At 51.0% G+C, this 144179-nt stretch overlaps 1 protein-coding gene and 1 pseudogene across 4 annotated transcripts; both read right to left on the reverse strand.

Moving 5' to 3' along the window:
• Positions 1-24956: 24956 nt before the first annotated feature.
• On the reverse strand, positions 24957-29224 carry LOC144178475 (uncharacterized). 4 transcript variants are annotated; one of them, XR_013324018.1, is made up of 3 exons: positions 27685-29213; positions 26494-26585; positions 24957-25717 (listed from the first exon to the last, which is right to left on the reverse strand). XR_013324018.1 is itself a non-coding variant. In XM_077706368.1 (2 exons), the coding sequence occupies exons 1-2, from the start codon at positions 29029-29031 to the stop codon at positions 25563-25565; spliced, it is 480 nt and encodes a 159-aa protein (XP_077562494.1). In that variant the 5' UTR covers positions 29032-29186; the 3' UTR covers positions 24957-25562. The 4 variants fall into 4 exon arrangements, 2 of the variants coding, with proteins under 2 accessions (XP_077562494.1, XP_077562487.1); XR_013324016.1 differs by having other exon boundaries at positions 24957-26585; positions 27685-29224; XM_077706368.1 differs by lacking the exon at positions 26494-26585 and having other exon boundaries at positions 28707-29186.
• Positions 29225-43393: 14169 nt separating this feature from the next.
• LOC144144331 (uncharacterized) lies at positions 43394-98467 on the reverse strand (annotated as a pseudogene).
• Between the last annotated feature and the right edge of the window lie 45712 nt (positions 98468-144179).

Raw genomic sequence — 144179 nt, forward strand, 5'->3', positions numbered from 1 at the left:
GAGACTGGTTCGGAGGGATCCATACAGGCATGAACGAAGAATGTGCTTTGGGTGAGCCCCCCGCGGATGGACAGATAATACACCGTACACAAAAGAGCATTGCACAAGAGCTAGCAACTGAACAGGAAATAGGTAGGGTCTACAGATAACAAAGGGTTAAACGTTTCTAAGTGGTGGGGGGAACGCGGCCTGCTTCCCAAGGACAAATCGTATTGTTTAGTAGCATTAGGCTAAAAGCGGCTGTATTTGGGAAGTTTCTGCGAATTTATTTATTTATTTATTTAAAAATACCTTACAGGCCCTTGTTGCAGGCAATTGTGTAAAGGGGGTAACAAAGGGTGAGTGTCGTGACAGAACTGTAAGGGAACATCAAACTTTGAATGAACTTTGAAAGAACGGAACAGCAAATAACAGGATATATGTCACTAAAGAGAAAAAGAATGTACAAAAAAAGTCACTTGAAGTGACACATACATGGGAACATTGCAGGTGGGAAGGAATGCAAATATGCGCAATACAACTTAGTAAAAAACACCTACTACACACGCAGTTAAAAATATTCTATAACAACCCGCAGAAAGCAACTTGTTCTTGTTTCGAAAACACAGGATAACAGAGTTTTACTTGTGTGTATAAGGACATCATAAACTACAAAAATGCAGCGGTCACAAAGTGTGAAGCGGTAAGAAAAAAGAAAGAAAAAGAAGAGCGCGATGCTGTTTTACCGAACACAAGGCCTTAATCTGTAAGCGGGAGGAACCGGAGTAAAAACGAATGGATATAATTACACTGGAGCGATACAGGAGGTGGCACAAATACTTGTAAAAAGAACCAGTCGACGTTTCTATCACTGAAAGAAAGAGTGGAGAAGTTGTCTGAATTTTTCGTGGTCTGATTGATATGCGATGTCATTCGAGAGATCATTCCACAAGCGAATGGCGTGAGGAATAGCCGATGAGTTAAAGGCGTCGGTTGACCCATATAATCGCGTGAAACTTAAGTTATTATGCAACCTGCGAGATGTAACGGAAGGTATATCGAGTTGAAATGGGAATGGTTTATTACTGTACACATACTTATGGAAGAGGCATAGAAGAGAAATATCCCGCCGAGTACTCAGCAATTGAAGAGAAAGGCAGAGCTTAATTTCCGTTATGCTGCTATGGTAGTCGTAATTTCTCGAGATAAAACGGGCTGCCCTATTTTGAATCGCTTCAAGCATGTTGATTAGGTAATTTTGGTAAGGGGACCAGATGGATGCGGCGAATTCAAGTTGTGGGCGAACGAAGGTCTGATAAGCTAGTTGACGAACATGGGATGGGCAGCTATGCAAGTTACGGCGTAAGTATCCCAATGATTTTGAAGCTTTTGCACAAATGGTGGTGATATGGTGTGACCAAGAAAGATTTGGTGTGAAATGAATACCTAGGTACTTGTAGGAGGATGCGTGCGACAGAGGGTAATCATCAATGATGTACGAACAATTGGAATTATTTTGCTTGCGTGTGAAAGACATAATTTTGCACTTCTGCTTGTTTAGCGACATCAGCCATTTTTCGCACCAGTCATTGATCTTGTTGAGGTCATTTTGCAGTGTTAGGTGGTCGTCAGCACAGGTTTTTGAGTGATATATATAATGCAATCATCGGCGAAAATTCGCATGCGAGATGAAATGGTGATTGGCAAAGCGTTAATATAAATTAAGAATAGCAGGGGGCCGAGGACGCACCCCTGCGGTACACCTGAGGTTACGTGGGAAAGCGGGGATTGGATATTGTTTATTACCGTGAACTGCTGGCGGAGCGAAAGAAAGTTTCGAAGCCAAGATAAAGTGAGCGAGTCTAATCGAAGTGAAGATAATTTAGAAGTCAGACGACAGTGGGGTACACGATCAAATGCTTTTGAAAAATCGAGAAAAATGCAGTCAGTCTGAAGGTTATTGTTCATGTTGCAATGTAGTTCTGACGTAAATTCCAGCAGCTGTGTTTCGCACGAAAAACCTTTTCTAAATCCATGTTTGTTGACAAAAAAGAAGTGGTTAGATTCTAAGTGCCGGAAAACATGAGAAGCGATTATATGTTCCAGAAGTTTGCAGCAGATGCACGTTAGAGAGATGGGGCGATAACTTTCGGGTGAATGTTTATCGCCGGCTTTAAACACGGGGACTATTTTACCAATCTTCCAGTCAATGGGAAGCTGGCCTGTTGCTAATGATTGTCTGAAAATGTGATACAGGATATTAACAGAAACAGAAAGGGTGTTTTTCAGAACTTTGGAATTTATATCGTCAATGCCAGCTGAAGTAGACAGCTTAAGATTAGTGACAAGAAGTGCGATACCCTCAGGCGTTATTTCAATAGGTTGCATGCAATCTATGTCGAGATCGGGAACGTTCGCAACATCGGTGTGGTCTTCCCGGGTGAAAACAGATGAAAAGAAGGTGTTAAATGCTGAGGTGCAATGACTTTCTGAGAGGGGAGCATGGTGATCATCTAGCAAGGAAATCTGTTGAACATCGTGTTCCGGAGATATTTGTTTCCAGAATTTTCTAGGATTTGATTTCAGAAGGGAAGGCAAATCGTTAGAGAAATACTTTTGTTTAGCAGATTTAATTGTGGAACAGTATATTTCCATACCATTTTTGTACGCGTCCCATGCCGAGGACGTACCAAGTCGTTTTGCCGCGCGGTATAGACGTTTCTTTTTATTTCTGAGCTGTCGGATGGATTTTGTAAACCAGGGGTTAGTTTTATCATTTTTGACGGAAACAAGTGGAATATACCGATCTGCTAGCGCGCATAATTTGGTTCTGTAGAGCACCCAGTTATCATTTACGTCACGATTGGAAAAGGATGGCAGGAATATGTCATTGTAGAAGGTTTCTAGTTCAGCGTTGATTTCGCTGTAGTTAGCTTTATTGTAATCACGGATTTTTTTCTGTTCAATGCCAGAGAAAGGTAGTCGAATGTTAAGGGTTACTTGAAGAAGACTGTGATCGCTGAATCCATCTATGTTCAGTATGGTATTTACTGTTTCAGGAGCGGTGGTGAGAAGTAGGTCGAGGATGTTAGAACCGCGAGTGGGCTGATTCACCATTTGCGATAAGTTAAAGTCTAAGGTTAGGCTGATAAATTCTGTAGACATGCGGCAAGGGGAAGACAACTGGTTCCAGTCAATCGCGGGAAAATTGAAATCGCCAAGGATGAATATGGAATCGGTATGGCAGAGATGGATGGCCTCAGTGATGCTGCTGCGCCGTTCTTCCAGAAATGAATGGTTACAGTCAGGAGGTCGGTAACAATTTCCGATGAGCAGTGTGGCGGACTTGGTTAAGCATGCTACCCAGATAATTTCTATGTTAGAGTGTACTTTGATGGCATAATTCTGATGGGAAACTCAAGGGTAGGGTTGATGAAGAATGTAATCAAAATTATGAAGTCGATTATTTTATTCGAGGAATAAGCACGTTAGTTTTCCGTAACTGTCATTATTACCAAGCGTCGCTGAGCCAAACTTATAAATGAGATAAGGATCCCGAACTTTGCGGTCGTGGTGGATTTCAAAAGCGGATTCTAATATTGTTGCTTTAAGAGCTTCAAATGCATGACCGGGACCTTTCACATGTCTTGACTGGGGCAAATAAGGGCCACTTTTTGCATGAGAGTGGTGATTATTGAATCGTATTCGGAAGAGCGTTTCAGTTTGGCCGATATATTTCTGCCTACAAGCAGTGCACTCTAGAAGGTATACGGCATTAGCAGAGTCACAGTTGAAGTTATCCTTTATATTTACGTAGTAGTCTGAAGCCGTGCTGGTGGCACGCTGTGTAATTTTCATGTGTGGACATACTTTACATCGAGGTTTATTACACGGCATGCAACCAGTAATTTCCAGTCGGCTGATACGAGAACGTCGCCTAAATTGTTATTACGCTGGTAGACAACGCGTCGTGTTTTGGGGAATATGCTTTTTAAGCGTTCAATATGTATATTGTCACAAGGTGACGAAGGGAGCACTAGGGTATGCGCCGCTGTGAGCCCGATGAAGAACGACGAAGAAGAGCTGTGTGTGGGGCGTGCAGCCTGGGCGAACTCTCGGCAACAGCTGCCTTGTAAATAATGCAAATAGGTCATCTCGTACTGTAAATAGATCGTGTCGTCATCCTCCATTGTTCGCGTCATTCCTTCTGCCGCCACGTAACATTTTGGTGGAGCTGCTGGGTCTCAGTCCCCATCGCGGTCTCAGCCTCGCCCGGTCTCGTCTCCCGAAGCCATTGCTACAAGCCTCTTGGATCCCGTCGTCCCGCCCCAGCCCCGGTGAGACATGAACATGACCATCTCCAGCCCCGTTTCCCCAGCCGATGACCCGCCGTAACCTTCCCACGTGCCCAGCCGCGACCCAACGATACAACGAAGCCGATCCCCTGCCCATTTCTCCAGCGGAGCTCCAAGGGCTTTGGGCGCTGCTTCGCTCCATGGGCGGGAAACGCTGTTCAGGGGCCGCAGCTCATCGAACCATCGTAATCCGTGGCAGTCAGAACATTACCCCTCTCTTCTCCTCTCATTCGCATCCTCACCGCATCAGAACATTTCTTGTGATGTCGACCGGGACGGTCGCCTTCGACGTGGGGACTATGTCACGAGGTGACGAAGGGAGCAGTAGGGTATGCGCCGCTGTGGGCACGATGAAGAACGACGAAGAAGAGCTGTGTGTGGGGCGTGCAGCCTGGGCGAACGCTCGGCTACAGCTGCCTTGTAAATAATGTAAATAGGTCATCTCGTACTGTAAATAGATCGTGTCGTCATCCTCCATGGTTCGCCTCATTCCTTGTGCCACCACGTAACAATATATATATATATATATATATATATATATATATATATATATATATATATATATATATATATATATATATATATATATATATATATATATATATATATATATACAGAAAGAAATGCCGGCAGTCTACAACGGAAAAGGAGGCATAGGGGAAGGGTTAGACTATTTTCAACTGTTAGTGACATAATATGTATTTATTAATTGACGTAGAAAAAAAGAAAGAAAAACACGCGCCCAGAGTGGGGACCGAACCCACACCTTTCGATGAGATCTCGAATGCCTTACCAATTCGGCTATCTGGGCGACTGTGTTCTTCACTTTCTGGGGTATTCATATTTACACAACTGTACCTGACGCTTGAGGGTAGTAGCCAGCGCCACTCATACTATACGGGGAGAAGGGGACCTTCTTTTCGAACCCCGGGGCGTGACTCGAACGTCTACAGCCTGTCATGAGCGGGTAACTGGCCGAAAACCCTCTTATGCTACCTTGGCATCAAGGCTGCCAGAACCGAGGCCCTCGCTAAGCTTTCGCAGGATAATATGATTTGGAAATGAGGGGCTCGTTAGGAAATACAGAAAGAAACACCGGCAGTCTACAACGCCAAAGGAGGCATGCGGGAATGGTTAGACTATTTTTGACCGTTAGTGAAAGTATATTTCTTTTAATAATTAATCGAAAGGTGTGGGTTGGATTCCACTCTGGGCACGTGTTTTTCTTTCTTTCTTTCTTTCTACGTCAACTAATAAAAAGAAATATAATTTCACTAACGGTCAAAAATAGTCTAACCATTCCCCTATGCCTCCTTTGGCGTTGTAGACTGCCGGCGTTTCTTTCTGTATTTCCTAACGAGCCCCTCATTTCCAAACTATATATATATATATATATTGGCGTAATACATCATTTTTATGTTTCATATGGTTCAGAAGGACGCGCGTGTGAAGAGAAACGCGAGCTTCCGAGCTTTGATAGTGACTAACGTCAGCAAAAACACAGGCGTACGGGCTTGTGCGAAAGCCCTGAAATGATCCATTGAATATTGCAACGTGGCCAAAGACGGCGCAGTTGTCTTAAAGGAAAAAGAGGTAAGTGGGGGGAACTCGTGCTCCCATAACAACTCAAAGTATACACAGGCGGCGTAACAGCCGTCAACAAAGTGCCTTGCGCAGACTGGTGTCGGGGAACCCTTTGCCGCGGCGTCTGCTCTGTGGTCATTTATCTCTAGGCGCGAGGTCTTCTCGAACATTCGAATTGCCTCCACAACACTGTAGATCATAGAAGATTATTCTTGGTTAGTTCGCGACACTCTCTCTATCAAAGGAGACCACACGTGCAGCATAAAGAATAGAGCATGCACTTCAATTGGCCCACGGGTAACACAGATGACATAGCCCGGCGCAGCCGGTCGGCAAAAACAAAACGTAAATAAGAAATCCGAAAACATGATTCGTGGAAATATTACAGCGAAGCTGTATCCCTCTCTTTGGTCGGAAACGCGTGTTGTAAACACAAAACCAACTTTCACTAGCTACGATATGAGAGTGGGTGAAGTGAAGATAAAACCAGTGGATGCCCGGTGGTACGCCTATTAGAACGCTCTAACTCCCGCATACGAGGCAGGTGCTGTACCTCTGCGCCGTCGCTATTCGATAAGTCTAGGCGACTCGACGAGCCGCAGACGCGTGCCCTTGCTGCTCCCAATGTCCGCTAACTCTGCGGCCTCGATGTTACACATGATTTCACCCTCAACGCAGAACATCTTCTGTGCTTTTCCCAAACATGGTCGGACGAACGCATCGAAGACACTGGGATAGCACGAATGAACCTCTGCTGTAGCAATCTATGGGAAGGAACATTTGGCTTTCGAACAACACGAACTGCAGTCTCAATTCTTCCATCAAGACACCAGCGACTGTTAGATCTTCATCTATGAAGATCCAACTTCCATTTATGAAAATGCAATAATGAAGATGTAATTATGGAGATCTATGAAGATCTATAAAGAGTGCGTGGTGTAAAGAACAGCGATGGAATGCTAATATTCGGTTTACATCACCCCTTGAACATACAAAACACTTTATCCCAAAACGCTTTGCGTTGGTGAGACACGAAACACTCACACCACCCTACTGAAACGTTCCGTATATACGGAAATATGGGAATACGGAGTTCCTCGGATTATGCCGTCCCAGAGCAAACTCAAAGTAGATGTTAGTATAAAAAACAGGAGAATTACATTAGTTCACGCAATAAAAGCGTTTGGCACAGGTTTCGTGTTTTTATCTTCAATAATAAGCAAAATGACGCTCCGTATGTTTTCCGTATTCTCCGTATATACGGAATTTATACGGACAATGATTTGACGGTTCTAGTAACCGTATAGACATAATATTGGTGTCAAAGTTTTGGATAAGTATGCACTATGTCGTTCACGTGTGTTTCTCAAAATATTCCTTGTTTTGTGGCGGCTTTGTGTTATTGTAGGAAAGTACTCCGTATTCCCATATTTCCGTATATACGGAACCTTCCAGGAGGGCAGTAGTTATTTTAAGTTATTTCAATATTGACACTGTGAAACCCGTCAACACGCAGTAGCTCTTGTCGTTTACGAGGAATAACTTTCGACGTAAATGCTACAACGACCCCAATCAACCAACGCGGCCATGTTTTGATTTGGCATTGGCCGAGAATGTGGATAAAAAGGTCAGGGAACCAATCGCGGTCTGTTACAGCAACCAAAATGCTATTATCGCTACCATTACCCTAAAGTATTTATAAAACGTACCCACTATCAGCACGTGTGGTGTTTGATACAGCTTGGATGAACATTCACAGGGCGGGATGGCAAGAAAAGTTTTTCTTCCACGGTTTCAGGCGTCGCTGAGGAGTTTCTTCCCAAGTGGTGTGTCCGCTTAGCGGGCAGACCATCGTTTCGCCTCTATGTTGATTGGTGGACTGGACTTTGCTTAAGTCTAATAAAGTCATACCACCTACGTTGTGTTGGTAAATGACGGCGCAAAAGAAAGAAAATTTTTTCTGCAATACATGCAGTTGTGGAGACCGCACAATGCGAACTGTTTTCGGCTATTAGCAGGAACAAACCGTGATATTTGTCTGTATGTTAACTTTGTTTTGTTGCTTTCTGCATCCATTTTTTGAACTGCAGTAAGTGTCAGCAGCGCCGCGACATTTTCGTCGTGCTGCGCTGTGAAGTGTACCGCTAGGTAATGCCGGCGGCACAGGTGACTTGATCAGCACTCGAATTCATTAGCTCCTTTCAGTCATCCGGACCGCCTCCCTCGCTCGTCTTGACTGAACCGGATTCACTGTCATGGCCTCACGTGTCGCAGAAAGGTGTGGACCGCCCTTGTAGGACCCAACGTGCGGCGCCCTGATTCTAAAAACATCTCCTGGCAAAACTGCAGACGAAGGCGTGAGAGGGATGAACCTCGCAAGTGGCATTAGAAACGAGCTCAGCGCAGCTCCGAAGAAGGTTTATTTCGCTATTTCTGTCCGACACGCCAACCTGCATATGGCCCCGACAGGGGGATTGCATCATGGTGGGCCTCGCAATTCACTCTAACAATACCGCCCGCAAACAAGGGGAGGACGGTGTGGAGAGCTCAAGATGGGCTCTTTTGTGTTGGCTAAAGTTTAGGTCACTTGTTTTTTTGCAGAACTTGCCTTAGCCGCGAGTGTCTTGCACAACGGTGCCAACTGAACACAGGGGTGAGATAATAACCCTCCGAGAAGGTGTATAAATAAGCACGTGGGCGTCATCAAGCATGGTACATTCGCCGCGGTTCATGACCACCTGGGAGTACAGCAGAGGCTGAGCCCTGATTTCTGGCAGGTTCGCAACTCATTCCGCCGCACTGGTGACGATGCGACTGATAGGCCAAGAAAGGCTGTATTAGATTTTGCATCACGTAATTCCAAGTTTTAGCATACACAGAAGGATATCGTATCAGATTTATGTGAATTCCGATTTAAGCGAATAAATCACGTGATTAGAGGCGAGAAGCTCGATATTAAATTATTTTGGGAGAGGCTGTTTAATTTCTCCACGACAGTACAAAAAGAATGGAACAGCAAAAGGCCGCTGAATGGCGAGTTGGCCCAGTCACTGCAAACGCATATATGAAAACAAAGCAGTGATGAAACAGACAAAGCCGTTAATATTGAAAGAGTGACAGCTCGGCAAACGTCTCACAACCGGACCGACCCGCCGCGGTGGCTCAGTGGCTAAGGCGTTGCGCTGCTGAGCACGAGGTCGCGGGTTCGATTCCCGGCCGCGGCGGCCGCTTTTCTGATGGAGGCGAAAAGCAAAAACGCCCGTGTGTACGAGATTTCGGCGCACGATAAAGATCCCCAGGTGGTCAAAATTAATCCGGAGCCTTCCACTACGGCGCGCCTCATCGCCCGCGTTGCGTCGGCGCGTTAAACCCCTCAATCAAAAAAAAAAAAAAAAAACAACCGGACCATAATGCCTTTCTCCATGTGTCACCAAATTTAGCGCTCTTTTTCTTCCAAGACGAAGTACGCAACACCTGTAAGTTTGGAAGATACTATTCCTCCCAAAAAGAGGCAGTTACTATGCTTAAAATGTTTTTTGTACTAGCAGGACTGACCGGCGATGCTCGAGTGGGCGAATGTATACTATTGAGGGAAGTACACCACCGAGTCACTGATTTCAGGAACTGGCTTATCATCATAGCACAGCTGAAACTTCTGGACCTAAAGACTTGAAATTTCGGGAGTACTGCTATTGTGGCATGGGGCGCACTAAAGCTGGATTTTCGGAAAAAAGGGGATACTGTATTTTCGCAAATTTTTTATTATCTCGCTGCCCCGTTGACATGTCGAAGCGGTTTTTACTGATATAAGTAGCCTGTAAAAATGTCGGCAGCGTAGGTTCAGCGTTTCTCCCTAACGGAACCTATGCTGCGCACCTGCTCTTGAGAATATATTGCATGTTTTCAGCAATTCTCCGTTAGATGTTCTACCGATTGATATATGCAAATGGCGTTTATGCAAATACGGGAAAATTGAATTGAGTCGGAGAACCCTCCACTGTATTCACTGAGGCGGAGGTGAAGGGGGTAGAAAAAAGATAACAAAAAACTCGGGCTCTGACGAGTCCCAACAGGTGGCACGCCAGCTTGCGAACTGAGTTGAACTGAATGAACCTCCGTAGTGTTTATCATACGCATTTCGAGAGGGGTCGGAAAAGTGCAAAAGCAATTATTGCAGACGCAAATTGCCCGCTATTATCTCACATAGCGAGGGGAACACGGGAGGAAGCAGAGGCGGCTGAAGCCTCATTTTTAGCTCCACAAGCCGATACCCGGCCATGCTGCAGCATAACTAATCGAGCTCTGTTCGTGCAACGAGAAGGTACTTTCACAATTTTACGTCTTTCAGCCGATCAGTTTGGGCGATGGGTCTTACCCATTTTTCACTTCCTAAGGGGTGCATCTGCAAAACTCCCGCTGCCCATTTCCCGCGTAATTGGTTTTTGGCATTTAGTTGGTAACATTCCTAAGAAAGACCAATTCCAGGATATCTACGGGTGGAACTTCTATTACGTAATCTGTAAAAACATATAATTTACCCCAAGTGCAAATTAGCCCTATGATTATGCAAAGCACCCCAAATCAATACTGAGCCATTCGAATGCGTTACCTATGCTAGTTAAGATCAGTTTGACATCGAACCTGCATGCGATCTAATGAGGTATTCATGGAAAAAGTATTCAGCGCTTTGACTCTTCGAGGTGTGTAATTTCCGAAATACCTAGCCATAGTCAGCATGGCTAGGTATTTGACCATGACAGTAATGCACTGTCGAAATATACAGCCTGTAGGACTATTGCTTTCTCCGAGGGTTGCCGTTCCGTATTATCTCTTTCCAGTTTGTTGCGTGTGTAGTTTGAAATCATTCTTTTTCGCCCTTTTAGCGGTACCTTACGGCGCAATCCTTAATGTATTATGTGTGTATTTCTGTGAGTAACATTTGCCAGAAAAAACTAATTCGCTATATCAGTCTGTAGAACATAAATTGGAGGATCTGTGAAAACACACAATATGGCAGCAGGACAGATGAGACTAGCCACAATTAGTTAAGAGTGATGAACGATCTATTTCGAATATTTACCACACTCCCACCAGCGAGCCCGCGCAAACTACAGGCCAGCTACTCCCTCACCGTCGCCGGTGGTTGGTCAGCGTGCCATGGGTATTGACCACATATGTGCCCTGTGATAATATACTCTGAAATGCAGATTCGCACAACAGGGTCCGTTAGGGCAAAACACTGTACCCTCTTGTTAGGTTTTTAGGGGCTACATATATCAACAAACACTTCTTCGATATCTCACGGGCTAGCTAGATAACTTCCCAAAACTACATTTTCCCGTTTGCCTGCATTACGTGTGGAATTTCAGACAATACAGCATCAGTGCGCCACTACGTCATTAATGTACTTATTGTTTCATTATTGCTCGGTGGTCCATGTTTGCATAGTCTATACTAACCTCATCTGTACCTAAATGCAATGTGAGCCCCATCTCTGCTCCGGGAAAATTGGCTCTTCGGACAAACGGGTCTTGATAGTCGGAGTGAATGCCGCGGTTGTGTGTACGCGTGCGCGTGTTTTTGCGTACTTCTGCGTGCGCCTGTTCGAGGGTGCTTTACGAAGGAGCCTTTTGGGTGCGGCGCACTTTAAGGGCCCGGCTCGTCGTCATCGCTCATCCGGGGTCACTATACCTGCACACTGTAGTAGCGTCTAGGCTTCGATGAGATCACCGCTTCCCCGGTCGACATCGCACCGGGACCCCTCGGGGTGGACGCCCATTGTACCACGGGGGCACGCGCTATCCATATGCAAAGTGTTAGGGGTTATCCTTGGGCTGCGCCGTTGCCACAAAGGTTGCCGCTGCTTGGCCACAAATGAGAACACAGTAGCATGAAATTATGAATGAACACCAAATGAAAGAAAACTCGCCCCAGCGTCTGTTTACAGGAGACGCCTTATGTTGATGACTTTAGTAATGTAGCTCGGGGCCGCTTCCGGAGAGGGCACCACGGTTGCGTTGGCGGATCACTCCTCGGCATTTCGACACCTTTCACGTTTTTTTTACCTACTTTGTGGCCCAAGGATGCAGGCAGCATTCCTCCATTGTTGACGCGAAATGCAGCTCGGTACCGAAACTATTGAGGGACCTCGACACCGCTCAATTACGTTTCTTAGGGCCGTACAAACTGGTCCCTCTGACGACACACCGGCTGGGCAAGACAGCGGATGGTTGAAGTTTAACCAATGGAGCCGTTTTCCTAATTACCTCGTCAAATTATTTAGAGGGTATATAGAAATTGTACCAATTTCTATTTTTTCTTCAAGGTATTTTTCTTCAAGGGCGCGTTTTTCTAGCGTATTTCTAGCATGCTGCCATATCTTTTTCATTTTTTAATCAGTACACAAACCAGTTTAATGTATTCAGACCGCTTCCTGAACCCGAACTAAGCAAAATTGGCCGAACCCGAAACGGAACCAAGCCGGTATCTTTTTTTTCTTCCGACACTCTGCTTGCAAGTCTTGGGGAAAATGCCAAAAAGCCGATGCATGCAAGGCGGTGGCATGCCCACGCGCTCACGTGCGTCACCGCCTCAAAACCATATGGCCAGGAGAAAAATGTAGCTCTGTCAATGTAGTTCCTCTGTCAATATAGTTTAGGGCTTGTCAAGCTTCCTAGAGCAGCTTTTTGCCGAAGAATTTCGCCATGAAATTATGTATATTTTATTGAAATCAAGAAATTCAATTCCATTCAATCCAAAAAGCCCGAGATAATGCTCGCTTCCCCGGACCGCAACCGAAGGGTTCCCTGGGGCAGCAACTGCCGGGGTTCTTGGGGAAACTTTAGTTGCTGCGTAATCTGCGCTTGCAGCTGTAACTTCCTCGCCTGGGCGATGGAAACAGAACGTTTGTACTTACGTCTCACACTTCTCGACGCACTTGCCATAGCTCACCGTTCTGAATAATCAGCAAGACGCCAAAAAGCACAACACTGAACAAAATCATCCATGCCAGTTCATTTCATCCCAGGTATCCCGCGATCAAAGCTTCGCGTCAAGTCGATTCCCACTTCTGTGCGGGATACGAAAGTTTTTTGTGGTCCGTTAAGAAATGTGCCGTGCGTTTTCACATGTGAGGGCGCTGTCGGATTGAGTTTCAGTTTATTATACGTAACAAAATTAACAATGTGTGAAAAATATTGTACGGAAAGGGGTCCCAGAGCTTAGCACTGTAACGGGTGCTAGGACTGCCTGACGGCGTGTAGTCGCGTCTCTCCCCTGTTATTGGTTGTGTCGGTTAGTCGGTATAAGGTCCACTGATGAGGTCAGGGGTCAAGCGCCCGGGCAGCGCGTGAGAACCCGCCACTCTGTATGGTGGCTCAGCACGGTAGACTCTACGCTGCAGCCGTCGACAATTCGTCACGGCGCGCACGGGAGACGGATTGTCTGGACGACCGAATACCACGGGGATAATCTCCCATTGAAAACGCAGACTGTGCCGCCGGATTCCGAGAAGCGCCGGGGAGGTGTGATTACCGACGTCGGGACGAGCACCGCGCTAGCCTCCATTGTTAACGCGCCCAGGTCAGCAAGACGCGCTCTCGCGCCTTTCGCTCTAGCCCCCCGGCGTCGCGCGCACCTGCTCATCTGCGAGCGTGGCGTTGACCCAAAGATGGCGGCGCCTCATTGAATATTCCGTAGCGTGCTGAGTGACAGCTGTCTACTTGAATTTGGGCACTCCCTTACGCGTGTACGAACGCTACAGGGGCGTTCCCGAGATAGTGTGATCTCTAGGTGTTATAAGGCCGAACTTGGCCGTTAGAAATCGTTCTTGTCTGAGCGCCTAGCTTGGCAGTTCCCGGCGGGACAAGGAGTCCTGCCGTTGAAACTAGGTTGAGATTTGTGAGCCCCCTAGGATAAAGGTTAGGATCGCGTCGGAAGTTTAGGGTGCAGCGCCGTAGCGGGTGAGACGGGGTGAGACAGGGCCTCGGCCATCGTTCCTCGAGCGGTTTGGGTACGCTCCGAGAATAGGAGAGTTAGACGAAGTTGACAAGCGCGAGTGATTTGTGCGCACTCGGAGCTAGCGTCTAACTGAAGTTCGAAGTTTTTCCTTTTACTACTCATGTACCCAGTTATCCTACTGTAAATCGCTGTATATAAAATTTCGTTTCACTTAATCAACCTCAACACTTCGAGGTCGTCAATTCGACCGCCGCCTCCAAGAACTTCAACACCATCGCCCTGCCAGCCTCTTGCCAAATCAACCGGAGCCCGGGCGATTGGGTTCCTGATCGACACCGGACTTCGGGGAAACGAACCACAACCATCTATACTGGCGCAGCCGACAGGATTTGGCAGAAGAAATCACCAGGCCACAACCAGGGGCAGCAAGCGGTCGCAAGCCCGCCTTCATCGGCAGTGGCCGAGCTCCGCGCGAAGTGGAGCGGCAGAGCCAACCAGCGCACGGGGCCAACGACGCGGCAGCCGGACACCCGAGGTGCGGGTGAGTGGGATTTCTTGCGCTTCGTTGTGGCGGTGTAGGCTGAGTCTGGGGTTGCATGGTAGTCACGCGGAGCATGCAGGCGAACATGGCGTAAGGAGACGGAAATGGTCAGACACATGATGCGCCAACTCAAGGAGGAACGGCGGCAGGAGGGGTTGTCCAAGGGGAGTCTGAACCGATAATTCTTAGACAAATGGAGTTGGAGTTTCAGGAACGGGAAAGAAAACCAGCGCGCGAAGCCGGAGAACGGGAGAGAAAAGCGGCGCGCGAAGTGGAGGAAAGAGCGCGCCAGGCGGCGAAGCGGGAGAGAAGAGAGGCGCGGGAATCAAAGGAGCGTATACAAAAACTTCGGCTCGAATATGAAGAGAGGTTGCGGAAGTATGAGTTGGAGCTGGAGCGGACAAGGCAGACGCCCTTGCGCTCGCATACAAGCTAGCAGAAACAATGGGGCACAGACCAATCTAGCTGTATAGCGACAGCGAAGTTGAATGGTTCCGGTCAGTGTTTGGAGGTTGTACATTGCGATGACAAAGCAAGCAGCCGTGACTCCCTACACGAGGATAGCATTTCCGCCGATGTCGAACGGGCGGAGATGGGCGTTGGGATGAGGAGTGACGAGGAAAGCGCGTCCGATGATACCATAGAACGGTGTAATGAAGTGATGCTCGAACATGAGGAGCAGCCTCGCAGGCAAAGTTTGGGGATGGAGCTGCAGCGCATAAGGCACAACCCGTCGAGCAGGCCCAGTTATGCACTGACAGCAACGTTGAATGGGGGCAGCCCATTTTTCAATTTGAAGCCGCGCGAGAACGAGATAAGCGGCCGTGGCTGCGCACGGGAGGCGAGCGGCTCCGCCGGAAACCGCTGCATGGAAAGGGCAGCGAGCACGCGGAGCATCACAGCGAGCGCATCCGGTATGGGAGCAGAGTCAAGGGGTAGTCCCGTTGTCGCGGGTGTAGGACCACCAGCTCGTTTTGCACCGCACACTGCGCTAATGCATGCCGAACTTGCTAGCACGGGCAGTACCCAAACTCTAATCGTTGGAACGGAGGAGAGTGACGTCACGCCGGAAAGTCTTGGGGCCCGCCGCGTTCCATATTCCGCTCAAAAGTTGCACGAGAAAGTGAACTCCGTGTCGGGCGTTCAGGCGCTCGTCCAGAAGAGAGAGGAGAGAGAAGACGAGAAAGCATGCGACGAGACGGAGCGAAAAAGAGACGGAGTTGACGATCAGGTTGAGGAGAAGCAAGAGTTAAAGGCCGATAAGGGAGCTGAGAAGGTAGACTGGGTTGAACATGCAGAAAATGGAAGAGGAAGTGGGAGAGAACGCGAGAAGACGGAGGATGAGGAGCTCAGAACGTTTGAAGAGGGTAGGAACGGTACGGAGATGTCGCGTGGGTTTGTTTGTCTTAATGGTGAGAGTGTAACCGAGGAGGCCGATGGGGAACACGAAAACGCATGCGTGGAGACTGCGAACCCAGGAATGAGAGCTCCCGGGGAGGTTGCGAAGGAGAGGGAAAAACCATGTGAGGAGGCAGCTACAGTTGAAACAAAGGAACGAGACGCAATCGACGATCTCGCGAAACCGGTGTCTGAGATAGAGCTTCGCAGCTGTAGTGTTGGTTGCGGCCATTACCGAGATTTAGTCGGAAGCCGCGCTGGATGGGTTGACGCACTAAGTTCTGCGGCCTGGCAGTGTGTCATAGGTCCTAGTTCTGAAATTGTTCCAGGATGAGTGCGTGCTGGGACAGCCGAAAAACTGTCTTTGTCAGGCCGCTTCTCAGAATGCACCTAGCGCGGACGAGCGGTTTTTGGTAATGACACGTGCTGGTGAGGTTGTTGTTGTGGGGAGTCTGTGCGTAGGGGAAAGAATGATCCCGAGAAGGTCGTCGTGTTCGCGGGCCGCCATTCCGCTCCAGCATCAACCCTGCGCTCACGCTGCACGCGCGCAGCATTGCCTTACGTTGGGGCATTGGAGACGCATGACCACTAGGCCTATGGTACAGGAAGCGAAGTCGCATTTCGCGACACCACTCCGTCTTCCACGAAGTTGCGCTCGCCTCGTGGGGCTAAATTGTCGAGACTTGCGTTGACATTGCAACGCTACATGGTCCGGATCATCTGAAAAGGGGTTGGAAATACGCAAATGCACTACCCTGTTTTCAGAATGTTGCTTGGGGAGACCACTATTGAATTGCCTCCCAGCCTTAACACCGCCACGACAGACGTGAACGTTCACGTTCACCCGTCCTTTTTCGCTGGTGGAGTGTGTGTGTTTTTGCCGTGGTTGTGCGCGACGAGATGCCTTGGGTACTCGATCCGTGCACCGAATTAATCGATCCGTGCACTGAACTGAACTTTCTCTGCACCGCAAGTGAGCGAAAGCACAGCCGAACATTCTTGAAGGAACGTTATCAGGCTACGCCGTCAAGGAGGACATTTGCGTGCGGGCGCATAGTGACAATCCAAACTTTCTTAACGTTTTACTTTTGGTTGACTGCAAAATTGCCCGCGTTCTTTGTCAGGCCTTATTACATTTGTTCTTGTTGTCGAGTGCCGGAATGTTTGTGCGTGTTTGCTAGTTATAGCGCGCATCAGTGTTATAGGTTGAGTTGTCTCGTTGTTCGCGGCGTTTACGCGCCCCGGAGACACGACCCAATTTCCTTTTACTCGCACTTAGTGTTTTTAGCATTTTTTTGTGTTTCCGGTTTGCTAGAGTATTCCGTCCCTGTTGAACGGCTAGTGAATAGGTTGTGTTTTTAGTTTAGGTGAGATAGGGTTCGGATCAGCTGCAGAAAAGGAAGGGGGCTCATTTGTGGTTATACCTAGCTCCTTCCGCGTGTTTTTTTTAAATGCAGAGCATTTCAGTAACTCACGATGTCACCCGCGTTGACGTCCGTCGTAGTCCGCACCGTCGTTGTCCGCACCCCTCCCCCTACACTATATATAAAAGAAATACTATCCGGCGCCTGGTTTCGATCATTCGACCCTGCGGGCGGAACGCAATGTACATGGTGCTCTACCCACTGCGCCACAAAGCCGACACAGAAGGGGAGGCTACGAACGCACCTTATATCCTTGACTCATCCACACTATGTCAAGAAGCTGCTGATACAACGCATTCACTACCACCAACTCCCCAAACACTAAACGTTAACGCAATACACCCACCCCCTATGCGACGCATTTACTCGAGTCCCCCTAGCGGGGAGATGGGCCCAATTTTTTTTTCTTCCGGTTTTATTGCTGAAGGAGACATGAAACGAGTGGCCCTTTTGAATTCTTTTCGGATTGACTGAACCACTCCCCCCTCCTAAAGGGGGGTCTTGTAAGGTCCACTGATGAGGTCAGGAGCCAAGCGCCCGGGCAGCGCGTGGGAACCCGCCACTCTCTCTGGTGGCTCAGCACGGTGGACTCTACGCTGCAGCTGTCGCCAATTCATCACGGCGCGCACGGGAGATGGATTGTCTGGCCGACCGAATACCAAGGGGATAATCTCCCATTGAAAACGCAGACTGCGCCGCCGGATTCCGAGAAGCGCCGGGGAGGTGTGATTACCGACGTCGGGACGAGCGCCGCGTGAGCCTCCATTGTAAACGCACCCCGGTCAGCACGACGCGCTGTCGCGCCTTTCGCTCTCGCCCCGCGGGGTCGCATGCACCTGCTCGTCTGCGAGCGTGCCGTTGACCCAAAGATGGCGGCGCCTCATTGAATATTCCGTAGCGTGTTGAGTGACAGCTGTCTACGTGAATTTGGGCACTCCCTGACGCGTGTACGAACGCTACAGGGGCGTTCCCGAGAGAGTGTGATCTCGAGGTGTTATAAGGCCGAACTTGGCCGTAAGAAATCGTTCTTGTCTGAGCGCCTAGCTGGGCAGTTCCCGGCGGGACAAGGAGTCTCGACCGTTGAAGCTTGGTTGGGATTTGTGAGCCCTCTGGGATAAAGGTTAGGATCGCGTCGGAAGTTTAGGGTGCAGCGCCGTACGGGGCATCTTGACGGATCCTGCGGCGAGACAGGGTCTCGGCCATCGTTCCTCGAGCGGTTTGTGTACGCTCCGAGAATAGGAGAGTTAGACGAAGTTGAGGAGCTCGAGTGATTAGTGCGCACTCGGAGCTAGCGTCTAGCTGAAGTTTGATGTTTTTCCTTTATTACTCATGTACCCAGTTTTTCTACTGTAAATAGCTGTATATAAAATTTCGTTTCACTTAATCAACCTCAACACTTCGAGGTCGTCACTTCGACCGCCGCCTCCAAGAACTTCAACACCATCGCCCTGCCAGCCTCTTGCCAAATCAACCGGAGCCCGGGCGATTGGGTTCCTGATCGACACCGGACTTCGGGGAAACGAACCACAACCATCTATACTGGCGCAGCCGACAGGATTTGGCAGAAGAAATCACCAGGCCACAACCAGGGGCAGCGAGCGGTCGCAGGCCCGCCTTCATCGGCAGTGGCCGAGCTCCGCGCGAAGTGGAGCGGCAGAGCCAACCAGCGCACGGGGCCAACGACGCGGCAGCCGGACACCCGAGGTGCGGGTGAGTGGGATTTCTTGCGCTTCGTTGTGGCGGTGTAGGCTGAGTCTGGGGTTGCATGGTAGTCACGCGGAGCATGCAGGCGAACATGGCGGAAGGAGACGGAAATGGTCCGGACACATGATGCGCCACCTCAAGGAGGAACGGCAGCAGGAGGGTTTGTCCAAGGGGAGTCTGAACCGATATTTCTTAGACGAATGGAGTTGGAGTTTCAGGAACGGGAAAGAAAACCAGCGCGCGAAGCCGGAGAACGGGAGAGAAAAGCGGCGCGCGAAGTGGAGGAAAGAGCGCGCCAGGCGGCGTAGCGGGAGAGAAGAGAGGCGCGGGAATCAAAGGAGCGTATACAAAAACTTCGGCTCGAATATGAAGAGCGGTTGCTGAAGTATGAGTTGGAGCTGGAGCGGACAAGGCAGACGCCCTTGCGCTCGCATACCAGGTAGCAGAAACAATGGGGCACAGACCAATCTAGCTGTATAGCGACAGCGAAGTTGAATGGTTCCGGCCAGTGTTTGGAGGTCGTACATTGCGATGACAAAGCAAGCAGCCGTGACTCCCTACACGAGCCTAGCATTTCCGCCGATGTCGAACGGGCGGAGATGGGCGTTGGGATGAGGAGTGACGAGGAAAGCGCATCCGATGATACCATAGAGCGGTGTAATGAAGTGATGGTCGAAAATGAGGAGCAGCCTCGCAGGCAAAGTTTGGGGATGGAGCTGCAGCGCATAAGGTAGAACCCGTCGAGCAGGCCCAGTTATGCACTGACAGCAAAGTTGAATGGGGGCAGCCCATTTTTCAATTTGAAGCCGCGCGAGAACGAGATAAGCGGCCGTGGCTGCGCACGGGAGGCGAGCGGCTCCGCCGGAAACCGCTGCATGGAAAGGGCAGCGAGCACGCGGAGCATCACAGCGAGCGCATCCGGTATGGGAGCAGAGTCAAGGGGTAGTCCCGTTGTCGCGGGTGTAGGACCACCAGCAGGTTTTGCACCGCACACTGCGCTAATGCATGCCGAACTTGCTAGAACGGGCAGTACCCAAACTCTAATAGGTGGAACGGAGGAGAGTGGCGTCACGCAGGAAAGTCTTGGGGCCCGCCGCGTTCCATATTCCGCTCAAAAGTTGCACGAAAAAGTGAACTCCGTGTCGGGCGTTCAGGCGCTCGTCCAGAAGAGAGAGGAGAGAGAAGACGAGAAAGCATGCGACGAGAGGAGCGAAAAAGAGACGGAGTTGACGATCAGGTTGAGGAGAAGCAAGAGTTAAAGGCCGATAAGGGAGCTGAGCAGGTAGACTGGGTTGAACATGTAGAAAATGGAACAGGAAGTGAGAGAGAACGCGAGAAGACGGAGGATGAGGAGCTCAGAACGTTTGAAGAGGGTAGGAACGGTACGGAGATCTCGCGTGGGTTTGTTTGTCTTGATGGTGAGAGTGTAACCGAGGAGGCCGATGGGGAACACGAAAACGCATGCGTGGAGACTGCGAAACCAGGAATGAGAGCTCCCGGGGAGGTTGCGAAGGAGAGGGAAAAACCATGTGAGGAGTCAGCTACAGTTGAAACAGAGGAACGAGACGCAATCGGCGATCTCGCGAAACCGGTGTCTGAGATAGAGCTTCGCAGCTTTAGTGTTGGTTGCGGCCATTACTGAGATTTAGTCGGAAGCCGCGTTGGATGGGTTGACGCACTAAGTTGTGCGGCCTGGCAGTGTGTCATAGGTCCTAGTTCTGAAATTGTGCCAGGATGAGTGCGTGCTGGGACAGCCGAAAAACTGTCTTTGTCAGGCCGCTTCTCAGAATGCACCTAGCGCGGACGAGCGGTTTTTGGTAATGACACGTGCTGGTGAGGTTGTTGTTGTGGGGAGTCTGTGCGTAGGGGAAAGAATGATCCCGAGAAGGTCGTCGTGTTCGCGGGCCGCCATTCCGCTCCAGCATCAACCCTGCGCTCACGCTGCCAGCGCGCAACATTGCCTTACGTTGGGGCATTGGAGACGCATGACCACTAGGCCTATGGTACAGGAAGCGAAGTCGCATTTCGCGACACCACTCCGTCTTCCACGAAGTTGTGTTCGCCTCGTGGGGCTAAATTGTCGAGACTTGCGTTGACATTGCAACGCTACATGGTCCGGATCATCTGAAAAAGGGTTGGAAATACGCAAATGCACTACCCTGTTTTCAGAATGTTGCTTGGGGAGACCACTATTGAATTGCCTCCCAGCCTTAACACCGCCACGACAGACGTGAACGTTCACGTTCACCCGTCCTTTTTCGCCGGTGGAGTGTGCGTGTGTGTGCTGTGGTTGTGCGCGACGAGATGCCTTGGGTGCTCGATCCATGCACCGAATTCATCGATCCGTGCACTGAACTGAACTTTCTCTGCACCGCAAGTGAGCGAAAGCACAGCCGAACATTCTTGAAGGAACGTTATCAGGCTACGCCGTCAAGGAGGACATTTGCGTGCGGGCGCATAGTGACAATCCAAACTTTCTTAACGTTTTACTTTTGGTTGACTGCAAAATTGCCCGCGTTCTTGGTCAGGCCTTATTACATTTGTTCTTGTTGTCGAGTGCCGGAATGTTTGTGCGTGTTTGCTAGTTATAGCGCGCATCAGTGTTATAGGTTGAGTTGTCTCGTTGTTCGCGGCGTTTACGCGCCCCGGAGACACGACCCAATTTCCTTTTACTCGCACTTAGTGTTTTTAGCATTTTTTTTGTGTTTCCGGTTTTCTAGCGTATTCCGTCCCTGTTGAACGGCTAGTGAATAGGTTGTGTTTGTAGTTTAGGTGAGATAGGGTTCGGATCAGCTGCAGAAAAGGAAGGGGGCTCATTTGTGGTTATACCTAGCTCCTGCCGCGTGTTTTTTTTTAAATGCAGAGCATTTCAGTAACTCACGATGTCACCCGCGTTGACGTCCGTCGTAGTCCGCACCGTCGTTGTCCGCACCCCTCCCCCTACACTATATATAAAAGAAATACTATCCGGCGCCTGGTTTCGATCATTCGACCCTGCAGGCGGAACGCAATGTACATGGTGCTCTACCCACTGCGCCACAAAGCCGACACAGAATGCGAGGCTACGAACGCACCTTATATCCTTGACTCATCCAAACTACGTCAAGAAGCTGCTGATACAATGCATTCACTACCACCAACTCCCCAAACACTAAACTTTAACGCAATACACCCACCCCCTATGCGACGCATTTACTCGAGTCCCCCTCGCGGGGAGATGGGCCCAATTTTTTTTTTCTTCCCGTTTTATTGCTGAAGGAGACATGAAACGAGTGGCCCTTTTGAAGTCTTTTCGGATTGACTGAACCACTCCCCCCTCCTAAAGGGGGGAGTTGTAAGGTCCGCTGATGAGGTCAGGAGCCAAGCGCCCGGGCAGCGCGTGGGAACCCGCCACTCGCTCTGGTGGCTCAGCACGGTGGACTCTACGCTGCAGCTGTCGCCAATTCGTCACGGCGCGCACGGGAGACGGATTGTCTGGCCGACCGAATACCAAGGGGACAATCTCCCATTGAAAACGCAGACTGCGCCGCCGGATTCCGAGAAGCGCCGGGGAGGTGTGATTACCGATGTCGGGACGAGCGCCGCGTGAGCCTCCATTGTTAACGCACCCCGGTCAGCACGACGCGCTGTCGCGCCTTTCGCTCTCGCCCCGCGGGGTCGCACGCACCTGCTCGTCTGCGAGCGTGCCGTTGACCCAAAGATGGCGGCGCCTCATTGAATATTCCGTAGCGTGTTGAGTGACCGCTGTCTACGTGAATTTGGGAACTCGCTGACGCGTGTACGAACGCTACAGGGGCGTTCCCGAGAGAGTGTGATCTCGAGGTGTTATAAGGCCGAACTTGGCCGTAAGAAATCGTTCTTGTCTGAGCGCCTAGCTGGGCAGTTCCCTGCGGGACAAGGAGTCTCGACCGTTGAAGCTTGGTTGGGATTTGTGAGTCCCCTGGGATAAAGGTTAGCATCGCGTCGGAAGTTTAGGGTGCAGCGCCGTACGGGGCATCTTGACGGATCCTGCGGCGAGACAGGGTCTCGGCCTTCGTTCCTCGAGCGGTTTGTGTACGCTCCGAGAATAGGAGAGTTAGACGAAGTTGAGGAGCTCGAGTGATTAGTGCGCATTCGGAGCTAGCGTCTAGCTGAAGTTTGATGTTTTTCCTTTATTACTCATGTACCCAGTTTTCCTACTGTAAATAGCTGTATATAAACTCTTCGTTTCATTTAATCCACCCCAACGCCTTGAGTTCGTTAATTCGACCTCCGTCTCCAAGAACTTCAACACCATCGCCCTGCCAGCCTCCTGCCAAATCAACCGGAGCCCGGGGGATTGGGTTCTGGTCGACACCGGACTTCGGGGAAACGAACCACAACCATCTCTACTGTCGGTGATGATTTCTGCTGCCAGAAAACAAAAACCTCTTGTTTTTCCGAGAAAGTCTTGTACTCTTAAGTAGCGTGTCAGCCAGCGAGAAACAAGAACGTCGCCACCGTGCACGGTGCTAGCACTCTTTCAACAATAGTGAGTGCGGAAAATAGCACCAAGTTAGCAAAAAGCCGGCCTTTCGGCGCACCTCTGTTTCTTGAAACTCGTTAACGCACCGACAAGTCTCAATATCGAGAGCGAGGCTTGCGTTGCGTTTGTGGGTGCCCCATTAGTGTACTGTGCACGTGGAAAGGCAGCAGGCTGAAGTCACAGAGTTTTTCTATGAGAAATAAATCCTGGAAGGACGAGTTCACCGTAACTGATGTCCATCATTTTGGTCTCTTTTTTTCTGCACTCACGTGAGCCTTAACTGGAAACCAACATCTAACAAAAACTTGCATGTAAGAAAAAATTGCGAATTTTTGTCAACTTTCTTAATCCAGGTTTGACTGTACTTGCTTGTCTGTCGCAGTTCATGCATATTTATATTTTGGTGTGGTGCCTTGTTATGTACTCCGGTCATGCCGCCAAGTCCCTGATTTTAACATATCGTGATTTTGTTATTTTACACAACACTGGCATTTCAACACAGTGTACTCTACACATGCAGTCTGTTAGCGCAAAAGTCGTTCACTGGTGGACGGGCGCAGCAGCTCTGTCAAGCCGCTTCTTGCCGCTTTTTCCTTCCTTTTCTCTTGAGTGTACCTTTCAGAAAAAATGAACTTGTTTCTGTTCCATTTCCACATTCCAGTGAATAGAGCTGTCCATCTCTGGGTTCCCTCACATAAATTGCGCCAGAACGCCGTCAGACGTGATGTTCATGTACTGTTGAAATCACCGCCCATCCTTACGCTCTTGCTGCCGCAGTTAGTTCGAGAGGAGCCACCACAAATAGCAAAAGCAAGTAACCCATGGTAACACCATTCGAACAAAAGAAAAGAGGACATCTACGCTCGTACGACTTAATAAAGTTGTGGCTCCGAAAGCATGAGACTAAGGGGTTTTGCTCTGTTAGTGAGAACGCGACAGTGTAAAAGTGAAGAAAGGGTAGAAATGTTTCAGGCCCTGGACGCGACAGGAGCGGCGCTGGGGCCAGCCAGCCTCGGTTGGGCTAACCGCGGAGGAACGCCCACAATAAACTTCGCAAGCGATCTGTGGATACCATATGCGTATGTAGTACAAGGACTGACTTGCGAGTGTACCATGTGAGGCACTTCTCCGCGTGGCGTCATCTATCGTTTAGAAGACAGTGAATGACCTGAGGTTAAATCTAAATCATTTCATAAATTCGCGTCACCACACGTAAGAATTGTCCTTTATTGGTAAATTAGCAGACATGTTATTCTGCGTCTCTCAATATAGACGCCGTATACAACGGTTTTTATGATCGTCGTATTAAGTTCTAGCCGCATTTTTTTACTTCACTTGTGTCCGTGCATTGGTTTCAGGATCCCAGGGTAATTTTTATCTAGACGGCGCAACGTTGGTACCGGCATAAGTTCCGGTGATGGCGTACAGTTGACGATAAGCACGGCTAAGGGCATCTGAGTGTATCGCGTAATGCGATAAAGCAAGACGAAAGCCTCGGGTTGCTGGAGTACGAACAACTGCTTTTATTCGAGTGTGCTTATATACATGCCGGTGGCAAGGGTGACAGCCTGCGCGGAACACAGTCTGCGCATACCGAGTGCTCTGTTCCGATAACACTCGATACATCCCCCTCTGTTTGAAAGGAGACAACACGGAAATGGAAACTAACACAAGAAAATGCACTTTGCGTAGATTACGTGGCTGGTTCATCTGTACGACAGTCCCGTCGTTATTAAGACAGGTTACACATCTGCTTCATGGCACTTGCACAAAGTTTCTGTTGTAAGTTAGATGGCGAGGGGGTCTACGTTGCCGTAGCGACCTCCTGAGAGCCGGAACAGGTGACGCACAGGTTGGAGCTCTGGAGACAGTAGGCACTGTGGCCCTTGGCCCTGGTGATGCTTGTGTTGAACCACCTTCGTCGTCGCATTCGACAAGCTCTGGAGGATCTCTATGAAAGGCTTCTTGAGTGGGTAAAATGTGTTGCCGGTTACGTCGCAGTAGCCTACCTCCCTCTGTGAAGACGTTGTAGGACCGGGGTTGAGCCAACGGCTCTATGACCTTTGCTTTTGTAGTCCATGTGCCGTTCTTCACTCGTACGACGTCTCCTTTGCTTAGAGGAGCCAGTGGGCGCCTGTTGGTCTCCATTTGGCGGTGCTTGAAGACCGGGGTTCCGGGCTTCCCTTGGATGCATGGCAACGTCGAGCGGAGGATCCGACCCTGGAGCAGCTCCGCAGGCGATCGGCCGTCGGCTTCCAGCGGTGCAGTCCTGTACGAAAGAAGCCCCAGCCAAACATCTTGTTTAGCTTCCATGCTTTTCTTTAAGATTCTCTTCACTATCTGTACCCCTTTTTCCGCAAGCCCGTTGGACTGCGGGTATCCTGGACTGGAGGTAACATGCCGGAACTCGTACGCTCGTGCAAATGCAGCAAATTCCTTGCTTGCAAATTGTGGGCCATTATCCGTACAGACCTCCATGGGGATACCATATCGGGCAAAGATAGCCCTGATTGATTCGATGACCGCTCTGGCCGACGTTTCTGTGAGCATATCCACTTCGGGGAAGTTTGAATAGGCATCGTAGGCACAGAGGTACGATTTTCCACCGTAGTGAAAGAGGTCTATACCAACCCTATACCAGGGTTGGTCTGGCAACGGACGCATCTGCAGTGGCTCTCGTGACTGGCAGTACGCATACTTTTTGCAAATTGCGCAGGTCTGAACAAATTTGTCTATATCATAATTCATTCCGGACCAAAACACTGAACGCCGCGCTCTTAATTTGCTCTTATTCAAGCCAACGTGTCCTTGGTGGATCTTTTCCAAGATTTCTTTCCGCATGTTTGCTGGTATTATAATCCTGCAGCCTTTAAGAAGGACGCCTTTGACTTCAGATAGCTCGCCAGCAAATGACTTGAGCTGTCCTTCGATAGGCAGGCCCGCAACAATGCTGTTACGAACAGAGCTTAGATACGGGTCTTTGCTGGTTTCCGATACAAGCCGGTTCCACGTGTCGTCACTGACAAGTGATGACACTAAACTTACAGCGTGCACGTCTGCGTCGTCACTCGTGATGTCATCCCCGTCGCCTTTGATTGAAGCCCGTGATAACATGTCGGCAAGCACCAGCTGCTTCCCTGGAACGAAGCACAAGTCGATGTCGTAACGCAATAAGCGCAGGAAAAACCGCTGCAGCCTGGGCGGGATATCGCCTATTGCTTTTTTATAGATGGCAATCAAGGGGCGATGATCAGTTTCTACTATGACCTTGCGTCCGTATACAAAGTGGTCAAATCGTTCACAGCCGTACAGAATAGCCATTGTCTCTTTTTCTATTTGAGAATACCGCTGCGCAGTATCCGATAATACCTTCGATGCATATGCCACGGGTTTCCAATGGTTGCCATGACGTTGCAGAAGCGCGGCGCCCATTCCATTTTGTGACGCGTCGCAGGACACTTTAGTTTCTTTTTTGTGATCGAATATTGCTAGCAATGGCTGTTTGCTCAAAGTTTCGCACAGTTGTTTCCACTCGTACGCGTGGTTTTCTGACCATTCAAAAACCGCGTCGTGCTTGATCAAGCTTCTGAGCAGCGTTGTTTTCTCAGTGAGCGACGGCACGAACTCGGCAAAATAGTTTACAACACCCAGCATTCGTTGGACTGAGAGCTTATCGGCGGGTGGCGGCATTTCTATCATACCCTTTATCAGGGAAGGGCTGGGCGTGATGCCCTTAGCACCGATAACGTCGCCCAGGAATTCGATCTGTTCGACGCCAATTGTGCACTTTGCTTGATTGAACGTCAAGCCCGCCCGTTCTGCCGCCTGTAGTGCAAGGCGCAGGCGCTCCTCATGCTCTCTCCTTGATGTACCCCAGATTAGTATGTCATCAACATATACTTTTACACCAGGGACTGCTTCAAAAATTTCCTTAAGTGTCTGCTGAAAGACCTCTGGCGCCGACGAGATGCCAAATGGCAACCTCAAAAACCGGTAACGTCCAAAAGGTATTGAGAACGTACAAATCCTCGAGGTTTCTTCATCTAACGGGATTTGATGGAACCCAGAGTTCGCATCCAATCGTGTAAAGACTACGGCGCCTGCGAGTTCTGCTTCGATATCTTCACGTCTAGGCATTTCGTAGTGTTCCCGCTTTAGATTTTCGTTAATCTTTCGGGGATCAATGCAAACCCGGAGCTTGCGGTCCTTCTTTCGTACAAGAACAAGTGGGCTCACCCAATCTGTAGGTTCCTTGACTTTGACGGCTATTCCGGCTCGCTCCATGCGCTGTAGTTCTTCCTTGAGTGGTTCCTGCAGGGCCAGGGGCACCCGGCGAGTTGTTTGGACGACTGGTTTTTCTCCCTCGCGAAGCACCATCCGGTAGCGTCGCTGAACGCAGCCTGTTCCAGAAAACAAGTGTGGAAAGTCTTTAACCACTTTCTGGGAGCTATTTTCAGATACACTGTGAACTCGTCGGGAAAGAAGTCCTGCTTGTTCACATGCTTGCAGGCCAAGTATCGCTTGACGTCCGTTGCGCACAATGAAGAAGTCCATTATGGTTTTGCGACTGCAAATTTCCACTTCTGCCCTGATAACACCCAAGTGTTTAATCAGACCCCCACCGTACGAACGCAAGACCGCACTGCTCGGTTGCAATGGTGGCTTTGGGTGCATTTTTTTATAAGGTCCGAAGGGCAGCAAGTTGGCTTCCGATCCCGTATTCACTTTGAGTTGCACTGACGCATTGTTCACGCGTGCTTCTACAGTCCAGTCGCGTCCACTGTTGATCTTGTTAACCGAAATCTCGAGGACGTCAAAGTCGTCTTCAGACTCTTCGAGTTCGTCGACACTAGCGCTCGCCCTACAGCAAACTGCAAAGTGGTTCTTTTTTTGGCACTTTCTGCATGCCTTTCCGAACGCAGGGCAATTACGCGGCTCGTGTGTTCGCCCGCATTTCCGACACTTGTAGTCTCTGCGCCATTCAGAACGTGCCACAGGGCTTTGTTTGCGCACCGGGTCAACCTGCTTTACGTCTTGGTACCAAGCTTCTTGGTGCGCTGCGGATATCTCGGCCGCCTTGCAAGTTTTCTCGGCGTTTTCCAAGGTAAGCTTGTTATCTGCTAGCAGCTTCTCTCTTAATTTAGCATCTCTAGTACCGAAGACAATTTGGTCTCGGACCATTGAATCAGTCAATGCACCAAAGTTGCACGCTCGGGCTTGGGTCTTCAAATCCCTCAGGAAATGTTCGAAAGGCTCACCCGGCTCTTGGACCCTTTTCCGGAAGACGTACCGCTCGTAGACTTCATTTTGTTGGGCGTCGCAGTACTCCTCGAACTTCTTGACCACCGTAGCGTAGTCAAGATTGCTTTCGCCTTCCGCAAAGGTGAAGGTGTTGTAGACCTCGATGGCTTCTTCGCCTGCGATACTCAGAAGAAGGGCACCTTTCGCAGATTCCGGGCGAGGCTTCTGGTCGGTGGTTTCGGACGACGCCAGGAACAGGTTGAATTTCTGGATGAACAACTTCCAGTTCCTACTTATGTCCCCTGAAAAACGTAGCGGGTCCGGTGGCTTAAGAAATTCCATCGCTTTTCTTTTCCCGGCGCTCCGCAACGCACATCAAAATCGGTGACTCGCCACTTCTGACACCATGTATCGCGTGATGCGATAAAGCAAGACGAAAGCCTCGGGTTGCTGGAGAACGAACAACTGCTTTTATTCGAGTGTGCTTATATACATGCCGGTGGCAAGGGTGACAGCCTGCGCGGAACACAGTCTGCGCATACCGAGTGCTCTGTTCAGATAACACTCGATACACTGAGGACACCTCATGGAAACATCCAATGAGCCTGTTAATGTTGTAGCATTAATAAGAGCCACACACAAGGGTGGCGATGAAGCGAACGTCCGGTCTCGAGCCTGCAGGCTTCAACGGACAGCGCTATAGTCTTATGGCAACAGAAAATGAAGTGGTCGCGGAAAAACAGTCTTTGTTGGCGCTTGCGGTGGCTTCCTTGCGGTGCCTAAGGAAGCGGCCGTTACGAAATTACTACCGTTGAGTAGGAGCTTTCACAGAGCATCTACCCTTGCGTCTTTTCAACGGGGATCCCCTCTCTTAAAGGGCAAAAAAAGTAGCAGAGGACACCTCCTTCTGCGTACTAAGATGTGGTGTGATAGCGTTTCTTCGCCGTTATCCCAGCATTTTATAACGAAGCTGCTTCAATCACCCTACTTTTTATCAAAGGACTGGGGGTCAGCGGAGAGCGCAAGGTTAGCGGCAACAAATTTGTAAGAACCATGCTCTCTAGAGAAGCCGCTGGCAGGCACCACTATTACTTTTTAGTCTGCCCGCAATAAACGCTGGGACTTGGAGAAGGAGTGGAAATTTCCCGGAAAACTATTGCTTCGTCGAACAAGCTCGCAAAAAATATTCTAAAGGGTGCCCCGGTGCCCCCTTCCCTCTATAAGTTTACCACTTGATTGGCTTGTTACAAATTCCGCCACTGACGACTTGTCATCTTCACCACTGAAACAAAATCGTATTATCTCTCTCACAACACTTCTTAACCATCACGCCGTTAACTTATGGGCTTTCATTATAGGTGGCTTTGCTAGTGCCGATACTTTTCAACCAGCGAAAAATAAGTCCATGCTAATTACACATTGAATTATGCAATGTCCTCTGTTTGTGAGAAGTATCTCCGCCAAGTAGACATTGGGACAAATGCTTCTCACTTGATCAAAGTGGCCCAACTGGACTGTGGGACATACCGGTCCCACTTTTTCTCAGCAGTAAACACTTTTTAGCGTTTGCATTTGTTTTGTTATATTCAAAAATAATAAATAGTTAACTTAGAATGTTTTCAACACGATATCATTTTTTACCTTGTTGTGTCCACCAGAGGCTTTACGGGCATATCACGACTGAATGACTGGTCCCAAAAGTTTTGATATTACATGAGCAAGCAGTTTCTCATTAGATATATTTGCAAGCTCAAACGCGCTGTATCAGGCCTTCCTTAGCCATTGCCGTGAAAAGCATATAACGACATTCAAATGTAGCTAACTTTAACTCACGATACGTCCAGTAATCGTGTTTGCGGAACACTGCCCAAACTTCAGACTTTAGCAGACTTCAAAAAAAGTGAATAATCCACAATTTCTTGGGACTACAAATAACAACCACATGAGCCGTGCGCGGAGCAAAGCGCAGGACCAAGCGCTGAGCACTGGCAAAAGGCGTAGACTATGGCAGCTCATCGTTGCAGGAGAAAAAAAGCGTTCTGTGGAGGACGGAGCCCGCATGCCCACATGTTGGCCGCCCGCATTCGCCCGTATACACACTAAGAAGTCGAGGAGTGCTGGGTACTCTGTCTAGGAGTAAAAACGTTTGTCGCATATTTCACAACCTTTTGAAGCATTGGGCTACTCTTCCCAGGAGTGGAGCGTGGCCGTCAAAATGAGAGGCGAAATACTCCTCGTGGGATTTACTTGCTGCTTTCGAGGCGGAGTACTTGAACCCTGTATGGGAATTGCAATGCCATCTCCAAGGCAGTGTTCTGTCACTGCCTTTAGGCGTGAATAAGCAATATTGGCTGCGGCGTTACCGGATACTGAAGAAGGGTACTACTCTCTCCTGGAAAACGTCCCATTATGCGCCAAAAGCGTTCTGCTATACCCCGCGAGGCAGGGTATTTTTGCTCCGTCTGCTACTAACCCCCGCCCCCACGATGGTACTGTAGACATTTGCAAGCAAACATAAAAGGACAAGCTATTTTCAAACATGAAAAAGAAGAAAAAACGAACTCAGACTTTATTTTCGAAGAAAATATCACGACAACCGGTTAATTCTGCAATTTCACACAAAAAGCAATTTATTTGGAAGTAAAATATCACAGCATAAAAGACGGTTCCTACTCCACATCCCCACAGAAGGAGACGCAGCTTCTATTTCGGACACATTCAAGAAATATTCACAAATTAAAATGCAGCAAACCAATTGAAAACACTGAAGCTAGAAACATTAAAGGCAACAAAAATGACATTAACACCCACAAATAAAGAGGTACTGGCATTTGCACGAAAAGCAAAAGTAGAAATGCAGCAGTGAGAGAATAGTTAACAGTATTAAAATAAAATAAGATGGCCTTAGTACATCATTGAGTGTTTCACACGGACTGGAGAGCCAGCTCTTATTTAGGACAGATTAAAAACATTTACAAATAAATTTTGCGAAACAAAAATCTTGGACTGTATTGGAATCCGTATTGGAATGCAATACTGCTCGGCGCCGCCACCAGTCTAGATGCGAATGTGCGGTGACCTTGGATGCAGCCACCCTCCTTGTGCCAGTTGGCCAATATCATGTCAGACAGCGCGCCCTACAACTCTGTCTGCCTAGGCACTGCTCGCCAAAGCCATTAGGGCTTTTATGTTCACGTGTCCGTAGCTTCGATTATTGACCCCGCTATAGTTCTTGGTATAAAAACATTGCACAAAATTTAGGTACAGATAAATCTTTGTGTAAGGTTGTAATCCCTGATTAATTTGCATTCGATTTTGTCCTCCACGGCTGACTGCAACGTACGGCCTATTGTAGGTTCACAAGCTCAGTGTGGAAAAGTTGCTAGTGGGTCACATAGCTACTGTTTTCTTCATTCCCGGGTACGCTTAGTTGCACACATGCTGCAGATCGCAACATTTCATGAGAACCAATAGGATCGTTATTGAACGATCGGAACGCTCGAACATTAAAGGGGTAACCACATGCAGCGACGGCGACAAGCGATGCGAAAAACGTAATATAATGGGTACAGCAAACAGTGTGGGTGACACCGACAAGCAAAAAAGAATAATGCATTGCCGCCAAAGCCCTCAGTCGTCGTCGCTGCCGCTCGCTTGCGGGATGCTTCTGGCCGGAAAAAAGCCCGCGACGGCGATGGGCCGTCCCCTGCCGCCGTCGCCGCGGCCGCCGGCCTGTGTAAAAAATTTTCGCTTTTCTGTGTCGCCCACAATACCTGTTTGCTGTACCCACTGAGTGTCGTTTCTCGCGTCGCTCATTGCCGTAGACGCATGTAGTTACCCCTTAAAACTGCGGGGCGTAGCCTCGAAAAGTTCCGTTTCCGACCATGGTGCCATTAATAAAAACGCAAAAAAACCTGTCTGGACGCAATTCTGCAGCTGTACGCGCGGAGGTCACTAAAATTATTGACTGCCACGCTCTCCTATCACTCAGACTATTGTACGCAATTCTTTCAAGCCGTGCAGGTAGCCACAGCCACTGCATGGCAGCCACTCAAACCCTAGCCGCCGAGCAAAGAGCGCACGTTAGCGCTGCCACTGTTCGCGCGACCGTGCTTCTTACCTGCCAAAACTTTCGGGTAGGATACCAGCACGTCACAAAACAAAGGGATTGAAATGGTGCAAGAATTGATTCTGTTTGCACACGAGTACAAAAGCCGTTCTTCAAATCTACGCAACAGGTCGAAATGAGTCACGAAAACGTCTGGGCAAACCGCTTTCGCGTACCGAAGTTAAAGAGCAACTCTGCTTCGTTAAATACATAAGACAAGAAGACGAGGTTAACTAATGGCTCACTCTACTTCCCGCCAGCATTTCTTCGTCCGGTAGATAAATTCAAGGTCGTCATAGCAGCGAAAGATCCCAAGCATAAGGCTGCGAAGCCTGTGAATGCCGTGAATGGACTCCGGCCAATTGCGCGCATCGCTACACAGTGCACATAGTTACGGTATCGGCCCCCACGCCGCCGTCGCTGTGATGTTCGTCCGAAATAAAAACTAGTTCCACGCACGCACACACGCACGAGCGAACGAATATATGGTTTTCTCGCGTATTCGTGATTTAGCGCTGACGAACAGGCATGCAAGCAGTTAGCGAGCACGCGTCGTGCTGTGTCGAAGCAAGTATTTATTTTATTTCCGAATACAGTTAGCGTCTCGGCTGTTACAGGGGTGGGACATACTAAGAATGTCAAACATCAATACATTAAAATCATACAGCGATTTAAGCAGTAACACATCAACCTGAAGATACATTGCATACGTTGAAAACACCGACATTGAGGCTAAAGGAAAAGCAGTGCAGTCGTAGTAAGCATACAAACAAATTACAATAAATCAAAATAGTAGACCATGCTTACAGAAAAACATTTTTGAGCCCTTCCTCAAATTTTTCCCCTGAATCAACAATGCACCAGTGGTAATGGCAAATCATTCCAATGACGAAGTGTTTTTGGAAAAAAACGAATTCGTATATATATACATTCACACGCTATTGCAGCACTTCGCATGTGTAATCGATTATACCTCGCAGGTTTTTTCCGCAGCGTGGCGTTAAGTATTTTGTTGTGTTTATGTTTAATCTATTTTTTGACAATAAAAATTCCCCCCCCCTCCCGATTGCCCACGTTCGGCTAAAGTGGGCAGTTGAAGAGAGCGTAGCATTTCTGTTACTCACTCGGTCGAAGAGTACTTTGAAAGAATAAACCTGGCCGCTCGCCTTTGTACTGTTTCTAGCATATTTATGAGGCCGATTTTCGAGGGATCCCATACAATGCTGGCATATTCTAATGTTGGCCGAATATACGTAAGAGCAAGTCTTAATTTTCTTCGCAAGTACCATAGTTTCCTCTCCGCCGCCGTACAAATGTTCTCCAAATGGGCCCTCTAATTTAGATTACTGGATATTGTTACACCTAAATATTTTATTTCATTGACGGTGGAGAGGCGGGTAGACCATAGAGTGTAATTGGAATGGAAGACACGCGTACTTTTGTTTGTGACGCGTAAAGCAACTGTTTTAGTTTGATTTATTTCCATATTATATTCGGTGCACCAATTACTGGCAGCATCAATAGTGTCATTAAGCGTTTTTTGATCAGCTTCACTGTGTATTTCTTTATAGATTAGGCAGTCGTCTCCAAAAAGTCGCACTGTAGTTCTTCTATCTCTGCCGCATGAAATGTCATTTATGTGAGTTAAGAATAATATCGGTCCTAAAAGTGAACCTTGCGGTACCCCTGAGGTAACATTTAGTGACTCAGATTTAAAGCCGTTTATTTCTACATATTGTGTGCTGCCTGTCAGGTACGCACCTATCCAATGTATTATGTCATAATTTATGCCTAGGTATGCAAACTTATTTATTAACCCCCTGTGACGAACCTTGTAAAAGGCTGTGGGAAACTCGAGGCATATTGCGTCAATCCGAACACTATTATTTAGGCACGCGTGAAGTCGTCGACTGTTTCTATTAATTACAATGGATAAATGTTTCCGGAAACCATGCTGATTAGGAAAAAATGTTTTTGTGCCCTCAAGATACGCATACATAGCTTTGGATATATTATGCTCTAACAGCTTGCCGCATACACAGGTATGGGAAATTGGACGGTAATTTTCTACCTTTTGTTGGTCTCCAAACTTATGCGTTGGTACGACCTTGGCCAGAAGCCAGTCGTCTGGGACACGCTTTTGTTCAATTGAGGCATTATATATTAGGTATTAATAGTGGGCAACCCATTCCGCATACCTTCGCAGAAAATCATTTGGTATGCCATCTGGTCCGACCGACTTTTTTACGTTCATGTTCAGTAATAATGCTCCGATGCCTTCATAAGTAATCTGAACGTCAGTCATAACTGATAACTGAGAAGGAAGTGGCGTGTGTGCATCACTATCATTAGGACAAGCAGTAAACACTGACTAGAAATATCTGTTATGTAGGTAAACGATAGAAAAGAGCAGTCGCTCACCAATTAATCATTGACAACAAGAGAATGCACGCGTATTGAGTGGTCTTCCTTCTGAGACAAGTGACGCCAAAAATGATGTGGGGACGATTTTATAGTCGGCAATATTTCTTCGTAATACTTCGTTTTTGATTCCTTCAGTTCAGCGCGCAGAAGCCTTGATAAATTGCGTATCTTGGATTGATCTGTTTACTTTTTGCCTCTGGCGGTTCATGGCGTGCTTCAGATGTATTATCTTCCTATTCCTACAAGGATTCTTTTGATTTTCTTTATTTTTTAAAGCAAAGTATCTACCTCTACCCCCCAAGGCTTCTTTCGCGACCGTTGGTGTCACCAGAAAACTCCAGCGAACAAATAAAAGAATTTACTGGAAACGCCGGGAATCGAACCTGGAACTAATAGACTAACAAAGCGAGAGCCCGTTGTCCTACCGATTCAGCTACGAGCCCACGCGAACACGGGAAGACAAATGGTGTACTCACCAAGCACATCTACGGGTTTACCCCCTGATTTCTCGCTGAATGCCACGCGAAAGCGTCACACGACCACTCACGCCCGTCTAGCGGCCCTGTGCGCACCTTGCTCATGTGCTAAGAGTTACAAAAATTCAAGGAGGCTCACACCAATCCATGGCATCTCACTTTTAGTACGCCAATGTGCTAAAGCCTGTGGCCTCCAGTGATCACGTAAAAAATCACAGCTCCTTGTCGTCCGCCCTCACGCCAAATCAAGGAATACATTCAAATACTCTTTTATTGTCAGGCCATCTCTCCAAGCCCCAGTATCAAGATCCTGCGCCTACGTCTCCATACTAACACCAAGTATCACGTCTCCTTGCAGCGCCTCAAAAACAGCATTATTCTAATCATACACATGGTCAGGCGAGTTGCCACCAAGAAGCGAGGCCTAAAAGCATCCGGTACCTTTCGATTAATTGAAGCTTTTGTTCTCTCGAGAGTTACTTACGACAAACCCCTATCTTCTTCTCGACGAGGAAGACGTACAGATGCTTTATATAATGATTAGAAAGGCGGTTCAGCAGGCCATTGGTCTTCTCATGAGTGCGTCCACACTGAGGCTGCTTAGCACGGGCTCCAAAAGGCGGCGGAAGAGCTGATAGAAGGCCATCTTTCTAACCAGAAGGTCCGACTCAGAACTGCGGTCGGTAACCGCATGCTTCACCAGATTGGCTGGGCAGCCCAGAATGTCACTCCGCTTGACGTACTCCCAGACTCTTGGAGACTAAAACTAAAGATGCTCCCCTTGCTTAGAAATATGAACCCCTCACATGAGGAGGGTCAACGAAAAGCACGGGCTCAAGCGCTAAACACCACCCTCGGTGGGGCTCATGCAGTTATCTACACAAACTTCTCCTAACATCGAGGGCAGCAACACGCCATCATCGTGACTACCTCCAGAACCAACCTCCTTGCGTGTACCTCGCTTAGGACCAAACAAATGACGGCAGCAGAAGATGCAGCCATCACCTTGGCTCTCACTCAACCAGGGGTTCGGAAAGTAGTCACCGATTCCCAGCAAGCCTACTGGAATTACCAGTCGGGTTGGGTGTCCTTACCTGCACTGTGCGTGCTAAAAAACCACTCCCCAAACGGTTCCATTCAGCTCATCTGGACACCGCCTCACGCTTCAATGGAGGGCAACAAATACGTCCACCCAACAAGCCTGCGCTTTTACCTCCCGTGCTATGGAGCTGCACGAGGACAGTCACCCGCTTGTCACTTCCAGGGAGATAATCCAGCATTATCGCCTTCTGAGACAGACCGTACCTTCGCCTTACCCTGACCTTTCCACAGAACAACCAACTACCCTAAGGCTCATACAATCCGGGCTCCTTCCCACAGCCTACGTGTCTTCACGTAATGCACCCGAATCGCTACGACGCTGAATGTAAATTTTTCTCAGAAGTAGGAATACTCCGCCCCGTAATCGGGGTGTGCGACTTTAGCCCTGAGCATCCTCCTCTCTTTCCGTCAACTACCCAACAAGAGCAATGTAGAGATGCTGCTGTCCAGGCCCTCTCTACCTACCCAGCTTCAGCGGGTGGACAGAACACAGGCTGCGCGGACTGCATATGGGCCCCACACAAGAAGTTACCACTCCCCAAGACTGCACTCTTGGCCGTTCAGAAATCTGAACAGAAGTATTTCTTCCACCTCCTTCTCAGCCGCAAGTCTCGTCGCCTCCGTCCGCGGCGCAGAGACGGAGAAGAAGGGCTTGCGTTCGGGCTTGTTGGTGTTCCATAACTACTTCTTAAGCGCCAAAAACTACAGGGACATAGAATGAGACAGGGACACGCGCTATCCCGTATCCCTGTCTCATTCTATGTTTCTGTAGTTTTAGGCGCTTAAGAAGTAGTTAAAGACGGAGAAGTCAGATCGTCTAACACCGGGTTGGAGCTTACTTTCTTTTTATAAAAAAAACTTTCCACTCTTGCTACACAAATACAACTCAACCAAACGTGCATCATGCATTGATCTAACCTTACCAAGAATATTTCTTTGAAGTAATAAATGGTGTGGTTAAGTGCATTTCACTTCTCTCTGGTTTTACTACTTGTAGAGCGATGTGAGTGATTTTAAGTGACGTCGCATGAGTGATCGTTATGGGTGCCGTTTACAGCTTTGCTTTCCAACCACATTCACGGGGTGGATTGGCGCGATTTTTTTGCAAGGACACAGATTTGTTGATACATAGCGGGACAATTTCTTTAAACCTTATCCACATTTTATTGACGTCACTTTCCTCATTGAACGCGTCCAAAGAAACCGACAAGTAATGAATTATACTTGTATCGTCGGCCTTGTTGATTGATTGAATGTAGGGTTTAACGCGCCGACGCAACGCAGGCGATGAGGCGCGCCGTATGGAGGGCTCCGGATTAATTTCGACCACCTGGGGATCTTTAACGTGCGCCGAAATCTCGTACACACGGGCGTTTTAGCTTTTCGCCTCCATCAGAAAAGCGGCCGCCGCGGCGGGGAATCGAACCCGCGACCTCGTGCTCAGCAGCGCAACGCCTTAGCCACTGAGCCACCGCGGCGGGTTCATCGGCCTTGTTGAAGTTGCGCAGGTGTGTGAAGCTTTCTTCTTTGCGTGGCAAGGCACCATCAATGCTGATCTCAACTGAAACAAGTTTGTGGTCCGATAACCCATGTTCAATTGCAACGTTGTATATGTTGATCCGCCCGTCAATAAAAAATTCAGGCCAATCCACCATGTGATTGTAGTTGGAAGCAAAGCAGTAAACGGCACGGCACCCACAACGATTACCCATGAGGCGTGACTTAAATTCCCTCACGTCGCTCTACAAATAGTGAAACCAGGGAGAAGGGAAATGCACTTAACCACACCCATTGTTACTTCAAAAGATATTCTTGGTAAGTATTAAATCAATGCATGATGTATGAATGGTGGTTGGTTGAGTTGTATCGGTATAGCACATGAGTGGAAACTTTCTTTGCAAAATTAAATGAAGCTCAAACCCGGTGTTAGACGATCTCACTTCTCCGCTTCTGCCACAGCGGACGGAGGCGACGAGATCGGCGGCACAGCAGGAAGGAGGAGCAGGATGAGGAGAAAGAAATAGCGCTTGTCCCGTCCACTCCCCGTCCTGTGTTGTTATTTAGCGCTTGTTTTCCGTCTGACGGTGAACCAACACGCCCAAACTTTTTCCCTTCTGAGAAAGAAATACTTCTATTCAAATTTCTGAACGGCCCAGAGTGCGGCCCAGTGGAGTGGTTCCTTGTCGACAGTGCGCGCCACCTGCCCACCAGCTGAAACAGGGTAGGCGGAGAGGGGCTGAGCAGCAGCATCTCCCATTGCTTTTTTTACGTAGTTGACGGAAAGCGAGGAGGGTGCTCAGGGCTAAAGTCGCACACCCCGCGTATGTGGCGGAGTGTTCTTACTTCTGAGCAAGATTTACATTCAGCGTCGTAGCTGTTCAGGTGCATTAAGAGAAGACACGTCGGATGTGGGAAGGAGCCGGAATGGATGAGCCGTAGGGTAGTTTGTTTTTCTCTGGAAAGGTCAGGGTAAGGGGAAGGTAGGCTCTGTCTCTGAAGGTGTTACTGCTGGGTTATGTTCCCGAACGTGACGAGCGGGTGACTGTCCTCGTGCAGCTCCTTAGCCGGGCAGGAGAGGGGGGGGTTTAAAGCGAAGGCTTGTTGGAGGGCGTGTTCGTTGCCCTTCATTGAAGCGTTGGCACGTGTCCAGATGAGCTGAATAGAACCATTTCGAGAGTGTTTTTCTAGCACACGAAGTGCAGGTCGGGACACCCAACCCGGCTGGCAATTATGGTTGGCTTTGGGAAGCGGTGACTACCTTCCGAACCCCTGGTTGAGTGAGAGCCAAGGCGAAAGCTGCCTCTTTTGCTGCCGTCATGTCTTGGGTCTTGGGTGAGGCACACGCAAGGAGGTTAGTTGTGGAGGTTGTTACGATGATGGCGTACTGCTGCTCTCGATGTTGGGAGGCGTATGTGTGGACGACTTCATGATCGCCACCGACGATGGGGTCGATCGCTTGAGCCCGTCCTTGTCGGCGACCCCTGTCTTGTGAGGGGTTCATATTTTTAAGCAAAGGGAGAATCTTTACTTCTTCTCGCCAAGAGTCCGGGAGTACATCAAGCGGAGTTACATTCTGTGGTGGCCATCAAGGAGTATTTGAATGTGTTCCTTGATCTGTCGTTAGGTGTGAGGTCGGACGAAGAGGAGCTGTGATTTCTTGCGTGAGCACTGGAGGCCACAGACTTTAGGACATTGGCGTACTAGAAGTTAGATGACATGCATTGGAGTGAGCGTCCTTTTTTTGTAATTTCTAGCACACTCGCAAGGTGCGAGCAGGGCCGCTAGACGTGCCGTGGGCGGAGCGCACATCGGCGCGAGAGGTCGCGTGACGCTATCACGTTGCATTCAGCGAAAATGCAGGGGGTAAACCCGAATATGCTCTGGATGAGTACACCACTGCCTTTCCCGTCTCCGCTTGGGCTTGTAGCTAAATCGGTAAGACAACCAGCTCTCGCTTTGGTACTCTATTAGTTCCAGGTTCGATTCCTGGCGGCGCCACGAAATTCTTTTATTTGTTCGCGGGAGTTTTCTGTTGACACCAAAGGTCGCGAAAGAATTCTTGGGTGGTAGAGGTAAAAAAATCGCGCCAATCCACCCCGTGAATGTGGTTGGAAAGCAGAGATGTAAACGGCACCCATAATGATTACTCATGCGACGTCACTTTAAATCACTCACATCGCTCTACAAATAGTAAAACCAGAGAGAAGTGAAATGCACTTAACCACACCATTTATTACTTCAAAGAGATATTCTTGGTAAGGTTAAATCAATGCATGAAGCATGAACGGTGTTTGGTTGAGTTGTATTGGTGTAGCAAGAGTGGAAACTTTTTTTATAAAATCAAAGTAAGCTCCAACCCGGTGTTAGACGATCTCACTTCTCAGTCTCTGCGCCGCGGACGGAGGCGACGAGACTTGCGGCTGAGAAGGAGAAGGAAGAAATACTTCTGTTCAGATTTCTGAACGGCCCAGAGTGCAGCCTTGGGGAGTAATTTCTTCTTTTGTGGGGCCCATATGCACTCCGTGCGGTCTGTGTTCTGTCCACCAGCTGAAGCTGGGTAGGTAGAGAGGGCCTGGACAGCAGCATCTCCCATTGCTCTTGTTGGGTAGTTGACGGAAAGAGAGGAGGGTGCTCAGGGCTAAAGTCGCAAACCCCGATTACGGGGCGGAGTATTCCTACTTCTGAGAAAAATTTACATTCAGCGTCGTAGCGATTTGAATGCATTACGTGAAGACGCGTAGGCTGTGGGAAGGAGCCCGGATTGTATGAGCCGTAGGGTAGTTTGTTGTTCTCTGGAAAGGTCAGGGTAAGGCGAAGGTACGGTCTGTCTCAGAAGGCGATAATGCTGGATTATCTCCCAGGACGTGACAAGCGGGTGACTGTCCTTGTGCAGCTCCATAGCACGGGAGGTAAAAGCACAGGCTTGTTGGGTGGCCGTATTTGTTACCCTCCATTGAAGCGTGAGGGGGTGTCCAGATGAGCTGAATGGAACCGTTTGGGGAGTGGTTTTTTAGCACGCACAGTGCAGGTCAGGACACCCAACCCGACTGGTAATTCCAGTAGGCTTGCTGGGAATCGTTGACTATCCTCCGAACCCCTGGTTGAGTGAGAGCCAAGGTGATGGCTGCCTCTTCTGCTGCCGTCATTTGTTGGGTCCTAATCGAGGTACACGCAAAGAGGTTGGTTCTGGAGGTAGCCACGATGATTGCGTGTTGGGGCCCTCGATGTTGGAGAAGTCTGTGTAGATAACTGCATGAGCCCCACCGAGGGTGGTGTTTAGCGCTTGAGCCCGTGCTTTTCGTTGACCCTCGTCATGTGAGGGGTTCATATTTCTAAGCAAAGGGAGCATCTTTAGTTTTAGTCGCCAAGAGTCTGGGAGTACGTCAAGCGGAGTGACATTCTGGGCTCCCCAGCCAATCTGGTGAAGCATGCGGTTACCCAACGCAGTTCTGAATCGGACCTTCTGGTTAGAAAGATGGCCTTCTATCAGGTCTTCCACCGTGTTGTGGAGCCCGTGCTAAGCAGCCTCAGTGTGGACGCACTCATGAGAAGACCGATGGGCTGCTCAACCGCCTTTCTAATCATTATATAAAGCATCTCTATGTCTTCCTCATCGAGAAGAAGATAGGAGTTTGTCGTAAGTAACTCTCGAGAGGACAAAAGCTTCAATTAATCGAAAGGTACCGGATTCTTTTAGGCCTTGCTTCTTGGTGGCAACTCGCCTGATCATGTGTATGATTAGAATAATGCTGTTTTTGAGGCGCTGCAGGGAGACGTCACTCTTGGTGTTGGCCTGGAAATGTAGGCCCAGGATCTTGATGCTGGGGTTTGGAGTGATGGCCTGGTCATCAAGGAGTATTTGAATGTATTCCTTGATTTGGCGTGAGGGCGGACGAAAAGGAGCTGTGATTTTTTGCGTGAACACTGGAGGCCACAGGCTTTAGCACATTGGCGTACTAAAAGTGAGATGCCATGGATTGGTGTGAGCTTCTTTAATTTTTGTAAGTCTTAGCACATGAGCAAAGTGCGCATAGGGCCGCTAGATGGGCGTGAGTGGTCGCGTGACGCTTTCACGTGGCATTCAGAGGGAACGCAGGGGGTAAACCCGTAGATGTGCTTGGTGAGTACACCATTTGTCTTCCCTTGTTCGCGTGGGCTCGTAGCTGAATCGGTAAGACAACGGGCTCTCGCTTTGTTAGTCTATTAGTTCCAGGTTCGATTCCCGGCGGTGCTAGTAAATTATTTTATTTGTTCGCTGGAGTTTTCTGGTGACACCAACGGTCGCGAAAGAACACTTGGGGGGTAGAGGTAGAAAGCTTTGCTTTAAAACTAGATCCAGTATAGAATGCGGATACCCTGTTTCACGTGTACCGTCATTGACAACCTGCGTGAGATTATGGCTGAATGCCATGTCTAAAAGCCGTTGGCAGGCTATTTCTTCCCTCGATTACTTGAGAATGTGGTCCAATTAATTCCAGGAAGGTTGAAATCTCCCACAATAATCAGTCTGCGATTCCGGGTAGGAATACCGTGAAGGGATTGCTGCAAACTCTCTAGATATGAACTAGGGGCGCCTGGAGGCCTGTAAACGGCTCCCAAAGCAAGGGAAGTTTTGGGTAATAGTATTTCTAGCCATACACTTTCATACTGGGGTATTCCTTCCATAACAATTGCTTCAAACTCTTCTGCAAGTAATATCGCCACACCACCCCCTCGTGAATCACGGTCTTTCCTAAATATTTTATAGCCGGGTGGTACAATTTTGCTATCCGCTATTTACGGCCGCAGCCACGTCTCTGTGACGGTACTCACGTGTGGGTTATAGCCTGCTAATATATATTCTAGATCACTGACTTTATTGACAAGGCTCCGAGCATTTATATTAATTAAACGAAGGCTGCATGCATTTGACTGCGAATGGCATCAGTTATCGTCGCCAGACCGACGTGGTTTTTTCTTTGTATGTTTCAGCTGAACTCGACAATTTTTGTCGTAGTCCCAGGAATACACGTCTTCGTCGATGATCTACTTATCGTAATTCAGATGCATGCGTTTTCCTGCCTCTCTTTCTTCTTTTCCAGATTCCCATAATAGCTTACGCTTGGCTAGAGTTTCCTTGCAAAAGTCGTCCCCAACTGGTGTAGTGCTGCCTTTTAGCTTGTTGCAATTTTTGTAACCTGTTACTTCTCTCGGGAGTCGTGCAACTTCATAATGACGTGACGCGGCGAACTAACCCCTTTTCGGCCTATTCTGTGGATCCGTTCAGCCGTTTTTAGTTCGACACCAAGTGTGCGAACAAAAATACCCTGCAGTACCGCTTGTTCCAGGTCTTCTGGTTTCTGCCTCACCTTCTTCAACCCCAAACAACAAAATAATATTCCGCCGATTCCTGTCCTCTACGCTTATTAGCCTTTCTTCTTGTCTTGATAGTGTCACGTTAAGGTTCGTGACAGTTTTCGTTAGCTGGCCTATTTTTTTTTACCCTGATCTTTCATTGTTTGAAGGGTGTCTTCCATTCTTTCTCCTAGAGCGCTCAGATGTGCTTGAATTGCCTTCTGCCCTTACGACAGTTCCTTAAGGAGGGCTTTCACCTAAGAACCTGGGTTGAGTTCAACGTGCTCAGACAATAGAAGGCACAAAGACAAAAATCCAGAGAACAGTACACTTGGGCACGGGAGCACAACAATAAATCTGTTGTCAGTTTTGCCACAGTATTGTGAGCAGAAACTGACCTGTTTGAGCAACAGAAGCCGCAGATTAGGCGGCATTTCTTTCGCAGTGCTGCCTTGCCCACTCAACGCTGCTGGCAGGGGGTCCAAGTTTATAGATTCCACGAAGAACCGCTCGATGCACGTTCCAGGGTGGCTGTGCTCGAGAGTGGCGTCGACAATGTGTCCGTGGTCGATAACAGCGGCGTCAGCAGCTGGTACGGCCACGCATGTGCTGGATGCCCCTGCTTGTAGGGATGCGCAGACGAAGAAAACCTGTTCCAGTAACAGAAGCCGCATATTAGGCGACATTGCTTTCGCAGTGCTGCCGTGCAGCACTGCGATAAGGGCGGCTCCATTTTGCCATGTTGCATGAAGCGTCTGTTTAGAAGTACACTAAGTGCGTAGCACATTATTTACAAAGCGCAGCAGTGTATTCCGCGCTGGCGGTACATCACGGCGTGGCGCGATCAGTGAGTCGCCCTCCAGGTCTTGCCGGGTACACCGCCTGTGTCTGCTTTTTCACCGAAGACGCGAGAGATCGTCGTGATCACCGCCGATGTCTTAAGGCCAGAATACATGGAGCGAACTTTCAAGACGAACTTCACGCGGCGGAAAATCCGCCGTGGCATGACGCCGTATGTTCGTCGGATTCAGCTTTCCTTTCCTCCAGGTTCGGGCTGAAATACGAAGGCACGGCGTCCACCACCGCGCCGCCGCCGGGATGCTCTCAGTCTGGCTTACTCCATGCCCATAATCAACGTCGGCGTTCAGTAAACAGACCTAGTGAAGGAGCTTCTCGCTTTTGTTGTACATCGTTTGACGATTATGCGTGACTCGGGGGCGTTTCTTCTCCTAAAATATGCATTTTTAGTTCTCAAAAGCGCTAAAGGCCCTCAATAAAAGCGAGCGTCCCCGGGAAGATTCGAACCAGCGACTTGCCGAACATGGAACCTGCGTTATACTTTTCCACATCGCCAGAGGGCGCATTAGGCAAAATAGGGCATTTCAAGGCTTGCTCTGAATACATACGACTGGCTACTTCTATTTTGCTGTATTTGAGATGCCCTCGCAATGATTTCGCCTATTCCTCACACGCCGATCTTGCAGACGGGCCCCATGTTGCTAATAATACAAGTTATGTAGCCGGATTTCCTTTATTAAACCGAATAAGAGCTGTCGTACATGTCCATCTCGGTGACACAAGCCGTGGTAGTTGGGTCGGGACCGTGTTGCGCTTTCGGCTTGAGTTATCAGAAGAGCGCGATCTCCACTTCTTGCAACACCATTTTCCTCAATCGATATCAGATGTACGATCCGTTTTTTTTTACATCGACTAGGCTTGGGACAAGCGTACGTCTATCGAACTTCCAAAGCGGCCTTCTGCAGCGGCACGTAGATTGGTTCCTTCGGTTTCCCGATCGCCGCCGCTCCGCCGCCGACGAACTTTTCTGACCCAGCTAGATCGACGGCGGACGATGTTTTAAGTGCGAAGCACTTCTTAGTCGGGCCTACTCCTGCTTCCACCGCCGTCCTCCGTCCGCAGCCTAGCAACGGAGCTAGCTACCGTGCCTAGCAACGGCGCCGGATTTCCGACGCGTGAGGGCGCTCTCATAGCGCCTCCTCTCCCCCGTCGCCTACTCTCCTAAAGCCCCTTTACTACTCTCCAGCTCGCAACAGCCTCTGGCGGCGCGCCAGCCAGGCCACTACACTATATAAAAAAAAACAGCATCCGGCGCCGGGTTTCGATCCGAGGACTTTGCGGCCGCAGCGCGACGCTCTACCGACTAAGCCATGGACGCGACGCTAATATCCCAGTTAGTAACGCGCATTATATCTTTAACGCATTCAAACTACGTCGTCAGCGGCGTGCGTTGGCGACTCAGCGGCGTTATAGCGGCTTGATAACTGCGTTGTGTACACGTGATACTACAAACCCGCTAGTTCTGCATTCTTTCACGTGACTGCGCCTCCTCTCCTTCATGACAACGGTTCATTGAAATGTAGCCTCAGCGTCGCCTGCCGATGTTATAAAGGGACTCCGACATGCCCCCGCGGGAGGGGCACGAGTAAATGCAGAGCATTAGCGGCGCCCACACCCGGGTTTATATTCCCAACGAACGCAGTAGAGGGAGAGGAGGCGGAGAGAGAGCGCGCTATCACGCCACCGTCACGCCACGACGCGCCCGCACCTACTGTTGCTACGGTGCTTGCAACGCCGGAGCGCGCGCTGCACCTGTTGTTGCAAGCGTGTTGAGGGCGAGGAGGAGTGGGGGAGAGGGCGCAGCTGCCGTGGTGCGGACGCCGAGTTACGGACGCATAACATCGTGAGTTAAAAAAATGCTCTGCATTTAAAAGCAGAGCTACCACCCTCTGCTTTCAACGCGCACATACGCGGCGTTCGGGGGAGGCCATCCTTAGGACAGCTATCTTGGATCGCTTTGCGCGCCGCCTGTAGACCATTTTCTATAGGCAGCCGCGAAAAGAGGAAAATACTCGCAAACCAGTTATCTCGGCGGCCCGCGTGCCTTCCGCTTCCGGAAAACCAGCGTTCCTGCGTAGTACAAGTAGTACAAGTAGTTGTTGATTTTTGCGTTACTTTCAAATGTTTTAGCCAATGCTGCCATTCCGTTCAAGGCTCAAACGTCGTTTGGTCAGCACTGTGCGGTGGTGGGTTATCGCACAACCAGAGAAAGAGAGAAAAAGTCGCCGACAGTACGCATCTGCACGACACTGCCTGGAGAAAATGCAGTGTGGTTGCGTCGTGTCTTTGCTGCATCGCTTCCTAACGGACACCGAGTTGAGATAATCGGTGGAAGCCGTTGATAAATCGCAACGCCTTTGTACCAACGACCAGGATTTGTTGGGTGCACTTCTTAGACGGCAAGCAGACGGAGCAAAATCGCACGCGAAACTGCGGCACGGGGGACAAAATGGAAACTTCTGAAAATGCAGGAAATTTTAGGGAAACCGCAGTGATGGCTCAGGTACAGCATTCGCCTCGTATGCGGGAGGTACCGGGTTCGGGTCCTGCTACCGCCGGGCACCCACCGGTTTCTTTAATGGGTACAGGCGTCCCTGGCATGCCTCGGCAAAGTTGGCGCGGCTCATTCAAACTCACTCACAATTTTTTTTGGATCACCACTCCCTCAAACTCAGACTCAATGCTGAGCAGCACATCTGCGCTCACTCAAACTTAAACTAACAGTGAGCACAAAACTCAGAACTCCCTCGGACTCAAAACTCAAAATGTGCTCAGAACTCAAAACGTACTCAAACTGAAAATGTACTCAAACTCAAAATGTACTGAAACTCAAAATGTACTCAGCACTCAAAATGTACTCAGTACTCAAAATGTACTCAGTACTCAAAATATACTCGAACTTAAAATGTACTCAGTACTCAAAACGTACTCGAACTCAAAATGTACTCGAACTCAAAATGTACTCAAAACTCAAAATATACTCAAACTCAAAATGTACTCAAACTCAAAATGGAGTCAAAACTCAAAATGAATTCCGAACTCAAATGGTCTCGCAACTCTCTCGTGCTAGGAATTTACACGGGCTCAGATGGACTCTGATTTAATTAGCATTCAGAGTTTTAAAATTCGCGCGTCTAAAAATATTACGAGTGCACATTCGTGAGCTCAAACTCTTGCATTCGGTACGACATGGCACCGTAACTCCTGTGAAGTCGGAAACAATTTTCGTTGCAGATTTAATACAGCTATACCTGCTGTCCATGATGATTAGCGCTGCTTGGAAGCAATTATACGTACATATTGGATACCAAATTCTTGATCTAGACTCCGTTATCGTGTTTATGACAGAGGCGGTCCAGACTCGGTGGTGTGGCGGGGCCCTGGGGCGACACAAACAAGGTTGGGCGAGGGGTCGTGCACTCACTGCTCAGTTCATTTACGTCGAAGCTATTTAGGGTTAAGGTCCCGGGCATTCTTGCTCTGCATACTAAAAAAACGCCTTGTGTCAAAGTGAACTGTCCCGTCGCATCTCTGAAGCGCGAGGCGTTCATGGATATACCTTTGCTTTTTAATGCGTAGCATTCTTTGCCGAGTGCCTCCTCCCCCTACCACGCCCAGGACCGTGTAACGCCCTGCATTTGCACAAAAAGGCAGATATAACGGAAGTTCAACCTGTAATCAATATAAAAGCGTAAATGTGGATAAGTGATCAAACCAAATGTAAAAAAAACAAAACAAAAAAAAAGACAATATGACGAAAAATATCGAAAACGGCGAACCGTGTAACACGGGAGTCATGGAGAGTCACAGATTGTGATGTGATGTGCCGCTAGGGCATGTGGGGTATCAAATTGAAAGTCTAGAGGAGGGAAATCACGCGGGACAAACAAAAATGCTTCGTGGTCATAATCGTGACTTTGTTATCTTGACTCAAAATAAAGATTGGACTTCATAATGATGACCCGTAGGCGTATGTGGTGTCAAATTGAATGTTTCGATTAGGGAAATAACGTTGGACAAATAAGAAATACATCCTGGTAGTAATAATGACATAGTTACCGTGATTCATACGATGGTTTAAAATTCATTGGGATGTCGCTAGTGTGTGCGTAGTATCGAATTGAAGATCTCGGTGAGGGGATTCGCGTGGGACAAAAAAAGGCTTCCTGGTTATAATCGTGACACAGTCATGGTGAGTCATAGATATGGTTAACATTCAATGTGATGCGCGCTAGGGCGTGTGGAGTGTTAAATTGAATGTCTCAATGAGGGCAATCACGTGAGACAAATAAACATTCCTCCTGGTCATAATCATGGCATAGTCATGGTGAGCCATGGACTGGGATAAAAATAAAAGTGATGCCTGCGCGAGGTATGCGGTATAAAATTGAAAGTCTTGAGGGAGAGAATCACTTGGAACAAATAAGAGATACTTCCTCGTTATCCCCATGCGATATGCCATGGTAAGTCATAACCCAGGCAGCACAGGACTGTTCGGCCTTACTCAAGCCGGTGTATTTTGGCCGGTGATTTTCTGCCCGGCCGTTCTCCGGCAACCATGTTCGGCCCGTGTCCAAATGTGGGCGTTTTGGCCGTATACTGCCGTACTCCCATTACTGTCCAACGGCCAGTGTCGGTCGGCCAGTCGACCGGCTCACGTTCATACGGCCAGATTCCAGCCGTAGGGCTCCAGCCATCCCAAAGCCACCCGTGTGCGGCCGAAGTACGGCCACCGGAGGACAGCCAAGATTCGGTCGTCGGACTCCAGCCGGACTAAAGCTGCCGGAAATTCGGCCGTGCTACGGGCATTGTAGTTCAGCCACAGTACGTTACAGTACTGAGGCCGGTGGACGACCACTGCATGCAGCGCAATCAGATGACTCAATCGCGCTGTCCAGCAGCACAAACCCACCATTTTGGGTCCACTGCACCCACATCAAAGTGAGCCCGCGCGCAACCACCAGCCGTGCAGCCTTCAGCGCAGCCTGGCTTAATTATCAGCGTCAGTTTACACCAAAATTAATTTATTCAACAGTGCTCACAAATAGCCGTTCCTTTAATTGCTGTGCCTCTTTCACTGTCGAATACAGCAAATATTCATTTCTGTGCAGAGCTGGAATAGATTTATTGTCAAGGTCCTGATATCTTCTGTGGGGCGGCTTACCTGTAATAAACAAGGAAGGATGGGGGGGGGGGGGGGGGTCGGAAGGCGCATACTTTAGTGGGTTGAATTTCACGAAGATGAAAGTGCCGCTTTTAGGCAATTTTTGTTAAGACAATACTTTCATGCTCTGACTAAATCAACTATTTTTACAACAGCTGCTTGACCAGTTTTTTGTATATAAAACTGGTGCGAATGCCTTTGCGAAGTGGTTAGGTACTCCACAAAACACTCAGCAGCATTCAATATAATTTACTTCACACAAAAAGTATCTCCAGTATTTGCCCATTTTTCTTGCAAAGAAATTTTCTACTCGATCAACTTTTCTGACGATCTTTCACAGGGTTGATCCTAGAAGAGATCAAAGAAGTACTTTCAGTTTCAATGTATTTTTTATGTTGTTTTCATGAGTTACTTGCACACTCCTTAATAGTCCAAAATAACTTAATTTTCCTCTAAAGTCGTACTACGTTAAGAAAATTCTAGACGTGTTGCGAATGACGCCCTTCTTCAGATGGCTGCAGTTGTATCCCTCTGTGTTCACGCAAGAAAAGGCGTAAGACAAGAGCTTCATATTTTCTTTCAAACAAATAACTGAGCAATTGTAGTATTCATACAGCAAACCTTGCATACTGCAACGAATAAAGCAATAAATATTTCATTGGTCAAGTTTGAATGCGTAGGGTTCTCAACCCACCGGAGGCGAACTTGCGGCTCCGCAAGTTTATTTAGTTATTTATTTATTTATTTTATATTTATTTGTTCGTTTATTTATTTATTTGTTGGTTTGTTCAGTTATTTATTTATTTATTTATTTATTTATTTATTTATTTATTTATTTATTTATTTATTTATTTATTTATTTATTTGATACCTGCTTGCCCTTGCATGCATTACAGCAGGGAGATACATAACACTAAGCATCAAGTATGAGACCAAATAACAAAATAATTCTACAAAGCGCGGTGAAAATCGTCAGTAAAAACAGTGGATAAAATCGTACGTGGAAGATAATTACACTCTCATCTTGATCTAAAATAAAATGAATCGCGCAAGGCGTCACCTTAAAGGAAAGTTAATAATTTGCTTCAAGCTACCGACCCCACTTTGGGATATGTAGAATGGCGCTTGGATATACTTCTCCACTTCTATTCCAGTTTTAGAATGATGGATATTACGAAAAAATTTCAACCTCAGGTTTCGTCTATGATCTTTCTCGTCTTACCATAAAAAGGTTATTCTTAATTTCCCTTATCCTAAGTGGACAGTGCCAATACCTAATACGAATCGCACTGCCCTATTCTGTACGTTTTCGAGCGTATCAACCAGCTCCTTGCTGTAGAGATCCCAGAAAACACATGCGTACTCCTACATTGAGCGCAGATGAGTGAAATGCGCTTGTTCTTTTCAGTTAGGTGGAGGTTCGCTGAAATTTTATCTCGGAAAGCCAAAAACACGTGCAGCCGTTACTTTTATGTCGTGAACGTGGCTATTTCTCTAGCAACTCGTTAAATAAAATCCTCGTTATTTATATTCCCCGGGCGTTCTTACACCAGTGTAATTTACTGTATACGCATTCAATTGGAATGGAGGTTTTCTTGTAAAGTTGACGTTAACACACTTTGTAAGATTCAACGACTTTTCTGAATAAAAAAAAGCACACCAGGATGTTATTAAGTTGAATCATGCTTCAATTATTCGGAATCGCGTTCATTTGCTATAATCCTGTAAATTACAGTCCTTCGCGAACATTTCTAATAAAGATTTGAGGCCACACAAACAAAAGAGGGCCCGCAACTGAGCCTTGGGGAATTCCTGAGGTCGCGGGAACATATCCGGACGAACAACCATTGAGAGCGACCAACTGCTGTCTTAGAGAGATATACTCGGCTATCCATGCAATAACCGATTCATTCAGTTTATTGCCCGCAATGTATTAACAAGAATGTGGTATGAAACACCGTCAAATGCTTTTTTGCCGCACAAGAAAATTGTCAGCTACTTTCAGCTTATCTATTGCTAGAGCCAAATATTTCGTGAACTCAACAAGCTGCGCTGAGCAAGAAAAACCCGACAAAATCCGGATTTGCTAGGATGCTGGCGATTATGTTTAACCAAATGAGTCATATCCGAAGTGTAGCTAATCTCAATTTCAAACACCGCAACTAAATTAACATCCAGGTTTCGTCATTCACAAGGCTCTGTTGTTATGGCAAATTCAAAATAACAGTTTGTCTAAATAGGCAGTCATAAAATCCCATGAAGTAACATATTGCAGGGTACGAAGTTGAGCCTGCCACTGCACAAGCTTAGCCTCTTCTACATTTATCGCAAACAATATAGTGCACATTGTTTTACGCAGTATAATTGTGAGAAGAATAGCCGAAAACGTGCGCTTTTGCGCGCCCTTGCCTTTCTTTGGTGGGGAGTCCTTGACATGGCGCCGGTTGAGCTCCTGCGTGGTGGCCGCTTGCTCGACACCCTTTAAGGTCACTTATTTTGGTGAACCACCGCCATCTCGGGTCGGACATCGCTGCCGGGTCGATTTCTCCAATGGTCTCCATTTCTTGAGGAGGCGAATAGCCTCGAGCTGATGCGTCGACGAAGCCCACGGGCGAGGCGTTGTAGCGGCTATGACTGGCGAGGCTTAGCTCACCCGTTGGTGTGGCACAGTCTTCTTGTGGCAATAAATGGCATTTCGATGGCCTAAACGTTTCCCTGGTAATGTTCAGTGAGTCTTTGCACCTTGCCCGTTCACCTAGAACACTCATTACTGTTTGACAAACGTAGTTCGTTAATTTAAAATGCAGAAACACCGAGCGGATGAAAAACGTGTCTGCACCATTCGACTCCCTAACGGCTCTTTCTTCACCCAGGGAAAAACCGGTCCTACATCAGCGAGTCTTCTCCCAAGCACGTCTGTGCATGAATCTCGGCGCCCAGACGCGCGCCGTTGTTCGCACGTATAACCTGATACCTTACGAAGGCCGGTCTCCTCTTGAACACCGGTTGCCGAAACTTCTGCGGCCGTTCGCTTGCCGTAATTCGGCCGAGGACCGCTAACCAAACGAAAAACGTACATTCTGAGGCCGTACGTCGGCCGGTCTCCTTTATAACACCGGCTGCCCGAAGAATACGAATATTCTGCCGCCGGACGCACGGTTCACCGTTGAAAGAGCGGGTGCGCGGCAGCCGCACTGCGGCCGGTCTCCTTTCGAACACCAACTGCCACAAGAATACGGATAGCCTGTGGCCGGTCGCTTGCCGTGCTTCGGCTGCACACCGCTTCCCGAAGAAAAACGGATGCCCTATAGCCGTACTCCGGCCCATTTCTTTCTCAACATCGGCAGCCGAAAGGCAACTGAATATCTGGCAGCCGGGCAGCTGCAGTTGTGCGTCTGAACACGGACGGCCGGATAAATACCGAAGCGCTGGTTGCCGAATTGGTGCCGTTCATCGTATTATCAGTGGCTGCCAGATCCTGGATGGTGGCCGGACATGCCAGAAAGCGGCCATAGACGGGCCGGTCTTGGGACACGCTTTCTGTGCCTCCTGGGAAATTAGGTTAAAATTCAAAGAAATTCCGGCAGAGTGTGCGGGGTATCAAATTAAAGATTTCGATGAATAAAAGCATGTGAGGCAGATAGAAAGGGCATCCCACTAATCAGAACTAGTTAGGATTCAACTGCACAAATTCGTCGCAGATGTTAGAACGGTAGAACAAAGAGAATTTGGTGTCAAAGGGAAGGGTTTGAGGAAGAAAATTTCAACCGGGCAATGACCGCATCGTTAGATCATTATGTGCACTCACTTCATAAGTAAAAATTCGGAGTTGTGTCGTAAGCACCTCGGGGCTGTACAATTATTGGTTTCCGTGTAGGGATTCGCGTGTAGCTAAAGTGAACACATGCTATTTAGTAATGTCAAGCTCAGTTCTGAAGCGCGAAGCTCCGAAGCGTGAAAATTCATTTATTTCACTTCCACATTATCCCCATCATCAAACACTTCGAGGAACACTTCATCTTCTTCTGTACTGATCATCATCATCGTTGGTTCCTGGACCGGTGTTCGGAGACGGCTGTGTCGTAGAATAAACGTCCTACTTCACCAAGTACCCAAGGCCCTTAAAATATTGAAAAACCCTCATCTGGTGCTTCAGAGGGATCAATCATGCTTGCGTAATTTGACCAGGCCATCTTTAAAACGTGGCTTGTTCGACAGCTTGCGGCTTGCAATGTCTGGAAAAAAGCCCGCGTAGCCACCAAAACACCGCTGGTAAACAGCCACAGGGGCAAAATGGAAATGGAAATCGGGGAAACTTTTTTAAATGTCGGAATGGGTCAACATGTGCAGCCAACCACTGCTCACTGTACTCCGCTTCTATAACTTGTATAGATCAGAATTTTGCCGGGTCGGCCATTTTCTAACGAGCGAGGCACCACCCGGTAGGCATTTCTTGGGGACTGCGGGGCGTGAAGACGACGTGGCAGTCCCACGCTGCTGCTCGTCCCGCGCGTGGATATCAGACGTCCAGGGGGCATCGAAAATCGGTAGTTGTCATTTATTCGCAACGTCAGTAGCGCCAAGTTCAACGGTGCTTTAAAGAGAATGTTCATAGCGTTCGAGAGCTGTCAGGTTTGCCCATAAATTCTTTCCCCAACCCGCTAAGGCTGTGGGCCATCCCACAAGCGCTTTGTCCTGACGGGGGTTGCCCGTGAGTCTACGTTTAACCATGCAAGCAGGACGCCCGACTTTCCATCTCCAATTGATGTTTATTTTCTTAATTGGGGGCAGGTCACCGTCATTGCCTTTACTTGGCAATGTGCAGGAGCAACTCGTCCGGGCGTGATTACGCCATTGTTGGCTGCACCAACAATCAGCGTTAGGGCAAAGGGCTCATGCAACAAATGTGTGAAGTGAACCACAACAAAAGAAGTGTCTGCCTGTGCGGAATCTATTCGCTGCACAACTTTCCTGCGCCCCGTGAGTGCTGCAGCGAATTGGTCGCCGTGCTAAATCAGGAAGACTTCGAACCAAGCAAATTTGTCAGAATACGTACTGTCGTACGCTGCTTTTATAAGCACTCCTTATTCACCCTCATGTTCATTCCCTATCGCACGTTTTTGTTCTCTGGAGGTATGTTCTGTTTATCTCATCGACGGGAAGCCGACAAAAATCATCCCGACACCTATGTTGCAACTGGGGTATGCGAAAAAGTTGAGCCGAAAACGAAATAAAAGTGTCGCGGTGGCGGACAATGCCCGGTCGTGTCAGCAAATAGTTGTTCGCGGTCCCACCCGCCGCTGAAACGCTAAAGTTCTTCTAAGCAAGCAAACGGGTGTGAAATCTTGGTGTATCAAATAAGTTGCCCCTGTTTGGTAGGAGGATTTAGTGTTATCAGGCGGCAAATATTTTACTTTTGTGATCATGCACGTCTACGACCTGCACAGTTAAAGGAGTATTTCATGGCCTTGTTTAACAACCAACTCAGTATGTGGTATAGGAGCGCGTATTAAATGTTAACACGTTCGCGCACTGACAGCAGCAAGCCATGCTTGGAAATTTGCACTATCGCGCGCGCGATGGGAGGCATTCGCTGACTGCGCCAACCCACTTACTTCTTAGCGTATACGTAAGGGGCATATCAGCCCAATAGTTCCTAAGCTGTTTCATGGGAAGGCAGGCTTGTTGACGGATGTTGAGTGCTGCAATATGTCAAACCAACCAGGCTTTCTAGATGGCGTGCCAACAATTAACGAGTACAATTATATCTATCGGGCACTGAATAAGACGTTTTTAACTAACTGGTAATTATTCAGTGCCATGATTTCCGAAGGTTGCATCCGATCCACCTTCCTTCAACGAGACAATATTTTGATACCCTACACGCCCTATCGGCATCACTTTGAATTTTAACCCAATCATTGACTAGCCATGACTATATCATGAGGACAGGAAGGACGCGTTTGTTTATTTATTCCACGCACTTTCCCTCATCGAGACCTTTAACTTGATACCCAACAAGGCCTATTGGCGTCGCTAAATGTTTTTTCCGCATGGTACATTCGTCTTAAAAGGGATGACAATAAAGTCTGTACACTCTCTCTCTCTCTCTCTCTCTCTCTCTCTCTCTCTCTCTATGACTCACCAAAGCGGTCTCATAACTATAGCCAGAAAGCATTTTTATACAGTCGAATCCACTTATAACGATACCGCTTATAACAATATATCGGATATAACGATGGACAACGATTGCACCGTCCAAGTTTGTATGCTTTTTATGGTAAAATAACCCGCTTATTACGATGCTCCCGAGCCGCGATATCGGATATAGCGATTGAATCCGCTTACCGCGCGCGCCGAAAATGCGAACATGCGTCACGAGGAGGATGCAGGCGAGGAGGAAGCGATCCCAGGGGAGGCCACGGAAGCACCCGACGATGAAGGGGTGCCACATTTATGGTCGGCGCTTCACGAAGACGCGTCGGGTCTCGACGATTTTCTCCATGCCGACGATGGTGTGGAAACGTCCGAGTGCCTCAGTGACGAGGCGATTGTTGCTAGTGTGCGTGGTGCAGCGGACAGCGGTGAGAGCGACGACGACGACGACGCGGCTGAGCAGCCTACCCAGGTACCGTCATCGCACGAGGCCCAACGAATGATACAGTCCCTACGGGACTTCATTTTCGCGAAGGACCTCCCGCTCAGCTATGTGGAGCAATTAGATGCTCTCGAAAAAGATGTGCGTCAGCTTCGCGTGAAGCAGTCAAAGCTGACTGACTATGGCTTTTCTGCAAACGAGTAATTGCACTACCTCACTTGCATGCTAATAAAATGTTTTGATCTGTCTTGTGGCTTTTTTTTCTCGACCCGCTTATAACGATTATCGGTTATAACGATGAGATTTTCTTGGCACTTGGATATTGTTATAAGTGGACTAGACTGTATTTGTACCAGGTCATTGCCCTCAACGAGACATTTAATTTTATACCCCACACACCCTAAAAGGATCATTTGGAATTTTAACCAAACCTGACTCACCATGACTCTCACGACTCTAAGCAGGACGCATTATTTATATACCCCACGTCATTCCCCTAATTGAAACCTTGAATTTGATACCCCCTTTGCTTTGGGGGCCTCAACTTGAATTTTAACCCAATCTATGACTCACCGTGACTATCTCGTGAGTAGAACCACGAAGCATTTTTTATTTGTCCTACGTAATTCCCCTCGTCAATATTGCTAATTTGATACCCTACACGCCCGAGCGTGGTCGCTTCGAATTTTAACAAAATATCTGCCTCGCCATGACTATCTCATGACTATAACCAGGAAGCATTTTTTTATTTGTCCTATGGGATTCCCCTAATCAGACCATTAATTTCGTACCCAACACATCCTAGTGGCATCAATTTGAATGTTAACCCAAACAATGACTAACCATGACTATCTCCATGATATAGCCATACCGCATTTTTGTCCCATCTGATTTCCCTCATCGCAACCTTCAACTTGATACCCCGCACACACGAGTGGCATCACTTTGAATTTTAACCCAATTTATGACCTATTTGACTACTTCATATGATAATAATCAAAAAGCATTGCTGCATTTGTCCAGCGTGATTCCCCTCTTCGAGACCTTTAATTTCATACTCCGCACGGCCTAGCGCTATGAATTTGAAATTTAACCAATCTATGACTAGCCTTAACTAGGTCATTATATAACCATAGGAGGCAATACACCAACCAAGGGCGTTTATTCAAAGCGGTCCCTTTGAATAAACAAAATTCAAAGGGATTCGAAAATTCAAAATTCAAAGGGACCGCTTTGAATAAGCGCCTTTGGATGGTGTATTTGCATCTTCAAGTTTAACCCAACCTGACATAGTTCTGTCGAAGATGTTCTAATATAACCATAAGGAATTTTTGTCCCACGTGATTCTCCTCATCTAGACCTTCAATATGATTCCCCACACACCCTCGTGGCATCATTTTGAATTTTAACCAAATCTATCACTTATTATGACTGTCTGATGACTATACACAGGAAGCATTTTTTTAATTTACCTCGCGTGATTCCCTTAATGGGGGCCATTAACTTAATACCATACACGTCTTAGCAACATTTGTCTATCTCATATTGCGGTCATTATTCTAACTAAACGGGCGTCGCCCAGACAGTTCAGTTGACAACTGATTTGAAACACCGGAGGAGACAGCCGCCACGCCTTCTCCCCGCCACTCACCTTTCCTCTTTGACCCTAGCAAAGCAATTCAAACCGTTAACACAAGCAGGCGAACAACCAGCAAGAAAACACCACCGTGTGCTTTCCCACCACCCTCTACCACCTTCTTGGAGGATCCATGAAGAAGAAAAGGTGCGATAATCCTTTTTTAGGACCTCACCAGCCGATTATTATTCACACGGCCAGCCGCTAAATCAGACCCCCCCACCGCCCCTCCCCACCAACCGATCATGCGCATCGCGAATGCTGCCGTACCAGCAGCTAACCTGAATTGAGAGCCCAAAGCGGCACATGGAACTTAACCGCCAACCAAATCTGCCTCCAAGGCAAATATGTACTCAGAACTCAAAACGGACTCAAAACTCATATGTACTCAGAACTCAAAATCTACTCAAACTCAAAGTGTACTCAAAACTCAAAATGTACTTAGAACTCAAAATATACTCAAACTCAAAATGTACTCATGCTCAAAATGTACTCAAAACTCAAAATGTACTGAAAAGTTAAAACGTACTCAAATTAAAAATGTACTCAAAACTCAAAGTGTACTCAAACTCAAAATGTACTCAAAACTCAAAATGGACTCAGAACTCACTCGGTCTCAGGCGTACTCAAACTCACTCAAGCTCCAACTCAGCATGCCACACTAGCCTCGCACGCACTCAAACTCAAACTCACGTTTGAGTTTGAGTCCAAATGAGTCTGAATGAGTGGACTCATGAGTGAGTCCACCGACCGCTGGGCCCTGGTCGACTGCGGACTCTTGAAAGGGGAATCCACGTCTGGAAAGCTGCCTTTACCCTTGCGAGGGGACCCTGACTCTTGTCCAAGTGGCAGGGCCGCCGGCCATCATGCCGCGTTGCGCCACTGGGGGTGGGAAGAGTCTGGCGGCATGTCCTGCCACGAGCGGTTGCGAGTTGAGCGTCCACCGTGGCTGTGGAAGGCACCATGTGCATTCGTGTGCCTTGGTGCCGCCGGGCACCTACCGGTAAAATAGGTACAAGCGACTCCCCGGCCTGGCGCTCGGCCCTTGTGTGGTACTACAATGCTTGGGAAGTTCACCCTGCTTGCACCGGAAATCGCCCCTATGGAAAGGGGCGGCTGCAAAAACCCACGAACTTTTTTTTGATCGATTGACTATTTTAAAGCAAAGCTTTCTACCTCTACCCCCCAAGGGTTCTTTCGCGACCGTTGGTGTCACCAGAAAACTCCAGCGAACAAATAAAAGAATTTACTGGAACCGCCGGGAATCGAACCTGGAACTAATAGACTAACAAAGCGAGAGCCCGTTGTCTTACCGATTCAGCTACGAGCCCACCCGAACACGGGAAGACAAATGGTGTACTCACCAAGCACATCTGCGGGTTTACCCCCTGCCTTCTCGCTGAATGCCACGCGAAAGCGTCACACGACCACTCACGCCCGTCTAGCGGCCCTGTGCGCACCTTGCTCATGTCCTAAGAGTTACAAAAATTAAAGGAAGCTCACACCAATCCATGGCATCTCACTTTTATTACGCCAATGTGCTAAAGCCTGCGGCCTCCAGTGCTCACGTAAAAAATCACAGCTCCTTGTCGTCCGCCCTCACGCCAAATCAAGGAATACATTCAAATACTCTTTTATTGTCAGGCCATCTCTCCAAGCCCCAGTATCCAGACTAACACCAAGAGTCACGTCTCCTTGCAGCGCCTGAAAAACAGCATTAATCTAATCATACACATGATCAGGCGAGTTGCCACCAAGAAGCGAGGCCTAAAAGAATCCGGTACCTTTCGATTAATTGAAGCTTTTGTTCTCTCGAGAGTTACTTAAGACAAACCCCTATCTTCTTCTCGACGAGGAAGACATAGAGATGCTTTATATAATGATTAGAAAGGCGGTTGAGCAGGCCATTGGTCTTCTCATGAGTGCGTCCACACTGAGGCTGCTTAGCACGGGCTCCACAAGACGGTGGAAGAGCTGATAGAAGGCCATCTTTCTAACCAGAAGGTCCGACTCAGAACTGCAGTCGGTAACCGCATGCTTCACCAGATTGGCTGGGCAACCCAGAATGTCACTCCGCTTGACGTACTCCCAGACTCTTGGCGACTAAAACTAAAGATGCTCCCTTTGCTTAGAAATATGAACCCCTCACATGACGAGGGTCAACGAAAAGCACGGGCTCAAGCGCTAAACACCACCCTCGGTGGCGCTCATGCAGTTATCTACACAGACTTCTCCTAACATCGAGGGCAGCAACACGCCATCTTCGTGACTACCTCCAGAACCAACCTCCTTGCGTGTACCTCGCTTAGGACCCAACAAATGACGGCAGCAGAAGAGGCAGCCATCACCTTGGCTCTCACTCAACCAGGAGTTCGGAAAGTAGTCACCGATTCCCAGCAAGCCTACTGGAATTACCAGTCGGGTTGGGTGTCCTGACCTGCACTGTGCGTGCTAAAATCCACTCCCCAAACGGTTCCATTCAGCTGATCTGGACACCGCCTCACGCTTCAATGGAGGGCAACAAATACGCCCTGCACTTTTACCTCCCGTGCTATGGAGCTGCACGAGGACAGTCACTCGCTTGTCACGTCCAGGGAGCTAATCCACCATTATCGCCTTCTGAGACAGACCGTACCTTCGCCTTACCCTGACCTTTCCACAGAACAACAAACTACCCTACGGCTCATACAATCCGGGCTCCTTCCCACAGCCTACGTGTCTTCACGTAATGCATCCGAATCGCTACGACGCTGAATGTAATTTTTTCTCAGAAGGAGGAATACTCCGCACCGTAATCGGGGTGTGCGACTTTAGCCCTGAGCACCCTCCTCTCTTTCCGTCAACTACCCCACAAGAGCAATGTAGAGATGCTGCTGTCCAGGCCCTCTCTACCTACCCAGCTTCAGTGGGTGGACAGAACACAGGCTGCGCGGACTGCATATGGGCCCCACAGAAGAAGGAACCCCTCTCCAAGACTGCACTCTTGGCCGTTGAGAAATCTGAACAGAAGTATTTTATTCCTCCTCCTTCTCAGCCGCAAGTCTCGTCGTCTCCGTCCGCGGCGCAGAGACGGAGAAGAAGGGCTTGCGTTCGGGCTTGTTGGTGTTCCATAACTACTTCTTAAGCGCCAAAAACGACAGGGACATAGAATAAGACAGGGACACGCGCTATCCCGTATCCCTGTCTCATTCTATGTCCCTGTAGTTTTAGGCGCTAAAGAAGTAGTTAGAGACGGAGAAGTCAGATCGTCTAACACTGGGTCGGAGCTTACTTTGATTTTATAAAAAAAAACTTTCCACTCTTGCTACACCAATACAACTCAACCAAACGTGCATCATGCATTGATTTAACCTTACCAAGAATATTTCTTTGAAGTAATAAATGGTGTGGTTAAGTGCATTTCACTTCTCTCTGATTTTACTATTTGTAGAGCGATGTGAGTGATTTTAAGTGACGTCGCATGAGTGATCGTTATGGGTGCCGTTTACAGCTTTGCTTTCCAACCACATTCACGGGGTGGATTGGCGCGATTTTTTTTATTTATTTATTTATTTATTTATTTATTTATTTATTTACTTATTTATTTATTTATTTATTTGTTTGTTTATTTATTTATTTATTTATTTATTTATTTATTGTTTGACTGATTGATTGTGGGTGACTAATGTGCCGACGCTTCATAGGCGATGATGCGGGCCGTAGTGGAGGGCTCCGGATTTAATTATGACCACCTGGGGATCTTTCACGTGCACCGATACAATACAACATTAGAATAACTTCTCGTTGCTTGAAGTCAATTTAAAATACCATATATTGTTTTGTCATTATAGCCGATTGGCATTAAACAATCCCCTTTTCATCTAGTCTAACCTTTAAAATCACGGCGTTTTGTTTACTTTTTTTCAGCCGAACGCATTACACTGCCCTACGATATGAAAGGATGACTTGCCCTATCGCACACTGCTGGTCGGTAGCAGGATAAGCAGGCGGCCCAATGTGGAAACGCAGCTCGAGATACGCGAAGGCTTCATTTGGAAAACAGTTCAACCTGTTCACAACGCGGTCAAAGAAAAAGCTTCTAATCCTTTTGCGTTGTCACAGAATCTAAGGTACTACAATTACAAAACAGTTACTGCTGATCGCGTAAAGCTCTTCTAGTGCAAGCAGAGGTTCTACAAAGGTGGGCTCGGGCGACATGCCACATGCGCTGCGCAGAGTTAGGCCAAGCATGATCACGATCATGATCAACCAAAGCAACCCGCCCAATTGACGATCCTTGTGCACAACCTTCGAATAGTAATTTGACTGGTTGTGCGGTCGTGCTATTTTTCCGGCTAGGTAATTTTGTTTCGTCAGTAACCGTCATAAGTATAGGTAAGAAAGATTATACTGCATTGTATTGTTAACAGCATAGCAATCGCCTCGTCGATAGTCCATCGCGAGGGCGGATCAGCGTGACACACATGCCATGCGCGCTCCGCATTCGACGTCCGCGCTTCCGTAAACATGACTAATCGGTGAACATAACAAGCATGGAGGCACTGAAAACACGTATTTACTCTCCTATATTGATTTCTATGTCAGTCTCTGCCATACCGATAGCGTTTGCATCGCGGACCTGCGCAGCACCAGCAGCACCACCACCACCAGTGCTACAGCCGGGGTTGGCATCTTCAGTTCTGGCAGCAAATTAGTACCTAAAATCTGTACGCACATGTTGAAAACAAAACAGGACACACACACATAAGCACTGCAACCGCTAACGTAACGCCAAACCACTACGGTTCACTCGGTAATGGAAGGGTACCCAGCAGACGCACGGAAAGAACGGAGCACTTAAAGGGACACTGAAGTGATATGTAAACATTGCGGGATTACTAGTGCAAATTGTAGTCCGGGGTCCCCAGGCCGTGTTTCGACCACTCTGGGCGCGTTTACGCGATTGTATTTAGTAGAAAAGTTAATTCGAAAATGCTGCCTTCCTCTCTTTAGGCTCGCCCATTTTCTGTGGCGTTTTCGTGTGACGTCGGGAGGAGCCGAGATCGCAATTGGCTGCGCTACCGCACGGCTCCCCGGCCCTCAGGCAGAGTCAGTCGGCCCAGCGTTTCGTCCGCCGGTCGCCGACGGGTCGTCGCAATTCGTTCGCTCAGTTGAAACGAAGCTAGGACACGTTTGTGAATGGAAGAATGTACCTTTTTTTGCTTGGTTAGTTTGTACACTGTATCTAGCTCCATGTCAAGGTCGCTTCACACAAGCGCTGCACAAGCGCTTGTGCTTCGCTGACTGGTACGCCAGTAGGAAAATATAAGGCCTCTTGAAGGCGGGAGAAGAGTCAGCGAAGTCAATATAGGTACTAAGGAAATAAAATCAACAGATATTTTTACAGTACAGCGTGAAACTAGGGTGCGGGAAGCACTTTTTTGCGCTGGGCGAACAAGCACAGCGGTCAGCAGCACGACTACGCATCTGCGAACGCTTTTCCGTCTAAGAAATGCAATTGCTAGACGTGATATATTGTGGAAACTTGGGGGATGCTTACTGCACGAGCGCAAAACAACAAATATTCACCTAAGCTGCTTGGAATGCTGAAACTAAATAAAAGTGTAAACTGGTTATACAATATATACCTTATATTACCATGGACAGCAGAGCCCGCCCCGTGGGCGAGTAGTCTAGAGCGCTGGGTATGCTATTGCAGGTGTTTTGCAAGTCGCCAGTTCGAATCGCCGCGGGGTGCGTGCTTTTTTTTTTTCTTAAGTTAACTTTTTCGTTCTCCGCCGATGTTTTCTATACTGAATTCACCTTTTTTTGGGGCGCAACGTTCATTGCTCCACGAACTAGTTCACAGAACGCGCGCAGCCTGGCACTGGCGCGCTAGCGAGTTCTCGTTGGCGTGCTATTGCCATAAGCACCGACTGCTTGCGGGCAGTGGGTACAGGCCAGAATCAAAAGACCCTTGACCTGGTGCGAACACGCTTTTTACGATACAGGCATGAGTGAGGCAAGCTCCAAATATGGGGGAAAAGCGCATGGCTCAAAGCGTCTGCGGGGACGCGGAGGGCGTTCATGCACTGCGTAGACCTCGGATAGTGAATGCTACGATTCCAAGCCGTCCTGGGAGGCTTATCTTATGCATTTTACAGCCGACAACATGGCAGAAGCGCGGTACGATGATTACTGAGATATTGAGAATGCCCATCCAACAACGCCATCGGTTGTGTTTTACAGAACCGAAACCGAAACCGAAACTTGTTTGATTGCTAACCTTGGGCATCGTCCAATCACGGTGCCCGCTCCTCCTAACGTCACAGCTTTAGTTGGTGCGGCCGCCGCAAACCGCGCATGGTAGTTTTTCTTCTTGCGCGCTTTGTAAAATATTTACCGATTTGTCAACTGGATAAACGATGAAAAGTGGGCTAATTTGAGCCAGTCTACGCAGTGCAAGGAAAAACGGGAGCTTGACAAATTCACTTCAGTGGCCCTTTAACAGCTCACCGCAGCGGCTTCGGCGGTCGCTTCGTAGACGGCGCTAGCGTCCGGTCAGAGAAAGCAAATGGCGGCCCCAACCTGTAGCAAAGAAAATTATCGCCTATGGGATGAGCCCCTTGCGAGTATTTTTTCGGTTCTTGTCAGCAGGTGCTCCTGTGTCAGGTTCCTCGGTGAGTGGTTTGTGCCTCCCCTGTAACCATCCGTGAAGTTTACCTAATGATCGTACAGCTATTTGGCGAGAACTGACCAATGGGATAGTTGGTATTTGTCGTGGTAGTACACCGAAATGTCATCTCGGGGTAAAAACGGAATGGAAATTTTGATGCCCTTCTACCATCTGGCCAAAAGCACTTGGGTTAGTCATACCTCTGTTGTATTTAAACTTAGCGATGTAGAGCTAACGAAAGCTACTTTCTGGGCGTTAATTTAACGTCCGCACAGCCTTGGGGGGCTATATGCGTAGTCACGTTTTGTAATCTGTTTATTTCCTACGTAGTCGCACGAATTGGCTCATTTCGGGCCATTTGTATGGAGCATTACTGTTATGTTATGCAGCTCACGTTGGATTGTGTTTGCTGATCGCGTATGCATTCCCTAACCGGGTTTTTTTTTGTGTATTGCCTGTATTCATCAATGACCAATAATCATCAAATAATTGTGGCTACCATTTCATCAAAGAAATTATGGCTACCATTTCTAATAACCCTCGATCCGTATGCCAACGCGCGTGGAACATGAAAAAAGAATATACGTTCCGAGCTTCACCCGCTTCAACATGTAGCCCCCGTCAGCGAGCGTGAGTAGAAGGACGGACAGAAGCCGCGCAAACCGAAGCTGTCGACGAGGCAACATATTACGAGGCTTTTTTATTTGCTCATCAAGGCCACTTTATGCCCAGGAGGGGGAAGATATCACAGGAAAGAACCACTTGCCAGAGGCTCTAAATTAGGGGTGGCTGCAATGCCTATCCCCTCACGCCGGAGTACTCTATGAACTAACGAGTACTCTCACAACTTGAAACAACAACAAAAAAACGCGCTGTGTGTCATAACACTTCTGAGGAATTTAGCTACTCCGCTAAATACCGGACTCAGGAAAATTTAAATACCGGGCTCAGAAAACGCACAAGGGCTTAGTCGAAAATCGCACAGTCATGAAGTTGGTTTACGAAGCCAAAAAAGAGAGAGATGCAGGCCCAATTGCTCTGTAAGAGACATGCACAGATGGATTTTTAAGCCGGATGTCAAGGCGGTAGTTCAGGCGTGTCGCAGTCATTTCTCTCTCACTGGTTACCGAAAAGCCATTGCCAGGAACAGGTGCAGCGTGCTACTGCTCCTGCAGCCTTTGTACTTTCTTTTTAATTTGGTACTACGGCCTCGCTGGCGAGGAGCCAGGTGGCATAAATATAGCGCCGCAAGCAGAGTTTCGGGTCGTCGCTGAGCAGCTGAGGATCTCGCGCATAGTCGTGAAGACGGGTCAAGTTGACGCCGTTGAAGGGCCGCTCCCCCCCCCCCCCCAGACGGCATCATCAACGAGTCCCATTGTGTCTCGCCGAGATGCAAGACAACTCCCGCAGAAGCGGACTTCCTGAGGCGCATCTCGTCGTCATCTTAATTGACTGCGATCCTGCTGCCCAGGACGGCGGACCCCGTCTGGTGCCCCGGAATATACTGAGTACACGTGGCTCCCGCCAACGAAACAGACACGCACAAAACTGCGAGCCTCAGTAGGCGACAATCAGGGCGCAAGCTCAACGTTGTCGTCACTCTCGGGGTGGAGGTGGCCTTTCGCAGTAGCACAGCTTTAGGCTTTCAATACTGCACAGGGTACAACAAATTCTCCAATTCGAGTGTGCCCAACAATGCCCCGAGGCCCTGGGGATAACTCGGAGGAAAAAAAAGAATGAAGTAACTGCAAAAGCCCACTGTAGTCGATCTGAGTTTGTGACCCCCTGGCATACCTAGGGGTGAAGGTGCATTTCGTGGCAAGAGGTGGACAAAATACACTCCCCCGTGGGAGGTATGCTCAAGAAGAGCACGAAATTCTATTAGAGTTGTGGGAAATATTATAAATAGGGTGGGCAGGGATTAAAACGGGAATATCAACCAGGGCTGGTCACTCAGGAGGGCACATAACAATTGTGGTCCTAATGGTGTGTTTTAGTGCTGTTTTAACAAAAAGAGAAGGCCAAGTAAAAAGTTATACACAGGGAATTAGGAAGGGTTAAAAAGGGGATGGAAAGAAAAAAAACTATTGTAAAAAGGTAAAACTTTATATGTAAAGTACGGTTTAAGGCAGAGGAAACCCGCCGCGGTGGCTCAGTGGCTAAGGCGTTGCGCTACTGAGCACAAGGTCGCGGGTTCGATTCCCGGCCGCGGCGGCCGCTTTTCTGATGGAGGCGAAAAGCAAAAACGCCCGTGTGTACGAGATTTCGGCGCACGTTAAAGATCCCCAGGTGGTCGAAATTAATCCGGAGCCCTCCACTACGGCGCGCCTCATCGCCTTCGTTGCGTCGGCGCGTTAAACCCTACAATCAAGCAATCAAGGCAGAGGAAGAGGTTAGAGTGGCCGCACCCTCTTGAAAATATCTGAGGTCAGTTATATAATCGCGTGGATATAATCGCTTAACGGGTGCACGAGATGATATTGTAGCGTAATGTAGGGGTTCGCTACTCGTAAGCAATTAGTTTAATGCCAAAATTAGGCTTAAATCACAGAGATAATGGCGATGCCAGTACCGAGCGGCACACACAAACGAGTTTCGTCTTCTTTCACTTCCATACGCCAGAACACGCGCATCTGGTTTTGTGCTGTGGTGGGATTGGCGGCATTGATAGTCTTCAGTGTAGAGCTCCTTTGTAGGCTGTCGCTGAATCGATGGGACGTGGCATTGCCCCCTCTTCTGAGATAGCATCATCTCGATGCTAGGCTGTGGCTGTAGACGATCATAGCCAAAACGAGATGGCGCAGCGGGTTGCCGTCAAACTGGTAACACAACAGTTTTGGCGTCAGCCAAAATTTCTCGCTCTTGTTGATGAGGGTGAGGTCAGTTTCTGTCATAGTAAGGCTTCATTCGCACGACGTGTACGACCTCGGAAATTGTCCTGCGTCGCGAGGACAAAGCGCTACTGTCCGGTATAACTTCGTAATTGACGTCACTTAGGCGGCGCACGACCTTATATGGGCCGAAGTACTGGTATCCAAACCGAGACAGCGTCTCCGGGCTCGTACAACACCAACCGCCTGTGCTGATTGTAGCGAGCTGCGTCGGCGCACTGCTGACGTTGGATCCGCTGCCGTGCTAGCTGGCGTGCTTCCTCCGCTTTTTGCACGAAGTTATCAATGTCGATGTTCTCTTCGTCTTCATGAACCGGTAGCATGGAATCTAAGGTAGTAGTAACGGTGCGGCCGTAAACTAATTGGAAAGGAGTAATTGCTGTGGTCTCCTGAACTGCCGTGTTGTAGGCGAACGTGGCGTATGGCAAAATTTCGTCCCAGGTTTTGTGCTCGACGTCTACATACATGGAAAACATGTCGGCGAGGGTCCTGTTTAGTCTCTCCATCAAGCCGTTGGTCTGCGGATGGTATGCAGTAGTCCGCCTGTGGGTGGTGTGCGTCAGCATCATAACGGACTGCATGAGGTCCGCCGTGAAAGCTGTACCTCTGTCTGTTATGACGACCTGTGGTGCCCCATGCCTCAAAACGACGTTGTGCACAAAAAACTGTGCTACCTCAGCCGAGGTTGCTCGTACGACAGCCGCTGTCTCCGCATACCGTGTGAGGTAGTCAGTCGCGACCACGATCCATTGATTACCCTTCGTCGACGTTGGAAATGGCCCCAGCAAGTCCATGCCGACTTGTTGAAAAGGCGCATTAGGTGGCTTGATCGGTTGAAGTAGCCCTGCCGGTTTCAGAGGTGGAGTTTTTCTTCTCTGGCAGTCGCGGCAGGTCTTTACATAGTGCTGAACTGTGTGCAACAACTTGGGCCAATAGTACTTCTGACGAATCCTCGCTAGAGTACGGCTAACACCCAGATGCCCTGCCGAGGTTTCGTTGTGACAGGCGCACAAAATTTCGGGCCGCATGACTGTTGGTATGACCAGTACGAACGAGTCCTTCGTATCCCCAAAATTCCGTTTGTACAGCACGCCGTTCCGAAGACGGAATGACGAGATGTTCCGGGTAAATGCACGTGGAACACGGACATCGAGGCCGTCTAAATGCTGTATAAGCAGCAGTAGTTCAGGGTCGGCGCGTTGGAGTTGGGCCATTTGGGAGTCGGTAACGGCCCCAAGGAAGGGAACGTCGTCGTCGGCTTCTGGGCTCGCTGAATCGATGGGCGCCCGGGACAAGCAGTCAGCGTCACTGTGCGTACGTCCCGACTTGTACACTACTGTCATGTCATAGTCTTGCAACCGGAGGCTCCATCGAGCAAGGCGTCCAGATGGGTCCTTCAGGTTTGCAAGCCAGCACAACGAGTGGTGATCGCTGACAACTTTAAACGGCCTGCCATAAAGATACGGTCGGAACTTGATGATGGCCCAGACGACGGCAAGACACTCCTTTTCAGTCGTGGAGTAGTTCGACTCCGCTTTCGAAAGAGTTCGACTGGCGTAGGCTAGAACTCTTTCATCTCCGTCTTGCCATTGAACGAGGACGGCGCCGAGTCCGACGTTACTGGCGTCCGTGTGGATTTCCGTATCAGCATTTTCGTCGAAATGGGCAAGTATTGGCGCTGTTTGTAACCGGTCTCGCAGGTCATTGAAGGCCACTTCTTGTTCCTCTTGTCACGCAAATGGGACGTCCTCCTTGGTCAGTCGCGTCAGTGGTTCCGCAATATCCGAGAAATTTTCGACGAAGCGCCTGTAATACGCAGCAAGGCCCAGAAAGCGCCTAACGGCCTTTTTATCAGCTGGTCTCGGAAAACCTGCAACAGCTGCCGTCTTTTCAGGATCTGGGGAGACTCCTTCGGAGCTAATAACATGTCCTAGAAACCGCAGATGCTTGTAGCCAAAGTTGCATTTTCCAGGTTTTATAGTTTATTTAGCCGATTTGATGGCTTCGAGGACCAGTCGCGACCTGCGTAGGTGTTCTTCGAGTGTTGCGGAGAACACTATGACATCGTCCAGGTAACAGAGACATGGCTGCCATTTGAGACCGGCCAAGACAGAATCAATTATTTGCTGGAATGTAGCGGGTGCTGAGCAAAGACCGAATAGGAGGACTTTGAACTCATATAGCCCATCGGGGGTGACAAAACGCGGTCTTCTCGCGGTCTGGCTCCTCAAGTTCGATCTGCGAGTGTCGGCTTTTAAGATTTAAGGACGACAAATATTTTGCAGCGCGCAACCGGTCCAAGGCATCGTCTATGCGTGGGAGCGGATAGACGTCTCTTTTTGTAACGTGATTCAATTTCCTGTAATCGACACAGAAGCGCAAAGCTGTGTCTTTCTTCTCGACTAGCACCACAGATGATGCCCACGGACTTTTCGATGGTTGGATTACATCGTCTTGTAGCATTTCTTTTACTTGATTCTGGATGGTTGCACGCTCCTAGTAGGATACGCGGTATGGGTGTTGGCATACCGGCTTTGTTGCTTCGTCTACAATGATGCGGTGCTTGGCAACAGGGGTTTGTACGACCTTTGAAGCAGTTGAAAAACACTCACGGAAATCCCCGAGGAGGTCTGTCATCTGCTTTTTCTGTTCTGGCGAGAGGTCTGGGTTGATGTTAATTAATCCCACGACGTCTTTCAGGCCCGAAACATCGGTCCGGTCTGTCCCCTCTGCATGCAGTTCTGTGAACTGAACAAACTCGTACAGCGAGGCGATGGCGGTTCCTTTTGCGACGTGTTGGAGCCTGTTTCCAAAGTTTGTTAGTACAACACTTTCGCAGCCGTCACACAGGTGGACAAGGCTCCTTGCAACACAGATTTCTTTTTCTAAAAGCAAGTTCGTCTTGCCTTCCACTAATCGTTCGCAACATTCGGGCACGTCTCCTTTCACGAAGACGACAACACTACTGCGGGGTGGCACCACTACGTTGTCGTCGACTACGCGGAGGACGCGGACTTCCCCTTCTGCGTCGTTTGTAGCGATGACTCCTGCTGTCGAGAATGTCACTGTAGATGTTTGCAGGTCAATGACGGCGCCGTTTGCTTGTAGGAAGTCGATGCCTAGTATTACATCCCTGGAGCACTCTGGAAGTACGATGAAGTCAGCGATGTAGGTGTAGCCACGGATGCCGACCCCAGCTGTGCAACGGCCTGTAGGCGCGATCAGATGACCACCCGCGGTACGAATGTGGGGTCCGTGCCGGTGCGTGAGAACCTTCTTGAGCTCCTCGGCAAGGTTGCTGCTGATTACCGAGTAGTCGCACCTGTGTCCACTAGCGCGGTAACGTCATAACCGTCAATAGTCACGGCAAGATTCGATGTGGCTCGTTTTCGGTCGGTTTCTGTCTGCGTCGGTTCTATAGCGGTACGTCGTCGAGAGCATCGTGGAGGATCTTCACCGGCTTCCCGTTCAGCGACCCCACCTCCAGAGGCCGCTCGTCTCAGTTTTCCCGACGCGGGCTCTGCGAGCAGCCCCGGGGTGAGCTGGAGGAGCGACGAGGGCTTGGCGACCGGTAACGATAAGGTGACGACGACGGCCTTGTTTCCTCACGACTGGGCGTCGACCAATTATGCTGTGCAAGCAGGTACTCCTGAATTTCAGGTGGCCGTTCACAGTTTCGTGGGCAGGGTGCGTTGGGATGAAAACCGCAGAGACCGGCACGGCGGTACGGGCAGGACCTGTACAGATGGCTGGCTTCACCACAATGAAAACACAGTGGCCGGCTATCCGGTGCACGCCACAAATCCGTCTTCCGAATGGTCGCCGGGGTGCGTCGATATCCCGGCTGGCGAGGGGCCATGGCGCCGTCACCAGACGCGGCATAGGTGGCGGCAGGAGTGGGAGCGGCGAAGTTCCGAGTGGCGTACGGAGAAGGCAGTGCGACGGCGACGTTCGGAGTGGCTTACGGGGAGGTTTGCTGGAGAGCGGCGGCGTATGTAGCGGAGCTGCGAGATGCCGGCATGTCGAGTTCAACATATTACTGATAATGCGCAATAGACACGACATAAGAGCAATAGTGTAAAAGTACGTTAAAGTTGGAAGTACAAATTATAAAGGGAGTATAAGATGGAGGAGTGGGAAGTAGCGGAAGTCAAACACATTACCGTAGAAAACGAATTGCAACCACAATCATGATAGTTGAGGTAGGGATATCAGGATCAGAAACAAGGTGAAACCACAATCAAGACAGTTCAGGTTGGAACATCAGTAACAGCAAGAACTAATATGAAATAAAGGGGAGGAAAAAAAATCGCGATAATCCACCCTGTGAATGTGGTTGGAAAGCAAAGCTGTAAACGGCACCCACAATGTTTACCTATGCGACGTCACGTAAATTCACTCACGTCGCTCTACAAATAGGGAAACCAGAGGGAAGTGAAATGCACTTAACCACAGCCTTTGTTACTTTAGACAGATGTTCTTGGTCAGGTTAAATGAAGGCATGACGCTAGAAGGGTGGTTAGGTGAGCTGTATTGGTGTAGCACACGAGTGGAAACTCTTTTATAAAATTAAAGTAAGCTCAAACCCGGTGTTGGACGATCTCACTTCTCAGTCTCCGGCGCCGGGGACGGAGGCGACGAGATCGGCCGCTAAAACGGAAGAGGAGGAGCGGCAGGAAGAGATGAGGATAGGAGTGAGGATGCGGAGGAAATATTTCTATTCAGATTTTTGAATGGCCCAGAGTGCGGCACACGGGAGCGGTTCCTTCTTCACTAGAGCCCATATGCAGCCCGCTATGCCTGTGCTGTGTCCTCCAACTGAAGCAGGGTAGGCAGAGGGGGGCTGGACAGCAGCATCTGCCATTGCTTTGTTAAGTATTTGACGGAAAGAGAGGAGGGTGATCAGGGCTAAATGCGCACAGCCTGCTTATGTGGCGGATTGTTCCTACTTCTGAGCAAAATTTACCTTCAGCGTCGTAGCGATTCGGGTGCAACAAGTGAAGACGCATCGGGTATGGGAATGCGCCGGATTCCATGAGCCGTAGGCAGTCATGGGAACGTTACCGAAAAAAAGTAACAGTGTTACAGTTACAGTTACCTAACCCAAAAAGTAACTCTGTTACAGTTATAGGTACGCAGTTTCCCAAAGTAGCTACAGTTACAGTTACTGTAAAAAAGTAACATCGTTACTTTTCCGTTACTTTATGAAACTAATTATTATATAACAAGATTTAGCTTATTAAATAGAAACCCACGAAGGCGTGGGGGTCCAGGCAACGGTTGCACTTGCTCTGTGTCGCCAGAAATGGCTGCCAGACGTTTAGAAAAAGTTCGAAAAAAAACGAGGCCGAACTTATACTATACCGAGCTTGAGGACAAAACAGACAAAACAATCAATGTAAACTAAATTTATATTCACCTACAGTGTTGTCACTTGACCACCTTTCATAGGGAGGCAGAAGGGGAAAAGGGGATGGGGGTGGTGGATCGCCGGAAGGCCCTTTGGAGGAAAAGGGAAACGGATGTGGGAGTACTTCGGCTGGCGAGGTGTTTTGGAAAGATACCAAAAAAACCGCTGCATTAACATTTTATTTCGTACTTGTCGCCGGAGACGGATACCATTTTGAGCTATTGCCGCAGCGACGTTTGTCCGTAGGCCGTCGGAGTCGTTCTCCCGCCCCAACCACCAGCCACCCCCTCACTCCCCCCCCCCCGGCCTCCCGCAATGCGCCAAGGTTATTTCCAAGGGGAATAGAAACTGATCTGCACGCTTTACTGTTTTTCCCTGTGCCCCGTGTCCTCATCAAGGCTATTTTTGTCGCCTCGACCGGAAACACTGTTCTACAAATCTCAGCCTGTCACAGCAACCACGCCCCGATCCCAGAGCCCGCTCCCTTCGTTGGCTTTGAGGTGTAGGCCGAACGAAGCTCGCCCAATTATTCTTTTTGCGCCCAACATTCAGAAACGGATGTAGCTACAGTATTCATTTCTGCCCCAGCTCTGGAAACGAAGTCTCAAGGCTTTTCAAGAATATTTCCCCATGCAGCGGCAGTGTGGTCAGGTGTCTGCAGGCCGAGATCCTGGGAGGTGTGTTGGGGCCGTCGTATGTGTGAAGGGGCGTGGAATTAATTACTTCCTCTACCTCGCTCGGGCATTGTTGATACCTCTACGAAGCCTCTAGACCAGGGGTTCCGAACATGTGGTCCCAAACACGGTCACGGGGTCTGAAAAGCGCAGAATGGTCGCAACCAACTGCGACTTGTGAATCGAACACTGTACAGTGCGCACAGGGCCGGACTAGCGCGGGGATTCCGAGAGACTACCCGCGACGGTTTACGACCCCATAAACGGGGCTCCACGTCGCTAATGATAAGGCGACGCATAAACTGGAGTTTTCCAGGCTTCTGTGAAATTGAAATTGATTCAGTACATTGTGCGATGTTTGTGGATGTCTTTTTCCTGTTCGCCTTTGTATAAAACACTTTTACAGCGCTCCAGATGTGGCGAAAATGGTGCAGCCCCGCATTGTACTGTGAGTTCTGGTGTCAACATGAGTCCACGTGTGCTTAAGCGCGTGTCGCAGCGTTATTTATGGTCTGGGTGAGAGCGAAATTGCGCTGCTGGTGGAAATACTGCAGCTGATACTTAAAAATTTCGAGCAATTAGCTGACCGCGTGGACCAACACGCACACGTGCACGCCTAAAAATTTTTAGTCCAGCTGTTTTGACCCGTGCGAAGGGAGTAAGCTGGCATAGATAAAGTAGGCGAAGGTTCTGCAGAAGAAAGTCCGAAAAAGTGGAAAGCGCGAACTGTACATCAGCCGTTACGAGTGTTGCTGTTGGATACTTTTTATAGAAATGAAGTAACTGTAACGGTATTTCTTGTTGCAGTTACTCCATAAAAAGTAACCAGTTACAAGTTCCTCTAACTTAGTTACAGTTACAAGTTACTGAAAAAAGTAACTAGTTACCGGTAACGCGTTACTAGCAACTAGTCACCGCCCAGGACTGGCCGTAGGGTAGTTTGTTGTTCTGTGGAAAGGTCAGGGTAAGGCGATGGTAGGGTCTGTCTGTGAAGGCGATAATGCTGGGTTATGTCCCTGAACGAGAAAACCGGGTGACTGTCCACGTGCAGCTCCATAGCATGGGCGCGCAAGCGCGCGCTTGTTCGTGGGCGTATTCGTTGCCCTCTATGGAAGAGTGAGCGGGTGTCCAGATAGCTGAATGGAACCATTTTGGGAGTGGGTTTTCAGCAGACGCAGTTCCGGTCGGGAAATCCAACCCGACTGCTAATTCCGTTAGGCTTGTTGGGAATCGGTGAATACCTTCCGAACCCCTGGTTGAGAGAGAGCCAATGCGATGGCTGCCTCCTTTGCTGCCGTAATGTCGTCGGTCTTGAGTGAGGCACACGCAAGAAGGTTGGTTCTGGAGGTAGCTTCAATGATGGCGTACTGCTGCCGTCGATCTTGGGAGGTCTGTGTCGATAACTGCGTGATCACCACCAAGGGTGGTGTTGAGCGCTTGAGCCCGTGATTTTTGGCGGCCCTCGTTGTGTGAGGGGTTGATATGTATGAGCAAAGGGAGCATCTTTAGTTCTTGTCGCCAAGAGTCCGGGAGTACATCAAGCGGGGTGACATTCTGTGCGGCCCAGCCAATCTTGTGAAGCATGCGGCAACCCACCGCTGTTCTGCTCAGACGAAGCTTCTGGTTAGAAAGATGCCCCTCTAAGAGCTCTTCCACCATGTTATGGAGCCCCGGGCTAAGCAGATTCTTTGTTGACGCACTAATGAGAAGACCAATGCCCTGCTAGATCGCCTTTCTAATCAATATATAAAGCATCTTTATGTCCTTTTTGCCGAGAAGAAGACAGGGGTTGATGTAAGTGATTCTCGAGAGGACAAAAGCTTGACTTAATCGAAAGGTATCGGATTCCTTGACGCCTCGCTTCGTGGTGGCAACTCGCCTGATCATGTGTATGATTTGATTGATACTCTGTATGAGGCGCTATAAGGATACGTTACTCCTGGTGTTTGCCTGGAGATGTAGGGCCAAGATATTGATGCTGGGGCTTGGAGTGATCGTCTGGCCATCAAGGAGTATTTGAATGTGTTACTTGGTGTACCGTTTGGCATGAGGGCGGACGACAAAAGCGCTGTGATTTTTTTCGCTTGAACACGGGAGGCCTCAGGGTTTAGCACATTCGTATAATAGAAGTGAAATGCCATGCGTTGCTGTGGGCTTCATTAAATTTTTGTAACTCCTAGCACACGCGCGACGCTCGCACAGGGCTGCTAGACGTGCCGTGTGGCGGAGCGCACTGCGGCGTGAGAAATTGCTTGACTCTATCACGTGGTGTTAAGCGAGAATGCAAGGGGTAAACCCGAAGATGTGCTGGGGAGTGCACCAGCTTTCTTCACTGTCTCCGCGTGGGATCGTAGCTAAATTGGTAAGACAACGGGCTCTCGCTTTGTTACTCTATTATTTCCAGGTTCGATTTCTGGCAGTGCCAGTAAATTCTTCTATATGTTCGCGGGAGTTTTCTGATTGCACCAACGGTCGCGAAAGAACCATTGGTGGGTAGAGGTAAAAAGCTTTGCTTTGAAACACGGGGAAGGGGGTGTTGTAGCAGGAACCAAGCCGGTTTTTTCAGGAACAGCCTTTATTGCGAGGCGCACACTGGCAGCTTCCACGCTACAATCCCCAGCCGCGTACAATGCATGAGCTTATCTACACATGAGGCATCACTGACGCATGCGCATCAGCACCAGTACGTCTGCGCTTCCAGCCATAACTGAAATAATGATGACGTGGCGTGAGCGCATGAACGTGAGACGACATTCTCTCCCACTTATTTAAAAACAATCGTAGCCCCAGCGCTCTGGAGGTCGCCTATCCCGGGCAATCCGTCGTACAGCTTGTGCTGGTCTCGGGGCTTAACTTCTGTTGTAGGTCCGTCCCATTCCGGTTGGGCATACAGCCGGGAAACCGGGGCTGCCGGAAACAGAACCTCTGATGCATGTGGCAGGTCAATTTCTGGAATGACTTGTGGCTCCTGTGGCTGATCTGGCAAGAACGTCGCCAATGCTCTGCGTGCACATATCGTTCTTTGCTGCCAACACATACGAAATACGTGTAAGAAGACTTCACTTGCGTCACGTTACCAGGGAACCATTTCACAACTTCCCCCCTCACTGGACGCACAAGTACTCGACCACCAACTGCAAACCACCCCGGCCCCGCTCTACGCTTATCGGCAGACATTTTCGCTCTTTCCACCTTTTGTGACATAGTGCTCGCCCCATTAGGGTGTAGTAATAATGTTAACTGAGTCTCCTGTTTCCGGCGCAGGAACAGTTCTGCGGGCGTTTTCTCTGTGAACGTATGGGGCGTTGTTCGAAAAAAAAAACATGAAATTATCGATCCTGTGTTGCAAAGATCTCGTGGCTGCTTTTTCTTTGTCTTCAAGTAACTGTTTGAACAGCGCCTTTTCTGTTGTTTGTACAGCGCGCTCGGCAGCCCCATTCGATTGCGGGTGGTAAGGAGGCGTAAGCAGATGCCTGACGCCATTTGCCTCTAGGAAAGTTTCAAATTCTACCGCGCGGAACTGAGGCCCGTTATCAGTTGCTACAGCAACTGGCAAACCATTAGCTGCAACCGAAGAGCGTACAGCTTCGACAGTTTTTATGGCAGTTGTGGAGGTCATGAGTTTCACTTCTAACTACTTTGAGTAGGCGTCCATTGCAATTAGCAACATCTGACCCTCCCTCTCTGCAAAATTCAAATGCACCCTCTCCCACTGATGCTCACACAACTGCCAAGGCGAAAGTGGTGCTGGTTGTGCCGCAGGGAGCACATTCTGGCATGTTTTGCACTTGCGCACTGTTTGCTCGAGAGCTTCATATATCCCTGGCCACCATACCATTGAACGGGATAGCGCTTTCATCCTGGTTATTCGAAGGTGTTGTTCGTGAAACAGGTCGAGCATCACATTACGCAAACACTCAGAAATCACAACCCTGTTTGTCCATACAACACATCCATCATCGACGGAAAGTTCAAACCATCGAACCCAAAATGGTTTCAGTGCGTCTGAAACAGTTTTGGACCAAACATGCCATATCGTGTCTCGAACCACTTTTAACAGCTTGTCTCTGCCTGTTTCGTGATCGATATCTTTAGCTGTAAACGGAAGCTCACGAAGTGGAGAAAAATAACAAATATCTTCCACCTGCTCTTCAGAGCCCGCCAGAGGCAGCCGTGACAAAGGGTCAGCATGGGTAATTGCTGTTCCAGGCTTGTGACTTATCTTGTACTGGTTATTCACCAGGAATGCTAACCAGCGGTGCATCCTACCTGTAGCAACAGCGCTTGCTTGACACTTTGGATCGAACAGGCTAGTTAGTGCCTGGTGGTCTGTTAATACTTGAGACGTTCTGCCGTACACGTACTTGAGAAATTTATTTACCGCGAACACAATGCTTAACGCTTCTTTATCAATCTGCCCGTAGTTTCTCTCCGATCTCGAAAGGGATCGAGATGCGTACGCAATCGGTTTTTCTTCACCATCTACTCTTTGCGATAGCACCGCTCCCAGTCCAATATCTGACGCATCACAACTGCGCTGAATTTCTTTTTTCACATCGTACAGCTGCAGAACACTCTTTTCAGTCAGCACCGTTTTGCATTTTTCGAATGCCTCGTCGCAGCGACGTGACCAGTGTCATGCCCTCTCTTTGCGAAGCAGCTGATGCAAGGGATTCTTAGCACCCTCTGCTGCGTCACAGGTCTGACCGCCGCCGTGGTCAGTTGCTTCGCAGCCGCTGGGGACTGAGGGCCGAGGGTTAGTTGGCGTATTCATGGGAGGTTGTGGCCGTTACTACACCAGGGTGGCCAATCCTGCTCTGGTGAGGGAGTACATTACCGGCAATGGGACAGGCCGCCAATGGAATCTGAACCTGGCAACGTTTAACGCGCGAACCTTATCTAGCGAAGCAAGTCTCGAGGTGTTGTTCGAGGAATTAGAGGGCATTAAATGGGATGTAATAGGGCTTAGCGAGGTTAGGAGGGCAGGCGAAGCCTTTACGGTGCTGAAAAATGGACACGTCCTATGTTACCGTGGTCTAGAGGACAGAAGAGAACTGGGAGTGGGATTTCTAGTCAATAAAAGCATAGCTGGCAACATAGACGAATACTATAGCATTAACGAAAGGGCAGCAGGTCTTGTAATTAGGCTCAATAAGAGGTACAAGCTCAAGGTGGTGCAGGGCTACGCGCCCACATCCAGACCCGACGACCAAGTAGTGGAACGCTTCTATGAAGATGTGGAATCGGCAGTGGCTAAAGTAAAAACACAGTATACCGTAGTTATGGGGGACTTCAATGCTAAAGTAGGCAAGAATAAGGCTGGAGACAAGGCAGTTGGGAACTATGGTCTGGGCTGTAGAAATAGCAGGGTGGACCTACTAGTTGAGTTTGCAGAACGGAATAACCTACGCATAATGAATACCTTCTTCTGTAAACGGGAGAGTCGGAAGTGGACCTGGAGGAGCCCGAATGGGGAGCACAAAAATGAAATAGACTTCATATTATGCGATAACCCTGGCGTCGTGCAGGATATGGAAGTGCTCGGAAGAGTAAGGTGTAGTGACCACCGTAAGGTAAGATCTCGAATTAGGCTACATTTGAGGAGGGACCGCAACAAGCTAGTACGAAAGAAGCCAATAAATGAGCTAACAGTAAGACGTAAAGTAGAATAATTCAGGATCGCGCTGCAGAACCGATATTCCGCCCTTAACGAGGAAGCCGAGCTTACGACACAGGAAGCCAGCGACAACCTTACACGCATTATCACGGAGTGGGCAGTAGAAGTCGGGGGCACTATGGCCAAACAGGATACTGGTAAACTTTCACAGGAGATGAAAGATCTAATCAGGAAACGGCAAACCATAAGAATCTCTACCGCAGCTGACAGAATAGAACTAGCCGAGCTCTCGAAGTTAATCAATAAGTGTAAGACAGCTGACATACGGAGTATAATATGGAGAGGATCGAATACGCTGTCAAGAACGGAGGTAGCCTGAAAGCAGTGAAGAGACGTCTTGGCGTGGGGAAAAATCAGATGTATGCACTTAAGGATAAGCAAGGCAATGTCATCACAAATGTCATCAGTGGCCGAACAGTTGTACAGGGATCTGTACAGTAGCCGGGACATCCAGGATAATGCCGAACGAGACAGTAGCTCAGAGGAGATAGACATCCCACCAGTAACGACCGAAGAAGTAAGGAAGGCTTTGAAAGAAATGAAAGGGGGCAAAGCACCTGGTGAGGATCAGATAACAGCAGACCTCTTGAAGGATGGCGAAGAAATTCTACTTGAAAAACTGGCAAACCTGTATACGCAATGCCTAATGACCGCAATGGTACCGGAATTATGGAAGAACGCGAACATCATCCTCATCCATAAGCAAGGCGACATGAAGGACTTAAAAAATTACAGGCCGATCAGCTTACTGTCAGTCGTCTACAAGGTATTTACCAAGGTAATCGCTAACCGAATTTCTGCAACCTTAGATTTCAGTCAACCTAAAGAACAAGCAGGGTTCCGTAAAGGTTATTAAACAATGGACCATATTCACACGATCAATCAGGTGATAGAGAAGTGCGCTGAGTATACTGAACCCCTATATATAGCCTTCATAGATTATGAGAAAGCATTTGACTCGGTCGAAACCGTAGCAGTCATTCAGGCATTACGGAACCAGGGGGTAGATGAGCATTATGTAAGAATACTAGAGGATATCTACAATGGGTCCACAGCTAGCATCATCCTGATGATGATGATGGTTGGTGTTTAATGGCGCAAGGCCGACTGGGGCAAAGCGCGCCAAAAGAATAGTCGATGATAGCGGTGAAACCTTAAACACTAAGTAAAATCAGCAAAAACAAAAGTAAAATCACAACACGACAATGAGCATGGCTGGTGTATAGGGCCAGATTTCATGATGCGTGTTAGGAAATGAGGTTTAAAAACTTGACGTCGGATAAATACTCAAACACACGTTTCACGGAAACAATGGCATCATCACCTAAGAAAAACGATGGATGTAGGGGAATATGTTGTCTGTAGAGTTCTCTGAAGTGTTTGTGTCGTGTTGTGTGAAGTGCCTTGCATGTGATTAGTATGTGCACTACGGATAGGGCCTCTCCGCACCTGCTGCACTGGGGTCTAGAAGATCCCGTCAGCAGATACGAGTGCGTTGCATGGGTGTGCCCTATCCGCAGCCTACCCAAGGCGACTTCTGTGTGTCTGTTGCGTGTGTCAGTGGTGTATGGTCCCAAGCGTGGTTTTATAGCGTGTAACTTGTTGTCTGTCTGTTCACTCCAGTGTGTTTGCCATGTTCTACGCAAGTGTTGTCTTATGTGTGGCTTGAGGTCTGTATATGGTACAGTTGTTATGTCTACAGTGTTCCTGAGTGCAGCAGCAGCTGCCCTCTCGTCTGCCAACTCATTTCCAGCGATCCCAGCGTGTCCTGGGACCCAGCAGAGGAGCAGCTGATGCTTCTGCGCATACACAGACATGATAGTGTTAAATACAAGATTAACTATGTGGTTTTTGGGGGGTGTATGCGATGACAGTGCGCGAACAACACTCAAGGAATCTTTGTAGATGATAGACTTTGGAATATTATGATTTTCAAGTATGTGTCGTACAATCAGTAAAATTCCATATGCTTCTGCTGAAAAAATTGTTGTGTGGACGCTCATGGTTCTGGCTGCACTGAAATCCGGACCATGAGCAGCGCAGGAGACCATGGTGGAGGTTTTAGACGCGTCACTGTAAAATTCTGCAAGTGGGTATTTAAACTGCAGAGACAGAAAGTGTTGCAGTATTGCAGCTCGCGGTACCCGATTTTTGTCAAGTTTCATAAAAGAAAGGTAAAGAAAGTTTCATAAAAGAAAAGAAAAGACAGGACGAACTTGCCAAGGCGGTAAACTGTTTGAAAAGGATGACCTGTACACATCTAAAAACGAAGCACTGAGATCCGAGGCTCGCTCTTTCACTCTAAGTGAAAAGGGCAGAGGAACGGATGGGCGATTTACAAAGAGCAGAGATGTGGATGTGTCGTTAAAGACAGGATAAAAAGGATGATTATTCAGCGATGAAATTTTAAAAGCATAAAGCAAGTTCATGTATGTTCGTTGGTTCTCAAGGCTCCACTTATTACACTCAACATAAAGACTCTCAGCAGGGCTAGTGCGGAAAGCACCCGACGAAAGACGAAGGCCCAGGTGTAGAACTGGGTCAAGAATTCGCAAGGCTGTCTTAGTCGCCGACCCATACACCACACTGCCAGAGTCCAAACGAGACCCAACCAAAGCAGTATACAAGCGAAGCAAGAGTTCTTTGTCGGAACCATAGGATTGGTGGGAGAGAACCTTAAGTATATTCATTGTTTTGAGACATTTATTTTTAAGTTCCTTGATGTGGGGAATGAATGTGAGTTTGTGATCAAACACCACACCTAAGAACTTGTGCTCCTTATTCACAGGAAGCGACACGCCATTAAGAGTAATGTCTGGGTCCGGATGGACCCCGCGCTTCCTGGAGAACACAACGCAGGAGCTTTTTGTAGGATTCAATTTAAACCCATTCTTGTCTGCCCAGCCGGCAAGCTTCTTGACACCAAGCTGGACTTGACGTTCGCATATTGACATATTACATGATTTGAAAGATATTTGCACGTCGTCTACATACATAGAATAAGAGATTGTTGGTGGCAGTGCCTTTCCAAGAGAGTTCATCTTTACTATGAAGAGGGTGCAACTCAACACGCCACCTTGCGGCACGCCATTTTCTTGGACGTGAACCTTTGAAAGTGCACAACCAACTCTTACTCTGAACGTTCTCTCTGACAAAACACTAACAAGGGTGTTCAACATATTACCCGAAACGCCGAATGACCTGAGGTCACTAAGGATCCCATAACGCCAAGCGGTGTCGTAGGCCTTCTCGAGGTCGAAAAAGACAGTTAAACAGTACTGCTTATGTACGAACGCATCCTTGATGTATGAGTCAAGTGCAACCAGTTGATCATTCGTGGATCGCCCCACCCTGAAGCCTGCCTGGCAGCTCTCGAGAAGACCGTTGTACTCAAGGAAGTACACGAGCCTGCGATTTATCATCTTCTCGAAGAGCTTGCACAGGCAGCTCGTCAGGGCAATAGGACGGTCTCTTGAGGGGGACGACGGGTCCTTTCCCTCCTTCAAGAAAGCCACTACAATGGCCTCCCTCCAAGATTGTGGAACGTGCCCCGAAAGCCATACCTTGTTATATAGGTGTAAGAGTGTTAGAAGAGTGTCTGCGTGCAGGTGTTGTATCATTGTGTATGTAATGTTGTCTGGGCCTGGAGCTGAGGGTTTACACGTGCTCAAAGCAGCCCTCAGCTCATGCAGTGAAAACTCTGAGTTATAAGAAGATGATGACCTATTGTTATCTAGTATAGGCTTCTTTTCGGCCGTTTGTTTGTGTTTCATGAAAGTGTTTGTGTAGTGTGCTGAACTAGAAACGTATTGAAAGTGTTGTGCGAGTGTGTCAGCCTGGTCTTCGAGTGTGTCCCCTGTTGTGCTGACCAGAGGCAGGCTGTGTGCTTGTTGTCCTTTGAGTTTCCGTATTCTCGTCCATACTTTCCGTGTGTCTGTGTATGAGTTTATTGATGTTGTGAAGGAACGCCAACTCTCTCGTTTTGCCTCACGGCGCACACGTTTTCCTAACGCCTTGGCCCGTTTGAACAAGAGGAGGTTTCCCGACGTGGGGTACCGACGAAGGATACCCCACGCCTTGTTCTGGGCCTCTCGCGCCCGCCTACAGTCCTCATTCCACCACGGCCTCCGCTGGTTTCGCGGGGCACCAGAGGCGTGGGGAATGGACTTTTCGGCGGCGTCGAGGATGTGCGCCGTGAGGAGTTGGGTAGCTTCTTCGACGTGTAGGTGTCCTATGGATGTGTTATGTAGTTTGGATGTCTCTGTAAATGTATTCCAGTTAGCTCGTGCTTCATTGAACCTATTATGGGAAGATGGACTGCATGGGCCTTTACCTATGTATGTGAGTGAGGTGCGGAAGTGGTCACTACCGTATGGGTCAGTGCCCACAACCCACTCGAGGAGAGGAAAGAGAACTGCTGAGCCAATCGCCAAGTCAAGACATGAGTATGTGTTGTGTCCTATGTTATGGTATGTAGGCTGTTTATTGTTGAAAAGGCATGCTCCAGAGGATGTGAGAAACCTCTCTATCAGGCGACCCCGGGCATCCGTACGAGAAGAGCCCCATAAAGAATTGTGAGCATTAAGGTCGCCTGTTAAGATGTATGGTTCGGGCAGCTGGTCAACCAGCGCCTCGAAGTCGGAGCTCGTAAGTGCAACATCAGGAGGAATGTATATGGAGCATACCGTTATCAACCTATTAAATATTATTGAGCGAACGGCTACAGCCTCAAGGACGGTGTTCAAGGTGACAGGGTGGCATGCTAAGGATTTGCGGGCGATTATGGCAACACCGCCAGAAGAGTGTGTGCAGCCATCCCTGTCTTTCCTGTATACCATGTAACTATTCAAGAAATTTGTGTGTTTGTAATTCAGATGTGTTTCCTGGACACACATTATACTTGGCTGATTGGCGTGCAGAATCTCATAAACGTCGTCAAGATTATTCAGAAGGCCTCTGCAGTTCCATTGAACAATATTTTCTCTTCCCATTATTATGTGTTCAGAGCTACTGGAGTGTGACTATTTATGTAGGGTCTTTCGGGGCTTGCACTCTTGGAAGGGGTTTTCTGACCTTCTCTAGTGACCTGGACGTCGCAGCCCGTTCCTTCCGCTGCGATGAAAGCCGGAAGGGCTCGACGTCCATGTCGTCATCTGAAGGCAAGGGGGTGCCCAGCGGACTGGGCCCCCTTGACATGGTACCCTTTCGGGTGTTCTTTGCCTGCGCTGCCAGTGCCGAAGGCGTGGGGAGCACCACAGATGGCACAGGCAGTGAGGCGGCGGAGGGGGTCGCTGCGACTGCCTCCGTCTCCATCTCGTCCGGGCCGTCGCGTGTGCTTCGGGCCGGTGGAGAGGGGGAAACGGTGGGTGCAGCAGCATCCCCACCGGACGTGGATGCCCCCACAGCCGCTGCTGGCTCAGCGAGCGGTGCGGAGGCGGGTTGGGCTGCAAGAGGCAACCCAGGGGGGGGTGGAGGCGGGACCAAGTCCGACTCTCGGTACTGGGTCCCCGCCGAAACCAGACTCCGCTCCGCCCCCCGGCGAGCCGCGTCGGCGTACCTGCCCAGGGGGAAAGAGGCGAACCTCTTTCGCGCCTCTGGGAAGGTGATGTTCTCGTTTACTTTCAAGGCGATGATCTGTTTTTCTTGTTTGAATTTTTCGCAGCTCCTGGAATAGGCAGCGTGCGGTCCGTGGCAGTTCGCACAGGTGAAGCTCTCGGATTCGCAATTGTCGGTTAGGTGATCGTGTGCTGCACATTTTGCGCACGTCGGTTTACCACGGCAAGAGGTTGTGCCGTGCCCAAACCGCTGACACTTGAAGCAGCGGCGTGGGTTTGGCACGTAGGGTCGGACCGGACATCTCATGAAGCCTGCATTGACCGACTCAGGAAGTGTTGAGCGGTCAAACGTCAAGATGATGTGTTTGGTAGGTATAATTTGATCGTTTCGGCGTATCGTGATTCGCCGCACTGCTGTCACGCCCTGATCGCGAAGGCCGTCAAGCAGATCTGCTTCAGTCTCATTTATTAGATCTCTATCAGAGATGACGCCCTGGCAGCTATTCAGACTGCGATGGGGCGTGATCTTGATATCAACATCGACCATGCGCGTTTGCTTCAAGAGGTTACAGGATTGTTGTTTGTTTTGGACTTCTATTAGGACTTCTCCGGTTGTGAGCTTTTTAGCCTTGTACGATTTGCCTACAAGGCTTTCAAGAAACTTGGAAATGAGAAAGACAGACTGGGAAGTGATGGGTTTTGATTTATCTAGGGATTCCATTACCAGGAAGCGCGAGAAATTATCGGGCTTTGGAATGGAGATCGAAGACAAAGGAGGAAAAGATACTTCGGTGCGGCCCCTTTTCAGGGACCGATCACGTTTGGGGGGGGGGGTTTAGAAAATGCCATATGACACATTGGAAAGCAGGGAGACGGGGGTACTTTCTTCTTTGACCTTACCCTGGTAGTCAAAGAGGTCCCGGAGCTCCCTGCCTGGTGAACAGACAGGGAGCCCATCCGCCAGAGCTTGACCTGGGCTCCGACGGCCACCGTTCGTGGTTTCTAACCCTTCACCTATAAACACATTGCCACGGTTGGATCCAGCGTATGTTTGGGGGCTCGGGGTCCGCGGTATCGCCAGTACCGTCACCAAGATTGCTCAAGGTGCCCCGTGCGGGGGCTAGCATCATCCTCCATAAGGAGAGCAGTAAAATACCTATAAAGAAGGGTGTCAGACAAGGAGACACAATCTCTCCAATGTTATTCACAGCACGTTTACAAGAAGTATTCCAAACGTTGGATTGGGAACAGGTGGGAGTAAGGGTTAATGGAGAATACCTCAGTAACCTCAGATTTGCTGATGACATTGCCTTGCTAAGTAACTCGAGGGACGAATTGCAAAAAGCATGCTTTCCGCACTGGACGAACAGAGTAGAACCGTGGGCCTGAAAATTAATATGCAGAAAACTAAAGTATTGATCAATAACCTCGGGACAGCACAGCGGTTTGAGATAGGTGGCGAGGTAGTGGAAGTGGTAAGCGAATATATCTACTTAGGCCAAGTTGTGACCCCAGATCCCAACCATGAGGCAGAGATAATTAGAAGGATCAGAATGGGGTGGGGTGCGTATGGCAGGCATTCTCAGATAATGAATAGCAGCCTACCATTGTCGCTGAAGGAGAAAGTGTATGACAGCTGCATCTTACTGGTACTCACCTACGGGGCAGAAACTTCGAGGCTCACTAAGAGGGTTCAACTTAAATTCAGAACGACTCAGTGGGCAATGGAGCGGAAAATGATAGGTGTAACATTAAGGGACAAGAAGAGAGCGGAGTGGGTCAGGGAGCAAACTGGTGTTAAAGACATATTAGTAGAAATTAAGAAGAAGAAATGGACGTGGGCAGGGCATGTAATGCGAAGGCAAGATAACCGCAGGTCATTAAGGGTAACAGAGTGGATCCCTAGAGAAGGCAAGCGTTGCAGGGGGCGGCAGAAAGTTAGATGGGCAGATGAGATCAAGAAGTTTGCGGGGATACATTGGTCACAGTTGGCACAGGACCGAGGTAATTGGAGAATAATGGGAGAGGCCTTTGCCCTGCAGTGGGCGTAGATAGGCTGGTGATGATGATGATGATGATGCAAGGATTCTAGCACAGTGGCTAGATTGGGCCAAAATTTCGCGTGCAAGTTAACGAAGCCGAAAAAAATCGCGCCAATCCACCCCGTGAATGTGGTTGGAAAGCAAAGCTGTAAACGGCACCCGTAACGATTACTCATGCGACGTCACTTAAAATCACTCACATCACTCTACAAATAGTAAAACCAGAGAGAAGTGAAATGCACTTAACCACACCATTTATTACTTCAAAGAAATATTCTTGGTAAGGTTAAATCAATGCATGATGCACGTTTGGTTGAGTTGTATTGGTGTAGCAAGAGTGGAAAGTTTTTTTATAAAATCAAAGTAAGCTCCAACCCAGTGTTAGACGATCTGACTTCTCCGTCTCTAACTACTTCTTTAGCGCCTAAAACTATAGGGAGATAGAACGAGACAGGGATACGGGATAGCGCGTGTCCCTGTCTCATTCTATGTCCCTGTAGTTTTTGGCGCTTAAGAAGTAGTTATGGAACACCAACAAGCCCGAACGCAAGCCCTTCTTCTCCGTCTCTGCGCCGCGGATGGAGGTGACGAGACTTGCGGCTGAGAAGGAGGAGGAATAAAATACTTCTGTTCAGATTTCTCAACGGCCAAGAGTGCAGTCTTGGAGAGGGGTTCCTTCTTCTGTGGGGCCCATATGCAGTCCGCGCAGCCTGTGTTCTGTCCACCCGCTGAAGCTGGGTAGGTAGAGAGGGCCTGGACAGCAGCATCTCTACATTGCTCTTGTTGGGTAGTTGACGGAAAGAGAGGAGGGTGCTCAGGGCTAAAGTCGCACACCCCGATTACGGGGCGGAGTAATCCTACTTCTGAGAAAAATTTACATTCAGCGTCGTAGCGATTCGGATGCATTACGTGAAGACACGTAGGCTGTGGGAAGGAGCCCGGATTGTATGAGCCGTAGGGTAGTTTGTTGTTCTGTGGAAAGGTCAGGGTAAGGCGAAGGTACGGTCTGTCTGAGAAGGCGATAATGGTGGATTATCTCCCTGGACGTGACAAGCGGGTGACTGTCCTCGTGCAGCTCCATAGCACGGGAGGTAAAAGTGCAGGGCGTATTTGTTGCCCTCCATTGAAGCGTGAGGCGGTGTCCAGATCAGCTGAATGGAACCGTTTGGGGAGTGGATTTTAGCACGCGCCGTGCAGGTCAGGACACCCAACCCGACTGGTAATTCCAGTAGGCTTGCTGGGAATCGGTGACTACTTTCTGAACTCCTGGTTGAGTGAGAGCCAAGGTGATGGCTGCCTCTTCTGCTGCCGTTATTTGTTGGGTCCTAAGCGAGGTACACGCAAGGAGGTTGGTTCTGGAGGTAGTCACGATGATGGCGTGTTGCTGCTCTCGATGTTAGGAGAAGTCTGTGTACATAACTGCATGAGCCCCACCGAGGGTGGTGTTTAGCGCTTGAGCCCGTGCTTTTCGTTGACCCTCGTCATGTGAGGGGTTCATATTTCTAAGCAATGGGAGCATCTTTAGGTTTAGTCGCCAAGAGTCTGGGAGTACGTCAAGCGGAGTGACATTCTGGGCTGCCCAGCCAATCTGGTGAAGCATGCGGTTACCGACCGCAGTTCGGAGTCGGACCTTCTGGTTAGAAAGATGGCCTTCTATCAGCTCTTCCACCGTCTTGTGGAGCCCGTGCTAAGCAGCCTCAGTGTGGACGCACTCATGAGAAGACCAATGGCCTGCTCAACCGCCTTTCTAATCATTATATAAAGCATCTCTATGTCTTCCTCGTCGAGAAGAAGATAGGGGTTTGTCGTAAGTAACTCTCGAGAGAACAAAAGCTTCAATTAATCGAAAGGTACCGGATTCTTTTAGGCCTCGCTTCTTGGTGGCAACTCGCCTGATCATGTGTATGATAAGATTAATGCTGTTTTTCAGGCGCTGCAAGGAGACGTGACTCTTGGTGTTAGTCTGGATACTGGGGCTTGGAGAGATGGCCTGACAATAAAAGAGTATTTGAATGTATTCTTTGATTTGGCGTGAGGGCGGACGACAAGGAGCTGTGATTTTTTACGTGAGCACTGGAGGCCACAGGCTTTAGCACATTGGCGTACTAAAAGTGAGATGCCATGGATTGGTGTGAGCTTCCTTTAATTTTTGTATCTCTTAGCACATGAGCCAGGTGCGCACAGGGCCGCTAGACGGGCGTGAGTGGTCGTGTGACGCTTTCGCGTGGCATTCAGCGAGAAGGCAGGGGGTAAACCAGTAGATGTGCTTGGTGAGTACACCATTTGTCTTCCCGTGTTCGCGTGGGCTCGTAGCTGAATCGGTAAGACAACGGGCTCTCGCTTTGTTAGTCTATTAGTTCCAGGTTCGATTCCCGGCGGTTCCAGTAAATTCTTTTATTTGTTCGCTGGAGTTTTCTGGTGACAGCAACGGTCGCGAAAGAACCCTTGGGGGGTAGAGGTAGAAAGCTTTGCTTTAAAAAGCTTTCAGTTTAGTGTTATTTACAGGCTTTGGCGCATTCATGATAGCCAACCCTTTTTCTGAGGTGTGTTGTAAGCAATTTTAGATGCAAAGCATCTCTTAGTCGACCCTCCGTCGTGGGCGTCCGCACCTCTCCTCTCCACAACAGCTGTGGTAACGCCGCTCTCTCCCCTCCTCCTCTCCACACCACCTGTGCGCTAGCGCGCGCTGCTCCTCCTCTCCTTTCCCTATGCTCTGCGAATAAACCCGTCCGCGCTCCCCTCAGTTGCTTCTTCGGTACTGCGCCGTCCGATAACTGGAAATAGACGCCAACGATTCCGTCAGCGAACTGGCTGGCAAACCTTCAACTAGCGCTAGCCAGCACACTGTCAGAGTCGCGAGCACCTCCGAAGACAAGGCTGCGCAGAGGAGAGCTCGCGACGCCGAACGTAATCGGCCACGTCGAGCAGCGGATTCCTCGCTTCGAGAACGGGAAGCCGCTTTGAAACGTCAGCGGCGAGTAGCTGATCCAGATGGCGTTCGGCAACGTGACAACGCTTCGAAACGACAGCGCCGAACAGCGGATTCTTCGGTTCGAGAACAAGAAGCCGCAAAACGTTCCCCACTATTTGATAAGTAAAAAAGACATTCAATACGCTACTACACGTGTCTTTACTCTAACAACCAATTAATACGGTACTACTCTACGGCTTTGCATCTCCTCAGGGTTCGCACGTGGGAAGATGGTGTAAATTTTTTATCAATGTCGTGCCCCAAATATGCTACTTTTTGCCCGAGCAGCCTGCATTTTTCTGCGTTCACCTTGATAAAATGCGTACTGAGGCGCATGAGCACTTGCTCCACTCTTTTTTTTGCACTCTTTGTGCGTTTTGCCTCCAATTATCACGTCGTCTAGATAGCAAGCAGTGCCTGGCATTCCCTGCAGGATCTGATTCATCACGTCCTGTCAAACAGCCGGGGCACTCGCTACGCCATGAGGCGATCGCGGGAACCTGAAAAGGCCCAAATGCGTGTTGACAGTGAGCAATTCCTGTGCTCCCTCGTCCAGTTCGAACTGCAAGTACGCCTGGGTAATGTCAATGACCGAGAACATGGTTCCGCCTTGTAGTGCTGCGAAAATATCATCGGGCACAAGCAGAGGATAATGGTCCAATTCTGTACCCCATTAACTGTGCAATGGTAGTCGCCCAAATCCTCCGACCTATGCCGTCCTTTTTAGGTACGATCACAAGTGGTGTGGCCCAAGAACTGTGCCTGACCCTATAGATTATTCCCGCTTTTTCCAGCTTAGCTAGTGCCGGTTCAACCCGTTCGCTAAGAGCGTACGGCACTGGTCGCGCCGGGACACGCCCGACCACGGGACGGGCGTGTCCCGACGGGACACGCCGCTTCCTTGAGTACAATGCTAGCTTCAAATCCTTTTATCGAGCCGTACCCCGGTGCAAACACAACAACGATATTTCTCGGTCAGCGTCAACTGCTCTCTCTCTCGCACCACTTCCTGCCATTTTATCTTTATCTTTTTATGCCAGTTACGCCCGAACAAAGAAGGCATTCTCGCTCCCTCAGTTTATTTAGCGATAACAAGTGGCAGTCGCACGCGTTGGTCATGGTATTGCACTGTTACATCCACGATACCTTTTCGATACTGGCGTGCCATTGTAAGTTAAGAGTTTCACATTTCCTTTCCGGAAACTGGCTTTTGGAAAATGCTTCGCGAATTTGGCTTCCGACATCACAGACATAGCTGCGCCAGTGTCAAGTTCCATGGCTACTTTTCCATTTAACTCTACGTTGACTACAATGGCAGGCGCTCCCGAGCTCTGGTTCGTGTGACTAATCGTTAGCAATTCTTTATCAGAGCCCTCGTTTAAAAGCTGGTTCACTTCTTTCGTTTTACACATTTTTGCAACATGTCCTTTCTTGTCACAATTAAAACAAGTACTGTTCAAAAATGGACAACTTACAGGTGCATGGGGCCCTCCACACCGGTGACATGGTTTCCACCAGGGGTAAAAAGTCTTTGGCTTTCTTTTTTCCAGCGTGCCGGGCTTGGGGGGCGTGGCTCGGTTAAATGGTGCTTTTCTCGCCGCTGGCCGCGATGTCGTGGCTTGTGGTTGCCACTGCACTTCGGTGTCGCCAGGTGCCCGTCCAGCGTTGTCACTCGTGAACACCTCCTTCGTGTATTGCGTTGCGGTTTCAATGGCTGTAGCAACGCTGCAGGCCCGGTCCCAGGGAAGTTAAGCATCCGTCATGGCCAGAAGTCGGCAGCGTATGGCATCCGCTTCTAGCCCGGCAATGAGACAGTCTCGAAGAGCGTCCTCCAGGAACCCGCCGAACTCGCATGTGGCCTCCAATTTCTTTCGCTCGACCACGAACTCCGTCACGCTCTCATGCGCCTCTTGCTTACGTTGATTGAAGCAGTATCTTTCTGGGGCCACTGAACGTTTTGGAGCATAGTGCTTTTTAAGCACACTGGTAGCTTCTTTATAAAGTTCACTTGCTCGGCGTTTTTGGCAGGAGTAGATTACGGAGAGTGACGTAAGCCTTTTTCCCGATGGCTGCAAGGCATAGCTACAGCTTCTCTTCCGCGATGTCGTTGGCGGTGACGAACAGCTCGAAACACTCGATATAAACATCGATGTTTCCGCTGCCCGGCTAGAACTCCGGAAGCTTGACGACGTTAGAAGCCTTTATCGCTGCCGGGGCTGTGGCCATCTTCACTGTTTGGTTTTGGACCCCACCCTTGTCGCCAGATTGTTGTAGCAGAAACCGAGCCGGTTTCTTTCAGGAAGAGCCTTTATTCCGTGGCGCAGACTGGGAGCCGCAATGCAACAATCCCCAGCGTCGTACAATGCATGAGCTTATCTACACATGAGGCATCAGTGACGCATGCGCATCAGCACCAGTGCGTCGGCGCTTCCAGCCCTAACATAAATAATGATAACGCGGCACGAGCGCGTGAACGTGACATGACGGGACGGTTGGGGGAAGCAATCCGTTTCTGAGTTTTACAGAAGGTCTACCAGGGCACAAGGGACAGCAGGACAGGGGAAGATGCAGATCACGAGCACGGCAGAGAACGAATACAAAAAACGGATAAAATGATCAAGATGAGTCAACATTGAGCATGAGAATTCACCATCGAGGAAGCACTTGAACTGCATATATGTTTGCATATCTGTCACCGTTTCCTTACTCGGGTGCCCTGCTAGAAGGTGTGGAGAGTCGACTCAAGAGACCAAACAACCCCACCGAATCTACAGGGAACAGGTAACGAAGGGAGTGGCCGTCTGATGTGCGGATTTTGCCGACCAGAGCGGTAAGAATGAGTCAGAGTCTTCAACGAACAACAAAACGAAGAGTTATATTTGGACAAGCAAAGCACTATACAAGCACGAGGAGATATAACGTAACCGAGAGTTAACTTAGAAGGAATACAAATGCGAGAAACAGTTCAAAATTAGGCAAAATTATACAATCAGGAGCGTTAACAAATAGATGTTACGAAATGGAGCAGTTAACTAAAAAGAAAACGAACAGTTCGATGCATATGAGAGACAGAGTCCCACAATATTCACCGACCGGGCCCGATGATGCACCGCTGTCGGAGGCGATACGGCTACCTTTGAAGCGTGGCTTCGTCGTACGCCAGGCCGTCCGAGTCAATCACGGTGATTCCAGGCCCGAGAGTACGTTTGAGTCCTCCAAGGCACGGGTCGCCGATGATATGGTGCGCGAACTGGCACAACCGTTGTCACATCACGATGTCCAAACGTAGCTGATTTGCTTAGGCGCGACTTCTCTTTTTATAACTGAGCCGGCGCTGAGAGAAAGGGCACAACACACAACGCGGCCGCAGCAGTCGAGCGAACAACTTCCCTCTTTCTCCCGTCTGGAATCATCGGCACGCCTTAGCACTGCCAAAGCTACGCTCGCCCCCTCGAAAGTGCTCGAATCTTCGACGAAAACGGAGCGGCGGAGGTTTTATTTTTGTTGTTTTCTTGCCGGCAAGCCAGGGGGCAAGCGGAGCCATAGACGACTCGTGCGAGAAAGTTCCATGGTTTTCCTGGGGCGAATAGAATTGCAATTGCACAAATCGAACGACTGGGTAACCAGAACTAGGTGCTGTTCAACAATATCAATAGGTTGTATGATATTTTTCGACGCCGTACGCTTGAGTTTGTGACACAGCCCCCCAGTTTAAGAATATTATGCAATAATATTCCCGAAATTCCCAAAGTCGGGCGTACGCGTCGTTCACACCTAGCGAACAAAAGATGCAGTGCGTACTAACACAGAATCAAGTGCTGTACAATTGTTCTAAATAATAAATAATGACGCGTACATAGTTTCCGTACATCACAAGGGTTTGGCACAGATTCATTCTAAATATACAGCCTACGTACTAATGGCAAGTTCAAGAACAATACGGTTGCTCTGAGGTAACTGAAAACGCAGAACAAGCTAATCACCATAACAGAGTTCTGGTCAAAGTCATTAGTGTGAAACTTGTGTAAAATACAAAGTGCATTGTACTGCAAAAGTCTCGTACGCTGACATACAAAGAGTGCGATTTAGTATAGACGTTTTCCTTTACGCGTGGGTTCAAACTTGTACTCTTTCTGGCAGCTCATTCGCTTGCCGACTTTTGTAAGGCCGGTTTTCAATGACTGCTTGTTTCCATGCCGTTCGGCACTCCTTGCCTTTCGGGGCGGCTCCGTCGCAGGGGCCGCAGAATTTCAGTGCCGAAACGCGCTGGCTTCGCTTTTGCCGGGGCTCCTGTTACGACGGGCACGGCTTCGCCTTTATCCGAGGCATCGAATCGGGGTTTCCCAAAAGCCGGCCCTTCTTTCGAAGGGGCGCGTGGTTTGTCTTCCACCACTAATGTCAGTGGATCGTCGCGGACGCTGATGTACGGCGAGCCCTCTCCGCGGAGTGCGGCTCCGTTCACACGGGGGTTTCAAACTTGACCTTAGAGTCGGTCGATCTTCTGTTCAAACTGTCAGCTACGCACACGGCGCTAGTCTCCCCAGCGACCTCGCAGTCTCCAACTGGGTCTTCCTGCACAATAATAAGCGTGCTTCTAAGCTTGCTTTTCGGAAAGACCACGGTTTCTTCAACAACTTGACCAGCAATATCGGATACATTCCCGTCCAGGGCGTTCGGCCCCAATGTCATGACGGTATTCACAACCGGGATGCTATCGCCATCCCCAAGCTCCGCATCAGCAGTAGGATCATCATCCTTCGAGGTCTGAAGTGGTGCGCTTTCGCAAATATCTGGAGGAGTTTCCTCCTTGCGGATCGCGGATATATTCACATCTTCGCTTCCGGAGCTTCCCTGGCTTTCCTTCGCCTTCTCAGGGTGAGTACTTCTGCCAGTATTCTCTTCTCTCGCGTGTTCCTCATCGCGCTTGTTAGCTTGGTCGTGGCCCGAATGAAGATCGAATAGGAGAAACTAGGTTTTGAGAATTTAAAGGTTTAATAATAGAGAAAAAACTGAGGTTACAGTGGATCAGGACAGAGGAGCACGGGAAGAAAACGTGTGACGCGGTGTACAGGCGTGGGGTGACTCTCTGAGCGAAGTGCATGTACACGTGAGAGAGTTAAAACTCGAACATAAACACTCGCGTTGAGTCTGGCGGCGCCTCATGTTCTCGGGCATAAGCACACCGGAGTCAGGGGCGCGTTCGGGCTCTTGAGAAGCTCGGGTCCTCGCGGCGCGGCCATGGCAGTAAATTGCGTTTTAAATGCATAGCATTTTAGTAACTCACAATGTCACGCGGCGTTGGCGTGCCTTGTCGTAGTCCGCAGGCGCGCCTTGTCGTAGTCCGCCCTGCGCGCCTTGTCGTAGTCCGCAGCCAGGCCACTACACTATAAAAGAAACAACAGTTTCGGGCGCCCGGTTTCGAACCCATGACGCCGCGGGCGGAACGCAAGGTGCCCGGCGCACTACCGACCGAGCCACGAAGCCGACACCGATTTCGATGCACCGAACGCGCCTTATATCCTTCACTCATTTCTGGTTTGTTTCAAAAGCGCCACAAGTTGTCCCGCGCCTCCGAAAGATGGCGACACGGGTCCCGCGATCGAGAGATACGACTTGCCGGCGCACCCCCTCGGAAATGCTGTGCATTTGATCGTGCCCCTCGCGAGGGGGATGTCTTTTAAATGCATAGCATTTTAGTAACTCACACTGTCACGCGGCGTTGGCGTGCCTTGTCGTAGTCCGCCCTGCGCGCCTTGTCGTAGTCCGCAGGCGCGCCTTGTCGTAGTCCGCAGCCAGGCCACTACACTATAAAAGAAACAACAGTTTCCGGCGCCCGGTTTCGAACCCATGACGCCGCGGGCGGAACGCAAGGTGCCCGGCGCACTACCGACCGAGCCACGAAACCGACACAGATTTCGATGCACCGAACGCGCCTTATATCCTTCACTCATTTCTGGTTTGTTTCAAAAGCGCCACAAGTTGTCCCGCGCCTCCGAAAGATGGCGACACGGGTCCCGCGATCGAGAGATACGACTTGCCGGCGCACCCCCTCGGAAATGCTGTGCATTTGATCGTGCCCCTCGCGAGGGGGATGTCTTTTTGTAGGTAATTGCCCTAAGTTCTCGTCTGTATTGGTGATGTGTTGGGTGCATATGCTTCGGCAGTGGTTTTATGATTAAGTTCTCTCTTTTTCCTTTATACTTTCTTAGCACACGTGTCTGCTCGAATTTCTGTGCGTCTTCGGGCGGCAGCTTCGGTGGTGTCGACTGACTAAGCGGCCCGTGGCCGACCGTTTTCGTTTCTCGGGGGAGAGAATTCTCCGAATCGTCGGAGCTAGCTGACACGCCTGTCCTTAATTTTGTGCCTGTCCTCAGGCACAAGTGCCCGCGTAGATTGACGTCCGTTCGTATCAGAAACACAACTGTCTACGTTTGCGTAAATGCTCGATGTTGGCGTTTGTTTTTCGTCGTTCCGGATATTAAAAACTTCGTGTTGTCGGCGTCCGTCTCGATGAGGTCGGCGAATTTCGAACTCGCTTGATTTCTGCGTACCGTTGGATTCATTTCGTCGGACACGAACTTGGCAGCGTTTACGGCGTAGCGTTGGTCACGTCGCTTCCTTCGGCGACTGAGTCCGTATAGCTGCTTGCGTGGTTGATGCGCGTGGGAACGTTGGTGTCCGTTTTGTTCGTTGGCGGCGTGCGGTCTGTGAGGATCGCAAAGATCGCTGTGTTGAGGGCGTTTCGCTCGGCGTGTGCGTTTCGGGTGGTGCGGGGCCCGTTTACCTTTTCGTTCCGCGTGCGGCGGTGTGGCGTTGTCGTCGGGTCGCGTGGCTGATTGGCCAAAATCGTTGTGGTTCCGTGCTTCCTTAAGCCGCGGCTCTCCTCGGAAGTGAAGCCATTGTGGTGGCAAAGTGGGCGTAGTTCGTCTGGTTCGTTCGGTCTCACAATCTTTGTCGTCGCAGGCGTGGCTTCCTCAGTAGGGTATTCGATGCCTTTGTGCCGACCGACCTCGTTCGTTGTCGTTCTCGCCGTGTCCGTGTTGTCGCTCAAGCTCTCGTCACTTGCCGGTTGGTTCGAAAGTGCTGCGGTCGGAATTACTCTCGCGCAAGCAGCCTCGATGGCGTCTCGTTCGCCTGGTGCCCGTATGCTCGCGGCTGCATCCTACTGTACGATGACGGCGTTTGTCGGATGAGTCTCGATCGGAACAGCGGGCGCCGGGGAAGTTGGACGGTCCGGCTCGGACGTGCCACGTGCGCTAGGTGCGTCGTTGCTCGCAGACGGTCAACCTGCGGGAGTGCGATTTCGTTTTTGGCTGAACCAGGGCCTTAGCAGCGGTTGCCGGAGAGCTCGTACGTTCCGGCTGGATTGAACCGCGCGCTCTTGGCGTTTCGTTTCTCGTGGCGAGGTTGGTTCCTTTGGTTGTTACATTCTGTGGCCAAGTCCGGATGGCAGCAGCGGGAGCGGAGGACGTCATGAATAACGATTCCTCCGTGCGTGCTGGCTTGGTGGTGTTCTGTGAGTCGTGCGATTCGTTGGTCGTTGCCAGCGTCTCTGGTCTAGGTACGATGTCGTTCATGGGCGGTACCTGGACTGGAACAGCGGGTTCTAGGGTTTTCGTGCGTGCCAACTCGGGTGCGTTCTGTGCGCTGTTCGTTTCGGTTGTAGTGGTCAGCTCCACCAGTCCGGGTTCGATGTCGTTCGTCACCACTGGTGCGTTTCGTGCACTTAGCGTCTCGTTCGTCGGGCCATGTCCACCAATCCGGGTGCGTTGTCGTTCGTTGCGTGGCCTGGGGCCGGGGCAGCATGTGCGTAAAATGTCGTACGTGCTGGCGCAGTTGCATTCCGCGCTCTGAGCGTTTTGTTCGTGAGCTCCACCAATTCGATTACGCTGGCGTTCGTAGGCAAGGTCTGGACCGGAGGAGCGGGTGCCAGGTACGTGCTGCGTTCTGGCTCGTGCGCGCTGTGTGCGTTGCGTGTCTCGTTGCTCGTTGCAGGAAAGACTTGCGCGTGGATGGTGTAGCTCGTCGGTGGGCTCGGTGTGAGAGCAGCGGGTGTTCGTGATCTCTCCAGGAATTCGCTGAGCTTCGCTTTCGTTTCCGTAATCGTGGCGATCACGTGGGAGAGGTCCGGTGAGCAGGCGATGCACCGTTTTGCATGCGTTGTGTCGTTCGCGTGCGTGCCGTTGTGCGTGCTCCGCGTCTCCGGACCAATGTGTGCGTCGTGTCGTTGAAGGGCTGCTGCTGGCTCTGGCACCGTGGGAAACGTGTGGCCGACTCTCGCCAGTTGTCTCGGAAGACGTTCTCGTTCTTCACGCAGCCTCCCGTTCTCGAAAAGCGCCGCTTGCATGTTCGTCGGCCGTTCGTCGTCATAGGCAGCCTGAAGTATCGTTGGCACATTCATTCGGTTGGAGAGCTGGCGACGTTTTTCGTTGTCCTCCAAGAGACGCGAGACGATGTCATCCTTCCGGCCCGACCAATTGAGCCCTCGTGATCGTAGTTCGCTTACCAACTGCTACTTCTTCGTTGAACGCAGGACGTCGCGTTCCGTTGAAGTCAGGAGCCGGTCGATCGCCGTTGACGTGGAGTCCGTCGTTACCCCTCGCCGGCGGGCACTCTCGTAGTCGTGGTCCGTTTGGTCCCCGTCGTTCGTGTCCTCGTCCGTTCGTTCCGTGGCCTCAAATCCTGATACTGTCGGCTGCGCCATGTCAGCTTGGTCGTGCTCGAATGAAGATCGAATAGGAGAAACTATGTTTGAGAATTTAAAGGTTTAATAATAGAGAAAAACTGAGGTTACAGTGGATCAGGACAGAGGAGCACGGGGAGAAAACGTCTACCGTCGTGTACAGGCGTGGGGCAACTCTCTGAGCGAACTGCACGTACATGTGAGAGAGCAAAAATCCGAACATAAACACTCGCGTTGAGTCTGGCGTCGCCTCATGTTCTCGAGCATAAACACACCAGAGTTAGGGGTGCGTTCGGGCACTTGAGAAGCTCCGGTCCTCGCGGCGCGGCCGTGGCAGTAAATTGTGTTTTTCTGCGCGTGTTCGGGTGGCAGCTTCGGTCGTGTCGAGTGACTAAGCGCCCCGTGGCCGACCATTTTCGTTTCTCTGTGGAGAGAATTCTCCGAATCGTCGAAGCTAGCTGACAGCTCATCTTTCCGAACAAACACATTTTGCACTATCTCTGTCCTCATATTCCTGTCTTGCGACACGGCAGCCTCAGCTGCCTCTCCAGCCGATACATTGGGGCGTGGCTCCTCAATGAATGGCTCTTCCACCGCCACAGCCGGTGGTTCTTCTTGGGCTGTAAAAGTTATTGGGTCGTCGGGATCCCTGACTCCGTTGATGTTGCCGAGGATGAGGTCGTACATGGACCTCTCCATACACAGGGTGGTTACACTTCTGCTGAAGTAGGGAGTTTCCACCTCTATCTAGGCTACCGGCAACTTTCGAATTGAGCCGTCCATAAAGTACACTGGGTTTCTTTCCCCAGTGTACTCCTGCTCTCGGACTAAGTCCGTTCGCACAATAACTGTGCTGGTGCCGGTGGAGTGCAAAACGGTAATGGTTTTGCCTCACAATTTTCCCTCAGCCACCGGCACTGTCTTCGACCCGATTGCCGTAATGGCACCCACGACGTACATTTTCTTGACCTTTTTCGCTCCTCGCTGCCAGCAGTATCACCGTACTGCTTGGGTGCCCTGGTCGGTACGCATTTACCAAAATCCTGGCGCCTTTCTCTTCCCTAACGCTCACATCAGATGTCCTGTCGCGGACGCCAGAAATTGCCACCGTTTCCTTACTCGGGTGCGCTGCTAGGAGGTGTGGGGGAGTCGACTTAAGCCAGCAAACAACCCCACCGAATCTAAGGGCACAGGTGACGAATGGGGTGGCCGTCTGATGTGCGGCTTTCGCCGACCAGAGCGGTAAGAATGAGTCAGAGCCTTGAACGCACAACCAAAGAAAGACTTATATTTGGACAGGCAAAACACAATACAAGCACGAGGACATATAACCATAACGTAACCGAGAAGTAACTTAGAATGAATACAAATGCGAGAAACAGCTCAAAATTAAGTAAAATTATACAATCACGAGCGTTAAAAAACAGATATTACGAAATAGAGCAGTGAACTAAACAGAAAACGAACAGTTCTATGCATGTGAGAGACAGACTCTTACAATATTCACCGACCGGGCCGGATGATGCACCGCTGTCGGAGGTGATACGGCTACCTGTGAAGCGTGACTTCGTCATAGGAGAGGCCGTCTGAGACGACCACGGTGATTCGAGGCCCGGGAGTACGCTGGAGTCCTCCAGGGCGCGGGTCGCCGAAGGTGTGGTGCACAAACTGGCTTTGTCACATCACGATGTCCAAACGTAGCTGATTTGCGTAGGCGCGACTTCTCTTTTCAATGCAGAGCATTTCAGTAACTCACGATGTCACCCGCGTTGGCGTCCGTAGTCCGCGTCCGCATCGCTCCCCCTACACTATATAAATACTTGCCGGCGCCAGGTTTCGATCCTACGACTCTGCGGGCGGAACGCAAGGTGGACGGTACTCTACCAACTGAGCCACAAAGCCGACACAGAACGGAAGGTTACGAACGTGCCTTATATCCTTGACTCATTCAACCGTCGGCCAGAGGTGCGCCCTCTCCCCCGCGTCCTCCTCGCCTTCTCTCCGCTCGCAACGCCCTCTCTCGCCGCGTTCGGTTCGGGCGCACAACAGGTGGGGACGTGCGCAACACCCTCTCTCGCCGCGTTAGGTTCGCGCGCAAGAACAGGTGGGGCGCTCGCATCGCGCTCTCTCGCCGCGGTCGGTTCGCGCTTAAACCACATGTGTCGTTCGCGCGCTGCGGTCGCTAACATCTGTGGCGTGATCGTGACGTCAGCATCACGGGTTCGCGTGGTGGCGATTTCGGCGCTATAACACTCTCTCGCGAGGGGCATTGGATTGGATTCGATTGGATTGGCTTGGATTGGCTTGGATTTGAATTGGATTGGATTAAAGTGGATTGTGTTGGATTGTGTTGCGTCATAGCCGTGCCACGTTGCGTCATAGCCGCTCCACGTTGCGTCATAGCCGCGGCAGGGGGTTCACGGCATGTTTCACCATCGACTTCATCGACAATGTCTACGCTGGAAGACAACAATTACAACAACAACAACCAATACGTAATCCGTACGACTTGCAGGCGCGCCCACCCGCAGAAATGCTCTGCATTTGATCGTGCCCCTCGCGAAAGGGATGATTCTTCTTTTTTCCGAGTGCTGCCTACACGGCGTACGTGCCGTAGCGATTCAAGTAGTCGCGTTCGACTTATGCGGTCGACGCAAGAATTCATAAACTGGCGATGGTTGTCGCCCTGTCAGTCGTCGTTCAACAGCTCCAGCGTCTTCTGGCACTACAGCTTTGCAGTTATCTGTGGGCGTTCAACTGTCCACCATCGGCCGACCAGGTGAGTGTTTTTTATAACTGCGCCGGCGCGGAGAGAGAGGGCACAAGACAACGCGCCCGCCGACGTTGAACGAACAACTTCCCTCTTTCTCCCTTCTGGAATCACCCGCGCGCCTTAGCACTGGCAAAGCTACGCTCGCCCCCTCGAAAGTGCTCGGGCAAAGCTACGCTCGCCCCCTCGAAAGTGCTCGGAGCTTCGACGAAACCACAGCAGCGGAGGTTTTATTTTGGTTATTTTTTTGCCGGCGAGCCGGCGGGTAAGTGGAGCCATAGACGCCTCGTGCGAGAAAGTTCCAGGGTTTTCCCGGGGCGAATTGATTTGCAATTGCATGAATCGAACGACTGGGTAACCAGAATTAGGTGCTGTTCAACAATATGAAAAGGTTGTATGATATTTTTCGACGCCGTACGCTTGAGTTTGTGACAATATTAAGATGACATGTATGAAGAACGACATGTTGATTCATAAATGAGCTTTCACATATTCGTTTAAAAAGTACCGCTGATTGCCTCTCCTCCCTAGGCTTGGTTTCGCGTGATAGATCTCTCTTCTTTCTTCTTTATTTCTTCTTTTCCTGTCTCTTAAAAACTGTTTTTGACTTCGGTCCAGTTGGTTTAATTTTATTGGCGTCACCCGTGATACGTCTGTGGTACGGGTTGGGCTTTTATGTTACTTTATAGCCCTTAATTTTGTCTGTATGTCTGTCTCGGTACGCACCTGCGCTCGATATTAGGCGGCCGCGACAAAAGCAAGCAGGAAATCCTGGGAATTCTTCCCGTATAGTTTAACCGTTGGAACCGCGGAGGTTACACGAGCAGTTAAATCCCACCCGTACGTTCAGCGCCGCTGGTTTTCAGCCGTTGGTTTATTGCATTAAGCGATGAAAGTGTCTGCAAGCGGTTTCCGCGCGAAAGTGAATTTGGCAAAAATTACTAAGACAGTGATTGGCTTATCATGAAGCACTCTTTCTTTTTGTTCCTCAATTCATCACAAAACCTGCATTGCATAAATAGACTAACGTGTCCATGAAAAACCGATGTTTTTTTTAATAAAAAAGTTCACTAGACTCTGTGTTATGTTGATTTTACATACCTTCTGGAATTGTCCCCTTCCCGTTTTTGCACCCTTTGGGGTCCTCTAGAAAAGGAAGTGCGGTCACCGCTCAGTATATACTGCGTTCTCATTTTCCTTTGCTTGTCAGAACGCGGGCTATGTGGCATGCACGAGTTCTATTCTTTCTAATAAAATGGCAGCTTCTGTCTATCTGCGTTGGGTTCGGCGAGGAATTATCAGAACATTCGTTCAATGATACGTTTCAGTTTGCTCCATCCACGTTGGCAGCCCATTGACAGTCTTTTTGTCCTCAGAGCTTTCGAGGGTTCATGTGGTATGTTTGGGGGTACGTATGTGGAGTATGGGTATTCAGCGATTGCGTAGAGATAGAACACCCGCCTCGCGTGCAGAAGGACCGTGGTCCGAATACCGGTGCCGGACAATTCCCACCGGATTAAAAAAAAATCCTTGTATTGATGGAATTGCACAAAGGGGCTTGGGGTGTGGCCTGACCCCGGCGACCATTGCCGGTAATGGACTCCCTCACCAGAACAGGACTGGCCACCCTGGTGTAGTACCGGCCCCAACCTCCCATGAATACGCCAATTAACCCATGGCCCTCAGGCCCTCAGGGCGGCGGTCAGACCTGTAACGCAACAGAGGGTGCTAAGAATCCCTGGATCCGGACAGGCCGCCAATGGAATCTGAACCTGGCAACGTTTAACGCGCGAAGCTTATCTAGCGGAGCAAGTCTCGAGGTGTTGTTCGAGGAATTAGAGGGCATTAAATGGGATGAAATAGGGCTTAGCGAGGTTAGGAGGGCAGGCGAAGCCTTTACGGTGCTGAAAAATGGACACGTCCTATGTTACCGTAGTCTAGAAGACAGAAGAGAACTGGGAGTGGGATTTCTAGTCAATAAAAGCATAGCTGGCAACATAGACGAATACTATAGCATTAACGAAAGGGCAGCAGGTCTTGTAATTAGGCTCAATAAGAGGTACAAGCTCAAGGTGGTGCAGGGCTACGCGCCCACATCCACCAACGACGACCAAGTAGTGGAACGCTTCTATGAAGATGTGGAATCGGCAATGGCTAAAGTAAAAACACACTATACCGTAGTTATGAGGGACTTCAATGCTAAAGTAGGCGATAATCAGGCTGGAGACAAGGCAGTTGGGAACTATGGTCTGGGCTTTAGAAATAGCAGGGGGGACCTACTAGTTGATTTTGTAGAACGGAATAACCTACGCATAATGAATACCTTCTTCTTTAAACGGGAAAGTCGGAAGTGGACCTGGAGGAGCCCGAATGGGGAGCACGAAAATGAAATAGACTTCATATTATGCGATAACCCTGGCTTCATGCAGGATGTGGAAGTGCTCGGAAGGTAAGGTGTAGTGACCACCGTATGGTAAGATCTCGAATTAGGCTATATTTGAGGAGGGACCGCAACAAGCTAGTACGAAAGAAGCCGATAAATGAGCTAACAGTAAGACGTAAAGTAGAAGAATTCAGGATCGCACGGCAGAACCGATATTCCGCTCTTAACGAGGAAGCCGAGCTTACGACAGAGGAAGCCAGCGACAACCTTACAAGCATTATCACGGAGTGTGCAGTAGAAGTCGGGGGCACTATGGCTAGACAGGATACTGGTAAACATTCACATTAGACGAAATATCTAATCAGGAAACGGCAAACCATGACAATCTCTACCGCAGCTCATAGAATAGAACTAGCGGAGCTCTAGAAGTTATTCAATAAGCGTAAGACAGCTGATATACGGAAGTATAATATGGAGAGGATCGAATACGCTGTAAAGAACGGAAATAGCCTGAAAGAAGTGAAGAGACGTCTTGGCGTGGGGAAAAATCAGATGCATGCATTTAAGAATAAGCAAGGCAATGTCATCACAAATAGGGATAAAATAGTCCCAGTGGCCGAGGAGTTCTATAGGGATCTGTACAGTAGCCGGGACATCCAGGATAATGCCGAACGAGACAGTAGTTCAGAGGAGACAGACATCCCACCAGTAACGACCGAAGAAGTAAGGAAGGCTTTGAAAAAATTGAAAGGGGGCAAAGCACCTGGTGAGGATCAGATAACAGCAGACCTCTTGAAGGATGGCAGAGAAATTGTGCTTGAAAAACTGGCAAACCTGTTTACGCAATGCCTAATGACCGCAATGGTACCGGAATCTTGGAAGAACGCGAACATCATCCTAATCCATAAGAAAGGCGACATGAAGCACTTGAAAAATTACAGGCCCATCAGCTTACTGTCAGTCGTCTACAAGGTACTTACCAAGGTAATCGCTAACCGAATTTCTGCAACCTTAGATTTCAGTCAACCTAAAGAACAAGCAGGGTTCTATAAAGGTTATTTAACAATGGACCATATTCACACAATCAATCAGGTGATAGAGAAGTGCGTTGAGTATAGTGAACCCCTATATATAGCCTTCATAGATTATGAGAAAGCATTTGACTCGGTTGAAACCCTAGCAGTCATTCAGGCATTACGGAACCAGGGGGTAGATGAGCATTATATAAGAATACTAGAGGATATCTACAATGGGTCTACAGCTTGCATCATCCTCCATAGGGAGAGCAGTAAAATACCTATAAGGAAGGATGTCAGAAAAGGAGACACAATCTCTCCAATGTTATTCACAGCATGTTTACAAGAAGTATTCAGAACGTTTTACTGAGAACAGGTGGGACTAAGGGTTAATGGAGAATACCTCAGTAACCTCAGATTTGCTGATGACGTTGCCTGGCTAAGTAACTCGGGGGACGAATTGCAAAGCATGCTTCCCGCACTGGGCGAACAGAGTAGAACCGTGGGCCTGAAAATTAATATGCAGAAAACTAAAGTAATCATCAAGAACCTCGGGACAGCACAGCGGTTTGAGATAGGTGGCGAGGCAGTGGAAGTTGTAAGCGAATATATCTACTTAGGGCAAGTTGTGACCCCAGATCCCAACCAGGAGGCAGAGATAATTAAAAGGATCAGAAATGGGTGGGGTGCATATGGCAGATATTCTCAGATAATGAATAGCAGCCTACCATTGTCGCTGAAGAAGAAAGTGTATGACAGCTGCATCTTACCGGTACTCACCTACAACTTGGAGGCTCACTAAGAGGGTTCAACTTAAACTGAGAACGATGGTGGTGGTGCTGGTGATGTTTATTGACGGGTGGACCTAGCCTTGCGTGGTATGCCGGCAATTGCTCACCCGGTCAGCACCTTTTTACCGCTATGCGCGGAATTCACCATGACTCGCTGAGGCTTGTGACACGTAAAAAATGCAGGATCAAACGAAAGATGTCCCTCCTCGTGATCCAATGGCCTTTCGGGAAAATTAAATTGTTCAAAGAGGCATGCGGAGCGGCCATCCTTCGCAGTTCTTTAAACAAAGCTAACCGCTCCTCCGCATGCTCTCGGCAGTCCATAATAAAATGACCGATGTCGCCTGTAGCACCACACGTTCCACACAGAGGTGAAGCGATAATGTTCAGCTTATGGAGCCACGCCGGTGTCCGCGCTGAGTTGGTCCGGATGCGGAACAGTAAGGTTGCCTCTGTCCTCTTCATTACTTTTGTGACACAAGCTTGATGTTGCGGTCGCCAAAAAGAGCGGAAATGATCTTGTATGATTGTTTTTAAAATGAGCCGTTCATCTGCAGCCACCTTCAGAAGACGAGGGCCCGATGTCGCTTCACGAGCCAAGTGGTCCGCAGCCTTGTTTCCAAGCACTCCTACGTGGGAAGGGACCCACTGGAAGCGAACGCAAAATCCGTTTTCCTTTATCTGCTGAAGAAGACGCAGGGAGCGTTGGCAAATCTTATCTGCGGGAAATCCAAGCTGCAAGAGTTGTAGGGCCGACTTGGAATCCCTTAGAATTACCGCATGCTGCACCCGAAGCGATTTGGTCTTTTTCAAGGCCGCCTCGACCGCTATGCCCTCGGCCGTTGTTGATGACGTCAACTGGTCAATGCGAGCCTCCCAGGAAACGTTCATGCCGGGAATCACAAAGGCCGCTGCGCTGGTATCGGCTTCTCTGTCGACAGATCCGTCCGTGAACACATGAACACAATCTCTGTACGAGCGGTCCAAGTGCTCAAGTGCTAACATTCTCGCTTCCGCCACGGGTGTATATCTCTGCGAACGGATGCCCGGGATGGTGAGCTGACACTCCAAACTCTCGAAAGACCACGGTGGCTCCAAGCGATGTTGGTTCTTCCCCCGTTGCGGGTAGAGAATGCTGAGAGTGTTGAGCGCCGCGTATATGCGAGATTCCACCCTTAGGCGGAGACGCCTGAGCAAGGCCTTTCCGGGTGCAGACTCTCCCCGCCGGACAAGCTGCAAGAGCAACCGCTGAGACGCCATCAAACGAAGAGGTGGAAAATGGGACTCTTCCAGGACTTTTTTGTTTGCCGCCGCCTGGGGAACTCCTAGGGATATCTTAACGCCATGTCGGTGCAGCGCTTCTAGACGAGCATCTCGGGACTCCGAGGGAGACAAAACAGGTAGCTGGTAAAGAACCCGATTCAAGATAAGCGCCGAGTGGAGCCTAAGCATAGAAGATGGGTGACTCCCCCAGTTAGATCCAGCAATTCGTCGAAGCACATTTAATCGGGGAACCATGGACGTGACAAGACAATCCACGGCCTGCCTCCAGAATAATATATAGTCAATGGTGACGCCGAAAAACTTCACACGAGTAGCTTGCCGGATTTGCAAGCCACCTAAAGTTAACTTGAGGCGCGTCGCTTTCCGTTTTTGTCCGGGAAACAAAATAAAGCAGACTTTTCCGCGGAGACTGTTAGTCCCACCGACGAGAGATATGCTTGTACCGTACGAATCCCTCCTTGAGCAATCATAGCCAACCGCTTGTGTTGATAACCTGAGATCCAGATGCATATGTCGTCGGCATATATTGATAAGTGCGCTGACTTGCAGTCCTTCTTTACGGCTCGAGGGAGGCCCGCCATAGCCACATTGAAAAGAGTAGGACATAGAACACTTCCCTGTGGCACACCTCGCGATACACTTCTAGTGCTACTTAAAACGTCCCCTAATCGCACCTGCATAGAACGACCTGTGATGAAAGTGTGCACGAAGCGGAGGAGATTTCCTGTCACGCCCAATTGTGACAGCTTTGTGATGATGCCGCTTTGTACGACATTGTCGTAGGCTTTGGACACGTCAAAAAATAGCGCAAGTGTTGATAGTCTATAGGATCGCTGGTGTTCCACATGACTAACAAGATCGATGACGCTGTCTTGTGCGCATAATCATTGCCTGAAGCCAGTCATGCATTCCGGAAGCTTTCTCTTACTTTCAAGCCACCACATCAGCCTAGCATTCACCAGCTTTTCCATAAGTTTAGCGACACACGATGTGAGGGAAAGCGTGGACGAAGCGGAGGAGATTTCCTGTCACGCCCATTCGTGACAGCTTTGTGATGATGCCGCTTTGTACGACATTGTCGCAGGCTTTGGACACGTCAAAAAATAGCGCAAGTGTTGATAGTCTATAGGATCGCTGGTGTTCCACATGACTAACAAGATCGAGGACGCTGTCTTGTGCACATAATCGTTGCCTCAAGCCAGTCATGCATTCCGGAAGCTTTCTCTTACTTTCAAGCCACCACATCAGCTTAGCATTCACCAGCTTTTCCATAAGTTTAGCGACACACGACGTGAGGGAAACGGGCCGATAAGAGGCGATGTCTGCCTGGTCCTTGCTGGGCTTTAGAAGCGGCGCTACCCATGCAAGCTTCCACAAAGCGGGAATATTTCCTGTATCCCATACCTCGTTAAAGTGCACCAGCAAGTCTTTTTTGCGCTCTAAAGACAAATTGACAAGCATTTGATTGCTTATCGTATCAGGACCCGCTGCGCATCATCGGCGCAAACTCTGCATGGCGGTCAGTAGCTCCCGGAAGGTGAAGGGAACATCCATGACAGATAAACGCAGAGGAGGCAATGGGCAGGCCGGGCTCTTTGAATCCCCAGAAAAGCTGTCCGCAAAATCCTCAGCCAAGACTTCAAGGGTCATGTTATTTCGTAGGGCTAGAGCGATGAACGGCTTGTGCGACCGCTGGTTTCCGGAAAGCCCATTGAAAACGCTCGAAATGCGTGTTGCCGGGGTGAAGACGCTTAGAGATTCGCAAAAAGCAGCCCATTGCGATCTCCATAACTTCTTTGTGTACCGCCTAATGGCCGAATTTAACCTATTCAAACATGTCTTAAGAGAAGCGTCATTTTTATGTCGTGTTAGCTGACGTTCAGCCCTCCGCCGTGCGGCACACAAGTTCCTGAGCTTGAGGTCTGGTGCTGGGAAGTGGGCCGGTAGCTTGAGCGTAGTAGTTGCTGCTGCCTTTCCAGCGAGCATGGAGTGGAAGATATCACCACCCGAAGTGCTCACTTTTTCTCTATATCAGTCCCAGTTGACGACACTGCCGACCCTGCGCTCGTTTGGTTGAAACTCGGCCGCCCCAATAAAAATGGGCAAATGATCGCTGCCCATTCGGTCTGGAGCAGTGTTCCAGGTGATATGTATATCACTAGTATGTAGTGATAAATCTATAGCGCTGGCAGAAGAGGGAGGCCGGGTGAAGGTGGGTGACCCATCGTTTGCAATGCACAACTCCAGTCGGTCGACACCATCAACGATGTGCTTCCCACGAATATCTATTTTGTTGTCACCCCACAGCGGATGGTGTGCACTGAAGTCCCCACAGATGATCCGCGGAGCTGGGCAATGGGCACACAGCTTTTCCAAGAAATACCTCAAATTCACGTGTGATCGTGGGGACACGTACACAGAGGCGATGCTTACTTTCCGGGTGCCCAGCTGGAGTCTCACAGCCACAACTTCGATGGATTCAGTGCACAGGTCGCTCACAGACAAAGATACGTGGGGGATTCCGCGCCGAACGTATAAAGCAGCACTCCCGTCCGGAAAAGTTGGAATGCTAACGTTCTTATGACCAACGTATCCGGGTAGCGACCTTTTCATGGGTAATCCTGCTTCTGACAAAGCCAATACCGGTATATGGGGTTCTTTCAAAAACAAGTTTAGCTCCGATAGACGGCAATAAGCGATACTCGGCCTAGAATTTGTGGTATTAAGTAGCTCAGAGCATCCCTCGATGCAGCCAAATGCCTTGTGAGAACAAAACTTGCTCCTCAAAAGTGCCCTTGTTTTTACAGTTAAACTGAGAACGACTCAGCGGGCAATGGAGCGGAAAATGATAGGTGTAACATTAAGGGACAAGAAGAGAGCGGAGTGGGTCAGGGAGCAAACTGGTGTTAAAGACATATTAGTAGAAATTAAGAAGAAATGGACGTTGGCAGGGCATGTAATGCGAAGGCAAGATAACCGCTGGTCATTAAGGGTGACAGAGTGGATCCCTAGAGAAGGCAAGCGTTGCAGGGGGCGGCAGAAAGTTAGATGGGCAGATGAGGTCAAGAAGTTTGCGGGGATAAACTGGTCCGAGGTAATTACCACAGGACCAATTACCACAGGACCGAGGTAATTGGAGAATAATGGGAGAGGCCTTTGCCCTGCAGTCGGCGTAGATAGACTGGTGATGATGATGATGATGATGATGATGATGGGGAGTGCGAACCGGGTATGGGCGCCTAGAAAAGTCAAGTGCAAATACTGCCTTTTAAACACTGTAGAGCCATCATCACGGTGGTCATCCCTATCATACACCTACAGATGACACCCAAAGACTTCTCTCGTTTTGCTAACGGTTTTGATTTTCTGTTTTTGCACGTCAACTGTCCATTCCCTGTATACAGTGAGACAAAAAGTTCTTTTACGGATTTTTACAACACAGCTACCTCTGATCTTGCCGTTGCATGCCCGCATCGGCCAGTTTGTGCGGCAGGCATTTATAAGGGTAGTTACAAAGGAACGACCTCCATTCCAGTCAACATACCCCATTATTCGTCTCTCGAATAATGTTGTCATCTTTTCCCGCTCTGCCGGCGTAATGGTTTCATTCATTAATGAAAAAAATTGTAGGCAGCCGCGGCACACAAACATATACAAGATGTCTTTGAGTCTCCAACATAAAATCTTGCGCACTGGTACCTCTGTCGCATACGTGTTGGTGGGACGGTGTGTCCTGCCCCGTTTAGGCATTCGAGATTTGCCAGGTATGCGTCACTACCACCGCGTTCGTACCGCTGACACTTGGCGCATCTATGTCGGTGGGAATTATGTAGCTGGATATGACACTTGATAAAAGATGTGTTTTTCAAAGGTGGTACGGTCTTTGTGTCCAAGATCTATAGGAGAATTGAGACATGGGCAGCTTTCCGGCTCATCGCAATTCCTTCAGAAAATATTGCTCGGCAGTTATTTAGCCTAGTTTAAGAAGTTTTCTACAGCTGATAATGAGGGTAAAGGCTTCCTCCGTGCACAGTTTGAAGATAAGGATATCGCTCTACCATGTACCAGAGACATTGAAACTAGTCCTTTTGAATGTATGGGCAGTACCTTTCGACAGCGAATTGCAGAAAAAAGCTTTTTACAGTTGTGTGATACCTTTTTTTATTGTTTATATCCATGTAGACTCCTAGCTCTGTAGGAAATATCACAATTCGGCTATAGTTTTACCAGGTAGCTGGGCGGGCAGCTTTGTGTGCTCATAAAAAGCTCGAGGTGAGAACATCCAACAACCGAGGCTACGGAGTTTTAATGGGGCAGCAGAGGCAAGTCCTCCAATTACGTCGAGGGGGGGGGGTCATAAAAATGGGATATTTTAGCTCGAATTTTAGAACTACGCATTTTAATGATATCATTTAAAAATCGGCACGCGGATTTGCAAAAGCTTTTCATTCGTGAGTAGTTATTAAATTGAATAAGTCATAGGTTTTTAATAAATCAAAAGTATAATGCGTAAACATTATCCGATGCAATCGCGCGAGGACGTTGAAAGTGAAACCTCGGGCGCGAAGCCCTTTTCTCGGCTTGGCACAAACTAGTTTCCACGAGATACCATCGGTCGAAGCTATATCACACGTCTGCACTTTCGCGACTGCCTTTGGTTGATACAGGCTCCTACGGCTGCCATTTGGGATTTCTTCGCAGCGTCCTTGGCAAGAAAGTTTCCTTCCTCATCTATTAAAAAGGAGTGGAAACACGCTGCTACCTCTACAAGAAGACACTACCCTACTGCTACAGATGCTACCCACAAGGCTACGGCACCAACGCGTGCCCTACTCCTGACACTAAGGCGTGCGAATGGTGCGGCACGCGGGGCATACAGTCTAACCATCTTTGTAACGCAAAGTGTGACCTGTGCCAATGCGATCACGTCACCCCCAGCAAGCCCTGCAAGCAGCGGTTTCGTAAACCCCACCTCCTACGGAAAAACAATTGGGAAAGAGAGACGACTCAACAGGAGACTATCCGCAGATCCCGGAGCACCACCCGAGAGTGTGGACCGGCCGGGCGCTACGCCTCAATGTCAGCCAGGGGTGAGGGGAGACATTCGAGGCCGAGGTCCAAGCCTCCAAGCGAGAAGCGACATTTCTATGATCAAGGCACAGAACGTAGTCAGGTGATTTGAGCAAACGTCATTTCTCCCAGTGCTCAGTTCCCGAAAACCCAGAGCACTGAACGTGATAAGCTGCAGAACGAAATCAGACAACTTAGAGTTCAGTTACAATCGCTTAAAGCTCTCACGACACAGCAAATCAAGCCGGCCAACAGCCACACTCCTCCTGCACAAGCTGCCACACCCTCCAAATCCCCACCGCACGCACGCATTGAGAGCCCGGCTCAGGGAAATGTTTAAATAAGAGGAAAGCCGATTAGATAAGAACGAAGCAAAGATCCCAAACACCATTACCGAGGAAAATGTTCAAAATCAGCCTCCAGCAGCTCACCAATCTTATGCGCGATGGATTGGAAACAATCACGACTCAACTTTCAAAAATGGACAATGAAATAACGCAGTTATCAAGGCAGATGCGAAGCAGGCAAATCAGAATTGAGCGCCTCGAGGTGCTAAAGCCAACAGGAGCCGGACGCCGTTTGAGAAAAGAGAAGCCATAGTTTCATCCATGTCACACGAGGGAAAATTCTGCAAGCCACAATGAGCGTGAAGACACCTCGAATCCTCACTTGCAATGAAATTGTCGCAGTTTTAAACATAAGAATGGGTATATCACGCACACCCATATTCAGGCAGGCACCGTATTAGAACAACTGTAAACTGGTACGTACACCCGGCGGAGAAATGAGCGGCGGCACGCGTGGCCAAATGCATTGCCGCGCCATCTGACATTGCAGTTGTGGTGTCGAGACACCGATGTGCGCGTGCGCTCCCTCCGCTTCAATCGGCAAAGCTGCTAGCATTGAGCGCTTGGGGCTAGGGGTAACCTTTCATGCTCAACACGTCTCGCTGGCACACGCTTTAGTGGCGAACGGCGAGGGTGAACCATCTTTTGCTTCATGTGACTGGCTTTGATAAAGGACGCATTGCAACGGGATTTCGATATGTTAGTTCGAAGGACGATAATATTTCTTTCTTTTTCTAAACCCCAAACTTTTCGCCTGTGTCTGTGTCGATCAATTCAACGTGTATTGCAACCTATTGCAACTTTTGCTCTTTTTTGTCACACCCACGGCCACGCCAATCTCTGCTCGTGTTTTTTCGTCAATGCTTGCGTTAGTACTTTTGCAAGGTGACTTCTCATCACGGTGACTTCTCAAATAATCTATTTAACGCATAAATCGTTTTCTGTTTTGATTTGATCATTTTCGCTTACCAACAAAGTGCGTGTTTTAAGCCAAAAACTTTCAGATGACAACTACATATAGGTCTTAAGATGTATGACATGATAGCGTTACTTCGCCGTCGAGGAAGCGTTTTGGAACGGAGTTGGAACATTTACCATTTATGCGTTCCAGGCACTGAAATTCACTGACTACAACTAGGCTACCCGCAAAGGTTTTAATTCAGCGTGGCAGAACAAACTGAGTGCCATCTACAATTGTGGGGGTTCAGATGTGGGAGTGAAAAGTTGCGGGTGCGCGTGTTGGTCAGTTTGAGGGAGAAGACGACTGCGTCAGCGTTCAAAAGTATTGATTCCCTAGCGTCCTAGTCTGATTGAACGTTTTTTTATAACACACACAAACACACACACACACACACACCCAACACACACACACACACACACACGCGCACGCACACGCACACACGCACACACGCAAGCACACACCAACACACACCAACACACACACAGACAGAGAGAGAGAGAGAGAGACTTTTGTTGAGTAAGAGTTAGTGACAGTTTGCTGGTGCTCCCGCTTACCTAACCGATAGCGGCCAATGCCCGGATCCGACACTCGACACGCCACCACTTCTTGAGAAGACGCGATTCGTCGTCTGGAAACGTGCTACGCTGTTAGCTGACCCAGAAGCTATAAAGCGCGGGTATTTCAGCGGAGCCCCCGGCCACGGCATCGCTGATTCAATGCCACGTCACTCACCCATATTGTACTTACAGATGGTGTTGCTGGTTGCGTTCGCCTGTTTATCCGCCGCTGCGCCATCCCTTCCGTTCGTCTTCAATGCTGGTGCTGCCGCTTTTCTAACCGATAGCGGCCAACGCCCGCATCCGCCACTCGACACACCACCACTTCTGGAGAAGACGCCATTCGTCGACTGGGAACGTGCTACGCTGTCAGCTGACCCAGAAGCTATAAAGCGCGGGTATTTCAGCGGAGCCCTCGGCCACGGCATCGCTGATTCAATGCCACGTTACGTACCAATCATGTACTGTCAGAGTTACTGGCTGCGAGCGGCTGTTTATCGGCCGCTGCGCCATCCCTTCCGTTCGTCTCCAATGATGATGCTGCCGCTTTTTTAACTGATAGCGGCCAATGCCCGCATCCGCCACTCGACACGCCACCACTTCTGGAGAAGACGCGATTCGTAGTCTAGGAACGTGCTACGCTGTCAGCTGACCCAGAAGCTATAAAGCGCGGGTATTTCAGCGGAGCCCCCGGCCACGGCATCGCTGATTCAATGCCAAGTCACGCACCCATCATGTACTGTCAGATAGAGTTGCTGGCTGCGCGCAGCTGTTTATGGGCCGCCGTGCCATCTCTTCCGTTCGTCTCCAATGCTGGTGCTGCCGCTTTTATAACCGATAGCGGCCAATGCCCGGATCCGCCACTCGACACACCATCACTTCTGCAGAAGACGCGATTCGTCGTCTGGCAACGTGCTACGCTGTCAGCTGACCTACAAGATATAAAGCGTGGGGATTTCAGCGGAGCCCCCGGCCACGGCATCGCTGATTCAATGCCACGTCACTCACCCATCATGTGCTTTCAGATGATGTGGCTGGATGCGTGCGGCTGTTTATCGGCCGCTGCGCCATCCCTTCCGTTCGTCTCCAATGCTGGTGCTGCCGCTTTTCTAACCGATAGCGGCCAATGCCCGGACCCGCCACTCGACACGCCACCACTTCTCGAGAAGACGCCATTCGTTGTCTGGGAACGTGCTACGCTGTTAGCTGACCCAGAAGCTATAAAGCGCGGGGATTTCAGCGGAGCCCTCGGTTATGGCATCGCTGATTCAATGCCACGTCACTCACCCATAATCTACTTTCAGATGGTGTTGCTGGCTGCGTGCGCCTGTTTATCGGCCGCTCCGCATTCCCTTAAGTTCGTCTCGAATGCTGGTGCTGCCGCTTTCCTAACCGATAGCGGCCAATGCCCGCATCCGCCACTCGAGACGCCACCACTTCTGGAGAAGACGCGATTCGTAGTTTGGGAACGTTCCACGCTGTCAGCTGACCCAGAAGCTATAAAGCGCGGGTATTTCAGCGGACCCCCGGCCACGGCACCGCTGATTCAATGCCACGTCACGTACCCATCATGTACTGTCAGATAGAGTTGCTGGCTGCGCGCGGCTGTTTATCGGCCGCTGCGCCATCCCTTCCGTTCGTCTCCAATGCTGGTGCTCCCGCTTTTCTAACCGATAGCGGCCAATGCCCGCATCCGCCACTCGACACGCCACCACTTCTGGAGAAGACGCCATTCGTTGACTGGGAACGCGCTACGCTGTCAGCTGACCCAGAAGCTATAAAGCGCAGGAATTTCAGCGGAGCCCCCGGCCACGGCATCGCTGAGTCAATGCCACGTCACGTACCCATCATGTACTGACAGATAGAGTTGCTGGCTGCGCGCGGCTGTTTATCGGCCGCTGCGCCATCCCTTCCGTTCGTCTCCAATGCTGGTGCCGCCGGTTTTCTAACCTATAGCGGCCAATTCCCGCATCCGCCACTCGACACGCCACCACTTCTGGAGAAGACGCGATTCGTAGTCTGGGAACGTGCTACGCTGTCAGCTGACCCAGAAGCTATAAAGCGCCGGTATTTCAGCGGAGCCCCCGGCCACGGCATCGCTGATTCAATGCCACGTCAAGTACCCATCATGTACTGTCACTTAGAGTTGCTGGCTGCGCACGGCTGTTTATCGGCCGCTGCGCCATCCCTTCCGTTCGTCTCCAATGCTGGTGCTCCCGCTTTTCTAACCGATAGCGGCCAATGCCCACATCCGCCACTCGACACGCCACCACTTCTGGAGAAGACGCCATTCGTTGACTGGGAACGCGCTACGCTGTCAGCTGACCCAGAAGCTCTAAAGCGAAGGTATTTCAGCGGAGCCCCCGGCCACGGCATCGCTGAGTCAATGCCACGTCACGTACCCATCATGTACTGTCAGATAGAGTTGCTGGCTGCGCGCGGCTGTTTATCGGCCGCTGCGCTATCCCTTCCGTTCGTCTCCAATGCTGGTGCTGCCGGTTTTCTAACCTATAGCGGCCAATTCCCGCATCCGCCACTCGACACGCCACCACTTCTGGAGAAGACGCGATTTGTAGTCTGGGAACGTGCTACGCTGTCAGTTGACCCAGACGCTATAAAGCGCCGGGACTTCAGCGGAGCCCCCGGCCACGGCATCGCTGATTCAATGCCACGTCACGTACCCATCATGTACTGTCAGATAGAGTTGCTGGCTGCGCGCGGCAGTTTATCGGCCGCTGCGCCATCCCTTCCGTTCGTCTCCAATGCTGGTGCTGCCGCTTTTCTAACCGATAGTGCCCAATGTTCGGTTCCGCCACTCGACACTCCACCACTTCTGGAGAAGACGCGATTCGTCGACTGGGAACGTGCTACGCTGTCAGCTGATCCAGAAGCTATAAAGCGCGGGTATGGCATCGCTGATTCAATGCCACATCACGCACCTATCATGTAATGTCAGATAGAGTTCCTGGCTGCGCGCGGCTGTTTATCGGCCCCTGCGCCATCCCTTCCATTCGTCTTCAATGCTGGTGCTCCCGCTTTTGTAACCGATAGCGGCCTATGCCCGGATCCGCCACTCGACACACCATCACTTCTGCAGAAGACGCGATTCGTCGTCTGGCAACGTGCTACGCTGTCAGCTGACCTACAAGATATAAAGCGTGGGGATTTCAGCGGAGCCCCCGGCCACGGCATCGCTGATTCAATGCCACGTCACTCACCCATCATGTGCTTTCAGATGATGTGGCTGGATGCGTGCGGCTGTTTATCGGCCGCTGCGCCATCCCTTCCGTTCGTCTCCAATGCTTGTGCTGCCGCTTTTCTAACCGATAGCGGCCAATGCCCGGACCCGCCACTCGACACGCCACCACTTCTCGAGAAGACGCCATTCGTTGTCTGGGAACGTGCTACGCTGTTAGCTGACCCAGAAGCTATAAAGCGCGGGGACTTCAGCGGAGCCCTCGGTTATGGCATCGCTGATTCAATGCCACGTCACTCACCCATAATCTACTTTCAGATGGTGTTGCTGGCTGCGTGCGCCTGTTTATCGGCCGCTCCGCATTCCCTTAAGTTCGTCTCGAATGCTGGTGCTGCCGCTTTCCTAACCGATAGCGGCCAATGCCCGCATCCGCCGCTCGACACGCCACCACTTATGGAGAAGACGCGATTCGTAGTCTGGGAACGTGCTACGCTGTCAGTTGACCCAGAAGCTATAAAGCGCGGGTATTTCAGCGGACCCCCGGCCACGGCACCGCTGATTCAATGCCACGTCAAGTACCCATCATGTACTGTCACTTAGAGTTGCTGGCTGCGCACGGCTGTTTATCGGCCGCTGCGCCATCCCTTCCGTTCGTCTCCAATGCTGGTGCTCCCGCTTTTCTAACCGATAGCGGCCAATGCCCGCATCCGCCTCTCGACACGCCACCACTTCTGGAGAAGACGCCATTCGTTGACTGGGAACGCGCTACGCTGTCAGCTGACCCAGAAGCTATAAAGCGCAGGTATTTCAGCGGAGCCCCCGGCCACGGCATCGCTGAGTCAATGCCACGTCACGTACCCATCATGTACTGTCAGATAGAGTTGCTGGCTGCGCGCGGCTGTTTATCGGCCGCTGGGCCATCCCTTCCGTTCGTCTCCAATGCTGGTGCTGCCGGTTTTCTGACCTATAGCGGCCAATTCCCGCATCCGCCACTCGACACGCCACCACTTCTGGAGAAGACGCGATTCGTAGTCTGGGAACGTGCTACGCTGTCAGCTGACCCAGAAGCTATAAAGCGCGGGTATTTCAGCGGAGCCCCCGGCCACGGCATCGCTGATTCAATGCCACGTCACGTATCCATCATGCACTGTCAGATAGAGTTGCTGGCTGCGCGCGGCTGTTTATCGGCCGCTGCGCCATCCCTTCCGTTCGTCTCCAATGCTGGTGCTGCCGCTTTTCTAACCGATAGTGCCCAATGTTCGGTTCCGCCACTCGACACTCCACCACTTCTGGAGAAGACGCGATTCGTCGACTGGGAACGTGCTACGCTGTCAGCTGACCCAGAGGCTATAAAGCGCGGGTATGGCATCGCTGATTCAATGCCACATCACGCACCTATCATGTTGTGTCAGATAGAGTTGCTGGCTGCGCGCGGCTGTTTATCGACCCCTGCGCCATCCCTTCCGTTCGTCTCCAATGCTGGTGCTCCCGCTTTTCTAACCGATAGCGGCCTGTGCCCGGATCCGCCACTCGACACGCCACCACTTCTGCAGAAGACGCCATTAGTGGACTGGGAACGGGCTACGCTCTCAGCTTACTCAGAAGCTATAAAGTGCGGGGATTTCAGCGGAGCGCCCGGCCACTTCATCGCTGACTCAATGCCACGTCACTCACCAATAATGTACTTTCAGATGGTGTTCCTGGTTGCGTTCGCCTGTTTATCGGCCGCTGCGCCATCCATTCCGTTCGTCTCCAATGCTGGTGTTGCCGCTTTTCTAACCGATAGCGGCCAATGCCCGCATCCGCCACTCGACACGCCACCACTTCTGCAGAATACGCGATTCCTCGTCTGGCAACGTGCTACGCTGTCAGCGGACCTAGAAGATATTAAGCGTGGGGATTTCAGCGGAGCCCCCTGCCACGGCATCGCTGATTCAATGCCACGTCACTCACCCATCATGTGCTTTCAGATGATGTGGCTGGATGCGTGCGGCTGTTTATCGGCCGCTGCGCCATCCCTTCCGTTCGTCTCCAATGCTGGTGCTGCCGCTTTTCTAACCGATAGCGGCCAATGCCCGGATCCGCCACTCGACACGCCACCACTTCTGGAGAAGACGCGATTCGTAGTCTGGGAACGTGCTACCCTGTCAGCTGACCCAGAAGCTATAAAGCGCGGGGATTTCAGCGGAGCCCTCGGTTACGGCATCGCTGATTTAATGCCACGTCACTCAACCATAATGTACTTTCAGATGGTGTTGCTGGTTGCGTTCGCCTGTTTATTGGCAGCTGCGCCATATGGCCCCTTCCGTTCGTCTCCAATGCTGGTGCTGCCGCTTTTCTAACCGATAGCGGCCAATACCCGTTTCCGACACTCGACACGCCACCCCTTCTGGAGAAGACGCGATTCGTAGTCAAGGAACGTGCTACGCTGTCAGCTGACCCAGAAGCTATAAAGCGCGGGTATTTCAGCGGAGCCCCCGGCCACGGCATCTCTGATTCAATGCCACGTCACGTACCCATCATGTACTGTCAGATAGAGTTGCTGGCTGCGCCCGGCTGTTTATCGGCCGCTGCGCCATCCCTTTCGTTCGTCTCCAAGGCTGGTGCTGCCGCTTTTCTAACCGATAGCGGCCAATGCCCGGATCCGCCACTCGACACGCCACCACTTCTGCAGAAGACGCGATTAGTGGACTGGGAACGTGCTACGCTCTCAGCTTACTCAGAAGCTATAAAGTGCGGGGATTTCAGCGGAGCGCCCGGCCACTTCATCGCTGACTCAATGCCACGTCACTCACCAATAATGTACTTTCAGATGGTGTTCCTGGTTGCGTTCGCCTGTTTATCGGCCGCTGCGCCATCCATTCCGTTCGTCTCCAATGCTGGTGTTGCCGCTTTTCTAACCGATAGCGGCCAATGCCCGCCTCCGCCACTCGACACGCCACCACTTCTGCAGAATACGCGATTCGTCGTCTGGCAACGTGCTACGCTGTCAGCGGACCTACAAGATATAAAGCGTGGGGATTTCAGCGGAGCCCCCTGCCACGGCATCGCTGATTCAATGCCACGTCACTCACCCATAATGTACTTTCCGATGGTGTTGCTGGTTGCGTTCGCCTGTTTATCGGCCGCTGCGCCATCCCTTCCGTTCGTCTCCAATGCTGGTGCTGCCGCTTTTCTAACCGATAGCGGCCAATGCCCGCATCCGCCACTCGACACGCCACCACTTCTGGAGAAGACGCATTTCGTAGTCTGGGAACGTGCTACGCTGTCTGCTGACCCAGAAGCTATAAAGCGCGGGTATTTCAGCGGAGCCCCCGGCCATGGCATCGCTGATTCAATGCCATGTCACTCACCCATAATGTACCTTCCGATGGTGTTGCTGGTTGCGTTCGCCTTTTTATCGGCCGCTGCGCCATCCCTTCCGTTCGTCTCCAATGCTGGTGCTGCCGCTTTTCTAACCGATAGCGGCCAATGCCCGCATCCGCCACTCGACACGCCACCACTTCTGGAGAAGACGCATTTCGTAGTCTGGGAACGTGCTACGCTGTCTGCTGACCCAGAAGCTATAAAGCGTGGGTATTTCAGCGGAGCCCTCGGCCACGGCATCGCTGATTCAATGCCACGTCAAGTACCCTTCATGTACTGACAGATAGAGTTGCTGGCTGCGCGCGGCTGTTTATCGGCCGCTGCGCCATCCCTTCCGTTCGTCTCCAATGCTGGTGCTGCCGCTTTTCTAACCGATAGCGGCCAATGCCCGCATCCGCCACTCGACAAGCCACCACTTCTGGAGAAGACGCCATTAGTCGACTGGGAACGTGCTACGCTGTCAGCTGACCCAGAAGCTATAAAGTGCGGGGATTTCAGCGGAGCGCCCGGCCACTTCATCGCTGACTCAATGCCACGTCACTCACCAATAATGTACTTTCAGATGATGTGGCTGGATGCGTGCGGCTGTTTATCGGCTGCTGCGCCATCCCTTCGGTTCGTCTCCCATGCGAGTGCTGCCGCTTTTCTAACCGATAGCGGCCAATCTCCGGATCTGCCACTCGACACGCCACCACTTCTGCAGAAGACGCGATTCGTCGTCTGGCAACGTGCTACGCTGTCAGCTGACCTACAAAATATAAAGCGTAAGGATTTCGGCGGAGCCCCCGGCCACGGCATCGCTGATTCAATGCCACGTCACTCACCCATCATGTGCTTTCAGATGATGTGGCTGGATGCGTGCGGCTGTTTATCGGCTGCTGCGCCATCCCTTCGGTTCGTCTCCGATGCGAGTGCTGCCGCTTTTCTAACCGATAGCGGCCAATGCCCGCATCCGCCACTGGACACGCCACCACTTCTGCAGAATACGCGATTCGTCGTCTGGCAACGTGCTACGCTGTCAGCGGACCTACAAGATATAAAGCGTGGGGATTTCAGCGGAGCCCCCTGCCACGGCATCGCTGATTCAATGCCACGTCACTCACCCATCATGTGCTTTCAGATGATGTGGCTGGATGCGTGCGGCTGTTTATCGGCCGCTGCACCATCCCTTCCGTTCGTCTCCGATGCTGGTGCTGCCGCTTTTCTAACCGATAGCGGCCAATGCCCGGATCCGCCACTCGACACGCCACCACTTCTGGAGAGGACGCGATTCGTGGTCTGGGAACGTGCTACGCTGTCAGCTGACCCAGAAGCTATAAAGCGCAGGTATTTCAGCGGAGCCCCCGGCCACGGCATCGCTGATTCAATGCCACGTCACTCACCCATTATGTACTTTCCGATGGTGTTGCTGGTTGCGTTCGCCTGTTTATCGGCCGCTGCGCCATCCCTTCCGTTCGTCTCCAATGCTGGTGCTGCCGCTTTTCTAACCGATAGCGGCCAATGCCCGCATCCGCCACTCGACACGCCACCACTTCTGGAGAAGACGCATTTCGTAGTCTGGGAACGTGCTACGCTGTCTGCTGACCCAGAAGCTATAAAGCGTGGGTATTTCAGCGGAGCCCTCGGCCACGGCATCGCTGATTTAATGCCACGTCAAGTACCCTTCATGTACTGACAGATAGAGTTGCTGGCTGCGCGCGGCTGTTTATCGGCCCCTGCGCCATCCCTTCCGTTCGTCTCCAATGCTGGTGGTCCCGCTTTTCTAACCGATAGCGGCCAATGCCCGGATCCGCCACTCGACACGCCACCACTTCTGCAGAAGACGCGATTAGTGGAGTTGGAACGTGCTACGCTCTCAGCTTACTCAGAACCTATAGAGCGCGGGGATTTCAGCGGAGCGCCCGGCCACTTCATCGCTGACTCAATGCCACGTCACTCTCCAATAATGTACTTTCCGATGGTGTTCCTGGTTGCGTTCGCCTGTTTATCGGCCGCTGCGCCACCCATTCCGTTCATCTCCAATGCTGGTGTTGCCGCTTTTCTAACCGATAGCGGCCAATGCCCGCATCCGCCACTCGACACGCCACCACTTCTGGAGAAGACGCCATTCGTTAACTGGGAACGCGCTACGCTGTCAGCTGACCCAGAAGCTATAAAGCGCAGGTATTTCAGCGGAGCCCCCGGCCACGGCATCGCTGAGTCAATGCCACGTCACGTACCCATCATGTACTGTCAGATAGAGTTGCTGGCTGCGCGCGGCTGTTTATTGGCCGCTGCGCCATCCCTTCCGTTCGTCTCCAATGCTGGTGCTGCCGGTTTTCTAACCTATAGCGGCCAATTCCCGCATCCGCCACTCGACACGCCACCACTTCTGGAGAAGACGCGAGTCGTAGTCTGGGAACGTGCTACGCTGTCAGTTGACCCAAACGCTATAAAGCGCGGGGATTTCAGCAGAGCCCCCGGCCACGGCATCGCTGATTCAATGCCACGTCACGTACCCATAATGTACGGTCAGATAGAGTTGCTGGCTGCGCGCGGCTGTTTATCGGCCGCTGCGCCATCCCTTCCGTTCGTCTCCAATGCTGGTGCTGCCGCTTTTCTAACCGATAGTGCCCAATGTTCGGTTCCGCCACTCGACACTCCACCACTTCTGGAGAAGACGCGATTCGTCGACTGGGAACGTGCTACGCTGTCAGCTGACCCAGAAGCTATAAAGCGCGGGTATGGCATCGCTGATTCAATGCCACTTCACGCACCTATCATGTAATGTCAGATAGAGTTGCTGGCTGCGCGCGGCTGTTAATCGGCCCCTGCGCCATCCCTTCCGTTCGTCTCCAATGCTGGTGCTCCCGCTTTCTAACCGATAGCGGCCTATGCCCGGATCCGCCACTCGACACGCCACCACTTCTGCAGAATACGCGATTCGTCGTCTGGCAACGTGCTACGCTGTCAGCGGACCTACAAGATATAAAGCGTGGGGATTTCAGCGGAGCCCCCTGCCACGGCATCGCTGATTCAATGCCACGTCACTGACCCATCATGTGCTTTCAGATGATGTGGCTGCATGCGTGCGGCTGTTTATCGGCCGCTCCGCATTCCCTTAAATTCGTCTCGAATGCTGGTGCTACCGCTTTTCTAACCGATAGCGGCCAATGCCCGGATCCGCCACTCGACACTCCACCACTTCTGGAGAAGACGCGATTCGTAGTCTGGGAACGTGCTACCCTCTCAGCTGACCCAGGAGCTACAAAGCGCGGGTATTTCAGCGGAGCCCCCGGCCACGGCATCGCTGATTTAATGCCACGTCACTCAACCATAATGTACTTTCAGATGGTGTTGCTGGTTGCGTTCGCCTGTTTATTGGCAGCTGCGCCATATGGCCCCTTCCGTTCGTCTCCAATGCTGGTGCTGCCGCTTTTCTAACCGATAGCGGCCAATGCCCGCATCCGCCACTCGACAAGCCACCACTTCTGGAGAAGACGCCATTAGTCGACTGGGAACGTGCTACGCTGTCAGCTGACCCAGAAGCTATAAAGCGCGGGTATTTCAGCGGAGCCCCCGGCCACGGCATAGCTGATTCAATGCCACGTCACGTACCCATCATGTACTGTCAGATAGAGTTGCTGGCTGCGCGCGGCTGTTTATCGGCCGCTGCGCCATCCCTTCCGTTCGTCTCCAATGCTGGTGCTCCCGCTTTCTAACCGATAGCGGCCTATGCCCGGATCCGCCACTCGACACGCCACCACTTCTGCAGAATACGCGATTCGTCGTCTGGCAACGTGCTACGCTGTCAGCGGACCTACAAGATATAAAGCGTGGGGATTTCAGCGGAGCCCCCTGCCACGGCATCGCTGATTCAATGCCACGTCACTGACCCATCATGTGCTTTCAGATGATGTGGCTGCATGCGTGCGGCTGTTTATCGGCCGCTCCGCATTCCCTTAAATTCGTCTCGAATGCTGGTGCTACCGCTTTTCTAACCGATAGCGGCCAATGCCCGGATCCGCCACTCGACACGCCACCACTTCTGGAGAAGACGCGATTCGTAGTCTGGGAACGTGCTACCCTCTCAGCTGACCCAGGAGCTACAAAGCGCGGGTATTTCAGCGGAGCCCCCGGCCACGGCATCGCTGATTTAATGCCACGTCACTCAACCATAATGTACTTTCAGATGGTGTTGCTGGTTGCGTTCGCCTGTTTATTGGCAGCTGCGCCATATGGCCCCTTCCGTTCGTCTCCAATGCTGGTGCTGCCGCTTTTCTAACCGATAGCGGCCAATGCCCGCATCCGCCACTCGACAAGCCACCACTTCTGGAGAAGACGCCATTAGTCGACTGGGAACGTGCTACGCTGTCAGCTGACCCAGAAGCTATAAAGCGCGGGTATTTCAGCGGAGCCCCCGGCCACGGCATAGCTGATTCAATGCCACGTCACGTACCCATCATGTACTGTCAGATAGAGTTGCTGGCTGCGCGCGGCTGTTTATCGGCCGCTGCGCCATCCCTTCCGTTCGTCTCCAATGCTGGTGCTGCCGCTTTTCTAACCGATAGCGGCCAATGCCCGCATCCGCCACTCGACACGCCACCACTTCTGGAGAAGACGCCATTAGTCGACTGGGAACGTGCTACGCTGTCAGCTGACCCAGAAGCTATAAAGCGCGGGTATTTCAGCGGAGCCCCCGGCCACGGCATCGCTGATTCAATCCCACGTCACGTACCCATCATGTACTGTCAGATAGAGTTGCTGGCTGCGCACGGCTGTTTATCGGTCGCTGTGCGATCCCTTCCGTTCGTCTCCTATGCTGGTGCTGCCGCTTTTTTAACCGATAGCGGCCAATGTCCGGATCCGCCACTCGACACGCCACCACTTCTGGAGAAGACGCATTTCGTAGTCTGGGAACGTGCTACGCTGTCTGCTGACCCAGAAGCTATAAAGCGCGGGTATTTCAGCGGAGCCCTCGGCCACGGCATCACTGATTCAATGCCACGTCAAGTACCCTTCATGTACTGACAGATAGAGTTGCTGGCTGCGCGCGGCTGTTTATCGGCCGCTGCGCCATCCCTTCCGTTTGTCTCCAATGCTGGTGCTGCCGCTTTTCTAACCGATAGCGGCCAATGCCCGCATCCGCCACTCGACAAGCCACCACTTCTGGAGAAGACGCCATTAGTCGACTGGGAACGTGCTACGCTGTCAGCGGACCTACAAGATATAAAGCGTGGGGATTTCAGCGGAGCCCCCTGCCACGGCATCGCTGATTCAATGCCACGTCACTCACCATTCATGTACTTTCAGATGATGTGGCTGGATGCGTGCGGCTGTTTATCGGCCGCTGCGCCATCCCTTCCGTTCGTCTCCAATGCTGGTGTTGCCGCTTTTCTAACCGATAGCGGCCAATGCCCGGATCCGCCACTCGACACGCCACCACTTCTCGAGAAGACGCCATTCGTCTGGGAACGTGCTACGCTGTTAGCTGACCCAGAAGCTATAAAGCGCGGGGATTTCAGCGGAGCCCTCGGTTACGGCATCGCTGATTCAATGCCACGTCACTCACCCATAATCTACTTCAGATGGGGTTGCTGGCTGCGCGCGGCTGTTTATCGGCCGCTGCGCCATCCCTTCCGTTCGTCTCCAATGCTGGTGCTGCCGCTTTTCTAACCGATAGCGGCCAATGCCCGCATCCGCCACTCGACACGCCACCACTTCTGGAGAAGACGCCATTAGTCGACTGGGAACGTGCTACGCTGTCAGCTGACCCAGAAGCTATAAAGCGCGGGTATTTCAGCGGAGCCCCCGGCCACGGCATCGCTGAGTCAATGCCACGTCACGTACCCATCATGTACTGTCAGATAGAGTTGCTGGCTGCGGGCGGCTGTTTATCGGCCGCTGCGCCATCCCTTCCGTTCGTCTCCAATGCTGGTGCTGCCGGTTTTCTAACCTATAGCGGCCAATTCCCGCATCCGCCACTCGACAAGCCACCACTTCTGGAGAAGACGCCATTAGTCGACTGGGAACGTGCTACGCTGTCAGCTGACCCAGAAGCTATAAAGCGCGGGTATTTCAGCGGAGCCCCCGGCCACGGCATCGCTGATTCAATGCCACGTCAAGTACCCTTCATGTACTGACAGATAGAGTTGCTGGCTGCGCGCGGCTGTTTATCGGCCGCTGCGCCATCCCTTCCGTTTGTCTCCAATGCTGGTGCTGCCGCTTTTCTAACCGATAGCGGCCAATGCCCGCATCCGCCACTCGACAAGCCACCACTTCTGGAGAAGACGCCATTAGTCGACTGGGAACGTGCTACGCTGTCAGCTGACCCAGAAGCTATAAAGCGCGGGTATTTCAGCGGAGCCCCCGGCCACGGCATCGCTGATTCAATGCCACGTCAAGTACCCTTCATGTACTGACAGATAGAGTTGCTGGCTGCGCGCGGCTGTTTATCGGCCGCTGCGCCATCCCTTCCGTTCGTCTCCAATGCTGGTGCTCCCGCTTTTCTAACCGATAGCGGCCAATGCCCGCATCCGCCACTCGACACGCCACCACTTCTGGAGAAGACGCCATTCGTTGACTGGGAACGCGCTACGCTGTCAGCTGACCCAGAAGCTATAAAGCGCAGGTATTTCAGCGGAGCCCCCGGCCACGGCATCGCTGAGTCAATGCCACGTCACGTACCCATCATGTACTGTCAGATAGAGTTGCTGGCTGCGCGCGGCTGTTTATCGGCCGCTGCGCCATCCCTTCCGTTCGTCTCCAATGCTGGTGCTGCCGGTTTTCTAACCTATAGCGGCCAATTCCCGCATCCGCCACTCGACACGCCACCACTTCTGGAGAAGACGCGATTCGTAGTCTGGGAACGTGCTACGCTGTCAGCTGACCCAGAAGCTATAAAGCGCGGGTATGGCATCGCTGATTCAATGCCACTTCACGCACCTATCATGTAATGTCAGATAGAGTTGCTGGCTGCGCGCGGCTGTTAATCGGCCCCTGCGCCATCCCTTCCGTTCGTCTCCAATGCTGGTGCTCCCGCTTTCTAACCGATAGCGGCCTATGCCCGGATCCGCCACTCGACACGCCACCACTTCTGCAGAATACGCGATTCGTCGTCTGGCAACGTGCTACGCTGTCAGCGGACCTACAAGATATAAAGCGTGGGGATTTCAGCGGAGCCCCCTGCCACGGCATCGCTGATTCAATGCCACGTCACTGACCCATCATGTGCTTTCAGATGATGTGGCTGCATGCGTGCGGCTGTTTATCGGCCGCTCCGCATTCCCTTAAATTCGTCTCGAATGCTGGTGCTACCGCTTTTCTAACCGATAGCGGCCAATGCCCGGATCCGCCACTCGACACGCCACCACTTCTGGAGAAGACGCGATTCGTAGTCTGGGAACGTGCTACCCTCTCAGCTGACCCAGGAGCTACAAAGCGCGGGTATTTCAGCGGAGCCCCCGGCCACGGCATCGCTGATTTAATGCCACGTCACTCAACCATAATGTACTTTCAGATGGTGTTGCTGGTTGCGTTCGCCTGTTTATTGGCAGCTGCGCCATATGGCCCCTTCCGTTCGTCTCCAATGCTGGTGCTGCCGCTTTTCTAACCGATAGCGGCCAATGCCCGCATCCGCCATTCGACAAGCCACCACTTCTGGAGAAGACGCCATTAGTCGACTGGGAACGTGCTACGCTGTCAGCTGACCCAGAAGCTATAAAGCGCGGGTATTTCAGCGGAGCCCCCGGCCACGGCATAGCTGATTCAATGCCACGTCACGTACCCATCATGTACTGTCAGATAGAGTTGCTGGCTGCGCGCGGCTGTTTATCGGCCGCTGCGCGATCCCTTCCGTTCGTCTCCTATGCTGGTGCTGCCGCTTTTTTAACCGATAGCGGCCAATGTCCGCATCCGCCACTCGACACGCCACCACTTCTGCAGAAGACGCGATTAGGCGACTGGGAACGTGCTACGCTGTCAGCTGACCCAGAAGCTATAAAGCGCGGGTATTTCAGCGGAGCCCCCGGCCACGGCATAGCTGATTCAATGCCACGTCACGTACCCATCATGTACTGTCAGATAGAGTTGCTGGCTGCGCGCGGCTGTTTATCGGCCGCTGCGCGATCCCTTCCGTTCGTCTCCAATGCTGGTGCTCCCGCTTTTCTAACCGATAGCGGCCAATGCCCGCATCCGCCACTCGACACGCCACCACTTCTGGAGAAGACGCCATTTGTTGACTGGGAACGCGCTACGCTGTCAGCTGACCCAGAAGCTATAAAGCGCAGGTATTTCAGCGGAGCCCCCGGCCACGGCATCGCTGAGTCAATGCCACGTCACGTACCCATCATGTACTGACAGATAGAGTTGCTGGCTGCGCGCGGCTGTTTATCGGCCGCTGCGCCATCCCTTCCGTTCGTCTCCAATGCTGGTGCCGCCGGTTTTCTAACCTATAGCGGCCAATTCCCGCATCCGCCACTCGACACGCCACCACTTCTGGAGAAGACGCGATTCGTAGTCTGGGAATGTGCTACGCTGTCAGCTGACCCAGAAGCTATAAAGCGCCGGTATTTCAGCGGAGCCCCCGGCCACGGCATCGCTGATTCAATGCCACGTCAAGTACCCATCATGTACTGTCACTTAGAGTTGCTGGCTGCGCACGGCTGTTTATCGGCCGCTGCGCCATCCCTTCCGTTCGTCTCCAATGCTGGTGCTCCCGCTTTTCTAACCGATAGCGGCCAATGCCCGCATCCGCCACTCGACACGCCACCACTTCTGGAGAAGACGCCATTCGTTGACTGGGAACGCGCTACGCTGTCAGCTGACCCAGAAGCTCTAAAGCGCAGGTATTTCAGCGGAGCCCCCGGCCACGGCATCGCTGAGTCAATGCCACGTCACGTACCCATCATGTACTGTCAGATAGAGTTGCTGGCTGCGCGCGGCTGTTTATCGGCCGCTGCGCTATCCCTTCCGTTCGTCTCCAATGCTGGTGCTGCCGGTTTTCTAACCTATAGCGGCCAATTCCCGCATCCGCCACTCGACACGCCACCACTTCTGGAGAAGACGCGATTTGTAGTCTGGGAACGTGCTACGCTGTCAGTTGACCCAGACGCTATAAAGCGCGGGGACTTCAGCGGAGCCCCCGGCCACGGCATCGCTGATTCAATGCCACGTCACGTACCCATCATGTACTGTCAGATAGAGTTGCTGGCTGCGCGCGGCAGTTTATCGGCCGCTGCGCCATCCCTTCCGTTCGTCTCCAATGCTGGTGCTGCCGCTTTTCTAACCGATAGTGCCCAATGTTCGGTTCCGCCACTCGACACTCCACCACTTCTGGAGAAGACGCGATTCGTCGACTGGGAACGTGCTACGCTGTCAGCTGACCCAGAAGCTATAAAGCGCGGGTATGGCATCGCTGATTCAATGCCACATCACGCACCTATCATGTAATGTCAGATAGAGTTCCTGGCTGCGCGCGGCTGTTTATCGGCCCCTGCGCCATCCCTTCCGTTCGTCTTCAATGCTGGTGCTCCCGCTTTTGTAACCGATAGCGGCCTATGCCCGGATCCGCCACTCGACACACCATCACTTCTGCAGAAGACGCGATTCGTCGTCTGGCAACGTGCTACGCTGTCAGCTGACCTACAAGATATAAAGCGTGGGGATTTCAGCGGAGCCCCCGGCCACGGCATCGCTGATTCAATGCCACGTCACTCACCCATCATGTGCTTTCAGATGATGTGGCTGGATGCGTGCGGCTGTTTATCGGCCGCTGCGCCATCCCTTCCGTTCGTCTCCAATGCTTGTGCTGCCGCTTTTCTAACCGATAGCGGCCAATGCCCGGACCCGCCACTCGACACGCCACCACTTCTCGAGAAGACGCCATTCGTTGTCTGGGAACGTGCTACGCTGTTAGCTGACCCAGAAGCTATAAAGCGCGGGGACTTCAGCGGAGCCCTCGGTTATGGCATCGCTGATTCAATGCCACGTCACTCACCCATAATCTACTTTCAGATGGTGTTGCTGGCTGCGTGCGCCTGTTTATCGGCCGCTCCGCATTCCCTTAAGTTCGTCTCGAATGCTGGTGCTGCCGCTTTCCTAACCGATAGCGGCCAATGCCCGCATCCGCCACTCGACACGCCACCACTTATGGAGAAGAGGCGATTCGTAGTCTGGGAACGTGCTACGCTGTCAGTTGACCCAGAAGCTATAAAGCGCGGGTATTTCAGCGGACCCCCGGCCACGCCACCGCTGATTCAATGCCACGTCAAGTACCCATCACGTACTGTCACTTAGAGTTGCTGGCTGCGCACGGCTGTTTATCGGCCGCTGCGCCATCCCTTCCGTTCGTCTCCAATGCTGGTGCTCCCGCTTTTCTAACCGATAGCGGCCAATGCCCGCATCCGCCTCTCGACACGCCACCACTTCTGGAGAAGACGCCATTCGTTGACTGGGAACGCGCTACGCTGTCAGCTGACCCAGAAGCTATAAAGCGCAGGTATTTCAGCGGAGCCCCCGGCCACGGCATCGCTGAGTCAATGCCACGTCACGTACCCATCATGTACTATCAGATAGAGTTGCTGGCTGCGCGCGGCTGTTTATCGGCCGCTGGGCCATCCCTTCCGTTCGTCTCCAATGCTGGTGCTGCCGGTTTTCTAACCTATAGCGGCCAATTCCCGCATCCGCCACTCGACACGCCACCACTTCTGGAGAAGACGCGATTCGTAGTCTGGGAACGTGCTACGCTGTCAGCTGACCCAGAAGCTATAAAGCGCGGGTATTTCAGCGGAGCCCCCGGCCACGGCATCGCTGATTCAATGCCACGTCACGTATCCATCATGTACTGTCAGATAGAGTTGCTGGCTGCGCGCGGCTGTTTATCGGCCGCTGCGCCATCCCTTCCGTTCGTCTCCAATGCTGGTGCTGCCGCTTTTCTAACCGATAGTGCCCAATGTTCGGTTCCGCCACTCGACACTCCACCACTTCTGGAGAAGACGCGATTCGTCGACTGGGAACGTGCTACGCTGTCAGCTGACCCAGAGGCTATAAAGCGCGGGTATGGCATCGCTGATTCAATGCCACATCACGCACCTATCATGTTGTGTCAGATAGAGTTGCTGGCTGCGCGCGGCTGTTTATCGGCCCCTGCGCCATCCCTTCCGTTCGTCTCCAATGCTGGTGCTCCCGCTTTTCTAACCGATAGCGGCCTGTGCCCGGATCCGCCACTCGACACGCCACCACTTCTGCAGAAGACGCCATTAGTGGACTGGGAACGGGCTACGCTCTCAGCTTACTCAGAAGCTATAAAGTGCGGGGATTTCAGCGGAGCGCCCGGCCACTTCATCGCTGACTCAATGCCACGTCACTCACCAATAATGTACTTTCAGATGGTGTTCCTGGTTGCGTTCGCCTGTTTATCGGCCGCTGCGCCATCCATTCCGTTCGTCTCCAATGCTGGTGTTGCCGCTTTTCTAACCGATAGCGGCCAATGCCCGCATCCGCCACTCGACACGCCACCACTTCTGCAGAATACGCGATTCGTCGTCTGGCAACGTGCTACGCTGTCAGCGGACCTAGAAGATATTAAGCGTGGGGATTTCAGCGGAGCCCCCTGCCACGGCATCGCTGATTCAATGCCACGTCACTCACCCATCATGTGCTTTCAGATGATGTGGCTGGATGCGTGCGGCTGTTTATTGGCCGCTGCGCCATCCCTTCCGTTCGTCTCCAATGCTGGTGCTGCCGCTTTTCTAACCGATAGCGGCCAATGCCCGGATCCGCCACTCGACACGCCACCACTTCTCGAGAAGACGCCATTCGCCGTCTGGGAACGTGCTACGCTGTTAGCTGACCCAGAAGCTATAAAGCGCGGGGATTTCAGCGGAGCCCTCGGTTACGGCATCGCTGATTCAATGCCACGTCACTCACCCATAATTTACTTTCAGATGGTGTTGCTGGCTGCGTGCGCCTCTTTATCGGCCGCTCCGCATTCCCTTAAGTTCGTCTCGAATGCTGGGGCTACCGCTTTTCTAACCGATAGCGGCCAATGCCCGGATCCGCCACTCGACACGCCACCACTTCTGGAGAAGACGCGATTCGTAGTCTGGGAACGTGCTACCCTGCCAGCTGACCCAGAAGCTATAAAGCGCGGGTATTTCAGCGGAGCCCCCGGCCACGGCATCGCTGATTCAATGCCACGTCACGTACCCATCATGTACTGTCAGATAGAGTTGCTGGCTGCGCCCGGCTGTTTATCGGCCGCTGCGCCATCCCTTTCGTTCGTCTCCAAGGCTGGTGCTGCCGCTTTTCTAACCGATAGCGGCCAATGCCCGCATCCGCCTCTCGACACGCCACCACTTCTGGAGAAGACGCCATTCGTTGACTGGGAACGCGCTACGCTGTCAGCTGACCCAGAAGCTATAAAGCGCAGGTATTTCAGCGGAGCCCCCGGCCACGGCATCGCTGAGTCAATGCCACGTCACGTACCCATCATGTACTATCAGATAGAGTTGCTGGCTGCGCGCGGCTGTTTATCGGCCGCTGGGCCATCCCTTCCGTTCGTCTCCAATGCTGGTGCTGCCGGTTTTCTAACCTATAGCGGCCAATTCCCGCATCCGCCACTCGACACGCCACCACTTCTGGAGAAGACGCGATTCGTAGTCTGGGAACGTGCTACGCTGTCAGCTGACCCAGAAGCTATAAAGCGCGGGTATTTCAGCGGAGCCCCCGGCCACGGCATCGCTGATTCAATGCCACGTCACGTATCCATCATGTACTGTCAGATAGAGTTGCTGGCTGCGCGCGGCTGTTTATCGGCCGCTGCGCCATCCCTTCCGTTCGTCTCCAATGCTGGTGCTGCCGCTTTTCTAACCGATAGTGCCCAATGTTCGGTTCCGCCACTCGACACTCCACCACTTCTGGAGAAGACGCGATTCGTCGACTGGGAACGTGCTACGCTGTCAGCTGACCCAGAGGCTATAAAGCGCGGGTATGGCATCGCTGATTCAATGCCACATCACGCACCTATCATGTTGTGTCAGATAGAGTTGCTGGCTGCGCGCGGCTGTTTATCGGCCCCTGCGCCATCCCTTCCGTTCGTCTCCAATGCTGGTGCTCCCGCTTTTCTAACCGATAGCGGCCTGTGCCCGGATCCGCCACTCGACACGCCACCACTTCTGCAGAAGACGCCATTAGTGGACTGGGAACGGGCTACGCTCTCAGCTTACTCAGAAGCTATAAAGTGCGGGGATTTCAGCGGAGCGCCCGGCCACTTCATCGCTGACTCAATGCCACGTCACTCACCAATAATGTACTTTCAGATGGTGTTCCTGGTTGCGTTCGCCTGTTTATCGGCCGCTGCGCCATCCATTCCGTTCGTCTCCAATGCTGGTGTTGCCGCTTTTCTAACCGATAGCGGCCAATGCCCGCATCCGCCACTCGACACGCCACCACTTCTGCAGAATACGCGATTCGTCGTCTGGCAACGTGCTACGCTGTCAGCGGACCTAGAAGATATTAAGCGTGGGGATTTCAGCGGAGCCCCCTGCCACGGCATCGCTGATTCAATGCCACGTCACTCACCCATCATGTGCTTTCAGATGATGTGGCTGGATGCGTGCGGCTGTTTATTGGCCGCTGCGCCATCCCTTCCGTTCGTCTCCAATGCTGGTGCTGCCGCTTTTCTAACCGATAGCGGCCAATGCCCGGATCCGCCACTCGACACGCCACCACTTCTCGAGAAGACGCCATTCGCCGTCTGGGAACGTGCTACGCTGTTAGCTGACCCAGAAGCTATAAAGCGCGGGGATTTCAGCGGAGCCCTCGGTTACGGCATCGCTGATTCAATGCCACGTCACTCACCCATAATTTACTTTCAGATGGTGTTGCTGGCTGCGTGCGCCTCTTTATCGGCCGCTCCGCATTCCCTTAAGTTCGTCTCGAATGCTGGGGCTACCGCTTTTCTAACCGATAGCGGCCAATGCCCGGATCCGCCACTCGACACGCCACCACTTCTGGAGAAGACGCGATTCGTAGTCTGGGAACGTGCTACCCTGCCAGCTGACCCAGAAGCTATAAAGCGCGGGTATTTCAGCGGAGCCCCCGGCCACGGCATCGCTGATTCAATGCCACGTCACGTACCCATCATGTACTGTCAGATAGAGTTGCTGGCTGCGCCCGGCTGTTTATCGGCCGCTGCGCCATCCCTTTCGTTCGTCTCCAAGGCTGGTGCTGCCGCTTTTCTAACCGATAGCGGCCAATGCCCGGATCCGCCACTCGACACGCCACCACTTCTGCAGAAGACGCGATTAGTGGACTGGGAACGTGCTACGCTCTCAGCTTACTCAGAAGCTATAAATTGCGGGGATTTCAGCGGAGCGCCCGGCCACTTCATCGCTGACTCAATGCCACGTCACTGACCAATAATGTACTTTCAGATGGTGTTCCTGGTTGCGTTCGCCTGTTTATCGGCCGCTGCGCCATCCATTCCGTTCGTCTCCAATGCTGGTGCTGCCGCTTTTCTAACCGATAGCGGCCAATGCCCGCATCAGCCACTCGACACGCCACCACTTCTGGAGAAGACGCATTTCGTAGTCTGGGAACGTGCTACGCTGTCTGCTGACCCAGAAGCTATAAAGCGCGGGTATTTCAGCGGAGCCCCCGGCCATGGCATCGCTGATTCAATGCCATGTCACTCACCCATAATGTACTTTCCGATGGTGTTGCTGGTTGCGTTCGCCTGTTTATCGGCTGCTGCGCCATCCCTTCCGTTCGTCTCCAATGCTGGTGCTGCCGCTTTTCTAACCGATAGCGGCCAATGCCCGCATCCGCCACTCGACACGCCACCACTTCTGGAGAAGACGCATTTCGTAGTCTGGGAACGTGCTACGCTGTCTGCTGACCCAGAAGCTATAAAGCGTGGGTATTTCAGCGGAGCCCTCGGCCACGGCATCGCTGATTCAATGCCACGTCAAGTACCCTTCATGTACTGACAGATAGAGTTGCTGGCTGCGCGCGGCTGTTTATCGGCCGCTGCGCCATCCCTTCCGTTCGTCTCCAATGCTGGTGCTGCCGCTTTTCTAACCGATAGCGGCCAATGCCCGCATCCGCCACTCGACAAGCCACCACTTCTGGAGAAGACGCCATTAGTCGACTGGGAACGTGCTACGCTGTCAGCTGACCCAGAAGCTATAAAGTGCGGGGATTTCAGCGGAGCGCCCGGCCACTTCATCGCTGACTCAATGCCACGTCACTCACCAATAATGTACTTTCAGATGATGTGGCTGGATGCGTGCGGCTGTTTATCGGCTGCTGCGCCATCCCTTCGGTTCGTCTCCCATGCGAGTGCTGCCGCTTTTCTAACCGATAGCGGCCAATGCCCGCATCCGCCACTCGACACGCCACCACTTCTGGAGAAGACGCCATTAGTCGACTGGGAACGTGCTACGCTGTCAGCTGACCCAGAAGCTATAAAGCGCGGGTATTTCAGCGGAGCCCCCGGCCACGGCATCGCTGATTCAATCCCACGTCACGTACCCATCATGTACTGTCAGATAGAGTTGCTGGCTGCGCACGGCTGTTTATCGGTCGCTGTGCGATCCCTTCCGTTCGTCTCCTATGCTGGTGCTGCCGCTTTTTTAACCGATAGCGGCCAATGTCCGGATCCGCCACTCGACACGCCACCACTTCTGGAGAAGACGCATTTCGTAGTCTGGGAACGTGCTACGCTGTCTGCTGACCCAGAAGCTATAAAGCGCGGGTATTTCAGCGGAGCCCTCGGCCACGGCATCACTGATTCAATGCCACGTCAAGTACCCTTCATGTACTGACAGATAGAGTTGCTGGCTGCGCGCGGCTGTTTATCGGCCGCTGCGCCATCCCTTCCGTTTGTCTCCAATGCTGGTGCTGCCGCTTTTCTAACCGATAGCGGCCAATGCCCGCATCCGCCACTCGACAAGCCACCACTTCTGGAGAAGACGCCATTAGTCGACTGGGAACGTGCTACGCTGTCAGCTGACCCAGAAGCTATAAAGCGCGGGTATTTCAGCGGAGCCCCCGCCCACGGCATCGCTGATTCAATGCCACGTCAAGTACCCTTCATGTACTGACAGATAGAGTTGCTGGCTGCGCGCGGCTGTTTATCGGCCGCTGCGCCATCCCTTCCGTTCGTCTCCAATGCTGGTGCTCCCGCTTTTCTAACCGATAGCGGCCAATGCCCGGATCCGCCACTCGACACGCCACCACTTCTGCAGAAGACGCGATTAGTGGACTTGGAACGTGCTACGCTCTCAGCTTACTCAGAACCTATAAAGCGCGGGGATTTCAGCGGAGCGCCCGGCCACTTCATCGCTGACTCAATGCCACGTCACTCTCCAATAATGTACTTTCCGATGGTGTTCCTGGTTGCGTTCGCCTGTTTATCGGCCGCTGCGCCACCCATTCCGTTCATCTCCAATGCTGGTGTTGCCGCTTTTCTAACCGATAGCGGCCAATGCCCGCATCCGCCACTCGACACGCCACCACTTCTGCAGAATACGCGATTCGTCGTCTGGCAACGTGCTACGCTGTCAGCGGACCTACAAGATATAAAGCGTGGGGATTTCAGCGGAGCCCCCTGCCACGGCATCGCTGATTCAATGCCACGTCACTCACCATTCATGTACTTTCAGATGATGTGGCTGGATGCGTGCGGCTGTTTATCGGCCGCTGCGCCATCCCTTCCGTTCGTCTCCAATGCTGGTGTTGCCGCTTTTCTAACCGATAGCGGCCAATGCCCGCATCCGCCACTCGACAAGCCACCACTTCTGGAGAAGACGCCATTAGTCGACTGGGAACGTGCTACGCTGTCAGCTGACCCAGAAGCTATAAAGCGCGGGTATTTCAGCGGAGCCCCCGGCCACGGCATCGCTGATTCAATGCCACGTCAAGTACCCTTCATGTACTGACAGATAGAGTTGCTGGCTGCGCGCGGCTGTTTATCGGCCGCTGCGCCATCCCTTCCGTTCGTCTCCAATGCTGGTGCTCCCGCTTTTCTAACCGATAGCGGCCAATGCCCGCATCCGCCACTCGACACGCCACCACTTCTGGAGAAGACGCCATTCGTTGACTGGGAACGCGCTACGCTGTCAGCTGACCCAGAAGCTATAAAGCGCAGGTATTTCAGCGGAGCCCCCGGCCACGGCATCGCTGAGTCAATGCCACGTCACGTACCCATCATGTACTGTCAGATAGAGTTGCTGGCTGCGCGCGGCTGTTTATCGGCCGCTGCGCCATCCCTTCCGTTCGTCTCCAATGCTGGTGCTGCCGGTTTTCTAACCTATAGCGGCCAATTCCCGCATCCGCCACTCGACACGCCACCACTTCTGGAGAAGACGCGATTCGTAGTCTGGGAACGTGCTACGCTGTCAGTTGACCCAAACGCTATAAAGCGCGGGGATTTCAGCAGAGCCCCCGGCCACGGCATCGCTGATTCAATGCCACGTCACGTACCCATAATGTACTGTCAGATAGAGTTGCTGGCTGCGCGCGGCTGTTTATCGGCCGCTGCGCCATCCCTTCCGTTCGTCTCCAATGCTGGTGCTGCCGCTTTTCTAACCGATAGTGCCCAATGTTCGGTTCCGCCACTCGACACTCCACCACTTCTGGAGAAGACGCGATTCGTCGACTGGGAACGTGCTACGCTGTCAGCTGACCCAGAAGCTATAAAGCGCGGGTATGGCATCGCTGATTCAAAGCCACTTCACGCACCTATCATGTAATGTCAGATAGAGTTGCTGGCTGCGCGCGGCTGTTAATCGGCCCCTGCGCCATCCCTTCCGTTCGTCTCCAATGCTGGTGCTCCCGCTTTCTAACCGATAGCGGCCAATGCCCGGATCCGCCACTCGACACGCCACCACTTCTGCAGAATACGCGATTCGTCGTCTGGCAACGTGCTACGCTGTCAGCGGACCTACAAGATATAAAGCGTGGGGATTTCAGCGGAGCCCCCTGCCACGGCATCGCTGATTCAATGCCACGTCACTGACCCATCATGTGCTTTCAGATGATGTGGCTGCATGCGTGCGGCTGTTTATCGGCCGCTCCGCATTCCCTTAAATTCGTCTCGAATGCTGGTGCTACCGCTTTTCTAACCGATAGCGGCCAATGCCCGGATCCGCCACTCGACACGCCACCACTTCTGGAGAAGACGCGATTCGTAGTCTGGGAACGTGCTACCCTCTCAGCTGACCCAGGAGCTACAAAGCGCGGGTATTTCAGCGGAGCCCCCGGCCACGGCATCGCTGATTTAATGCCACGTCACTCAACCATAATGTACTTTCAGATGGTGTTGCTGGTTGCGTTCGCCTGTTTATTGGCAGCTGCGCCATATGGCCCCTTCCGTTCGTCTCCAATGCTGGTGCTGCCAGTTTTCTAACCGATAGCGGCCAATGCCCGCATCCGCCACTCGACAAGCCACCACTTCTGGAGAAGACGCCATTAGTCGACTGGGAACGTGCTACGCTGTCAGCTGACCCAGAAGCTATAAAGCGCGGGTATTTCAGCGGAGCCCCCGGCCACGGCATAGCTGATTCAATGCCACGTCACGTACCCATCATGTACTGTCAGATAGAGTTGCTGGCTGCGCGCGGCTGTTTATCGGCCGCTGCGCGATCCCTTCCGTTCGTCTCCTATGCTGGTGCTGCCGCTTTTTTAACCGATAGCGGCCAATGTCCGCATCCGCCACTCGACACGCCACCACTTCTGCAGAAGACGCGATTCGTCGTCTGGCAACGTGCTACGCTGTCAGCTGACCTAGTAAATATAAAGCGCAAGGATTTCAGCGGAGCCCCCGGCCACGGCATCGCTGATTCAATGCCACGTCACTCACCCATCATGTGCTTTCAGATGATGTGGCTGGATGCGTGCGGCTGTTTATCGGCTGCTGCGCCATCCCTTCGGTTCGTCTCCAATGCTGGTGCTGCCGCTTTTCTAACCGATAGCGGCCAATGCCCGCATCCGCCACTCGACACGCCACCACTTCTGCAGAAGACGCGATTCGTCGTCTGGCAACGTGCTACGCTGTCAGCTGACCTAGTAAATATAAAGCGTAAGGATTTCAGCGGAGCCCCCGGCCACGGCATCGCTGATTCAATGCCACGTCACTCACCCATCATGTGCTTTCAGATGATGTGGCTGGATGCGTGCGGCTGTTTATCGGCCGCTGCACCATCCCTTCCGTTCGTCTCCAATGCTGGTGCTGCCGCTTTTCTAACCGATAGCGGCCAATGCCCGGATCCGCCACTCGACAAGCCACCACTTCTGGAGAAGACGCCATTAGTCGACTGGGAACGTGCTACGCTGTCAGCTGACCCAGAAGCTATAAAGCGCGGGTATTTCAGCGGAGCCCCCGGCCACGGCATCGCTGATTCAATGCCACGTCAAGTACCCTTCATGTACTGACAGATAGAGTTGCTGGCTGCGCGCGGCTGTTTATCGGCCGCTGCGCCATCCCTTCCGTTCGTCTCCAATGCTGGTGCTCCCGCTTTTCTAACCGATAGCGGCCAATGCCCGCATCCGCCACTCGACACGCCACCACTTCTGGAGAAGACGCCATTCGTTGACTGGGAACGCGCTACGCTGTCAGCTGACCCAGAAGCTATAAAGCGCAGGTATTTCAGCGGAGCCCCCGGCCACGGCATCGCTGAGTCAATGCCACGTCACGTACCCATCATGTACTGTCAGATAGAGTTGCTGGCTGCGCGCGGCTGTTTATCGGCCGCTGCGCCATCCCTTCCGTTCGTCTCCAATGCTGGTGCTGCCGGTTTTCTAACCTATAGCGGCCAATTCCCGCATCCGCCACTCGACACGCCACCACTTCTGGAGAAGACGCGATTCGTAGTCTGGGAACGTGCTACGCTGTCAGCTGACCCAGAAGCTATAAAGCGCGGGTATGGCATCGCTGATTCAATGCCACTTCACGCACCTATCATGTAATGTCAGATAGAGTTGCTGGCTGCGCGCGGCTGTTAATCGGCCCCTGCGCCATCCCTTCCGTTCGTCTCCAATGCTGGTGCTCCCGCTTTCTAACCGATAGCGGCCTATGCCCGGATCCGCCACTCGACACGCCACCACTTCTGCAGAATACGCGATTCGTCGTCTGGCAACGTGCTACGCTGTCAGCGGACCTACAAGATATAAAGCGTGGGGATTTCAGCGGAGCCCCCTGCCACGGCATCGCTGATTCAATGCCACGTCACTGACCCATCATGTGCTTTCAGATGATGTGGCTGCATGCGTGCGGCTGTTTATCGGCCGCTCCGCATTCCCTTAAATTCGTCTCGAATGCTGGTGCTACCGCTTTTCTAACCGATAGCGGCCAATGCCCGGATCCGCCACTCGACACGCCACCACTTCTGGAGAAGACGCGATTCGTAGTCTGGGAACGTGCTACCCTCTCAGCTGACCCAGGAGCTACAAAGCGCGGGTATTTCAGCGGAGCCCCCGGCCACGGCATCGCTGATTTAATGCCACGTCACTCAACCATAATGTACTTTCAGATGGTGTTGCTGGTTGCGTTCGCCTGTTTATTGGCAGCTGCGCCATATGGCCCCTTCCGTTCGTCTCCAATGCTGGTGCTGCCGCTTTTCTAACCGATAGCGGCCAATGCCCGCATCCGCCATTCGACAAGCCACCACTTCTGGAGAAGACGCCATTAGTCGACTGGGAACGTGCTACGCTGTCAGCTGACCCAGAAGCTATAAAGCGCGGGTATTTCAGCGGAGCCCCCGGCCACGGCATAGCTGATTCAATGCCACGTCACGTACCCATCATGTACTGTCAGATAGAGTTGCTGGCTGCGCGCGGCTGTTTATCGGCCGCTGCGCGATCCCTTCCGTTCGTCTCCTATGCTGGTGCTGCCGCTTTTTTAACCGATAGCGGCCAATGTCCGCATCCGCCACTCGACACGCCACCACTTCTGCAGAAGACGCGATTAGGCGACTGGGAACGTGCTACGCTGTCAGCTGACCCAGAAGCTATAAAGCGCGGGTATTTCAGCGGAGCCCCCGGCCACGGCATAGCTGATTCAATGCCACGTCACGTACCCATCATGTACTGTCAGATAGAGTTGCTGGCTGCGCGCGGCTGTTTATCGGCCGCTGCGCGATCCCTTCCGTTCGTCTCCAATGCTGGTGCTCCCGCTTTTCTAACCGATAGCGGCCAATGCCCGCATCCGCCACTCGACACGCCACCACTTCTGGAGAAGACGCCATTTGTTGACTGGGAACGCGCTACGCTGTCAGCTGACCCAGAAGCTATAAAGCGCAGGTATTTCAGCGGAGCCCCCGGCCACGGCATCGCTGAGTCAATGCCACGTCACGTACCCATCATGTACTGACAGATAGAGTTGCTGGCTGCGCGCGGCTGTTTATCGGCCGCTGCGCCATCCCTTCCGTTCGTCTCCAATGCTGGTGCCGCCGGTTTTCTAACCTATAGCGGCCAATTCCCGCATCCGCCACTCGACACGCCACCACTTCTGGAGAAGACGCGATTCGTAGTCTGGGAACGTGCTACGCTGTCAGCTGACCCAGAAGCTATAAAGCGCCGGTATTTCAGCGGAGCCCCCGGCCACGGCATCGCTGATTCAATGCCACGTCAAGTACCCATCATGTACTGTCACTTAGAGTTGCTGGCTGCGCACGGCTGTTTATCGGCCGCTGCGCCATCCCTTCCGTTCGTCTCCAATGCTGGTGCTCCCGCTTTTCTAACCGATAGCGGCCAATGCCCGCATCCGCCACTCGACACGCCACCACTTCTGGAGAAGACGCCATTCGTTGACTGGGAACGCGCTACGCTGTCAGCTGACCCAGAAGCTCTAAAGCGCAGGTATTTCAGCGGAGCCCCCGGCCACGGCATCGCTGAGTCAATGCCACGTCACGTACCCATCATGTACTGTCAGATAGAGTTGCTGGCTGCGCGCGGCTGTTTATCGGCCGCTGCGCTATCCCTTCCGTTCGTCTCCAATGCTGGTGCTGCCGGTTTTCTAACCTATAGCGGCCAATTCCCGCATCCGCCACTCGACACGCCACCACTTCTGGAGAAGACGCGATTTGTAGTCTGGGAACGTGCTACGCTGTCAGTTGACCCAGACGCTATAAAGCGCGGGGACTTCAGCGGAGCCCCCGGCCACGGCATCGCTGATTCAATGCCACGTCACGTACCCATCATGTACTGTCAGATAGAGTTGCTGGCTGCGCGCGGCAGTTTATCGGCCGCTGCGCCATCCCTTCCGTTCGTCTCCAATGCTGGTGCTGCCGCTTTTCTAACCGATAGTGCCCAATGTTCGGTTCCGCCACTCGACACTCCACCACTTCTGGAGAAGACGCGATTCGTCGACTGGGAACGTGCTACGCTGTCAGCTGACCCAGAAGCTATAAAGCGCGGGTATGGCATCGCTGATTCAATGCCACATCACGCACCTATCATGTAATGTCAGATAGAGTTCCTGGCTGCGCGCGGCTGTTTATCGGCCCCTGCGCCATCCCTTCCGTTCGTCTTCAATGCTGGTGCTCCCGCTTTTGTAACCGATAGCGGCCTATGCCCGGATCCGCCACTCGACACACCATCACTTCTGCAGAAGACGCGATTCGTCGTCTGGCAACGTGCTACGCTGTCAGCTGACCTACAAGATATAAAGCGTGGGGATTTCAGCGGAGCCCCCGGCCACGGCATCGCTGATTCAATGCCACGTCACTCACCCATCATGTGCTTTCAGATGATGTGGCTGGATGCGTGCGGCTGTTTATCGGCCGCTGCGCCATCCCTTCCGTTCGTCTCCAATGCTTGTGCTGCCGCTTTTCTAACCGATAGCGGCCAATGCCCGGACCCGCCACTCGACACGCCACCACTTCTCGAGAAGACGCCATTCGTTGTCTGGGAACGTGCTACGCTGTTAGCTGACCCAGAAGCTATAAAGCGCGGGGACTTCAGCGGAGCCCTCGGTTATGGCATCGCTGATTCAATGCCACGTCACTCACCCATAATCTACTTTCAGATGGTGTTGCTGGCTGCGTGCGCCTGTTTATCGGCCGCTCCGCATTCCCTTAAGTTCGTCTCGAATGCTGGTGCTGCCGCTTTCCTAACCGATAGCGGCCAATGCCCGCATCCGCCACTCGACACGCCACCACTTATGGAGAAGAGGCGATTCGTAGTCTGGGAACGTGCTACGCTGTCAGTTGACCCAGAAGCTATAAAGCGCGGGTATTTCAGCGGACCCCCGGCCACGCCACCGCTGATTCAATGCCACGTCAAGTACCCATCATGTACTGTCACTTAGAGTTGCTGGCTGCGCACGGCTGTTTATCGGCCGCTGCGCCATCCCTTCCGTTCGTCTCCAATGCTGGTGCTCCCGCTTTTCTAACCGATAGCGGCCAATGCCCGCATCCGCCTCTCGACACGCCACCACTTCTGGAGAAGACGCCATTCGTTGACTGGGAACGCGCTACGCTGTCAGCTGACCCAGAAGCTATAAAGCGCAGGTATTTCAGCGGAGCCCCCGGCCACGGCATCGCTGAGTCAATGCCACGTCACGTACCCATCATGTACTATCAGATAGAGTTGCTGGCTGCGCGCGGCTGTTTATCGGCCGCTGGGCCATCCCTTCCGTTCGTCTCCAATGCTGGTGCTGCCGGTTTTCTAACCTATAGCGGCCAATTCCCGCATCCGCCACTCGACACGCCACCACTTCTGGAGAAGACGCGATTCGTAGTCTGGGAACGTGCTACGCTGTCAGCTGACCCAGAAGCTATAAAGCGCGGGTATTTCAGCGGAGCCCCCGGCCACGGCATCGCTGATTCAATGCCACGTCACGTATCCATCATGTACTGTCAGATAGAGTTGCTGGCTGCGCGCGGCTGTTTATCGGCCGCTGCGCCATCCCTTCCGTTCGTCTCCAATGCTGGTGCTGCCGCTTTTCTAACCGATAGTGCCCAATGTTCGGTTCCGCCACTCGACACTCCACCACTTCTGGAGAAGACGC

This window comes from Haemaphysalis longicornis, unplaced genomic scaffold (genome assembly GCF_048455015.1).
Source record: "Haemaphysalis longicornis isolate Haplotype H1 unplaced genomic scaffold, Haemaphysalis longicornis Haplotype H1 scaffold_1, whole genome shotgun sequence".
NCBI lineage: Eukaryota > Metazoa > Arthropoda > Arachnida > Ixodida > Ixodidae > Haemaphysalis > Haemaphysalis longicornis.

Coding starts and splice junctions, on each gene's coding strand:
- LOC144178475 (XM_077706361.1), bottom strand. CDS start 29,031: ATGGAATTTCTTAAGCCACCGGACCCGCTACGTTTTTCAGGGGACATA. Junction 25,718..27,684: donor TCAAGGAACCTACAGATTGG/GTGAGCCCACTT, acceptor TCTTTCGTACAG/GACTGCACCGCTGGAAGCCG.